The sequence below is a fragment of the Poecilia formosa genome, unplaced genomic scaffold (genome assembly GCF_000485575.1).
Source record: "Poecilia formosa unplaced genomic scaffold, Poecilia_formosa-5.1.2 Scaffold68, whole genome shotgun sequence".
NCBI classification, from domain to species: domain Eukaryota; kingdom Metazoa; phylum Chordata; class Actinopteri; order Cyprinodontiformes; family Poeciliidae; genus Poecilia; species Poecilia formosa.
The window spans coordinates 1,342,857-1,486,309 of record NW_006800007.1 but is presented as its reverse complement, the minus strand read 5'-3'; the positions used below and the strand labels follow the sequence as shown (position 1 = coordinate 1,486,309).

General features: G+C 37.2%; 8 protein-coding genes and 3 long non-coding RNA genes across 14 annotated transcripts in view; 7 read left to right on the top strand and 4 right to left on the bottom strand.

Moving 5' to 3' along the window:
- The window catches only part of kdrl (kinase insert domain receptor like), a 56,410-nt gene extending 36,780 nt beyond the window's left edge, over positions 1-19,630 (top strand). Inside the window, exons 20-30 of one of the 2 annotated variants that reach the window (XM_007555093.2) lie at positions 186-274; positions 1,248-1,401; positions 1,967-2,064; positions 3,333-3,455; positions 3,643-3,754; positions 5,782-5,881; positions 9,067-9,172; positions 11,601-11,719; positions 13,275-13,353; positions 14,996-15,087; positions 16,969-19,630. In XM_007555093.2, the coding sequence (XP_007555155.1) occupies positions 186-274; positions 1,248-1,401; positions 1,967-2,064; positions 3,333-3,455; positions 3,643-3,754; positions 5,782-5,881; positions 9,067-9,172; positions 11,601-11,719; positions 13,275-13,353; positions 14,996-15,087; positions 16,969-17,152 (1,256 nt within the window). In that variant the 3' untranslated portion in view covers positions 17,153-19,630. The remainder of the gene's footprint in view (positions 1-185; positions 275-1,247; positions 1,402-1,966; positions 2,065-3,332; positions 3,456-3,642; positions 3,755-5,781; positions 5,882-9,066; positions 9,173-11,600; positions 11,720-13,274; positions 13,354-14,995; positions 15,088-16,968) is intronic. The other variant, XM_016672985.1, reaches the window with a different exon arrangement.
- A 9,026-nt stretch (positions 19,631-28,656) lies between these two features.
- cdx4 (caudal type homeobox 4) lies at positions 28,657-31,887 on the top strand. The gene is made up of 3 exons (XM_007555092.2): positions 28,657-29,343; positions 30,234-30,379; positions 31,441-31,887. Exons 1-3 carry the CDS (start codon positions 28,908-28,910, stop codon positions 31,672-31,674), a joined length of 816 nt encoding a protein of 271 aa, XP_007555154.1. The 5' UTR covers positions 28,657-28,907; the 3' UTR covers positions 31,675-31,887.
- A 3,676-nt stretch (positions 31,888-35,563) lies between these two features.
- chic1 (cysteine-rich hydrophobic domain 1) lies at positions 35,564-44,523 on the top strand. The gene is made up of 6 exons (XM_007555091.2): positions 35,564-35,739; positions 37,755-37,809; positions 39,497-39,652; positions 41,288-41,344; positions 41,780-41,839; positions 42,844-44,523. Exons 1-6 carry the CDS (start codon positions 35,591-35,593, stop codon positions 42,892-42,894), a joined length of 528 nt encoding a protein of 175 aa, XP_007555153.1. The 5' UTR covers positions 35,564-35,590; the 3' UTR covers positions 42,895-44,523.
- A 1,715-nt stretch (positions 44,524-46,238) lies between these two features.
- On the bottom strand, positions 46,239-73,208 carry lnx2b (ligand of numb-protein X 2b). Its single transcript, XM_007555090.2, has 10 exons — positions 72,900-73,208; positions 64,490-65,031; positions 62,586-62,779; positions 58,424-58,623; positions 54,569-54,997; positions 53,618-53,764; positions 51,626-51,800; positions 49,065-49,308; positions 47,814-47,972; positions 46,239-47,360 (listed from the first exon to the last, which is right to left on the bottom strand). The coding sequence occupies exons 2-10, from the start codon at positions 64,906-64,908 to the stop codon at positions 47,225-47,227; spliced, it is 2,103 nt and encodes a 700-aa protein (XP_007555152.1). The 5' UTR covers positions 64,909-65,031; positions 72,900-73,208; the 3' UTR covers positions 46,239-47,224.
- Positions 73,209-87,910: 14,702 nt separating this feature from the next.
- LOC107836588 (uncharacterized) lies at positions 87,911-108,158 on the bottom strand. 2 transcript variants are annotated; one of them, XR_001662517.1, is made up of 4 exons: positions 107,946-108,158; positions 106,285-106,430; positions 96,982-97,021; positions 87,911-88,164 (listed from the first exon to the last, which is right to left on the bottom strand). It is a non-coding gene; the product is annotated as an uncharacterized LOC107836588 (long non-coding RNA). The 2 variants fall into 2 exon arrangements; XR_001662516.1 differs by lacking the exon at positions 87,911-88,164 and adding an exon at positions 96,586-96,839.
- Positions 90,484-94,057, top strand: LOC103140166 (solute carrier family 25 member 43-like). The gene is made up of 3 exons (XM_007555168.2): positions 90,484-91,022; positions 93,243-93,484; positions 93,569-94,057. The coding sequence occupies exons 1-3, from the start codon at positions 90,748-90,750 to the stop codon at positions 93,820-93,822; spliced, it is 771 nt and encodes a 256-aa protein (XP_007555230.1). The 5' UTR covers positions 90,484-90,747; the 3' UTR covers positions 93,823-94,057.
- Positions 99,176-106,819, top strand: slc25a43 (solute carrier family 25 member 43). The gene is made up of 5 exons (XM_007555088.2): positions 99,176-99,691; positions 101,889-102,130; positions 102,215-102,387; positions 105,703-105,837; positions 106,200-106,819. Exons 1-5 carry the CDS (start codon positions 99,417-99,419, stop codon positions 106,410-106,412), a joined length of 1,038 nt encoding a protein of 345 aa, XP_007555150.1. The 5' UTR covers positions 99,176-99,416; the 3' UTR covers positions 106,413-106,819.
- A 100-nt stretch (positions 108,159-108,258) lies between the features above and the next one.
- Positions 108,259-110,288, top strand: slc25a5 (solute carrier family 25 member 5). The gene is made up of 4 exons (XM_007555087.2): positions 108,259-108,454; positions 109,050-109,536; positions 109,622-109,762; positions 109,845-110,288. The coding sequence occupies exons 1-4, from the start codon at positions 108,344-108,346 to the stop codon at positions 110,000-110,002; spliced, it is 897 nt and encodes a 298-aa protein (XP_007555149.1). The 5' UTR covers positions 108,259-108,343; the 3' UTR covers positions 110,003-110,288.
- Positions 110,289-111,572: 1,284 nt separating this feature from the next.
- LOC107836589 (uncharacterized) lies at positions 111,573-112,968 on the bottom strand. Its single transcript, XR_001662518.1, has 2 exons — positions 112,838-112,968; positions 111,573-112,315 (listed from the first exon to the last, which is right to left on the bottom strand). It is a non-coding gene; the product is annotated as an uncharacterized LOC107836589 (long non-coding RNA).
- Positions 112,969-113,295: 327 nt separating this feature from the next.
- On the bottom strand, positions 113,296-114,479 carry LOC107836587 (uncharacterized). Its single transcript, XR_001662515.1, has 2 exons — positions 114,394-114,479; positions 113,296-114,295 (listed from the first exon to the last, which is right to left on the bottom strand). It is a non-coding gene; the product is annotated as an uncharacterized LOC107836587 (long non-coding RNA).
- Positions 114,480-127,530: 13,051 nt separating this feature from the next.
- LOC103140120 (uncharacterized) overlaps positions 127,531-143,453 on the top strand; it is a 26,127-nt gene continuing 10,204 nt past the window's right edge. The window contains exons 1-7 of one of the 2 annotated variants that reach the window (XM_007555085.2): positions 127,531-128,003; positions 128,258-128,363; positions 134,896-135,109; positions 136,399-136,541; positions 140,459-140,633; positions 140,781-140,836; positions 142,846-143,036. In XM_007555085.2, the coding sequence (XP_007555147.1) occupies positions 127,815-128,003; positions 128,258-128,363; positions 134,896-135,109; positions 136,399-136,541; positions 140,459-140,633; positions 140,781-140,836; positions 142,846-143,036 (1,074 nt within the window). In that variant the 5' untranslated portion in view covers positions 127,531-127,814. The remainder of the gene's footprint in view (positions 128,004-128,257; positions 128,364-134,895; positions 135,110-136,398; positions 136,542-140,458; positions 140,634-140,780; positions 140,837-142,845; positions 143,037-143,453) is intronic. The other variant, XM_007555084.2, reaches the window with a different exon arrangement.

The following is a 143,453-nucleotide window of genomic DNA, read 5'->3' as shown; positions in this document are numbered from 1 at the left end:
GCTGTTAAGTTAGTTTTGCCTAATTTAAAGTGCACTGACATGCAGTAGAAACTAGATACTTGGTAAGATTATCTTTTTTTGCAATGCAGAGGGTGTTTAGAGATGAGTAAACCTGTAACAAAATCCTAATCAGGTTGTAGATTAAAAATATCAGTATCAATAACCACAAAAACTGTGTTTAACAGGACCTTTAATGATGATTGTGGAGTTCTGCAAATACGGCAACTTGTCCAACTATCTGAGAAGCAAAAGAGACGACTTTCTGGTCTACAAGGTGAGTTTTGTTCTTTCTCTTCATGCAAAAACACAAAATCTTACCAAAACCTTGCAGGACATTTTCCCCAGGTTTTAAGTTAAAATGTTTTGTTCCACTGGTAGATTATTTTACTTATAGTTAATACTTTTTCATCAATATTAAAGAATTTTTGACTTAAAACAAGCTACTGTTTCTTGCTAGAAGTTAGTTTTGTATTATTTCATGTTTACTAAGGTATTTGCACTAGAAACTAGACCAAAATTATTCAGTAAGATATTGGATTTTTGCAGAATATGACCATGTTTTCTCCAGGGAATCCTTTAAATCCAAGGAAACATTGGAAATAAAATTATTTTAAGGACTTCAACATATTTTTACTCAAGTAAGGGTAAAAAGGTATTTGGTAAAAAAAAGTCAACTCAAGTACTGAGTAACTGATCAAATGATCACAATTAAAAAATTACATAATCAGATAATATAAAGATAAATGGAAATTTTGGTATCTTAAGGACCAAAATTACAATAATTTATATAAATAACATAAAATAACAAAAACAGGCAAAATAATTTTTTTCCAAATCAGTTTCTTTCAATAAAAAAACTGATTAAACTTTAACAAAAACTGCAGGTGTGTCTCTGTGACGGGTTAACTTTTTGGTTAAAACATGTTTATCCTTCATTCAGTGGGTAGAAAATCCAGAAATTTTACTCAAGCAAGAGTAGAAATATTTCATAATAAAATCGCCATAATGTAAAAAAATACTCATAAAAGTACATCTTTTCAAAAAAGCTACTCAAGTAAATGTAACTAGTCACAATCCCAAAAAGTTACTTATAAGTTAGTTTTGTATTATTTCATGTGTACTAAGATATTTGTGCACTAGAATCCAAAAATACTTGGTAAGATTTTGTGCTTTTGCAGTGTGATCTTTTGATCTAAACATTAATCAGCTGCAGTGTTTAACTCTGTGCTTCATCCTGACGCGGCCAGCGGCAGGACGGTAAGGTGGTGTCGGCGGGGTCCGGCTGCGAGCTCAGTGAGCTGATGAAGCGCCGCCTGGAGAGCGTGGCCAGCACCGGAAGCTCGGCCAGCTCCGGCTTTAACGAAGATAAGAGCTACTGCGACTCGGAGGAAGAGGAAGAAGGTAAAAAGGCCAAGCCCGTTTCTGGAACGAGAGCTCCCCGCAGATTGTTTTCAGGTCTGATGGGACGTTTCCTCCCCCTGTCCGGCGGTACAATCGCTGCAGCAGGAGCCGCTGTCACCCCACTGAGTCTGGGGAGGCGTCTGTTTGTTTCCTGTCGGGCTCAGCATGCCGGCCTTTTTATTTCCGAAGTGTTATTTCAGATCTGATTAGCTGTTTACTCAGGTGGAGAGGTGGAAGGACTCCTGAGAAGCTGCTCAACAGACGAGGCTCATTACCACACGTTTCACTTGACATCTTGTTAAAAAACACAAAAGAAGCCGTTTTGATCTCTCATCTGTTACGGATGTTTTAAAGAGGAGGAAACAGGACATCACTTTAAGTTGACTTGTCTTTACATTTGTTCCTCCCACATGAAGTTTTATCTTGTCTGATTTATCTGGTAGGTGTACGAAGCTGAACACACTGAATGCTTTGAAAAACAGCCGTAGATGAGGAGATTCAGCTGCTTTGGATGTTTGAAAAATCACCCTAGATGGAAAAACACTTTATGCTTTTCATTTTACAGAACCGGAGGATTTATACAAGAGAGTTCTGACGCTGGAGGATCTGATCTGCTACAGTTTTCAAGTCGCAAAAGGCATGGAGTTCTTGGCGTCACGCAAGGTATTCCCTTCTGCAGTCGCTTGTGCACAAGCATAAACGATTTGAGAACCAATTCTCGTTTAAAAACACGACATGGATTCATGTGATGATGAGAGTTTATTGAAAAGTGTATTTTGCATATGTTTCCAGACAGCAAACATACACAGTATTCTTGTCTAGTTTCTATTGAAAATATCGTAGTACATTTGAATTTGACAAAACTAACTTGGAAGAAATTTTTCAGCAATAAATAAGTCGATATTTCCTTAGTATTGATGAAAAAGTACTAGTTCCATTGGTAGATTATTTCACTTTTAACAAGTCAAATAATATTATTATTAATAATAATAAACTATTGACTTAAAACAAACTACTATATGTCACTGAAAATATACTTGTAAGTTAGTTTTGTCTTATTTCAAGTAAGCTAAAATATTTGCACTATTATAATGCTTGGTAAGATTTTGTGTTTTCGCAGTGTAAAAACTAAAATCACAAAAATAAAAACAATTTTACCTACTCAACTAAGCATAAACTATTTTAATTAAACAAATAAGGTAATCAGATTGCTTTTTAATCAATGGGATCATAAATGTGTTTTGCACATTTTCCTTGTTAAATAAAAAACATTTAGTTTGCTCATTATTTTGGTCTTGATTGAAGAAAAGTGAAAAAACATTTTGTTTGTTCCCTGCAGCAGAAACAGGATCTGTGTCAGAAAACACTTCCTTTGTTTGGCTAAGTTTCATTAAGGTGTACATTACAGCGTTACTCAATAAGTAAATGTAGGTCCTGTTTAACATGAAAATATGATGAAACTTTGTGTTCCCTCCAACATTTTTGTGAGCAGATTTTAATTTAAAAGTTTTGTCTTAATTTAATCAATTTGTGGTTGAATCTTGGTTGGAGGGGGCCGCATAAAGTCAGTCCAGAGGCCCCAAATGGCCCCCGTGCCTCACGTTGATCACCCTTGGCCTACAGTGGCCGTGCCGTTGCTGCTTTGACCCACTTTCAGCTGTGTTTTCTGGATAATGTCTCCCCTGAGGTTTGTAAAGGATGCCAGACTTGATCCCATTCATAGTTTTGGGGAGACCGGATGAAACTGATTAGAGAAAAATGCTATTGTTGTAAAACACCTTCAACAGAAGCAAAAACAAAAAATCCCGCAGCACTATTGCTGATCTCTTGACCATATGTCTATCCTGCTCCATTGTTTGCATGCCAGTTTGGGGAGCCTGACATGCTTGTGCTCAAATTGTCTGAGCGAGTGTTTTCCTCTCTGTCATCAGTGCATTCATCGGGATTTGGCTGCTAGAAACATCTTACTGTCTGAGAACAATGTGGTGAAGATTTGTGACTTTGGGCTGGCCAGAGACATTTATAAGGACCCGGATTATGTGCGCAAAGGAGATGTAAGTTTATTTTTATTTCAGTTATTTACACAGCTGTCTGCACTTAACAGTTAGCTGCTGCAGAGTTGGCATAAAAAAATGACATTTTGAGCTCTGCTAGATGTTTATGTGTAGTTCCTGTGTGGATTGATAAGTTTGATATACAAATGGGAGAGAAAGATGAACTTGTATCAATCATTGGTTACAGGCCAGGCTGCCGCTGAAGTGGATGTCTCCTGAAGCCATATTTGATAAGATCTACACAACCCAGAGTGACGTTTGGTCCTTCGGTGTCCTGATGTGGGAGATCTTCTCTCTAGGTGAGTGTCACCAACCCATAATGCAGTGGATGTTATGTTAAATTATGATTAATTAGTTTTAGGAAAGCTAAGTTTAATTTTACAAGCCACATCCAGGCCTGATTACTAAGATTTAAAAGATTAATCATGATTAATCTCTGTAACAATTTTTTTTGACTGGATAATTAGTATTTTATATCAGTCAGTATCAATAATTGTTAGGGTTTTTTTTTTTTTTACTTTAAATACCTGATATACTGCCAGACCCGTAACATGGTTTTTCCAGTTTTATCCACGATGTTCACTTCACGCCGTTGTTTTTTATCTTTAAGTAGTTATGAGGAAACGTGGCAAAACCTTAAACTGCTACTGTGCAAGTTACTCAGCAAGTTGTTGCTAGGTAACCACAAGTTACTCAGCAAGTTGTTGCTAGGTAACCAAAAAGTGAGTGAGTTCGCTGATTCCACCAACTTTACTTAGCTAGTTAAAGCCTTTCCTCTGCCTACATCTCCCAGAATGCTGTGCGCTTCTGGATCAGAGTTCAATTTATATTCTATATATTGAATATTCTATCAGATATATTGATACTGATCACATGAATATCATGATATTTATTGTTATTGATTTATTGTCCAACCCTAATTAATAGAGTACACAGCCACAAAAAAGGCTATTTGCTGAATGAACAATATATTCAGAGCAGTAATTAAGTTAAAACTGTACAAAGAAATTTACATTTTTCCTTTAAAAAAAACTCTTTTCTGTAAATATGTTCTAGTCAAAGTGCCTCAAGTGACACCTTATTCAAATTACAGTAAAAAATGTAATTAAAAAACTCTCCAAAAATACACCAAATATAAAGGGTTAAGGGACATTAAATCTCCTTTCTGCAGCGTCGCCCCACAGCAAACCGAGTTGACGCCAAAATTCATCCCTGCTATGTAAACAGGCAGCGTGATTCCCAACTCAATTCTGTAACATGAATTAACATGAAATAATGTTCAGTAAAAAGTCACAGTGAGAACATAAGGGGATGATTTCACTGCTTTCATCCCTCTGTTAAATTATAAAGGACACAAGGCGGCACTTTTACAGTCGGGTTGTGTTTACTGGGGCTCAAAAACCATAAGTCAAGAAATGAAGACCAGCATTACAAAATTCAATTATTTTAAACAAATCAGCTGTGACTCTGATTGAATTCACAGCTTAAGAGCCAAAACCTATAACTGTAGAGCAGTAAATAAAAAAAGCTGATGGCTTTAAAGAGAAAACTGTTTAGTGATAAAATTATGAATTAAAACTAATATTTTTTGTGCAGCAACATTTTATTAGATTTCAGTGCATTGTGTAGGTAACAAAATCCAACTGCTGTCAAAAATACATCAAAGAAACCACATTATTTGTTTAATTTAGTCTTTTTTGCTGTGTTTTTTTTACTATGTTTCTCACCAACTTTCACCTAAATAAAAATTCTCCTGGAGTTTTGATCCATGTAACCAGTAAGTCCTGGAACAGAAATATGTTTTGGATCGCCTCAAAGATGACAAACTGCGGATTTGGACAAATAAAACTAAAATATAATGTTTCACTTTATGTTTTCTTACGGCATGGAAGAAGTCCTTCAGCTCTTTATTTCCCACATTATGGATGAAAAATAAATAAGTTGAACGGAGGTTCCCTTTTGAGCCGGTTCAATGATAAATCAGACGGATTTATGGTGGAGTCTGAATGAGAATAACAGCAACATTTTTTTTATTTTTTTTTTTACCATATGTTAAAGCAAACCACAGTTACATCATGCAACTGTTTCTGATCACAAGTCTTTTGTCTTAAATTAGCTTTCAGCCTTATCAGCAGTGAATCATGTGTTTCTTTAAAACTCTTGCTTATGATTCTGTTTGATGTCACTTCACATTATCTTTCAAGCTACACCAATAAAACATGTTTCCCATTTATGTATCCCTATAAATTGTTCTTTTTAAAGGAAAACAAATGCTGTAAGCTAAATGTGATGCAGACGTCCGGTTCTGTTCTTTGCGTCTCCCAAGGTGCCTCTCCGTATCCTGGGGTCCAGATTGACGAGGAGTTCTGCTGCAGGCTGAAAGACGGGACTAGGATGAGAGCGCCAGATTACGCTCCTTCTGAAATGTGAGTTTATGTTAATAAAGCTTCAGAAAAACGGGAAACTTTATGTTAAAAGAGCACTGCTAGTCTTTACAGAGCTTTTAAATGAACAAGTTTACTAAGAGTAGTTATGATGGAGCATTAGGGCTAAGAAAATTTAAAAAATAACATTAGAATAAAGTCAGAATGTTACAAGTTTAAAATCAGTATTATGAGAATAAATTAAAGATAATAGGAAAATAAAGTCGTAATAATGTGAGAATAAAGTAATAATATTACCAGAATAAGGTTGTAATATTATGACTTTATTCTCATGTTATTGCAACTTTATTTTCATATTTTCTCATATAATAATATGGCTTTTTTCTTGTAATATTATGATTTTATTGTTGTAATTTTATTTTTTAATTTTCTTGTGACTTTATTCTGATATTGTTACGACCTTATTCTCGTACTATCTCAACTTTATTCTGGAAATACTTAGTATTCTTGGATTATTTTGACTTTATTCCCTTAACACTCCAACAAAAGAGAACAGAAGACAATTAGAGCCAATAAAAAGAAAAATCTGACTTTTTTCCTTGAGTCAAAATCGTAAGAAAAAAAATCAGAACTTTTTTTTTTCTGTGGCCCTAATCATCTTCCGTAGAAGAGGATCGAGACGCTGTTAAAAAAATACTGTGGAGATCAAATGCGGAGGTTTCCTTTCATCCACATTTTAAAAACTGCATCTTATTTTGCTCGTCAATCACATTCAGTCCTAGTGAAACAGATTAACGTTTATAATTGTAACATGACAAGGTATGGGGAGGTTTCAGAGGTGTGAATACAAATGAAACATCATATATATCGTGTATAACACAATATTAAGAATCTACCAGCTATTTAATGTTTTCAGTTTTACTTCCTGTTTGTCGCTAACATAGTTAGCTTCTTCCTTGTATGACAAGACTCGGCTCTGAACATTGCGGGAGGAGACCTTAGCAGCTGATTACCGTTCAAACGTCGAGCCTTCAGACGTTGCAGCGCTTTCTGACAGACGAAACTGAGCACCTAATTTATTTCTGAGCAGCGGTTGGAGGATTCTGTTGGACATAAATATCTGTGGGGGAACACACAGTCCTCTTCTTTGGTGTCGCTGCTGTCAGTCAGCGATGGAGTGAGTGATTTTTTTTCCCCCTGCAGCCTCAGTGTGACGTCTGTGTCTGCTTTTAATTTAAACCTCCGTCAGATTGTAGTATGTTTTAGACAAATGATGTTTAATCAAAAGGTTCAGCATTTCAAAGCATTTTTAGTAAAAAAAAAAAATCATTTATCAGCCACACTAAAGAGACAATAAACTGATCTGAGAAATAAAACCCAGGTTGTAAGTTTCCGGACGGGTCAAGAGTTCTGTAGTTTCCATCACTAGTTCGGGTTAACGGCTCCACTAGATTAAATACTTTACATTCTTAAACTAAGAGGTCTGGCTTTAATTTAAAATGTAGATACACTGAGTAATAGGTCTAGCAGGATGCACAGTGCTGCTGAAATCTACAAAATTCAGGTTTTAATCAACTCAAACCAATTTGGAAATAGAGGAATGATTAAAAACACACAAGGCAACAAGGGGATGCCTTTTAATTTGCGCCTCTGCCGGCTGAAATTCATCTGGCATTCCTCTCCGATGTTATGATGCATCGGAGAGGAATGCACCGGATGCTTTGCAAAGAGTGGGTACACAATAAAAGGATGCCCGTTTCCCATCAGATGAGTTAAAAGCACAATCCTTCCTTTTCCAAAAAAAATAACGCTGCGTTCCCGGTGATGTGGGGCTGTGCTATTTATTCTCATTAAGAAGCAGGCAGGAAGGGTCTTGAATTGTGCTCCGATGCATTGTGTGCACTTCCTGGTCAATAAAATGCTTCAGATCATGCAGGAAAGACAAGTGAAAGAGTGAGCTCTGCAATTAATAAGGTGAAAATGTAATAAACCAATAAGGTGACGATGTGGTGCTTCTATAAATGACAAAGTTAAACATAGTAGTAGGAAACTGATCCACAGTTTTGGTGTTTTTTTTTTTCCAAATAAAAATCTGCAAAGTGTCCCTACAAAAACAATCCAGTGTATCTAATTGTTTTCATTACTCACATAATAGGAATATAGAGTCCATGTGTGTCTAATCAAATCTCAGTGTAAACACAGCTCTCCTTTTAAGGCCTCAGAGGTTTGTTAGCGAACATTAGTGAGACTTATAGGTGAAAAACTGTGTTGAGGTGAAACATGGTGGTGGCAGCGTCATGCTAAGAGCTAAACAGAGGGAAATCCCTGAAGAAAACTTAATGAAGCTGCAGAAGAGTTCAGAGTGAGACAGCAACTCATAACAAACAGCCAGAGCAACAATGGCTTCAATGCAAAAACACAAAATATTTCCAGTTATTTATGTTTAGTTTCTAGTGCAGATATCATAACTTTAACGTAACTCTTCAGCAAGATATTGGAGTTTGTTTTAAGTAAATAATTCTTGAATACTGATGAAAAAACTACTAGTTCCACTGACAGATTATTTAATTTATAACATTGAAAAAATGTCTTATTTTAAGTGAAATTAGCTAGTACGTTTTCATAATTTTTAAAGGAATTAACTTAAAACAAGCTATTTGCTGAATAGTTGCTTTTGAGTTCGTTTTGTCTTATTTTAAGTGTACTACGATATTTACACTAAAAACTAGGCCAAAAATACATGGTAACATTTTGTGTTTTTGCAGTGTTACATCTAATAAATTAATGTAGTGGAATTGACCAGTCAAAGTTCAGACCTAAATCTAATTGAGAATCTGCAGGACGACATAAAAATTGCTCTAAGATGCTTTCAATCTGATCCACTTTGCAATTACGAACTGCTTTTGGTGGATTAAATCTCAATAAAATACACTCAGATTTGTGGCTGTAATTTAATAAAATATAAGAAAGGTTGAAGTTGAGGCACATTTTGTAACAGATGTTTCTAATCCTCCACTAAATGGAGGAGATGCTGACAGCTTGTCACGAGGAGAACAGGGTGCACTTGTTTCTGCAGAAGAATGAAAAGACCACCAGGCCCTACGGTTGTTTTCCATCTTCCTAAAACTGTTCATTTTCACCGTATATCAGTGGAAACACACAGTCTGCGGGTTTGAAGCTTCTGGACCAGCCGTTCAGCGAGCTGAAAGCTTCTCCTTTCCTTTCAGATACCAAACCATGCTGGAGTGTTGGCAGGGAGAGCCACAGCAGAGGCCGACCTTCACTGAGCTGGTGGAGAGGCTGGGCGATCTGCTGCAGGCCAGCGTACAACAGGTACAGCACACAAAACAAAATAAAACAAAACAAAAGAAAACAAAAACAAAAGAAAACAAAAACAAAACAAAACTCTGCATAGCTGGAGCTTCAGTTCATAGACTCACACTTAGTGGATTCACAGTTATAGTATCACTGATTTGTTTAAGTCTTGTTTTTCAGTGAACAACTTTAGTGACTTAAGAGCAGAAAGTTTATTTTATTATGCATTTATATAATTGACACAGGTTTAGAAGCACCTATAGGCACAAATATTTGGACAAATGTCTCCTACTAAGTTAAACAGAAATAATTTTTCATTTAACTACTTAAGCCTCATTAAAAACCAATTTAGTTCCTTTTTTAAATTAACATTGTATTGTCTGAAATGCAATAAACCTGTATTTTTTTAGTGAATGCTTGATTTTTTTTCCATCAGTGAAAAAATAGTTGTAACATCTCCATGTCAAAAAAAAAACAAAAACAAAAAAAAACTAAGTACTTTCTGCTTTACTTTACATTAGCACAGTGTGGTGACCTGGTGATTCATTTTTAGACTAACTGATTAAAATTAAGATAGAAAAAGGTGCTAAATAGGAGATTTTATTACAGAACTGAGTTAAAACTATGCTTCTTAAGTTCTGTGGAGAAAATATCTACAGAGTACTTTTTTTCTTAAATGCAAAATGTATATAGTTTTTGCTTAATTACGGCTCTGATTGTGTTGTTCTTTCAGCAAATGGCCTTTTTTTCAGTCTGTACACTACAGTTAATGATTACTCGTTAATGGATAGTTTCAAATGTTAGTTGGGATGTATGTATATATTTGAGCCTCTGTGTATATTTCTGACCCTAACAAAGAGAAAATCTTTAAACAATTAAAGATTGGTGCCTCCAACTCTAGTTTTGGAAAAAGAAAACTTGTTTTTGTTATTACACGATTACTCACTAGATTACCAGGATTAGTCACGGGAATTTCACATAGTCAGGAAGAAGCGTTGAGCATCATAATTTCAGAGCAGAACACAAAAGGGAAACAACACTCGGTAAGAAACTTGAGCACAACTTTGGGATGACGGCACACATCCCGTAAAAGGAACCACATGCTGAGCAAAGTGATTACTGGAGAGACACCAGACTGTCTGGAGGGGGCGCTGCTTAATGTCACAAACTTCAAGGCTGCAAAGATGTCAACCTGGAAGAAATTTAAAAACAACTAGAAAAGTTGCTGCTCCTTGCGAAACAGTCGTGACAATAATAATCTGGTGAGCGAACGCACCAGATGATGCTGAAAACATTTTATATGGAGCCCAATGAAGGAAGGGGTGACATCCCTGCGCTCAGGGAATGTTTTGAAGAAAACCGTGAAACCTACTGCAATGACGCTTATATTCCCTCAAAACAGACGCATGTGGCTACGTTTTGATGCATAAATTATTTCTCTGGAGTGAAAGATGTGCAAAGAGGAGCATTTTGTTTGTGAAAAACCAAAAATCGTCAGTTACTAGAGTGTGCACTCTGTCAGTTGAAGAATTCCGCCATTGGATTACACTGTAAAACTGAAAACGGGCAAAAACTTACATAAAACTTAAATCGTGATTTTAGAAAAACCATCAGTGATACAAGAAAGCTGAATCGCTTGAAGATAGCTTAATGCCTTGTGACCTGCTTAAAAGTTGAACGGAGTTTCTAGGTGGACGTAGGCTGCCAAAAAGCTCAGAGTTTTCACAGAATTTGGTGAAATTCTCATGAATTTCAATGAGGATGAAATTTGCATAAGAGTTAAAATATTTAAAAAATAATAAAAGCCGAAATTACCAAAATACAGAGGAGAAGTCTCCAGAACAAGCTGAACATTTTGATATATAAACTGCTGAAATCAGTTGAAGTATGCACTGAAAATGTACAAAAGACGAAATAATACAAATACTCAATGCTTTTGGCCATTTTGAGGGAAATTTGCAGGAATCTGTTGATTTTGCATGAATTTTGTGGACTTGCAAAAAGCTGGAAGGGCTTATTAATGAAATTTGGAGTCTAGAGGGCCACATAAAAAGCTGCAACGTGGCAGATTTGGTCCCTGGGCCTTGAGATTGATATTTATTTTAATCTGTGGCAAAAGTTGAGAAATGGTGCCTAAACATCCATAATTCTTCTTCCACTTTACAATTATTTACCACTCTGTGTTAGCCTGTCAAATAAAACCTGAATAACACATATATTAATCAAGACACTGTGAAGATAAAGGGATTTAATTTCTCTCACAACATGGCCTCAAAATAGGATAAAGCGCGGTGATGAACTGCGCTGCTTAAACTTCATATTAAACGGTTTTGGATTTATTAAGCATGACTCTGGTTTCTTTGGCCTGCCGCCACCAACCTTGAATGTTTTTGTTTGCACAGCGCACACAGCACCAGCCATAAATCTACCTCTTGTGTTGATTTAGGAGGGGAAACACTACATACCCATCAACACAGCCCTGCTGGCGAAGGTGGGAGAGCAGATTGAGGAGACGGAGGAGACGTCCACACGACCCGTCTCCCACCGGGACTCGGGGGGCAACTGGTGAGAGTTTGGATCGCTCTTCATTGGCTAGCTTACATAAACAAACTCATTGCACTTTATACGCCTTCCCTTACTGAATTATTTGACAAAATTTCACCAAACTTTTCCCTCAACTTGAAAAAATTGACAGATTTTTATGCTCTGCAGACTTCTTCTTCTGTATCTTAAAATGTTGGTGTTGACATTTACGGCTCCCGTAGGATCATATGTGACACTTTAACCTCCTGTAGCTTATTTTATCTTTACATTTGTCTTGCATTTTGCTTCTAATCAAATTCCAGCTCAGTATGTGTCCAGTTGCACAGAGCTGCAGGCCTGGCTGCACTGCAAAAACACAGAAAAGTATTTTTGGTCTAGATATAATGCAGGTATCTTAGTACACTTGAAATAAGACAAAACTAACTTTTCAGCCAGAAATGGGAGCTTGTTTTAAGTCAACAATTCCTTAATGTTGATTTTACTTAAACAAGCTCCTATATCTTTCTGAAAAATTACTTCCAAGTTATTTTTATCTTATGCCAAGTGTACTAAGATATTTGCACCAGAAAAAGAACAAAAGTTCGTAGGAATGGGCCAAAACTCCAGCAAACTATTGTGAGAAGCTTGTGGAAAGAAATCTAAAACATTCTATGCAGGTCATAAAGCTTTTAAGGCAAATCTATGAACTGAACAAAAAATATATGTAACCTTTCAGCAGGACATGGGAAATTGTTTTAACTCAATAATTCCTTAAAATTTATGAAAAAAGTATTTGATCCATAATCAGATTATTTCACTAACATGAGAAAAAGGGAAATAATCTGCCAGTAGAACTAGAACTTTAATCTAACGGATTATTCACTTAAAACAAGCTCCGATTATTTTATTATTATTATAACTAGAACTTTTTCAAAAATATTAAGGACTTACTGACTTAAAACAAACTTCAATATCTTACTGAGAAGTTATTTGTAAGCTAATTTTGTCTTATTTCAAGTCAGAAACTAGACAGGAAGCATTTTGTGTTTTCGATTTGGTTTCCTTCTGCTCTCCTCTTGAACTTTCTAAGACGCCGTTGTGGACAAACCCAGATTTTTTTTTTACTTTTCTGCACTGAAAAATATCCAAAAACACAAAATGTTCTTAGCTCAGAGGATATGTTTAGCTATGGCCAGAGCACAATGAGAACCCGATAAGAAATGTACACATTCGCAGCTCCTGAGATTTTACCCACCAGCCCCCAAAAAAGAAAACACAGCACTGGCGTCAAGATTTAAGTCCACTTATAAAAATATTTGTTGAGCTCTTGGGTTTTCACAGCTCCGCCAAGAGTGTTTATTGAGGAGGTGCTGAAAGGCGGTAATGACAGTCAGCCCTGGAGTAAAAACCGAGCTTCTGTTTGAGCTTCCAAGTGTTGAAATGCAAAGCAAACAGTGAGTGTTATCAAAGTACAGTGTCATGGATGCTGAACGATGTTGATATAAATGATTAGGTTCCCGTGGTTCTGTTGCTGAACTTGACTCAGTAGAATCAGAACAGAGTCTCAAAGCTGGATTCTCTCTTTTCGTTCCCGCAGGAACATAAAGATCCGCCCTGCTAGCGTGAAAACTTTTGATGAGATCACCATGGAGAACGGGACAAATGAAAACCAGGAGGTCAGTAACACAAACTGCAAAATGAACGCTCTGTTTGAGTGACTTAAAGTTATTCCCTAAAGTTGTTTTTTCAGACTTCAGCTGCTTTTACACACATTTTCTGTCTTGTCCTTGCAAATGATCATGATTTTGGTTTTGCTGTGTGAGCTTAAATAAATCAGGAAAGTGGAGGACAAGAGAACATAAAAAGTTTCTTAAGACAGGAGTATCAAAGTCATTTTGATTTTGAGCTACATCAAGATCATGAATGTATTGATAAAACCAATTAAACTGCTAAAATATTGATAAATGGCAGTTTTGTTTTTTGCAGTCAAAATCACAAATTTGTTGTGTTAATTTAGAAATATTTGCACTTATTTATGACGATAAATTTGACTTTTGTTACTCGCTGCATCGATCACGGACTATAATTTGGCATCTTGAAAGGCGGAGGCCGCAGAATCGTATTAGTAAGAAATGCTGCCGCCTACAGGTGGGAGTTAGAATCACGTAAGCCCAATGTTTGACAATTTTGTGGAAGATTTGCAATAAAACGTAAAATTATTAATTTGATTCCGTCAATCTTTTCCGAGATCTTTTGCATAAATTTCGATGATTTGCAAAAAACTGGAGGCACTGATTGATGCATAAAAAGCTTCAGCGGGCCGTATTTGGCCCCCTGACCTTAAGGTTGACATGTGATCTAAGAAGTCATGCCTTTTAGAAAAGTGGAAGAAATCCCATCCTGTTGGTGCATCAACATTGATTTCTGTCACAATTATTGCACAGCAATGGCCAAAATAAATATTCTTTTACCAGTTAAATAAAACACGTAATAATTTAATTAAGCAAATAAGGAACTCCAGTTTGTTGTTGGACAAAGATGTGCAAAACGTAAAAAAGACCTTGAGATGTGACTCACGCTGCAATTTATTTAGGTGTCGACTGGAAGAAACTTAACAAAATTCAGTCAATTTTGAGCAATAAAATCAGGCCTAAATCCTGATTTTATTGCTCAAAATTTACAAAATTTTAATCAGGTTTAATAAATTAATTAATGGAAGCAGCAAAGTCACTGAATAGATGTGGAGCGTCATTTTTAAAAATTATTTCTGTTGCCAACATTTTCAATTTTAAGAGTAGTTTTAGTTTGTGGTAATTTTGAACTAAGTGAAAATAAAAACATCAAAAACTGTGCTGGGGGCCACATTTGTTTCATTCTTGAAGGGCCACACACAGTCAGTTCAGGGGCAGCAAATGGCCCCTGTGCCGCACTTTGGAGACCCCTGACTTAAACCAAGCTCCAACAAAGTTACTTTTAGTCTTATTTCAATTGTACAAAGACATTTGCACAAGAAACTAGACCAAATTTATTTTGTAGGATTTTGTGTTTTTGCAGTGTAATTATGCAGTGTTATAATTAATTTAGAAGCCTTTTTATGCTTAATTGACTCACATATAACACTGTGTTTCTATGAAAAAGCTGCAAACAAGTAGAAAAAGCAACCAAAATGGTTTTACAGACTTTAAGAAAGCCTAAAGACTACTTTAAATAAATGTCTTGCTCTTTGGGAAGCAAATACAAAACTTCCTGCACACCTCTGTTCTCTCTTACACTTTCAGTAATAATCATTTAATCATTTCCCATCTTCCTGTCCTTCAGGGTCAGTCGGACAGCGGCATGGGCCTTTCGTCCGACAACATGAAGACTCTGATGTCGCTGACAGGCCGACCTCTGAGCATCATGGCCTTGGCGTACGTAAGCTGCGACCTTCCCAGTGCCCTTCAGAGGCAACGAACCAACACAAACACAGACGGCGATCACAGAAAACCAGCGTGGAAACCGGCTCAGCGTGCTGGAATGCAGACGCTATAACTGTCAGACAAATTCACACATGTAAAAAGAAGTCAGCGGCCCGTTTTCTCTTTTGTCCAAAGGAACTTTGTATGAGTCAAAATAATAGAAACTTTAGAGGGAAAAGAAAGCTAAAAACAAAGAAAAATCTTCTTTTAACTCGAGGATCCAGCAGTTTTCAGTGACAAATGAAGCTGTTTGAAGGAGGAAAACAAATCTGAGGCAATATGTTCTCAGTTTAGAGGTTTACTGAAGGAACACGTCTAAAATGGTGGAGATTTAGTCTCAAAATCCCAAAAAATTACACATTTAGCTTCTATATTTTACACTGAAGCCTGAATTCAAAGTGCTTATCTTCATCAAGGCAAAGAGCAAAGAGGCGAAACTTGTATGAAAAGCAGCAGATTTAACTTGTAGCCGGGGGCGTGTAACATGTGAGACAGCCAACTTCACACCACTTCGCCTCAAAGTGTCTTTCAGATCTAAAAACAAAACATTACGGGTCTGCCTGTCCAATCAAACCCTCCGCCTGCCACAAAGAGTTAGCTCAAGCATCCAGACAATTATCTGTGTTTCAAGGGGAGTCGTCTCTCGCCGGGCAGCCACTCAATCACTGCCAGTTTCTAAACTTAAGAGGGTTTACAAGGACCTCCCCTGCAGGAGTAGCCTTCCTTCTTTCACCCAGAAAAACACCATAAATCTAACTTATTCCAACATTTTCAATAGAAAAACTCCACTCCACTACTGAGAAAATGACATGTTGCTTTTTAATAACTGGTTTACCAGATAGTTTATTAATCAAGACCGAATTCCAGTTTGGTGTCGTGTCTTCCTCCTGCTGGGAGCTGACCTTTACTCTGAAGGGAGAGGTTCTGGTCCAAGACAAAAACACTCAGTCATAAAAGGAAGCAGAAAAACCTCAGGATGATTGGTTGTATCGAGTATGAAAACAGGGAGGTTTATCTGGTTGTAAGGGTGGAAATATTTAAAGGAAAATGGATAAAACAGACCTCAAGTTTTATTTCACGAAGGCATGTTGTTGTTTTTTACAGTCATGCAAATAAGGTCCATTTTCAGTAGAAAATGGACCTTAAAACCTGGCCTTAAAAACTGTTGATTGACAGCACTAAGACCCGCCTCCTGGCTCCGATTGGTTGTTTCTAATTAGCATTGGGAGAAGCCAGAGGAGCTGGATTATTTAACAGATTATCTGTCTCAGTACCAGAGGCAGCAGAGTATCCAAAGGTTGTACTCAAATAAGAGTAATACTACTTCATCATAATTTTACTCAAGTAAAAGTAAAAAGTATCCGTCCAAGAAATTACTCAAGAAGAATTTGGTAAAAAAATCTACTCCGGTACTGAGTAACTGATCAAATTATCAGTCATTTAATATTTAAAAATGACATAGTCAGATAAGCCAAAATATAAAGTTGAGTGGAAATTTTTGGTATTTTAAGTACAAAAATTACAATCATTCATATAAGTAACAAAAAATAACAAAATCAGGCAAAAGAAAATGTTTCCAAATCAGTTTCTTTCCATAAAGAACAAAAATTGCAGGTCTGTGTCTGGAGAAACTTTTCTTTAAAACATCAATCTAGAAAAGTTACTAAAGTAAAAGTAAAACTAACAAAATACACTCCTAAAAGTACATTTTTACAAAAAAGTTACTCATGTAAAAGTAGCTAACTACTGTCCAACTCTTTAATGTTTATAAAAGTTACATACTTTAAATAAAACTAAAACATTATTTATGTTTTCCTTTCTCTGTGTTTCCAGGATGAAGGCGGTGAGTAAGAGTAAAGAGTCGGTGCTGAACGACCCGGAGAAGGACAAGTTCCTGCCCACCGTCCTGCCGCTGGACTTCAGCCTGGATGACTCGGCGCTGGACGTCAGCCTGGAGTGCCACAGCCCGCCGCCTGACTACAACTCCGTGGTGCGCTACTCCACGCCTCCCGTGTAGCCTCCGCCCGAACCCCGCCGGAGGACCCCAGAGTGGAAGCGTCAAGGCCTCGGCTTTGTTCCCCGCGTGCGTCAGCGGCCGGGGAGGAAAAGACGAGACTCCCTGTTCACGGACTCTGAAGTGACTCAGCTCCACTGCGCTCCCCTGTGGATCTCTGGATTGTTGATTTCTGTATTTTTTTTCCACATGTTGGCTTCTCGATAATGCTGCTGGTCTGTCCCAACCTTCACTGTCAAACAGCTGAAAACAGCCTCAGGTATTTCTCTGATCTACTGTGAAACAAACCGCATCAATCCCGACTTGACCCCAGATTAAAACGATCTACAAAGACGAGTTCAACCCAAGAAGGAATAAAATGAACTTAGAATAAATGTATCTTTTAACAATGTAGCATAAACTGGCGGAAAACTTTACGTTCTCTTATGGGCTTAGTAAATAAACCTATATTGAGGATTTACGTTTGTTTTTTTATTTATTACTGCGACTTATGATGGGGCAATAAATTGATTTTATTAATTAATCAAATTTTTGTTTTTTGAGGATTTAATTTCTGGAAAATCTGATTTTTTTTTTTTTTAACCAATGCACTCTTGTTTATTTGGGCTATGAATTCAGGTAAAATCTACAATGAATTATTAGAGGCAGGCTAAATATTTTTATTATGAGAATAAAGATGTCGCCATGGTAACAGAAGAGTAAAGTCGTACGACAAAAAGTCAAAATATCAAGAGAATAATGTCAATATTAGCAGAATACAGTCGTAAAATAAGAGAACAAAGTTACAATTTTATGAAAACAAAAATTAAAATGAGAAATGTTGAGAATATCATAAAAAATAAGGAAATACTTTGTCTTTTAACATCAACATCTCCAATAGCAGAAGTTTAAGCAAACAAATTTAGAAGAAAAAAACAGACAACCTGAGCCGCTCATGTCAGATTTTTCTAACTCTGGAAGCTTTTTACTAAAAATTACTTTTTTTCATAATTTTCAACATTTTTCTGGTAAAACTGCATTTTTATTCTGCCTATACTATGCCTATTTTCTCATAATTAAACAAAACTTCTTGTAAAATAAAATACAAATATTACTATCAGGTTGGATTTTTCCACATTCTTCTGAATGTGAGATTTGAATTCACACTAATCTACAACAAAGATTAATTTATTCTAAGGATATTTATGCCAGCAGAGCACTAAAGGTGGTAGCCTAAACTACTGTACAAAATAAAATAAAAAAATAGAAAGCATTCATGTTCGTAATCTCCGTTTGAAGTGTGATTTTATACAACAAATAAAAAAGTTGCTGACTTAACTCAGGTCTACCCAGACAGGAAACAGTTTATTTGTTTGCTTTGCTGTTCAGAGTTTTAAAACTCCCAGGTTAATGAAGGAAACAGGGTTCAGATGTTACCTTAAAGTGAAACATTTTTATGATTTCCTCCTCCTGTTTGGTGCGAATTAAACGCTGCACTGCTATTTTATTTCTCCTCCTTTGTTTTGGCCTAAAATACAGTTTGTGTATCAACACATGTAATTAGATCAAATCCATATAGGAACATTTGATCCAAAAAGTATTACAGAAATAAGTTGTATATTTATGTAGAGATTGCAAACACTGTCGCCTGTTGTTTCGCTTTTCACCCAGATTTAACGGTTAACCAAAGGATATTTTCCAGATCAGATTTTCTGACATTTTCCCGTGTTTCGTTCCTGTTTTTGTTGAACTGTAGAGGAAATCTCCTCGTAAACAGGTGAGCAGGCTGTTCTCTGAGCCTCGTTTTGCAAAGTTTCCAACACTGGCTGCACAAAATTTGAGTCAGCAGCAGCAACAACTCAGTCTGGTTTCGCAACATCTGCATGGAAACAGAAACTGTGGAGTGAAAGTTTAGAGCTATGTTGTGTTCAATTACCACTAAAAAAAAACAGTATTTGTGAGTAAAAATGAATCTATGCTTTTTCAGATGAAGTGGGGAACAATTATGCACTGATACCAAGTGATATCAAGTAAATGTATTTTGTATTGTTACCATATTTTATTGAGACAGTGTTGTTTGTTGTAGGTGACATATTTTTGCAAAGATTTTAGATGCATTGTTTATATTTAACCCATATCTATATAGTAGGAAGTTAACGTTTGCAGTATTTGGTGTGTTATGTCTTTTATATATATATATATATGTATAGCTGCTTTGTGCTTAAAGGATAATCCTTTCCGTCAGAATAGATCACGCCTCACTTGTTTAGCTCATTTCTCCCTCTTGAAAATTTTCACCTTCACTGTAATAGGAACAGTTGATTTTATTGCATTTATTTGTTACAAATACACATTTATAAAGATAAAGCTTCCTTCTGTAACTCAACCCCACATGGAGCGCGACAGCTTAGATTTATTAACGTGTGATGCGTGCTACCCAACACTGTTAACAGAGTGTATGAAGTACATAAATGAATAAAGATTTATATATTTATACAGTCATTCTAGTCTTGACTCCATTCTTGGGGAAAAAAAATACTTTTTATGAATCACTTTGCTGGGATACAGAGGTGGAAACTGGGCGCCGACATCTGTGACTCAAAGAGGAGAGGCTCCATCCTGCTGTGGATGAGTTTTGATTTTTCAGTTTGGTCTCAAAGAGTTTTTATATTTTTATATCTCGTTCACCAGCATTAGGGTCCTGACACACTCTGGAAACATTTTAATTTTGATTTAAGAATCACATTCTGCTTTATTGACCCAGCTTGTCCACACAAAAAAGTTAACATATTAACATTAAGTCAATGTTTACATGATAAAACCAGAGAGCACATTTATTTAAATAATTTAAGATTTATATTTATACAGTATCATTACAGTAATTTACAGAAGAAGAAGAAGTCCAGGATGATTTAAGGTCCATGGCACGTTTTTGTAAATGCCGTTCCTTACCGCCGATCTAAAGTTACAGTGAGTGTCCAGCATGTGTGGGATCTGCAGTTTTTTACGGCTAAAAAGTACTGAAAAATCTCCAGATTTGACTCTGGAAGAGCCCAGAGTTTTGACATGAACACATAGGAACCCTGTGCTACTAACAGACACACTCGTCAGCAACTTTGTTTCCTACATCTGTGAAATTACTTCTCAACATAAAAAACGACCAATCAGTCAAATGCATGGCAGCAACTCAGATTTAATAAAATAGAACACACCAGCTATCATTAGCATCATTTGTAATTAGCATGCATTATACCAGTGCTACTATGACTACTGATTTTAACCTTTAAAGAGTAACAAAGTTTAAAAAAGATTCGTTTGGATTTTGAAATGCTGAGTGGTATTTAAGTGTGCATTCTTATTTTAACTATTTGAAAGTAACAGCAGCTGATAAACACAAAAATTAATAACTTATATTTCCTAAATAGTGGCAGCAGCCATCACCAGAAAGAAATAATCATTATTATTTTTCCATGTGTAATAGCATTTAGGTTGCAATATTCAATGTTATTTAAAATATATGTGTATTTGTCTATCATGCTAGCCTGGTGCTCTTGGGGGCCCCCTGGTGGGGTGGGGGTCCTAAGCCACCCTGGTCAAGAGTGTCTACATATTTTCTTTTTGTTGGTCTCAAAGCCACGGATTCGCTACGCATTGCACACATTTACCTACTAAAATGACGCGGGTCACTTCTGCTTCAGACTTGTGGGGACTAAGAATAAACATTTAGATTCCTTGATTTTCACTTTTTACTGAAAAAATAAGAAATCGTACATTTTTATGGCAAAAATCCAACCTGAGAAAAATAAATATTTTCAGTGTGAATGATTTTCCTATATTTGCCTCCCTGACCTTTCAGACTTATCAAGCAAACCTCATGGGACTGTGATGCAGACGGTGTGTTAGATGAGAAGACTGCAGCCCAGCCTGTTGACTCAGTAAACCAAAATCTTCTGAGTTATTCCCAGTGAGGTTTGTCTGGGCTGAAGTGTGGGCCCGGCTCCTGGTTCTCGGATTGTGGAAGACTCACTTCCTAGTTGTGACAAGGTGTCGGCAGCCTGTCTGTTCCTCGGGACATTGTCCACCTCCGAGCAGGAAAGGAAGGAACTCTTTAATCATCCTGGTCACGACTGGAGGGCGCCACACACTGGCCTTCCTCTGGGAGACACTTTTTACTGGCGCTAGTTGTGTCCAAGTGAGAGGTCTTCACACACACACTTACTAGGGGACATGGGTCATTGACTGTCCCCTGTTGTCCTTTGCTGTGTTTACAGTAAGGTGTGTGCCAACCATTGGATCTGAATGCATGTCAACAACTTCCTGTGCAGACTATTTCAGGAATATAAGATGCAAACAAACAGGGGAAGGATGTAGGAGGGGAGCAGGGTTCGTGACTGTCATGTTTTTTCTGTCTTTTGCATCTGACGCAGTGATTTTCCATTCCTGTGCAGGTTGGAGGATCATTTCCAGAGGGACAGCACTGCTTTCAAGTTAAAGATTTAAGAAAAAATAGTGCGATGTTAATCAAAGTTTGCAAATATGATAATCTTGTCTTGCTCGTGCCCCCAAAAGAGGAACATGTTTTGGAGTAAATTGTCCAAATCAACTCCAGAACAAAAGCAAAACACTTTGTGAAGTTGCTGGATGAAGCCAGTAAGACAGAGTTATGAGTCCATACCAACATCGGCTGAGAAATGAAGAAGACATCACTCTAAAAGCAAAATAAGAAGCTACTTTACAGTTTACAAATGGACTCAGGCACAAAGATTTCAACTTGAAAGAAAAGTCAAAGTTTGTAATATTTGGAGAAAGGAAGATGAAATATTGCCGCCTGAAAATAGCTTGTTAACTATGAAGTACGGAGGTGGCAGCATCATGATGCGTTTTGCCACAAAGGAGTTGGTGCACTTTATTTAATAAACTGCATCATAAGGCAATAACAGTTTGGTAACTAATTACATTTTTTCGAGTTGCATTTTGGAAATAATTTACTTTTAGAACTGCTTTTACTACACTGTACTTTTTACTTTTACTTTATTATAAAGTATTTCCACTTTTGAGTAAAATTTCTGGATTTTCTACCCACTAAATGAAAAACAAACATGTTTTACCAAATACTTGAGTAATTTCTTGGACAACTACTTTCTACTTTTACTTAAGTAAAATATGTCGTACATATATGTACAAAATTATTCAACCTGATGATAATAATAATAATAATAATAATATGAACATTTAACAATAAATATAGTTCAAACTGAGTCATTTAAATAAATCTTTATCAGCCCAAAAACAAGTATTGTAAAGTTTTTAGGAGAAACGTAAAGCCATTATAAATAAAAACCATTGTGAATCCATAAACTTAATCTTTATTTTTATTTTAGTCTGATTTTTTTAAAAATATATAATTTCTCATCAGGGATTCATCTGACTCAACAGCACAGCAGCATTTAAAAATAAATTAAAAATACACAGATTATTTTCCTCCAAGGCATCAATAGAAGAAAAGGCACTGCCATCCTGTGGACTGCAGGATAATTACGTTAATAAGTGACCATCATTGGGCTGTGGGGCGTCTGATTGTGTTTTCCTCATTTAACAATAACACTCATGATCCCCTTCACCCCACTCCCACTCCCCTCTGACCGCTTCCACAGCCTCTTCCCAAAGCAAACAGAGCTGCAAAAGCACTCCATTAATCACACAAGCGGAACCATTAATGAATTCACAGAACATTTGAAGTTACAATTTAATAAGAACTGAATGAGACACATCTGGGATGCAGCTTGTATTTTCGTCTAACAGAATAGTTTTATGCAAAAAATGTAAAAAAAAAAAAAAAAAAGAGGATGAAAGGAAGAAAATTAAACGTTACCTCTCTGGAGACAGAAACGCCCACACAATGGCATTCCCAGACCCCACAGATGCAGATGAGCGACAGGTTAACCACGTTCACACCTCTCACCTAAATTCAGAACAATGAATTTGGTACTTTTCCATGAAAACTCCTCACTTTAACCCAACCTCGGGTAGTTGAGGCAAAAACCCGTTACGCTACATAAAGAGTTTATCTGGAAAAAGGAAAAAGCGTCACAAAAACATCTGTGGAGAATGAAGCAAGAACAACATCTTGTACTTCAACCTTTGACCTTTAAAGACTCTCAGCTCTCCTGCCAATTTATGCAGGCCACCTGAATTTTATAACATGGCCCCCAAATGAACTTACTTCAACCAAAAAGATTGCTGCTCATTACGTTCACACGAAGGCCAGCTGCAGCTTCTTATTCGACAAAAATGAGACCATAAAGGTTAATAAATTCAATAATAATCCAAATTTAATCATTATGTCAGAGTTGATCAACACAACTCTGGTTTCTGGCTGATCTTGGATCACTTTAATCCTTTTTGTCCAGGTTTTAGTGCAAGAAAAGACTAACTTAAAATTAACTTTTCAGCAAGATATAGAAGCTTAAGTTAAGTAAAGAATTCCTAAATATTGATAAAAAAAGTACTTGTTCCACTTAAAACAGGAATTTTTTTTCCATCTTGTAAGTGAAATAATCTGCCAGTAGAACTAGTACTTTTAAAAAAATCATTATTAGTGAATTATTTACTTAAAAGTAGCTCCTCTATCTTGGTGGAAAATTACTTGAAAGTTATTTTTGTCTTATTTCAAGCTTACTGAATATTTAGATTAGAATTAGGCCAAATATAGTTGTTAAGATTTTGGACATGAGATTCTTTTTAATTTGTAGTGAATGGTTTGATTTTAACAATTTCTACCGTCATTAATTATAAATAATTGTTTCAATACTCAAATAAACATCCACATTTTTTAAATTAACCAACTCTGTTGTACATTATTTTGAGCAGGAACACACTAATCCATATAACTGCATGATATTTATGCCTTTACCGTACAGTATTTTAAACTTTATTCTACTTTTATGTATTTTAAGAGTCTATTTGCTTTGATTGATTGAATGAGATGATATTTATTGTAAAGGTACTCAATGAAGAAACATAATGTAGTTCACACATCTGCTGCTCCTGTAAAACACCCACTTTTCTTGTTGCAAATACTTTTAAATGAAAACCAAAAACTGAAACCGCATGGTGACAGAAACGATCCAACTCAGTGTGATCCAACCGCACACATCACCAAAGATCTGCGCTGCAATCCATCAGTCAAGTTTGTACAAAACTTTAAAATAATCTTTTAAAGCTTCTTGACTGCTTTCTTGTGTCTGCAGCAATATTTTACCCCAAAGAACATATTTTTGTCAGCAAAACTTATAAAAAATATTTCAAAAAACTTTAAAGCAAGCTGCATTTCTATGAAGCATCAGTTAACCCAAACAAACTATTTAATATATTTAATATTTCTAGCAGATTTGTGGCAGTTTCTGCCACATAACTGCAAAGCAATTGGATGCAACAAGGATGAAAGGAGAAGGGAACACCAGTCGCCGCGCAATAACAAACAGCTTGAGGCTGGAAACAGGAGCGTGAGGATCTGCTGCTGCACATTTTGTTTAAATTCACCAAACATGCAGACAGAAGCAGCAGAGAGAGAGAAAGAGAGAGAGAGAGAGAGAGAGAGAGAGGCGTTAACACAGCTGCAGACATGCATCTGAGCAACAACACAGCTCCATCATGTTTGCATTAATGATGCCACTATGGCTGCAGCGTCTGGTCCCCAGCTCCTGCTAGTGCAGGAGCACTCAGTACGCCTCCTTTACCCCCTACCAGGAAGGTAAACAATAGGGTGAACTGGTGTTCACTGCTCCGTGTGTGTGGGAGCAAAAACAGCTCAACTTCAGCATCAAATGTTTCTGCATCCGCAAAGTTTAAAGTTCAAAGGGCAGTATTAAGTGTTTTCCAGAAACATAATGTCACAAATATTACTTAAAAGAAATTCAAACCCTTGAAATTGAGCCTCTGTGTCTTTAAAAAGTCCTGCTCACTCTGAAACTCCGCCTTCAGGAAGTCATCACAACATGGCTCCTCTATTAACCCTTCAACAACGTTTTTACCAGCGTTTCACTGATAAGTACCTCCTATAACGAGAACAGCAGTTCCACCAGGTGTTTGCTAATTGCTCCTGGCTAGTCTGAAGGAGCTGATTGGGTGAGGGCTGCTCTGTGAAGCAGAAACTCAGAAGCTTGGAAACTGCAGTTCTGAGGAGGAGCTGCGTCTTAAAGGCGGAGCTACGTCCACCCAGTTGTTTTTCACAGCTGAATGGTTGCCATGGAGATGACAGGATTTCTCAAACATCCATGAAGGAATAAAAGCAACACTAAAGGGAAGGTTTTTGATGAGGGAATAACTTTATAATACAATGTAAATCTCAAACATGCTGACTTTACGTAAACCTGCCTCTTTAAAAAATCATCACAATAACAAATTAAATAATCAAAGTTAAGTTTTATTAGATTTGTATCAGATTCAGAATCCCAACCAGGAAGAAGAAACAGGAAAAGAAAAAAAAAAAACTAAAAAAAAAAAGATCAAATAGGTTCTTTAATCTGTCTGCTTTACAAACCTGTTAGTAAATCAACATGTGGATTCAGATGTTCCCTTCAACAATAAGAAAGTTTCAAATATTTACAAAACAACAATAAAGTCAAAATTGCTGCAACAGAAATACTTCCCCTACAAACCGACATGTAAACTGGAAAGTCTGCGGATGATTTGATTTTTACGGCCAGCTACGTCGATTAACACCCAGAACCACCCAGGCTTCCAACCCTGCCTTGTAGCGTCTTCCACCAGTGAGCCAGACAGCTGCAACTCCTTTATTTAATCAGTAACATCCAGCACACAGACTGTTTGGGGTTGTTTTAACTCCACATACCCACATCTAAAAATATTTCTCAGAAAATTATTTCTTTTCGTCAGAATGAGTAAATTCCACTGCGGCCAACTGGTTGTTGTTTTCTCTTTTTTCTGTTTTAAAATATGACTGTACAAGATGTTCTTGAAGCGCTGTTCTTTTTTTTTTTTGTCTACTAATTAGTTTGTTTACTTATTTGATTTGCTGACAACAAATTTTGTGTAGTTTACATACATTTTGAATCTGATAAGTAAAAAACAAGCACATGACATATTTTCTCTTTCTCTTTTCTCTTACATTTCTTTGAGAGTAACATTTCCTCATGTTTATCTCTAACAATAATTTACATATTGATGGAGTATATTACACAACAAAAACTGTAAGCAATTAAAGGAAGAAAGAATATTTGAGTCTGTTGCTGTCAGTAAAACAGCCCATAAACAAAGTACTTTGCTCGTGTTTCCACGTCTTTCTATGCAGATGTTTTATATTAGAGATTAAAACTCATCACTGGTGCCTGTGTGTCAACTATTTGTCTAAAAATAGCCGCAGATGTTCCTAGTTTGACTCCTTTCCTGTGGTCACTTCTCAAACATCTGTGAATTATACTGTACTCATTAAATGAGGAGAATGGAGCTCCGACTTAAAAAACAAACAAACAAACAAACAAACAAAAAAACAAGCAAATTAAACTATTCATGTAATTATTCCACTCCACTGACTGATGTTTCACAATAAATTATTGCACTGAAGCAGATCCACACGTTAGAAAAGAGACATTATGCAGTTCCTTAATTTTATCACTTGATGGCAGTGTTGCACTGTTTTACTGTTCTTCACGGACAGAAAATAACAGATTATTTTAACTAAACCAAAGGATTGTAAAACAAAAAAGAAAGAAAAAACAATGAAGGAATTCCAGTTTTCCATCTGCTGTATCCAAGGGTATTAACTGAAAATTTAGTGGAAGGAAAAACTTTGGCAAAAAAGGGTCCAGGCAAAAGTTAAAACGTTTAGAAGATTATGAGACAAAGACCATTCAAGAGATTCATGAGGCATCGATTGCAGCCAGAGTCTGAGCATTAACAACACAGATGAATCCAGAATATGCATGACACCTGTCGCACTGAGGGGGTTTTTCCCCCAGAAGCTTTTGGGAACTGTCCACAATACCAAAAATACTGCTGTTAAAGTTTCCTGTGAGTTTTACTCCCTAAATTTAATTATCAAAATAGTTTTAACTTATTTTATTATAATGTAATTTATTGAGATATGCCTGTATTTTTAAGTCATGTACGTCATTTTCAGGCTTTCATTACATTAACATCTAAACATGTTGAATGTTTAGATGTTTAAATAAATAAGCCATTATTTGTTTGTTATTTATTTATTTGGTTGGAAGGTGATGGACTGGACTTGGAGTGGACTGTGGAGGTTAACAAGGACCCCCCAAATTTAGATTTTGCTCATCTAAATTAGATTTTCTAAATCTAATATGGGGTTCTTTTCAGATAAATATACCAAATTAAAATAACATATTTTCCACCTTTCATCAACGTCTGTGAGCCTGTTAGACTATAAAATGTGCTTCCGTGATCAGTCAGCACAAGGGGGCATCGTTTGGTCCAAAAAGCTTCATGAAGTGTGAAAACTGCAAAAAAAATAAAAATAAAAAAATACCCTGATTACAAAATAACACAATCTATCGAAGTGAGAGAGGCTGGACGGAAAACACGTTGAAAATAAATTTATATTGTTAAAATTGGCTTATTCGAGGTTTTATTCTGCAGTTTTAGTCTAAAATGCACACATTTATGCTTTCGTGTGCAGCTATTTTGCAACTAACAATTAAAGAAAATTGTGGGGAAAATGTCAAAAAGAAAAAAGTAAAATGATGCGTGGCTCTTTTAAAAGATGCCTCTGCAGATCAGTGTGCACCATCTCACTTTTACTATCTCATAAACTTTTTGTGACCAATAAACAAGTTGGCCGTGATTTAAAGAAGGATAACATGACTGATTAATGCGCACCTCCTTAAAAATGTGCTTGAATGTTTCAGTCGATAATTGAATTCAAACGCATCTCTCTTTTTTTTTGTGAAGCGCCAGATTAAAAGCAGTTTGAGCGGACAGCAGTGACTGATGGTGCCACCGGCCACTGTTTGTCTCTGGGAGGAGGAGAGGAGGCTGCAGGAGTTTCCTTGTAACCGGAATTAGCTGTGAAGTGCGACCTTGAGGTGTGAACGGAATACGAAACAAGAAAAAGTCTCTCATACTTTGCACCTCGTTTGCAAGTGAATATCCTGACATATAAGTCCGGGTTTACGTGTGAAGCGTGGTCACGGTTCTCACAGTAAAATTTCAAACATGGTTTCGTTTTAATTCAGAGTGATAAAAGTTTAAATAGTCACCAATCCTAAGCAACGAAGGTAAATTATTTTAACAAGCTATTTATTGTAAAAGTTAATCTGTGCGTAATTACGCACAGGCCTCCTTGTTTGCGTGTGTGGAAGTGCAGGCCTGTTTTATTGCCCGTGTGTGCAGCTGATAGGCCCTGGTGATAATTTATTCATGGAGCGGATAACCCGTGCTCGGGATAGGCCCACTGTCACAGGATGACGTGCTGCAGGACAGACGCAAGGGACATTCGGGCCTGCAGCACCGGTCACTTCCATTTAGATGTAAATCTGCGAGGATCGAAGAATTGGCCGGCCTCAGGCAGGCCGCAGTGTACCTTTAACTTCTTGTCATTTGGACGCATCATGTAAAGCTGGAGACAAACTGCATTTCACACTGGGAAACCATTTGGACTACAAAGAGCGCAAGGATCGACGCTAACAGTTGGCAGGGTCAAAATGTCGCCGTGAGATTGGCTGCATTTTCCCCTCTGCTGCTGAAAAGAAAAACTTTCCAGCCTTTTTTTTTTATTATTTTTTTTGTACAAAATATGTACGTTGGATACTTACTGGATAAAGAAAGCGGGATGTATCACCAAGGGCCAGTAAGAAGATCGAGCATCAATCTTCCTCCACAGAACTTCGTTTCGTCTCCACAGTACCCTGACTTTACAGGATACCATCATGTGCCAAACATGGACACCCACGCACAATCCGGGGCCAGTTGGGGACCCTCATATGGCGCCCCGAGAGAGGACTGGGGTGCATATAGTCTTGGACCTCCTAACAATCTTCCTCCCCCCATGAACAACTCATCTCCTGGACAAGTTCCTTACTGTTCGTCCGAGTACAGTCACATGCACCCCCCCGGAGCTGCGGTGCTGCAGCCGCCGCCGGACAACGTTACTGTTGCACAGCTTTCTCCTGAGAGAGAAAGGCGCAATTCATACCAGTGGATGAGCAAAACTGCACAAGCATCTTCTACAGGTGAGAGCGTCATCTTGGACAGACGTAGGCCTCCATTTTGCGTCAGAAATCTGGATTTTACGCAGCCGCAAGCCATCTCCCATAACCTCTGAAATGATCCCCGAGAATAAATCTATCTAGCTGGTGTTTATGGACACGAATATAAGTGATAAATGTAATTATCCTACCGCTTTGACAACTATTCTCTCTGCTGTTGTGGGTGGAAATTAAAATAAAAAAGAAAAGGTGTGAGGAATCGGCGCCGTGTCCAGTTGTGATGTTAATGTCATTATTTCTGGAGTTGTGAGCTTGACTTCCTTGTTACATTGTTTGCTGCTTCCATCGCTGCCAGTCATATCCACTTTGATGTGCGCCAGATTCCTTCCCCAGAGTCACTACTTCACCCAGAAGAGTCACTTTTTCTCGGCTTTTTCCACACACACACACGCAGCTGGGAGCGTTTATGCAGAAATAAAATAAGCAGATTGTTAAACTGTCTCAATATTAAATATTTCTAAATAAACTGTTTTACATTTTAATTTACTTAATTTCTCTTTCATAGCTCAATTTAAAGACGAATAAATCAAACAAATTCAGTTGTTTCACAGTTAATTTCCACATATTTGTTCCTAACTTCAGTCTCCGCTTAATATCAAAGAGAAAATCGAGACCTGGTTCTTTGAAATTCACTTCGTCATCAGAACCAGATCAAAAGCAGCTCAATTTGCGTATCTGAGGAGAAGATGTGGATTTCAGACGCGGCTGAATAACGATGCGGCGCTCAGATAGGCCTGGCCGGTCCAGATACGCAAGCCTGCACGGCTGTCTGCAGACTCACGATCATTCAGATGAAAACAAATAAATAAAGAAAGCCTTCTTGTCCTCACCGTATCAATTTGTCTTGTTCTCAGGTAAAACAAGAACGAAGGAGAAATACAGGGTAGTGTACACAGACCATCAGAGGCTGGAGCTGGAGAAGGAGTTTCACTTCAACAGATACATCACCATCAGGAGGAAATCCGAACTGGCTGTCAACCTGGGTCTGTCGGAAAGACAGGTATGCATAAAAATACTCTTACGTGTAATGTTGATCCATTCAGAAGAGGTGTAATATGTCAAATTATTACCAAAGCTTGATAAAAACGTTGACAATATTGGCTGTAATGTGAAAATAATGTGGCATTTCTAAAATTCATAGCAGAAAAATGTGTCCTCACAACTCTATCACTTTGTTTTTCTGATTTTACTTAGTTTATTTGCAGAGAAGCAGAAAAAGAACAATTTTACAGATTTTAGGTATAAATATATGACATTAGAAGAGGCTTGGAAAATGATTAGCATCAGATATAGCGTACTTCAGCTATTTTATTTTTTAAAGACTTAATAAAATATGGCAAAATTTCCTCTAAAAATTCAGGGAACTATTATTCAACTGTTTGAGCAGTTTCAAAACAAATGCTTATAATACGGAGGTTGTTTTTAACATTGTTTTATGTTATTTCATTTTTAAAAAATATACCAAAACGTCCTCTCTGAGAATCTCGATTTGTTTATTTACATCCTATACAAGTTTAAGAAAAAGTTTTATGATAAATGCATGCTTTCTAATATCCATCTGTTTTTATTTCATTTTAAATACTGTCTTAACAGAGTATGGTATTGTTCCTTCAAATATACTGGATGTTAGGATTTATCTTGTTTATTGTTTTTGACAAAAATGGCTTAAAAGAGATTTTAAAATATAGGTATAGTATTGTTTGTTTGTTTGTTTGTTTTTTGTTTTGGGGTTTGTTGTTGTTTTTTGTCTTTTTCCTTTATCAAAAACTTTGGAAAATCTTACGAAAATATTTGGAGTTTACGCCAAAACCCCAATTTATTTTTACTATATTGAAACCGAAGGAAATATAACAATCTAACAAGCTATAGATTTTACTCAATTACAAAAATGTAAAGTGAAATATGAGGTGGTTTTACATGTTCAAAAGAAGAAGAGTTATCTATCTTCTAATATAATATAATATAATATAATATAATATAATATAATATAATGTAATGTAATATAATATTATATATTTTATTTTTTTAGTGCTGAATGTCACTGTTTGTGTCTTTTCTCAGGTGAAAATATGGTTTCAGAACCGCAGAGCCAAAGAGAGGAAGCTGATAAAGAAGAAATTGGGTCAGTCCGACGGCAGCAGCGGGTCTGTGCACAGTGACCCGGGTTCGGTGAGCCCTCTGCCGGTGCCGGGCTCCCTCAGTCCCACGGAGATCCACAGCTCTCTGTATCCTCCTCAGGGAATGAACACCTTGCCGTCTATCAGGAATATCCAGCAGGTGACTGTGACTCAGTAGAACAGTCCAAATGCGGACCGTCCGGTCCGCCACCTCTCCTAAACTGAGCACTCCAACACGCTGACATGCGGGACACTTGATGGGCAGCAGAAGGATCCGAACTCCCAACCCGCTTTGCTATTTTTTTTTGTTTGTTTGTTTGTTTGTTTGTTTTGTATTACGACATGCTGGAGGCTCTTGAAATATTACTTTTAATAGAATAGTTCTAATGAAGTGGGAAATTTTTTTTTCAACTCCAAAAAAAAGTCAACAAAAAACAATAATAAAAAAAATCTTTAAATTGTTTGTGAGTTTATAAGACATAAATATGGTGCATTGTTTGTGAGGAAGTGTATGTGCTTGATAAAATTTAAGAAGAAAAAAGTCATTCCGGTAAAGTTTGAACCGATGCGTTTACTTGACAAATCATTTTTCACTTGTTTTTAGCACAAGGGCAGCTTTTAATGATGCGGGTATATTGTCGTCTAATGGCAACTTTATAAATGTAAATAAAGTGTTTTTGTACAAAATGTATCACCTTTTATTTCCTTTTTTTAAATAATACAATAACAGAGTTAGACCTAACCTAAAATATGTTTGAACTCTTATTTTCTATTGGCTAAAACAAGTGTGAGAAACAAATCTGCTCCAATAAATTCAATCATTACATTGCGAGGCATCTTTCGCTGATCAGTGATTTTTAATCAAATGTGGTGCAAAGAAATTAGCATGAGGTTCAATAGAGACTGCAATTCAATTTTTAAAGATTATAAAGTCTAGAAATGTTTCTGTCTATGTTAAATGTGTAATTTCAGTGTTGGAAAAAAGATTCGGCTTTATTCGAGGTGTTGCTTGCTCCACTTTTTCCAATTTGACATGTTAACTGCGGCTTGTTATTTTAGAAATAAGTTGATCTATAGCCTTTGCCCTTGTGGGATTTTAACGGGTTAATTTATTACGTCTGAGTGGAGGACTTCCGTGTGTCAACTCTAAGATTGTTCCACTGTTTTTCTGTCACGATGGACGGCGAGCACTTGCAGCTCCTGTAAATCCGAGCGCGGTGAGGCGATAAAACTTTTCAGCTCTGGTTGCAAGAGTTTATGGTAGGCCATTTTACCATATAATCAAATCAACTTCAATCGCTTTTTTGTGTTTTTTCTATTTGAAAGTTAATGTTTGAAAGACCTCTGAAGTTAAAATATTATTAAAATAACCTTCCCACCAGTTATGAAAAGACGAAAGACTTTTTACTCTGACTGAAGGTAAAGATTAGGACACCCTAACCCTAAAATCTGTGGCTATCTCTGCATGTTTGGAGTCATTGTGATGTTCTAGGGACTAGATGCAGCTTTAATCTCATCTTTTCCCTGAGAAGCCTCTAATACACTATAGTAATGTGGAGCTTGCCAGCTCCTGCTGCAGCAAAAGCATTCCCAAACCATGAGTCTTCCACCTCCATATTTCACAGTATGAGGCTCTTTACCTTGGATGTTTGGATTATGTTGAATAATTTTAGACTAATCTGTCCAAAGAAAAACGTTCCAGACATCCTGGTTTTTGTTTCTGTTCTCTCTGGCGAGCCTCAGACTGGTTCTCATGTTTTAATTTGATAAGTTAACTTGAGTAATCTGCTTCTGATTGCAGATCTACTTTAACAATCACATTTTAATAACATTTTAGGGTTTTTTGGATACTTCTTTTAGCATCTTGTGGTCTGCTCTGAGGGTAACTGGATGGCCAAATGTTGGCAGCTGTTTTAAATGTCCTCACCTTGTAGACTACTTTCTGTGAAGTGGCGAGGCTTATTTGAATTGTAGAGAGCTCTTTAAATCCTTTATAAGCTGCTGCTGATATCAGACAGTTTTTTGGATCTGGGATAAACCAGAGCTGAATGCATTCTTGTAGGAAGCTGAAAATATTAATGTGCAACTACGATTGTATTTCTTTTCAATCTATGCACTGAAACATGGCACAGTGTGTGCTTTTGCTGTTCTACTTAGATACAATCCATCAGGTCTACAAGAAAATAGTTTGTCCCTGTAACTTTCCCTGTGTTAAATGCATGGCAGCCATATTGGATTCTTGTATTTCTGCTTGTGGTCTTTAGGAGTACAAATATGACATCGACACAACATTACAAAGCAAAACAATTTGTTTTAGTTATTCCTCAATGTGGGAAAGACAAGAGAGCATATTGAAGTGAGGCTTATGTAATTTGATCTTCATAAATCAACAGATGCTAACAAGTAAACAGATAATTGTGTCTGTATCCATAGAGCAAAAATGACAACATTTAAAACAACTTACCAGGACCAAAGTTGATCTTTTCAACATTCACAGAAAGAGGGGAACGGTAATGCAGGTGAAACAAATCTAAACTCTCACCAGGACAAATGGCACCTTTTTTTTGGATAGATCTTTTACCAGAGTTCACATTTACATTTGAGGGCATTGCACGTTTAGTGTAATTTTTCTAGTGGCAAATAATTTCATTTTTAGAAATAATATACAACAGGTTTTAAGTCACTAATACATCCTCTTCTCCTAGAGCAGCACTGGTGATATTTGAAGTGCCGAATAAATTTTTGAATGTAGCTTTCACTAGTAATTATTTTCAGAAAACACAAAGCACTACATACTTCAAGATTTCTTTCATAAATATGACCCCAGAAATTCCAGCTGCTTCAAGTTTCACAGTGTAATCCCTGAATAAATATTTAAGATGTTTAAACAGGCAGTTTGTATTTGGAAAATGAGTACATGGAAACACATCTAAAGCCCAGTTCACACTACACGGTTTTGAAATTGTCGGCCGATGGAAAATAATAATGAAAATTTAAATAATTCTACTCTATGGTCTTTATTTCATGACAACATTACTAAGAGCATTTTATGAATGTTGTTTTTTTGTAGCACAAAAAAAATTAAATGTAGATTGCCCCAGAAATGTCACAGTGACATCCTGAATGTAATACTGATTTAATATCAAATGAAAACATTTGTGGGTGGATGGCAGGACGAAGTTATCTTCTCCATACAGAGCAAATATCCTGGACTTGCATCAAGAGCAGATGTAAAGAAATCCTTTTTTATGCTTTTTGTTCTGAATTGGGTTTTCTTTGTTAATGAGTTTTACCTTCTGATTAGTTAATAATATATAAATTATAAGATATATAATATATTCCCTATTCATTCCCCCCGCCCCCCATCCCATTTTGGTGTTTTGCACTTCTCTTTTATTTTTGCACATTCCCACAACTTCTATCTTTGGTTGAAAAAAAATGATTGGGAGTACACAATGAGTGTTATTGAATATTGGGAATTATTTGGGGGATATTAACTAAAAAGGTCATTATCAGATGATATTATTACTTTAAGTTTCATAAATTTGTTTGTGATAATCAGCTGGTAGATTTTATGAGTAGTGGTTTCTCATGGTAAGCATGTAATCATAAAAAAACCTCAGTATTAGTGTATTGAGTCCAGCTTGCATCATCATCAGAAAGGCTAGCGCTACGCTAATATGTTGCCTTGACATGTTGCAGTTGGTGGGAGACTGAAAGGCTAAAATAACATTACAGTTTGACAATGTCTCCCACTTTATATATGAAGCTATTGTTGAACTGGTGAGTTTCTCCAGTGACTGACTGATGCATCCTAGGTGCACAAAGGAGCATTATCACAGATCCTTTCTCTCCTAGCAGCTGTAGGACTTTAACAAACTCAATAAGTCTGTCTAACTCTACTATTGTTTTGCTTTTGTTTGTTTTTTTCCATTTAAAATGATCTTCCTGATGTCAACTTCCCACACAGTAGGACAATAAAGGATATTTCTAAAATCTTCTTTTTCTTTGAAAGAGCCAAGTCTGCCTATTACATGACAAACTGTCTTGCCATACAAAGTTCCAGCTCTTGTAAATCTGGACGCAGCGGGGCGATGATGAGCGTCTTACAACCCAACATGGCGGACTTTGATACCATTTATGAGTTAGAAGACGAAGACGATGAGCACGTAGTGAGCGAGGAGCACTTACAAAGATACTGTCCGGAGCCTGTGATCATGCGAGGGGCCGGGCACATCACCGTGTAAGCCGCGCTCTGCTTTTCCCCCCCTCTTGTTTCTCTTGTTTGTGTGACGGGGTCGCTTTGTTATTTCCACAGAGCCTGCCTAGCTGAGGCTAGCCTGCTGCTACTACTAGCTAACGTCAAAACACAACAGAAACAGTTGAACATCTGTGAAGTCGAGGAGTTAGCGCACAGTAAAGTAACGGCTATTTGTCACCATGGCAACCGTTACCTGGACTGGCAGTTGGTATTCCCGTTAGTTATGTTTACATGAGATTAACCGTTAGCTAGAAGTCTTATCACCGAGCAGCAGCCGTCAATCTAATGTTTTGGACTGACATTATCAGTTGAGCTTAGTGTCTTAATCTGTCAGTTTTTCCTACATTTTACCAAGTTTAAATATAAAGGCTACGAGTAGACACCCCCCTGGACAACTGATGGAGTCTGTTGCACTTTGAAAACTCTAATTAAGTGATAACAAGGCTAAAAAGCATCTCACTTAAGCATCTTGTCATCACTACCGGCTGCCTCTTCATCTTTTTATATCATCCACTTCATACACTCAGTCCCTGTCACTTTATTGAACTTGTCAGGGGGTGTTTGTTCTATTTGGGGGTACAGAACATTTCAGAAACAAATCACAGTGTGGTTAGATATGCAGACACAACTAGTCTTTATTGTGCAAATATGTGAGTAAGGATATAATTGTGCAGAAAAGTCTTGCTGAGGCAAAAGTATTTCCCCCCTTTAATATGTATTCTGGTTTTCATTTTTCATCACACTTAAATATGTCAGATCATACAACCAGTTTTTAATGAGCATTAAAACTTTAAAATTATTTAAATTAAGGGAAAAGAGCTATTCAAACCAGCCTGGTGACAAACTAACAAACCTGATTATGTTATTAACCATATTTTTTTAAAGCTAATCTAAATTTCATTACCCAAACTCAGGCTTGATTACTGCCAAACCAAGAATTTACTCAAACATAAACTGTCTGACAGCTGGACGTTGGCTGACAAAATACCAAGAACAGATGAAGCATCAATTCATTGGCATCTGTCTGCCTGGAAAGGGCTACCAAGCCATTTCTAATTTCTTGGGAGGCCAACGAACCACAGGGAGAGATACACAAAGAGAGATAACATTAAACCATGGTAAACCTTCCTATTAGTGGTGACATACCAAACCTGCTCTCATCCAACAAGGAGCAAAAGATGGAGCAAAAATGGCATCCATGGTTCCAGGACAAAAACCTTTCTAACAAACCAAACACAAAACTACAGCTTACATTTGTCAAAAATATTCTCATGATCCTCAAGACTTTGGAGAAAATATTTTGCGGACTGATGATAGTAAAGAGGTTCTTGGAAGGTGTGTGTCTTGTAAGCCAGTCGCAATAAGCAATAAATCAATTAATGGCTCAGTAATTAAAGCCCAATAATTTCCATTTGCATGATTGTTCATTTTTATTTTTCTAACAAAATCTGGATCACAAAAGTATTCAGTTGGTGCATTGGTCTCAACTAGCCCTTCTTTGAAGGACAACTTTGTTTACAGAGATTTCATAATTCATTTTAATTATTGTTTTGTTGATCAATTTTGGATATTTAAAATATCTTCCTGTTCCAGTGTTAAATATTCATCAGCATTTAAAGTTTATTGATCTTTCAGAATATGTTCTTGTGTTATTATGCCATTATTATAACATTACTTGAAAATGGCTTCAAAATCACAACATTGTTTCGAGCGATAACTTCTGGGATAATTTATCATTATTGTTGGCAGAGCAGTATGACAGTATTGGTTCATCTTTAGCAACATGACTGAATATTTTCTGCAATTTGAGTAAATGATGGAAAAGTACAATAACAAGCTCGTTAATCTAATGAGGAAAAATATGTTTTTGTTCATGTTTTCTGTTTTTAACATTATTAAGCTGTAGAAATGATTAAATTAACTATTATAATCATCGCTGCACCAACTTCTCTGTGTTTCAGCTCTCATGTCAAATGTTTTTTTCTCTTTTTTTCCAGGTTTGGATTAAGCAACAGATTCGACACAGAATTTCCCTCTGTTCTCACAGGAAAGGTACGGTTTGTCCTTATTATTTTTTAAAAGTTTTTAGACACTACACTCTTTCATGTTAATTTCTGTTCAAACCCAACTGGGATGAATTAAGCAATTAAAGCTGCAGTGGATCTTTTGTTCTGCTGGGCCTTTAACGGCCCTGACTTCCCCAGATCGGCCCATTCAAAGTTTCCTGGGTTGGTTTGATCTGATGCAGATGCATTATAGGCAGCGTGGCAGAAAAGAGCCTGAATGTGCTGCAGTCCAGCTCTGTCAATGAGTAAGCCGTCCATTGGTGCTCGGCTGGGAGGGGGATCATCTGTTTCTTTTTTTTTTCTTTTTTCAGAGGGTCGAGCTCCAGGTGATAAAATAATGAAATGAGGATTCTGCCACAGACAGGGGAGCTTCCTGGGTCGGACGCTGAAACACAAAAAGGCTGCGGGGGGAAGAGCAGGCCGAGGGAAGTGTAGGGCAATAAAAAGCACCTTCAGTATTGTGACCCAGGGTGACATGTGATGGATGAGGTCACAATTATGATGATTGAAGGGTGCAGATCAGACCCTGCTGGGCTTTATTCTGAGTTCTTTAGCTGTTTGCAAAGAGACCTTTGCATCCTGTCATAAAAGATTACGACCCCTGTTTTATGGCGTACAGACTCGGCGAGGAATGAGCATCCATTCAAGTTGTTTGGCCAGTGCTGCCACAGGCTCTCAGCTTATCTCTCCTTTGACTCCCTGCTTTGCCTTGAACAGTCTGGAGCTCAGTTAGCAAGTCTGGGTGTAGAATAAAGAGACCCCATCTCTGGACAACATCTGCAAACATCTAGCCTTTTGGTTTTCTGCAGCTCTTTGATCCTTCCTCAGCACAATTAAGCACCTTTTAGGTCAACAACACTGAGAGACACTTGCACTGTCCCTCTCCCTTTCAGCTGTTCTTTAGCTGCACATCTCCTCTAGTGCTGTAGTGGTTAATCTTAATGAATTATTGTAATAATTGTCAACTAATTTGTAGCGCTACGTTAATCTACATTACTTTAATTTACTTTGAACGCACAGGCTTCTGTACTTTTTTGACGTCATCTGTTTCAGATGTTTCCTTACAGGGTTGGCACCTCGTTTCTTTACAAAAGTAAGAAGTAAAAATAAATAAGTCTAAGTAATCTCTGCAAACAGCTCCACTCAGCTATAACGCTGTGGCGTTCAGAGCGCAGGAAGAATCTTGAGATTATTTTACTGTTTTTGACAAAACAATGTAGCAAAGCATCATTTTAAATTCATCTAGCCACAACAGAAGTAAAATAAAAATGTGAGTTAAATATGTCTATTTATTGTTTATCAGATGTAACAAGTATCCAGAACTGAAGGCAGTTTTTCTTTTCTTTCTTCCCAAAAGATGGACATGAAGCATTAACTTTACTTAACATTGATTAACACAGAATGTTTTTTGATTTATTGCGTATTGTGACAAATAAATGCATTTTGCATTTAAGATTTTAAAGAAACTTTTTTTCCCAAGTGGCATAGTTTAGTTTTACGTCGTTCAAATTCTGCATATAAAACAATAAACATTTTTTGTTTTTTTGCGTATTTTAACGTTTAAAAAAAACTTGCACGACAAATCTGGAAGACATGTCTTTTTTTTCTTTATCTGATTAATCATCAGAATGATTAATATATTAATCAATACTTGAATAATTGTTTATTTTCAGGTAGCACCAGAGGAATTCAAAACCAGCATCGGCAGAGTGAACGCCTGCTTAAAGAAGAACCTGCCAGTGAATGTGAAATGGCTTCTCTGTGGCTGTTTGTGCTGCTGCTGCACGGTGGGCTGCAGTCTGTGGCCCGTCATCTGCCTCAACAAGAGAGTAAGTCCAACTCTGACAGCCTGACATCAGCTCTCAAATACCATACGGCAGGATTTTTATCCAGATTTTTATCCAGATGTTCTCATCCCGACAATCTTAGGTCAAATTTACGATAATCTTAACTGATAATCTTAACTTTAGTACCCAAAAATTGTACTCAAGTAAGAGAAGCACTACTTTAACATGTTTTACCCAAGTAGAAGTAAAAAGTATTTGGTGAAAAGTCTAATCAAATACTGAGTAACTGATCAAGTTATTAAACATTTAATATTTAGAAATTACATCACCAGACGGACCAAAATATAAAGTTAAATGGAATATTTGGTATTTTAAGAACCAAAATGATAATAATTCATATAAGTTACAAAACATAACAAAATCAGGCAAAATATTTTTTTTCCAAATCAGTTTCTTTCAATAAAAAATCTTCTACAAAAACTACAGGTGTGTGTCTGGTGAATCTTTTGTTAAAACATGTTTGTTTTTCATTCAGTGGGTAGAAAATCCAGTAAAATTTCTCAAAAATACTCAAAAAGTCAAAAGTACAACATAGTAAAAATACTCCTTTTTCAAAAAACCTACTCAAGTAAATGTAATGCTACTTCCCAACTCTGGTTAAGGCTGATCGGCTCCAGTTGGTGGAACGTCGGGAATGCTCCGATCTAAAATCAGGAAATTCAACATGTTGGATCGTCTTGGCTTGACATCACAGCGTGTGTGAAAACGTGGCCTGTTGAATCAGAAAGCGCAGTGACAATCCCAAACGAAAAACAGCTGTTGAGTCGGGTGGACATCAGAGATGGAGAACCGACTCGTTTACTCGTTAACGCAAATGTTTGTTCAACCAAAACAACAAGGAGAGAAACTGGATCGAAATTATATCATTTATAAGTTGGTTGAAAGTTTACACTTTGGTCTAGTTTGTTTAGAAAACCTATTAATCCTAAGATTTTTATTGCCTGTTACAATAAATTGTCCCAGAAGTTACTGCGATAAACAGTAATATTGTCTGTTTGAGACCATTTTCAAGTGATATAATGGTAACAGCATGAAATGCACAAACACATCCTCAAAGATCAATAAACTTTAAATTCTAATGAACATTTAACACTGGAACTGGAAGACATTTTAATTATCCAAAGTAAATAAATAAAATGAATTAAGTCTCTCTATAAACAAAACTGTCCTTCAAAATAAAAAAGACTAGTTGAGACCAAAGCTTTAAACTGAAGACTTTTGTTATTCAGTTTTTAGAAGAACAGAAAAACAATAAATCATACATTTAGAAATGATTGAGGTTGTTCTAATTTATTATGCAATTAGTTGATTTATTGCTTATTGTGACAGGCCTAATCACGTGTGTTTTCTCTCAGGGTTTAATTTTTAAATCCTGATGGTAATAACGGCTCATCCTCATGTTGTAGCGATTCTCTCTCTCCCAGCCCAAGGTGGCGTCATTTAAAGGTTGTGTTACTGACAGCAAAGTGGAAATTACTGGCTGGTAAATTGGGGAGTTCAGTCCATAAATCCTGAAAATGGGGGCAGTTTCCTCCTACCTGTTGGAGCGTTTGATTGACCTGTGATTCATGTCGTCTAACGTGCATCTCTTCATTTTTGTTTCTTCTTATTCCAAAGACAAGACGGTCAATCCAGAAGCTGTTAGAGTGGGAAAATAACCGATTATACCACAAGGTGAGACAGATGTTAACCTGTACATTTTGCCTGTTGTGTGGAAGTGCATGATTTGTCTGCGAGCGGAGCATCATCGTGACGGATAATGATCATTAATCTGTTCTGCAAACTGCGGTCTGCCACAGAGGTCTGAGGGCCGCGAGGTCGGCAGTAAAAGGCCGTGTTAATTTTGTTTTGTCTCACAGCAACAAATTACAGCTAGTAGCCGTGCGGTGAAATAAAGGAAGCTCTTCGGGGTGTCTGGCCACGGCTTGACCTCCGCGAGACCAGACAGTCCTGCTCCTGAATTCCCCCGACGCTAAAGAGGAGATCTGAGACAGATTCTCCTTCCTTTCTGTGTGTGTGTGGGTGTGTGTGATTCGGTCGGGGGTGTTTGAGTGTCTTTGTTTCTGCTGAAGAGCAGCGGAGATGTTCACTCCTCTGTTCTCCCTCCAGCTAGGGCTGCACTGGAAGCTCAGCAAGAGAAAATGTGAAAGCAGCAACATGATGGAATATGTGAGTTCACCGACGGACATTAGCTGATGAGGTTTATGTGTCATCAGCATCAAAACGATCCAGCAAAGATGCAACTTTTACTTTAGTCATCTGATGATTAATTGGATTTAAACAAATTCCTTTTTATAGAAGATATAAACTAATAATACACTTTTTGGCCCTAAATCTAATAACAGTGTTCCTTTAGTAAAAACTGCAGCTAAAAAAATACTTATAACGTTAGTACTTTCTGTGTGACTTATCAATATCATTTGAATTAATTGATTAATAATTGGATAACATAAGGTGCTTAAAACATTCCTTATTACAGAATTTGAACCAAGTTTTTGAAAAGTTTTGTGTCAAACATTTTTACAAAGGGTGTTTTATTTAATCTTAATTACAAAATGTTTATTTTCTGCACAGATTAGTTCAATAAGGACTTAATATTGATGTTTTTAAGTGTTGAATGCTGTGTGGGAGATGGAAATGCCAAAGAAATTCATTATCTGTCTACTTATCTTTTAATTTAACTTGGATAGCCTTTATTTTTATTATTTTAATTTGCAAAGAAGAATGAGATATATTTTGACTTTCTAAATGTGCAAATATGTCTTAAGTTTTAGTTCAATAAATTATTTACACCTGGAGGGAATAAACACACATCTAAACAGGCTTCATTTTCCTTCTAATCCACAATTACTCACTACTTTGTGTTGAGCTACTGCAAAAAAATCCTAATAAAATACAATAAAATGTGAGAAATGATCACAAAAAAAAGGTTCAGGATGTAGGAATATTTCTGTATGCTTACTGTCTTTTTGTTTTTTTCATAAAAGATGTTTTTTAAAAAAATCACTTTTTTAGCCAAAGCTAAAAATAACTTTGGCCATTGTTATAGGAAGGTGATGATATTCTAATTTATTGAACATGGCTGCATAAATACCACTTTGCATTCCTTACACATTGCTTTACAGATAAAATATTTTGCTGTTTTCCTGTAAACCGTTTTCTTCTCTCTGCAGGTGATTCTTATAGAATTCCTTCCTAAATATCCTATATTCCGACCGGACTGAGGAGAACGTCATCAGACCGGATGGACGGCCCTTCAATCTTATCCTTAGTGCCTTGTATGTATATATATGTATGTATATATATATATATATATATATATACACACAGTATGTTGGAATAAGGGTCAGGCGTCTCTCGTGATGACCCCGTACATCTCCCTGTACTTTGTACAAAACAATTTGCAACACTGTCACTTTGCTTTAGAGCAGATTTTGCACATTTTCTCCCCCTGTTTGTTGATGATGTTGCACTCTGATTTTATTTTATCTCATGTGTTAAAACGAGTAAAACTTTTGAAAAGTGCATTTACCCCAAAGAACCTTCAGGCTGGTAAACCAGTGGCCCCCTTCCTCGCAGACGAATGTGATGCCTCCACCTTTCCGTGACGATCCTTGCCTTATGTACGGTTAGATATTAAAGTATAAATTGATGTAACTGGAACCGGCTGGATCCAGTTCTTAGCAGGTAGACGAGACGGTTGCCTAGCGCCCGGCGTCCGTCTCCCCCTCCATGTTGTTTTCGTCTTTATATTAACTCTTTGTACCTGGGAATTAGCTAGTACAAGAAGTTGACGTGTAAATACCATGGTAGGATAAGCTGTACAGTGGTATGCCATTGTTTACATAAAGTTTACTTAGTCTTTTAGATTTTCTTTGCCAATATATTGCTGTACCATAGTTTTGATTAATGAAAGATGTCTAGTTCATATGGACCTGTTTACCTTGTAAGCCATATATAGTTACAGTGTATCTGATGCCAGATTATTGCACTTGAGCCCAGAGGAGAATCCTGATATTCAAACAAATTGTCTTTCGGTGGGTTTTTGCCAATGATCGATTCTATAGATATTTTTTAATCCTTCGATTTTGCATTATTTTTGTAGTTTTGTATCCGTCTGTGCCGTGTTGGAAGAACTTCACTTTGTTTCGGTCATCATCCTGAGTGATTGTGTTACTTTTCATTTAAGTCAGGGGTGTCCAAAGTGTGGCCCGGGGGCCATTTGCAGCCCCTGGACTGATTGCGTGTGGCCACTGACTTCAGTTCAAGGAAGATACAAATTTGATAGATGATAAAATGATCACAAATAAAATCTTCTTACAGTAGAAAATATTTGCTAAAAAATAACCATGTTTTCTCTTCAAGAACCAGTAACTTTTACTCAAAAGTTTCACCCAAATCTGCTTCTAATTGATTTAATAAACTTAACTAAATACAGCAAGCATTTTCAAAAAAAGATTGACCTAAATCCTGATTTTATTCATTTTTTCTTTCAATTCATACCTAGAAATTTTACATAATTATTATTATTAAGGAAAATCTGCAGAACCGTTTTTAAGTTTTGGATCTAGAATAATTTACACATCATTTTCCAACAGCAAATCTGACTGTTTTAATTTAAATACTGCTTAGTTGATTGTTGATTGGCCCATGTGACAAAAGGTTTGGACACCTCTGATTGAAGTCGAAACATTTCCCGGGTTTCATTTTATTAGTGCCTCTGGAATAGTACCGTCTCCTTTGTGTGCGAAGGAGACTCTGAAATCCTCCTCCCGGTATTGTTACAGTTCATGTAAATGTTCGTCACCACGACCTAATTCCTCTGAAGAGAGAAAATAAACTGTTGATTTTCACCTTTTTTGTTTTGTTTTTTGTTTCTTCTCTTAATTTGTTCTGCAACCAAAGCTGCAGCAGTTTGTCATGTTTAACAAGGCGCTGTATCGTTAACTTTAACAAGATGGGCTGCAATTACTTGACACATTTGTAAAACGTAGGAATGCTGTTAGCATAACCTGCTGCTACGTCCTAATTTTACAGACCGGTGGTCAGAGAGGTGGAAGCACGCTTCACTCTGTTTCTACTGTATCTTAAATACAAAACAACTCCCCTTGCACTGAAGTGGAGACATTTTATGGTCCTTTGTTTCCGTTTTCCCATTCAATCTTAGTCTTACTTTATACACTTTATTGCGCATTAAAAGCGCAGTAAAGTGCGCAAAAATTAATCATCTGAGTGTTGTGCCTCCATCTACTTGTATTCCAGGCATTTTAATAAATATCTTCATTTTTGAGGAACTTCTGATTGGTAATCTATAACTTTATGGATTAAATAGCAGATAAATGGCACATTGGGGGCAGGAAGTTTCATAAAAAGCCATCTACACACTAAAAAAAATTTTTTTTGTCCTATAATCATAAATGTAAATATGTGAAAGCTGGTCATTTCTTCTCAGACTTTAACATGTTTTTGTCAAATAAGCTCAATACTGAGCTTTTCAATAACTTCAAAAAATGAATGCACACATATAGAAAAACTATGACCGAGTGTTAGGGCCTTACCAAGAAAAAATAAAAACCAAATTACAGGAATAAAGTTATAAAAAGTAATTTCTTTGAGAATAAAATCATAGTATTAAAAAAAATATAGTTGTATGAGAGTTATGTGACAAGGATGAAGTCGGGTTTACGAGAATAAAAACATGATAAAGTTGTAGTATTGCAACTTTTTCATGATACTACTTTTTCACTCAATTTACTTTTATTTTCTCAGTGTAGCCCCATCAGTCTGTCCATAAAAAGAAACTCATGCCCACCTACGTACAGTAGAGGACCTGTGATGCTGTGGGCCAGCTTGGATTCCAATTAGAGTTCTGTTAGAAATCATAACCAAGATTTTACATAAAAATCAAAATAAATTGCAAATGGATTGTACATCAGTGTAAGAAGCAAATAGTTTATCTTGTTTAAAGATGTTTTTATGCAAAAAAAAAAAAAAAAAAAAAAAAACTTCAGGAGATTTCTGCCTCACTTTACTGCAGAAAAAAAAAAAAAGCTGTATTTGAAAATCAGAATTAATCCAAACATGTTAAAACCCCTCTACATATGAAGACTCAAATATAAGAATCTTCTGAATTACCTGAATCTTTCCCAGTCCAGATCAGGCTGTGTGTGAAATTATGCAAACATTTCATATTTACTTAATGTACATATTTTTACCACTAGGGGGCAGGCTGGGCAGTTCGGACACTGAACAGTTCCAGATGCACAGCTCTCCAAAAGTATCAATACACCAGGAAGTTTTACACACTCTCATGTTAATCAGAAATTTAGATTTTATTTTAATTTGTGCCAGATTAAGAACTAATGAACAGGACAAAGATGAAAGTGTTTACCTTTTTGTTTCTTTTAAAAGAACCGACAAATAATTTGAAATCAGAAATTTCAGTCTATTGAACGGGTAGAGATGTAAACCAAAAGATGAAGCTGTAATTGAATCAAGAATTGACCCAAAAGGGCTTCCATACATATTACACTTCCCATCTGAGCGATACAAAGAAACACACCCATACGTTCTCATTTTTTATTACTTTGAAACATTTCTTCGACTTCAACATATTAAACTACAAAATGAAACCAAAGAAAACATGATTTGATATGATTTTATTGGACAAAACTGAACAGAGTGGGGATTATTATTTACAGGTTACTTGGCTTGTATCTCAAAAAGCCACTTTGTTGTTCGACAGCTGCCTCCGTCAGGATGCAGGCAAGGCCACGTTAAATCTACAAACAGCATTTATTAACACGTTTTGGTACAGAGACAGTTTAAGGCAGTTTGTCCTTCAATACCTCCAAGGCACCCACTTCCTTTAAGTCTGTCAAGATTAACTATTTATAGAAATAAATACAGTGCTAAAAATAAGAGCTCGGATGTTGACAAAAGAAAATTAAAAAATAAATGTCGGATTAGCAACACTTTCATTAGGAAAAATAACTCAACAGAACTGCAAGCTTATTTGTTGTTCCTGAATGTGATTAAATTAAAAAAATAAGAGCCTAAACAATGAATAAATTTGTTTTCTAATACAAATTTAGTATAATCATCTGTACATGAGTCATATTTTACTATTACACCGTCAACACGACTGTTTGTAACTTTACCTGCTTCCTTTAATAAAAATGAACATTCATACTGCAAAATACCCAACCCACCTTCTTTAACACTGATTTTATTCAGATTATAAAGAAATATTTTGCATCATGTTCAAAAAGAGCTTTAATTTTCATTCGTTTGGCATCTGTCTACAGTCAGGATCCTACATTAGCGTTTATACTAGCAATGGATGCTAGAATCAGTCATCAAAACTGAATCCTTCTAGTTAGTTTTGACTAAATCTTTATGATTTGTACATCTTAGTGTTAGAACCAGTTTCTACAGGACTGGGATTATGTACAACGTTCTGAACAAAAAGAATCAGATTCAGTAGGAATGCAGCTGAACAGGGATACTTGTGAATGCTCACATGAACACAAAAAGAGACAAAGTTTGTTTTAATTACACTAAACTTCCAGGCCAGGACACAACAGTCAGCGTGACTTTGTTCTTCTGCAGCTTGAGCATCGGGATGAGCGAGGAGTTGTTCATCCCCACCGTCGTAGCGCCGTTCACCGCCACGATCTCATCGCCGCACCTGGACAGAAACAGCCGCCGTTAACTCCGAGTCTGGAGGTACGGATGGGCAAAGTCCAATTTTACAGAGTAATTTTGGTTTTTAGAGCAAAAGTCTCCATACCAGACGAGGCGAGAGAACACAAAAATTATACTCAAGTAAAAGTAAAAAGAAGCCATCAAAGAAATTACTCAACTTTAATATTTAAAAATTACATCACCAAACAGACCAAACAAAGTTACATGGAAATTTTAGTATTTTTAGGACAAAAATGACAATAATTCATACAAGTAAAAAATAAAATCACCCAAAAGATAATTTTTCCAAATCAGTTTCTTTAAAATAAAGAAACTGATGACATTTTGGTTAAAACATGTTTGATTTTCATTCAGCGGGTAGAAAATACAGATATTACTCTAGAGTAAAAATACTTCATAATAAAATGTATAAAATTACTCGAGTAGTTTTACTTACTTTAGACGGCCGTCAAAGTGAGCAGGCGTCCCAGGCACGATAGTTTTAATGAAAAATGGCTGCTGGCCGTGGCTCTCCTCGTAACCCCCGACGATGCTGAAGCCCCAGCTCTCGCTGTTGGTCTTCTGCAGGACAATGTCCCTGCACCAGTGCATGTGACTGAGGGACAAAGTCAGAGTTAGAGCGCATGTTTTCATACAATGAAAAAAAAAAAAAAAAAGATTGAACAAACGGGAGAGCATCCATTGTGATCAACACTGCAACTCTGCAGCTCCTCCACTGTGGATCTGGATTTCTGCAGGTTTCACAAACTCAAATTTAAGGCTTTTTAAGACCATTATGAATTAAATTTAAGACGTGTATCTTTACAGAAATTTACAGGTTCAGCTAACTGGGGATGAAATTTTAAGTTATCCACGACGGATGCTTATTGGCAGCTACTTAGCAATAGGCTGAAGCGCTAACTAGCGTTAGCGAATTGACATTCTGCCTCAAGTCGCAGAACCTGATGAAGATTTCAAACTTTTGCCTGACAGAAAAAAATGGTAACTTTATTTGAAAGGGTGTGCTTAAGACTAACACCTGTAATAACACTTTTAATGCAACTTTTCACAAAATTAAACAGTCTGTCATTTAAAGACTTAAAGTTTTTCTCCTGTTTTGCTCTTTTGCTATAAATGGTCCATCTAGATTAAACCTCATCTCTCAAAAACAAACTCAGGCCTTTAGTGCCATCACAAAATGTTAATTTAAGAGAATATGACACCTCCTTGTTTTCCCCCCCCTCATTATTTGCATCATTTGTTATTTAAACGATACAAATGTTTATGGTTAATTTATTTAATAGGAGGGTAGAGAAAACTGCAAAAAATACAAAATCTTACCAAATATTTTTGGTCTCATTTTTACTGCAAATATCTTAGTACACTTGAAATAAGACAAAATTAAACCTGTATTAAGTAAATCATTAATTAATATTGATGAAAAAATATATTACTAAATTGAAATTATAGAAAACTAACTTACAAGTAACTTTCAGCAAGATATAGGAGACTGTCTTAAGTCAATAATTTCCTTAATATTGATGAAAAGTTCAAGTTCCAGTCAGATTATTTCACTGCAACAAGACTTTTTACCAGGTTACAAGTTTTCTCTAATTTCAATCTAGTAGTATATTTGTACTAGAAACTGGACCAGAAGAACTTGGTAATATTCTGTGTTTTTGCAGAGTTCCTGGGTTTAGTGGTTTACCTCGGTAGCCCCAGCCAGTGCGTCCACAGCGGCGTCCAGATCCGGATCTCGTCTCGCTGGTCGTCCATGTGGTCAAAGTCGTCTCTGCTGCCGGTCTCCGCGTCCTCCTCGGCGCTGTCGGACAGCGTCTGGATGACGCGCAGCACCACCTGGGCCTGAGCCGTCTGGGCCTTCAGGACGGACACGGCCTCGTTGTAGGTCAGCTGCGTCAGATCGACGCCGTTGATGCTCAGCAGAACGTCGCCTGAGGAAGTTTAACATTTAATGAGCAGGAAGCTCATTAATACAAACCGCAACAGATTTTCTCTAAATTATACAAAGTGATTGTTCGTCTGAATCCAATCCTGTAATCCGCTCCCAAACATCTTCAGGAAACATTAAAGCGGCAGTGTGTAAGTTTAATAAAAAAACATTTTTTTCTACATATTTGTTGAAACTGCCACCATCTTGTGAGACAGATAATCTGTGAAATTACCAATCTCCTCTCCCTCATTCCTGAGCTACTGTTGAAGTTTGAAGAAATGCAACCAAAAACAACCAATCAGAGTCAGGAGGAGGGGCTTAGTGCTGTCAATCAACCTGATGTACTCACTGCTGAATGTGCAGTAATTGATTAATCGTTAACTGGAGCACACAGACTCAAGGGCCATTAGCTGGAAAAACATTCAGAGCAGTAATTAAGCCAAAACTGACAAAATGTATATAAATTTATATAAAAATCTTTGCAAATATGATTTACCCAATCAAGTGGAATAGTTTTAATACATTTTTGGCAATAAAATGTTTATTTTCTTATTAAGAATGCAATTTGTTTATTTGCATCTTTTAATGCGTTTCTAACATTGTATAAAAAGGGGATTAAATGAAAAATCTGCAAAATGTAAAATTTTTCTTATCCAATTAATCATCTTAATCAATTACTAAAATAATCATTAGTTTCAGCCCTAATACAAACCATTCCCTGGTGAAGTTAAAGTTTATTAGATCAAAATAAATGTTAATTTTCCCAAAGTTTGAGCCGATTGGCTTGATGAATCGGCTCCTCTTCGCTCACATCCTCTCTGTTTACGGCTCTTGAGCCACACATTGTGTCTCCTTCTGAATGGAGGCAGGATGAAAAGACGGAATAGCCCTTTTCCTATACAACCCATTGTCAATTTTACACAAAAGCAGTTCAAGGACCAGTCCAGAGCCAGCATCCAGTCTCTAAACTGGTGTTTTGATGGCCAAACAACTGGCCAGGAAAGCTGCTAGCGAAACACCGCTAACACTTCACTCATCAGAAGGAAACCGAAGTGAGAGGCCGTCGCCGTTAAAGCCAAGAATCAGAGGAAACTACAAAGACTTCTAACAGAAATCAGATGGAGCTTTTATATTTATGCATTTACTTTTGTCACTCCAAACCCTCCATAGATTTTTTTTATTTTAGATGTTTAAAATGTCTTCCAGTTCCAGATATAGCTGCCGATTAGAAATTAAAAGTTACTGATCTTTTCGAGGATATACATACATTATTAGATTGCTTGAAAATGGTTTCCAAACAACAATGTTGTTGTTTATCGCAGTAACTTCTGGGAAAATTTATCGTGTTTGATGTAATCAGAATCAAAGCTCAAACAAGAGTTTCTGGTCGTTTTTCCTCTGGTAAAGTGAGAAATGATGACCTCAGAGTTAAAACAAAACAGCAGGGCTCCAGTCAGAGAAAAATGTTGTGAGGTGACATTATGAGGGAATGAGTCATGATTCAGATGATGCTGTGTAATGTGCAAACAATAATTACAAGTAGAGTGGAACTTCTTCAGTACTCAAACACAACTGTGGAAAACTATTCTAACCCTGAACAGGTTAGGACAGTTTTGTGGTCTATAAAAAACATATGAATTAAATTTTTTGCATAAAGTTATTCTGAGAGGATGAGATTTTCTGTGACTTTAAATTCATATAAGCTGCTGCTGGCCACGCCACCCAACTCAATATTTATTCTCACACATGAAAATGGCTGCAAGCAGATGTGCAATTATACAACCGTACATCTTTGAAAAGCAAAAGTGGAGCCTCCTGCACAACCAGCAAGAATGTAGCAAGTGGTTTCTGGATGGCAAGTCAAAAAAAAAAAAAAGAACAAACTAATCTTTTCCAGAGCTCCTCTGGGGTTGCTAGGTGACAGGCAGAATTCCGCTGGCGTTGCTAAGTAACGGCGCAGTGCCCATTGAATGTGACTCAACTATCGGGAGGGTTTACAATCGGCTCATTTTCCAGACACAAAAACGGCTATTTGGACATTTTCTTAAGCTATTTAGCTGTTTTTAGAAGTATTTGAGACTCACATGGAAGCAAATAAAACATGTAAAAAGTCATTTTTGATTAATAGATCCCCTTTAACAGGAATTTTATGTCAACTTATTTCCATCTGAGTATTTAAAAGCACCCACTCGGTACCTCAAAGCAAACTGTTCCTGTGCATTTCCATATAAAAAAAAAATTTAATCAGTTTTCTGGCTTTTTTTTAAGTGTCATTATGTGAAACCGTAAGAATCCCGGGACAAGATGCGGTCTTGTACCTCTTTTGATGGTGCCGTCTCTGTGCAGGCAGCCAACTGGCTGAACGCTCGTGATGTAAACAGGCAGCTTGCTGCGGCAGTCCCTCCCCCCGGCTATGGTGATGCCCAGAGACGTTCGAGGTTCCTTCTTCAGGCTCACCGTCTTCTCCTGACAAGTGAAACCGCCCGGTGGATCCTATAACACAATTACAAACCAAGAAAACACAAAAATATTCAGGATTCAAGTCACACAAATTCAAAAATTACAATCATTTATCAGGATGTTTTGACGCAGCGGATCCCGTTTAGAGGACCGCTTGCAGAAACAAATGTGAAACATTTGAGACGGAGCTGAGAGGTAAAAGGGTAGAAGTGTGAGGATCAACACTCGGCTCTCGTAGTGGAAAAGATGTGTGGAAAATGGCAACTTCAAGCAGCCTTCTCGCTGCTCCACGGAGTCTGTAAACTGTCAGAAGGGAAGCTCGGGGGAGGCGGGGTTCTTCCTCTCCACAGCAGGGAACCCATCCCCCCCAAGCAAGACGAAAAGATTCGACTCCGCAGGCGAAAGCTAACTGTTACCAGCTTTGATCCTCTCACCTCCCAGAGAAACAACCCAAAAAACAACAACAACCAGAAGAAGGCAGCGGCCCCACGGCGGCAGAGAACAGCACCCCGACTCTTTTGATCAGGACAGAGGGAGGCCCGGAGCTTTCATCTCCAACGCAGGTGAAAACTTCTCACCCCCGACTGGAGGGGGATCATCGCTTTTCCCTTTACCGTCCAACAGAGGAGGCAGAGTCCCCAAAAACTGCACTCAAGTAAGAGCAGCACCACATATGTAGAAGTCAAAGAAGCCAAGAAATTACTCAAGAGTAAAAGTACTGAGCAAGTGATCAAATTAATCATTTAGCATTTAGAAATTACACAATCAGATGGACCAAGATATAAAGTGAAGTGGAAATGTTGTATTTTAACGACCAAAACTACAATAACTCAAGTAAATCAAAAAATATAACAAAATCAGACAAAAGAAAATGTTTCCAAATCAGTTTCTTTCAATATAGAACTTTCTGATGAGTTCTTGGTCCAACGCTTGTAGCTTGATTCTTGGGATCCAGTTGGAGGCATTTTATTGAAATTATTGATTAATCTTAAATCCAGAGATGTGTAAGAGTACCCAAAAATTATACTCAAGAGTAGCGATACTTCAACATATTTTGACTCAAGTCAAAGTAACGTCTAAAAAAATTACTGAAGGAAGAGTAAAAAAGTATTTAGTAAACATAAAGTACAGAATAACTGATCAAATTAATCATTTAACATTTAAAAATTTCATAAATCAGACAAACCAAAATATAAAGTTATGTAAAGACTTTGCTATTTTAAGGATGAAGACAACAGTAGTTCATATAAGAAATAAAAAAAAGAAAATGTTTCCAAATGAGTTTCTTTCAATAAAAAAAAAAAAAACGTATAAAACTTAAAAACTACAGGTCTGTGTCTGGTGAATTTTGGTTAGAACATGTTTGATTTTCATTCTGTGGGTAGGAAATCCAGAGAGCTGGGTAATAACTAGTTACATTTACCTGAGTAATGATAAATACTTTAGCACATCCCTTTTATTTTCCAGCTGAAAGATAATTTGAAGGGGTTCAGATTTTCCCTCTGCTGGTTTCCTCGGTATGTGAACCTCAGCGAACGTTTCGCTGCAAACCAAATAAGTTTCTGGCCATTTTATCAGCCTAAGCAAAGGAATCCCATCACACTTGTCTGAGTTCGTCTTCCTTCTTTTTTTCCTTCACAATTATCCAACCAGTACTGTTTTTTTCTGTTTACAATTTAAATGCTTAATGTACATACAGAAACCACTCAGTTACTACCCAACAGTTAAACCCAACATATTTTTTGGTAAAAATGCTCTTGTCTTGTCATTTGTGACACCAGAACCTGGTTCTGCTGTGTTTTCACAGCCAAAGAAAAGGAGTAAAAACCATGAATGTTGTTTTGTCGAACCTTCAGGTAGGTGGTCTGCCGCCTGAAGTACTGCGGCTCCGGGGCCCTTCTCACTCCTCTGCCGTGCTGTCCCTCTCTGCTGCTGCCTGCTTCCTCTGGGCTCTCCGCCGGCCGCAGCACAGCAAAGTTCACACACTTTTCACTGTTCTAAAAATCACAGAGGACAAAAGAAAAACATTTGTTTTGATGCAAACCAATAGCCTGACACATCAGTAAGCAGCTGGTAAACATATTGTTATAAATATTCCTAGTGTTGATCAGACCTCAGCAGAAATCTCTGTATGTAGTAGTGGCAATATCAGACACCTAAATATACAATGCAAGGAAGAAAGACGAGACATGACAATAAGAAGGAGGGTAGGACAAAAGAAATGAGGGGAGGAAAGAAGGATGCAAAAGGAAAGAAGGATGTAAACAAAGGAAAACAGAAAGGATGCCAAAAAGGAAGGAGAAAAAGGAGGGATGCAAAAAAGGAAGAAAAGAAGGAAGGATGGAAGAAAGGTAAGGAATGAAGAAAGGCAGCAATGGAGGGTTAAAGCAGAGGGAAGAAGGATGCAAAAAAGGAAGGAAAGAGAGGGAAGGAGGGAAAAATATAAAGAAAAGGAAGAAAGGGCACAAGGACAGGACTAAGAGGGGGAAGGAAGGAAGAACGAACACAAAGCAACAAAGAGCTGAGAAAGGGAGGGAGGGAGGAAGGAAGGCAAGAAGGAAGGAACGCAGGAAGGAAGGAAGGCAGGAAGGAGAGAACGGAGGAAGGTTTAAGTTTGTTAGTTTAAGGGCAACTTTCAAGTAAACGTAAATAAAAGCTGCGTCAGACTTCAGCTGGTTTCCATCTCAGTTCCTGAGCAGCTCAGTTAATTACAGTCCAAACCCATAAAACCTCCAGCCGCTACACAGAGGCTGCAGGTCCAAACATGCAGCCGAGTCAGAAAACAGCAACTGATTTCCAACCTGTATGATCATGGCGGCGCTCTCCGGCGTGCCGTGCATCAGGTCGTGTCCGTTTATGGCCAGAACTTTGTCGTTGTTCCTCAGTTTTCCGTCTTTGGCTGCCAAACCGCCAGACAGAAGGTCCAGAATGAAAACGCCGCTCTCGTCGGACTTCCGGATGAGTTTGATGCCGAGCGGCTCTGTGCGGTGCGTCTTCGTTAGCATGACGTGCAGGACCTTCCCGGGGTTGTTCATGTCGGATGGACTGTTGCCAAGGGAACCATGAGGGGCCTGGGGCGGGGCGGCGGCGGTGGAGGGGTGATGATCCGAGCGCTGGTCTCTTATTTTGAAGCCTTTCTCCTGCATGACGGTGAGCCGGAGGAGCGGGGAGCACTGCAGAACCGTAATGGCCCGAGTGTGGGGAACCGAAGCCAAGTTGACGTCATTCACCTGGAAACAGGACACCAGGATGAAACGACACGACCGAAAACTGTGATCCCACTAACCCTATAAAACATGTAGGCAGAGGCAGGCCTGTCACAACAACCAATACATCAATCAATCACATGATCAATTAAAACAAACGCAATCATTTCCATTTGCACAATTTATCGTTTTTCTCTTTTTAACAAAAACTAAACAAAAGTTTTCAACTTTTACAGAGATGTCATAATTCATTTTCTTTGTTGTTCCTGTTTTGTTTATTTTGGATATTTAAAATGTTAAATGTTCATTAGAATTTATGGTTTATTGATCTTTGAGAATATTTTCTTACATTACTTGAAAATGCTCTCAAAACAACAATATTATCGTTTATCACGGTAATTTCTGGGATAATTTATCACCCAGATAGATTTGGTATCGTGAGTCAATGTCTGGATAAAAAGTGAATTGAGCTTCAGGAGATTTGTGATTAAATCTTCACTCAACAGCAGCAGCCATTGTTTCACATCCTGAAAAACTCTTCCTTCCACGGTTTTGTGTTTTAATTTTCAGATTTAACATTGAACCTCGATGTCACAATAACCAATTTTTATAGTTATTGTTGCAATAAATTATAATATTGTTGGTTTGTTAGGAGGATAAAATGCATTTCTGTTAGCTAAAAGCTGGAAAAATCTAAGTATTTTTTAGAGAAATGGTTGTAAATTTCTTCAAATTCAGAAGTTTACATGTTGCCTTTAACTATCTGAGAAACCCCAGGAAATGATGTCATGGCTTGAGTTAATTGGAAATATATAATTTTTATGAATCACAAACTTCCAGAAAACTGCAAAGATGCAGAAATGCAGTTTATTTAAATGAAGGACAAACCCCCATTTGTTTAGGACAGAGTTTGATTAATATATTTTATAATTGTTCTTGGTGATTCTGACAAAATGTAGAGTTTGTTGACATTTCATATTCGGTTACAGCGTCATGTAAATAACTGAACTCTGTTGTTGCTGAAATGTGATACACACAAACTTCACCTCTACTGTATGTAAATAAACGCAGAAATCAGGAATAATTAACATTTCTGGTTAAAACTTCAAATTATTTTCCTTTATATAAATCTAGAGCAACAACAAATTAAAAATTAAACAAAAACTTTACGTCTTGTTATAAAAACAAACCTGTCCAGTAGAGAAAAATAAACAACGCACTACTTTTCCTGTTTTGAAATCCAAACAGCAGTTTGCACCAGGCAGGTGAGGCCGCTCGCTCTGAAGTGACGCGTTTGTGTCTGGTGTAAACACGCCCCGTTACCACGGCGATAAAACTCGTTAATCTCGAATATCTGCTGTCCCCCATTGCCTCACTTAAAAAGAAAACAGTGTTTGCATTATCCTGAGAGTACAGTTTGAAGTTGTTCATTGAAAACCAGGCTGGGATGAGCGGTGTCACGCTATGCAGTGTTTCCCACACGTAGGCGGGAATCCTGCCTGCGTTTCCAGCAGTCAGACACATTGGGATATTTATTTAGGAATTAATCACGATCCAAAATGAGGAATCCTTTATCTTGGAGATCATCTATTAATCCCCCTTTTCTCCTTAAATGCAGTCATGTTACATCAGTCTTTTCCCTGCTAAACACACGGATCATGTAAGCAAAGAAAGCTCAACGGATTACAGCGTTTCCGAACATGTAGCAACACCGACCTTCCTCTTGCTGCAGAGAGATCAAAACCCGGCATCTCTTCATTTTACGCTTTTCTCTAGAAATTACCCGCTTTCTTACTTTCACTTTTAGTGTACTTTTTCTGCAGGCTATCCACCAAACTGTGGAGCCTTTCCATGTATTTTCTTTATTGGTGTTAAATGGATCAGACGTTTATTCTTCTCATGATGGTTCTATTGTGAGGAGTGAATGGACCATGACTGGTCTGTAAATGGATAAAAGTTGTTTAGACAGCCTTGAAAACTTAAGATTTTAGAAAAGTTTTGTAAACTTTCATACTCCGAGAAGTCCAGATCAGGTTTTTTTTCTGAAGTGAGTGCTAGGCCCGTCACAAAAACAAATTTTACTGGACGATAAAAAAGAAATTATTATGATAATATTGTTGTGTTATAATGGTAGAGGCTTCTCAAAGATCAATAAACTTTAAATACTTCTGAAAGGCTAACTGAAAATGTGTTTTAAATATCCAAAATAAATAAACAAAAACAGCACAAAGTGAATTATGAAGTCTCTAAACAAAATTGGCATAAAAAAGGGGGCTAGTTCAGACTGAAGACTTTAATCATCCAGTTTTTGATAGAGAGACAAAAAACAATAAATGATGCAAATGGAAATTATTGAGCCTGAGTTTCCATTCATCATAAAATGAATTAATTTATTGGTTATTGTGCCAGGTCTGAAGAAACAATGATTTGTCATGTTTGTGTCTCTGTCGGTTTGCTCCAGCTGTGGTTTGGCTCCACCTTCGTTCTCTGGCTTTGCCTGAAGCCAACCTGAAACCGTGGATGTAAAGGAAACGCTCCTGATCCTCCTCCGCCCCAGATCGGAAACATTTCCACTGAAACGCTGAAAAACCACATCAGGCAGGAAGAAACCCGTCACCAAACGAGGACGAGATGATAATCTACTAATGTTCCTTCCTGCTAAGGAAGTCCGGAATAATAATTATTTAAATAAATGGCTTAAACATAATGAAATGTTCAGTTTGAGCCCTTAAAACATTTAGTTATTTTAGATTTCTTTTTATTTCATCATTTTCACTAGATGTGTAAATATGTGTGATGTGGGACATATTTGGGGTTAGGATTTAATAAACTTTGTCTTTTTCAAATTGATATGAAAGTTTTGTTTTTGTTTAGCTATTAAGTATATTTTTTTTGCTATTTTTTTTCTCTGACATTTCACCTGTACGAAATAAATTAATAAATTGAATTAATTTTATCTGGAGATGTTTACAAGTTTAGAAACACGTTTTTCAATAAGTTACGTGTTTGGTAAAATTCTACTTCAAATGAAGAACTTCATATTTTCTACAATATCAACTTTGTCAGCCATTAGTGCAGCTGATAAAAATGGCCAAAAATCACCAAAACGATAAGTATTCAGACTTAATCAGAGTTGGGTGGTAATTAGTTACATTTACTCCATTACATTTAGTTTAGCAACTTTTTGGGAATTTTATTTTTTTTTAAAAAGAAGTACTTTAGCAGTATTTTTACTGCACCGTACTTTTTACTTGAGTAACTTTATTATGAAGTATCTCTACTCTTACCTGAGTAAATTTTTCAAAAAATACCTCAAACTGGATCCCAAGAATCAAACTAAAGGTGTTGGACCAGGAACCCATCTGAAGGTTCTGGACTCTAGCTGCAGTCTGACCCGTCTAACTGAACTGTAAACAGACATGATGACATCATGTGAAACGCCTGGCCCACCTCCAGGATGTGGTCCCCTGGAGCCAGCCTGCCATCGCGAGAGGCTATGGAGTCCCGGATAATCTCCTGGATCACGATGTTTCCCAGGGGAGTGTCTTTTCCTCCCACGATGCGCAGGCCCAGCTCCTCCTCGGGTTCGTCTCTGAACAGCTCCACCACGTTGGCCTCGGCCACCAGACTGGACCGCAGCGGCGTGTTGTCTGCAGAACCACAGAGCAAGAAACAGAGCTGGGGTCATCATCTCTAAAGCAGAAATCATAAACAAATGGCCGATGCACAAACAACAACATAGTTTCCAAACATTTTTCACTGCATTTGTGATTTTATTACCCAAGGTGATGCCTCAGTATCTTAGAAACTCATTTCAGGGGTAACGTTTGCTTATTTAATTAACTTTTTTACAATATATTTACTGAGTCCAGCCATTTAAAAATTATTATTACATTCAGATAAAATTAAGACCACTGCAAAACTTTATACATATTTTGTATTAATCACTACGTGTGATGTTTAAAATCCTCACTTCTTAAAGTTATAGGTTTTATTTAACATTTATGAACAGAAATACATTTACACACTGCAAAAAACACAAAATCCTACCAAGTATTTTTGGTTTAGTTTGTAGTGCAAATATCTTAAAACACTTGAAATAAGACTAAACTAATTACAAGTAAATGTTCAGCAACAAATAGGAGCTTATTTTAGGTTAATTTCTTAATATTTATGAAAATCTACTAGTTCACTGGCAGATTATTTCACTTTTAACAAGAATTTCTTCCCTTGTTACAAGTTAAATAATCTGCCAATGGAATTAGTAAATTTTTGTCAAGGAATTATTAACACAAAACATGCTCCTATGGCTCGCTCAACATTTACTTGTAATTAGTTTTGTCTTATTTTAATTGTATCAAGATATTTGCACTAGAAGCTAAACCAAAAATACTTGGTAGGATTGTGTGTTTTTACAGTGCATGGATGGCTTTCAAAATAAAACGTCCTGCTTCCAGAAGCAGGTAAAGTCTGTGAACATTCTTTGGTCGGATAGGATCAGGACGGGTGTTTTGGTGCAGATGATTTCCAGCATGTTTGTGGAGCACCTGGGCAACGAAGGCAGAGGGAGTCCAGACAACAGCGCTGCCAACGTCATCTTAAAATGATGATGATGAGGAGGAGATAACGTTCATATAAAAGGTAAATTACAGCCTGACATTATGACAAGATCTAATTTCAAACTTGGACTTGAGTCAGCTGCTGATGGTTCAAAGAGAAACTAATAACCAAGGTTGAGAACGGCAGAGGAAATTATATTTTGGGTTCAATTATTAAGAAATTCTTGGTATTTTCCATCAGAAGTCGGACTGAGTTTTACGTGGGAAAATAAATGAATCTCGACAGTCAAAGGTCAACTTTTAATTTTACTTTAAGGGAGACAGCCAACACCTCAAAGTGAATTATGGTAATAGGACAGCAGGTGAGGTAGCAGCTGACGGTTATGTAATGTTTAACAGGAGTGTGCCGACCTTTGGTTCCAGCACTAAATTCATTAAAAGCCCAATTTACCTCTGTTTGACTTCAACCCAAAATGGTTGCATAATGCGGTTAAAAATTAACTTTTCCTTCTTAAACAATCACCTGACCTCATAATGCAAAGCTGCATGTTTATAGCAAATGGCCTGAAATGTTTAGGAAACATTAAAAATATAACAATTACAGATATGGTCCAGTATGAGATTCTAATTTGATTAAAACCAACATGAAGTCAGTTTATTTAAAGAAGTTTAAGCCAAAGACGTAGATTTTATTTAAAACAGCTTGCCATAGCTTCAAACTAAAGCATTTTCTATAACCATGAGAAAAACTTATCACAGCTCTGGAAAAAATTTAGAGACCACTTTAAATTATCAGTTTCTCTGATTTTACTTTTTACAGGTACATGTTTGAGTAAAATTAACATTAACATGTTATTTTATTCTATGACAACACGTCTCTGAAACTCCAAGTAAAATTTTGTATTTATTTGCAGAAAATAAAAAATGATCAAAACAGAAAAAGGATTCAGTGCTTTCAGACCTCAAATAATGCAAAGAAAATAAGTTCATATTCAATTAGGAATGTCAATACTAATGTTTTAACTCAGGAAGAGTTCAGAAATCAATATTTGGTAGAATAACCAGGAGGTTTTCTATGGGGTAGTTTTCTGAAGCTTTCCGTCAGCCTCTTGACCAGCAGTGCACGGCAACAGGTGTGGGAGGGGCAGCGCTGATTTACTTTCTGCTTCATGTAGCTGGAGAAAACACCAGTAACTCCAGCATTTGCTCTGGTATTTAATTAAAATGATTTTAAATCGCAGAAATTTTGTGATTTTAGCCGTTTTAAAACTCGACACATATTACAGAAAGTAATAGAAAGTTCAGAAATTGAAGAGTTTTATTTAAAAACTGCTTGCATTTAGGAAACGGAAATAATTTTGCGTCATCCTAACCAACTTAAAACCTAAAACAGGAAAAAAACAATTTAATACTTAAATTATATTCCAATATTTTGCGAAATAATATTGGAATTAGTATTTATTTTTGCTTATTTTAAAACAGTTTGTTTAAATATCTGTATTTCTTTTCTAAATTCAAAGCTGGCAATCTTTACCTGGATGAACTGTGTTAACCTTTAGAAGCAAAGCAATGATTATCCAGTGATGTTGGCAGAGACATTTTCCACCTCAACGTTTTTCCCGTACGACGCCGGACCTAATGGAGCGCTGTCGCTTTGTGTGTAAACTCCAGAAGCTTTCTCAAGCTCAGCGCAGGATTGAAAACTGGGTCACTGAATTAAATAAACGCAAATTTAACCCTCAAAGCTGTTGTCAGCGAGCTGATTTGGCGTCTTTGTGTAGGTCTTTTTCTTTTCTGGGTTTTCACGGCTGAGAGCGAACAGAAATCTGAGGGACATTAATCAGCTCAGGTGTGTTGGCAGATGTTTATCCGTGATGAAGGTCTGCTGTTGCTTTCAGGGTTTTTCCAATGATGAAACTGTGTGGTTAAAGCATCTGTGTACATGTTCCTGCAGCTAGGCTGATGATTCACCTGCGATCAAGAGAATCATTTAAAACTGAAAACCGTAGCGGCTCTGTCCTCCTCACGACGACTGCAGCAGTTAATCCACTTTTAAACAAGAAGTTTCAAGCGTTTTCAGCCACAATGGGCCATTTTACAGAACAATCAAGTAACTATGTACATATACATCAAATATGAAAATAAATGTTATTTTGTAATTTAACGCCTTGAAATTGGGCCTCTGTCTCTTTAAGAAGCTCCTGCTTTTTCTGAAACTCCGCCTTCAGGAAGTCATAAAAACATGGCTCCTCTATTAAAACGTTTTTCTTTTACCGAGAATAAAAACAATTGTACTTCAGTTAGAGGGATTCAAGTGCAAAATAATTGTTGAGGAGTTAAAACTGTGTTTTCTTCTTTTAAAGTAAGAAAAATATGTATAAAAATAATTTGCTAAACAAATACAACAGGGCTTGATTGTTTTAAGAGTTTATCTACTAACTTAGATATGAAAAATACACATTAAATATGTTGTGGCTTTGATTTTGATTATGCCTTCTGTGCAATAAAATGAAGGTATAATAAGCCACACTTTTATTGGCCCACTTTTTGTTTGGTGACAGGTATTTAAATATTGTTTATCTATTTCTGTACTAGTTTGGTCTTTCATTTTTTCTTTATTTTTTGACTTGTGTATGGAAAAGTTATAAAATGCCCAAAAAATAAATAAACTTATATCAAAGTAGCTCGTATAATGGTCTTAGTTTATGTGCAGTTCCACCAGGTCTTTGCTAATTGCTGCTGGCTAGTTTGAAGGAGCTGAGTGGGGCGGAGCTGTGCCTCAAAAGGAGGAGCTAGGTCCAACCAAGCGTTGCCATGGAGATGAAAGGATTTCTAACAGAAAGAATGAAGGCAACACTCCAGGTGTGTTTTAATGAGAAAATAACATTATAACATGATGTAAAGCCTAAAAAAAAGTTGATTTTAGTTCTAAAAGCACAATTAGCTGCCAGTGTTGCAAAGACGCAGTTAAGTAAACACAGTCAGAGGAGGACATGGTCATGTTAAACATGTTGTGACAGAAAACAGGAGCAAGTGATAAAATGACTCCCTACCGTCGTCGACTTCCTCGTAAGCAGGATTAATTAAGCCCGGCTCTGACTGATTCCGCGTGTGGTTTCGGGACAGAGTTGCTGAATGTTTCGCGTCTCCAGACGACTCGCCGTCACCCTTGCGTCCTTTTATTTCGTTCCAGGAGGGCCGCTTCCTCTTCTCCGCTTCCTCCCGTAGCCTCTTAAAAACAGGACATCTGGGAAAACACAAAGACACCACATAAGAGGTTTTATTCTTAGAAACAGGAATATGAGGCTATAAATAAACAGAAGGAGACGGCGCTAATTGGGTCATAATACATGGAGCTGTAGAAATGGATGCTTACACAGGTTTGGACAACAAGGTGTGCCAAGAAAAGCAGAGCAGAGGTTTCCAACGTGGTTTTGCTTAATTTACTCAGAGATCTGCGCCTACTGCTCGTCCCTCACTCCTGAACTTCGTATCCCTGTTATTTGCACAAAGGCAGCAGGAGGGCAGCCTGCCTTTCATAAATAACTGAGTAATGTGTGACAAGGGCGATAAGCACCACACTGGGCAAAACAGACCGACCTGCACCCTGTCTGGGGCGCTGATTAAAAAGCAGAGCGTTCGAGCTTTATCTGTAGCAACTGCAATGCAAAAACAAAATATTACCGCATATTTTCAGCCTAGTTTTTAGGGCAAATATCTCATTACACCTGAAACGAGACAAAACTAACTTACAAGTAACTTTTCAGCAAAACATAGGACCTTGTTTTACTTTTAAAAAAGTTAGTTATAAGTGAAATAATCTGGCAGTGAAACATTTTCCACTTATGCAAAATGTCAAGTGGAAAAATGTCTTTGGACGACTAGTAAAAGAGAAATCCTATTAAACATCTTTTGCAATCCAATTATTAACCAGTAAATACAAAATTATCAATAGATCAGTCCTGCACTGTACTGATGTCAAGTCGAGCAGAAAGGACACAGCTTTGAAGTATTTTTAACTGCAGATGAATCCTTTGCTACAAATTGAGCTTTCACTAAAGGAAGGCTGTAACAAAAATGATGTTCTTATTTAAAAAAGGGACTGATTTATTTATTTGCATGTTTTATGTGTTTCTAATACTATGTAAAAAGGTTTAAGAGCTTAAATGAAAAATCAGCAGAATTGTGCCATTTTTTTAAAAATCTGTTTGCTCCATTAATCACGAGAATAATCGATGATTGTTAGCTGCAGCCATAATATAGATTAAAGCACATTTTCCTTTAGCAACATTAGCATCTCGGCTACTAAAGCTATGCATCAAGTGCAGGACATTTATCAGCAACAGAGACCACCTGGCTTGCCAGTTAACCTGCTGACATAAATACAGAGAGCAAATGGATAATCTGTGATATCAGGTTTCTGACTGCAATGTGCGGCTGTAATTTGTAGCTTATTAAATAAAATGGAAAAAAGTGAACACTATTTCTAAATAGCGTATAGCAAACGGGTTTCCCAAACTATAACATCATCTTAAATATTTCTTCAAATTGACTAAATATTAGCGGTGCACCGACTGCAGATTACCGATCTTTAAAAAGCCTGACCTGCTGGTTCCGATTTTGACCAATAATGTTTTTTGTTTTTTTTTGTTGTTTTTTTTGTCTGAAATGTCGCTAAATCTAGCAAGAAAGCTGATTTGGCAACAGTGGGGTGACTGTTGTTAACGGAAAACGTGCAGACACGACCCGGTGGGCTGGTCCATCCGTCAAACCTCTCACAGCAGAGCAGAAGAAGAAAGCGGCTGATTTTTATTCCTTTGCTGAGGTTGATGAAATCTGCGTCACATTTAAGTATCAGCCGATCACTGATCTCCCAAAATTAAGGAAACAGGCTGATAAATCGGTGCACCCCTCGTAAATATTTGATGAATTGTCTGCATCTCAGCCAGAATCCTACCTGTTGTGCAGGTGAGGCTGCAGCTCGCAGCGCTGCATCTTCTGCTGGCACTCTGTGTAGTGGGGACAGGTCACCACCAGTTTGTCCAGCAGGTTCCTCACCAGCAGGCTGGAGGGTCGGCACTGGTGCAGCTGCAGACGCTGCCGATCCACGGGGCAAAAGTCCTGCTCCTTCAGGAAGTTGCTGAGACAGTGGAAGCAGTAAGTGTGTCCACACGGAGTGTCCATGGGTCTGAGGAGCGGCTGCAGGCAAATGTGACAAACCAACTCATCGTCCACCTCGTTCTCATACTCGTACAGGTGAGTGTCCTGAGTCTCGTGCTGCTGGCCGCATTCTTTACAAACGCGAGCCCAGGAGAGACCCGCAGACCCGCTGCTGGCAACGGAGACGGTGGCGGTTTTGGTTTCTGTTGCTGCCATCGTTTCAGGAAGTTCAGTCCACTGTCGGCTCGCGATGATGGGTTTCAGATGTTTATGTCTTCATTTTTGAAGCTGAATAGATCCACAGTCACAGTGTTATCTCCTGGTCTTCATCCTGACTTTCTGTGGAGAGAGCAAAACGGAGTGAGGTCCATGGCGGCACTTCAACTCGCACTGGCCACCGGCACAGGAAATCACAAATCCAGAAAGCAGCAGCAATATGGCAGCGAGCTGCAGCTGCTTCCTCTCTGCATGTTTCCTGAGGGACAGAGGGAATTTCACTAGAAGTCAGCTAAAAGTCACGCCGCTTCTCACGGAAATCGCTAAACTCTGTGAAATGAGGCAGAAAAGAAATGGACTGAAGTCAAGCCTGCGCTTATGGGAGAACCACATGGTACCTCAGTAGTGTAAAACGTTTAAATTAGATGGGCCAGAAATGCAATCCGCCTTCACTAATGATCCATCCATTACACCGGCAGTCACCGTGATTTTATGCAACTTCTAATCTCCTTTTTAATTCCTCCACAAAAAGAAAAACTGAAACCTTGAAGAAATCATAACACCAAGTAAAAATCTCACTGCATCATGTTATTTCTGCAATGTATTAATTTTTTTAAAACCTAAAATAGAAAAGAAACATTTGTTTTCTGTTTACTTTCCCTTTTTCAGTTATAATATTTATTAATAAATAGAGATAAAGCAATTAAAAACAAAACAAAGCTGCTCACTGAAACCAGATGATTTTCAGCATAATTACCCTCTTCAGGAACAGAAAAATCTGATATTTCCACTTCTGTTTAGCCAAGCGCAACTATACTGCACTGACAAATCCACTCTTCAGTGTGAATGTTGCTGCTGAGTGAAGACTCAAAGTTAGCCATTTGAATACAAGTGAAATATTGAAAATGAAGTCAAAGGAAACTGAGATTAAATAATCTCTGTAGTCCATTCAGGCCTGAGGACAGACTTGTATCAGGAAGGCTAAACACAGTAAGGCAAACTTGAACTTTCAACCTTGGTTTCTTTTAGGAATGCTGCCAGTTTTGAATATTTCAGACTGAAGGAAATGTATTCTCCAGCTCCGCACACAGCAGGTCTTTATGCTCGATTCAGAAGTACCATTGGTCGGTTTTAAAGTTTATCCAGCTGACAGTATTGTCACAGCATCATCAAAACATGAAGGAAGCTAATAAAAAGAAAGCACAACTAACAGCAACAGCCTTTTACATTGACTGAAAAGAGAAATGTGTTTGGATGCAAAGTTGGACCAGAAGCACGGGATTGTTTTCAGCTGGATTTACCGTGTTTGGCTTCTTCTGGTGCAGAATGATGATGCAAGTTCCACTTCAATGACATAAACATCTGATAAAATGTGACCGTTGAAACTGCAAATGCTTTAAAAACTATCAGCTACATTTCTGATTTAGTGGAATGATTCAGATTTTTGGGGAGAGAAGGGATTTTGACTTTGGGGGACCACTGCCTTACTGTGTGCTACATTGTATATGAAAAAACATAATGCCATTCAAAAGACCAAACATTAAACCACAGGAATGGTATGATGGAACATTTTGGTGATTAAGACCAAAAACTTTTTGAACCAGAAAACACACCATGTTTAACACTTATGTCCAGATGTGGATTAAAAAAAAAAGAGAAGCATTAAAGTGAACTTTCTCAAAGAGTTGAAGAGCATCCATTTAATATGAAAAGCTCATTTATAAAATGCTAGCTACAATTAGAAAGCGTCATGCTACTACACTCATCCACCTTAAGAAAAGATTTTGACAGGAATAAAGAGGAGGAAAGTGTTGCTTTCATGCTGCATGTGTGAAAAGGGCTAAAAAAAAATTTTTTGCCACTACCTTTAAACTCCATATCTTTGTGATCCTAGTCCAGATTTCAGACTCCAAACCAAAAAAAAAAAAGGGTGCGCTCTTTTCTGTGTTACTGGAGCGACTCACAGGAGATGATATCTTCTGCCACTGCACGCAAACTCGAGACTCTAACTGTCGCCTGAAGCCTGAATGAAACCAGAGCTCAGCCTCCCAGACCATCAGAATATGGCTGTGTGTGTGCAGCAGCGCTCTGGATGTGCATGAGCTCCGACTGCACCGGTACGAGGAATACAAAGGGTACGACGGGAGGGGTGGGCTGGTGTAACTCAGAAGCATGATAGGAAAGAGGAAAATGTTCAGCTTCTGTCATCGGTGCCATTATTCAGGTGTGTTCATGTATCAGGGTGAGCTCAGAGCGCTGACGTCGTACCGCCACAGGTAAAGGACTGTCAGATAAATGATTGATGGAAAACACAAAAGCCAAGTAAGAAATTTGTGTGTGCAAGTCCCCCCCGACCCCCCTCCCAATATGCACACACAAGTCAGCTCCCTTTCTTTGTCTTTCCTAGCCTCAGGGAACATTTACACCTGTAACGGGTCACATGGTATCAAAACTGGAAAAACTAGACTATTAAACCAATTTCACCTTGTGCAAGAAATAAAAATGAGATTCAAACCAGCTTCTGCTTTGAAGCTGGTTAAAAACAGCAAAAAAGGTCAAATATACTTACATTTTAAGGTAGAGTTTCTCAATCCTGGCCACCTGCTCCAAAATACCTGAATCTGATGCTTGAAAAACCTCCAGTTTCACTAGCAGCACATTAATCACCAAACAGTTTTAATCTGGTGTAATGAAGCAGACAAATATCTAAAAAATGCAGTCAAGGATTTCAAGGACCAAAGAATTGTACCACAAAGCAGGATTAGTGGTTTCATGACGTTGCCACCACCTCACAATCATCTGTGCTGCCAAAAATGTTTGTTTGTGCCGCTGACATTTTAAAGATATTAATAAAAATTTTTCCAGATGTCATGAAAGGCCAAAACAAAATTCTTTCCATCAACTCCGCTGAATTTATTTTGAAGACGTTAATAAAAATGTTTCCAGAGCCCAAAGGTCCAACCTGTATCATAGCGGCACAAACAATAATTGTTGCTGCACATTTTTGGCACCGATTTTCTTTTATTTGAAGGAGATGCAGGGGGGCAACTTCACTAAAGTGTTTCAAGAGGTTCAGTTTAGATTCACAAAAATGGTTCACATCTAAAATTTAGAGAAAATATTACCTAAAATTTTAAAAAAATCAAGTTAAAAACGCAGTGAGGTCTTCTGATCAACCTACACTTTAGATCTTACTTTCACTGGGAAATATAAGTTTCTTCATTTCTTTTAATACATTGATATATTTTTAGCTACGGCTCAAAAACCAGCACATTTAAGACAATATCTTGTTGCAAATAGGCCTGTCGCGATAAACGATAAATCAATTAATCGCATGATAAATTAAACCTATCGACCTCATTTTAATTATCGGCTTCATCGTCTCTTCCTGCCTTTTTTTCTTTCTGTTGACACCGACTGAAAAAAGGCTCAACTCTGGTGCTCTCCACTGACCCTCCCTTCCTCATTTCCTTAGTGTAATGTCCAGCGCACACTACACGAGTTGTCGGCCGACTGTCAGCCTATAATTTCAAAACCTGAGACACACATTAGCCGACAGAAATCCTAGGTATAACGGTTCAATCGTGCTGTGTGGTGTCCAGCCACACAGCCATTATTTTGGACTTGTAGCCCAAAATAATGGCTACAAGTCCAGTTAACCAATTTTAATATCAGGCATTAATCAATGCTTTACTAGAATCTACCTGTGACGCATATGGCTAGAATCAGCGTAAAGTCCCGACTGAATGAAAATCATTATAACCTATTTATGTCACGTTAACGAAGAACAGCTGAAAACTTACCGGGTTTATCAACTGCGGTAGCCATTTGGCTCCAACTCCTCTCCTTGTCATTTCTATATTCTTTGCACAAAATGTTAAATAAATATTAATGTTGTTTCCACATATCATCTCCGATGTCCGCTGGACTTTGGGTTGCACCGTGTCAGCTGTTTGGGATTCCCCTCTCTAATTTCCACTCATAAAACAGGAGGAGAATCTGCGCTTTCTGATTGGCTACCTGTCACATTCAGCGTTAAGCTCCCAGTTGGGGAAAAACCCTGATTTAGATCGGAGCGGCCACGATGATCCACCGTAACTCACCATACACTGCAGGATGATCGGTTACGAAATCACCAGCGAGAATCTTGGATCAGCCAACGATCTAAGATTGTCATAAGGGTAAAATGGGGGCAAAAAAATCGTGTAGTGTGAACTATTGCATCAGGTAGTCGGATGTGCCCATCTTCTCCATTTAAATCTAGTGATTATTGTAGGGCAACATAGTATACAGACTTCATAATCTGCACTCTTCTGGTTGAATGCAGTATTATTTCCAATCTGGCTTTATATCGTTTACATTTTATTTAAGTACGTTTTTTGTTAATGAAGACTGAGAATACATTTTATTTTTGTTTTTGGTTGTTTTGTTTATTTAGTTCATCAGTTCCAGTATTATGTGTTCTTTTGAAAATAAAGTGTATCCATCTATGGCAGGAAATTGCATGCATTATTAGTCATTTCCATTAAATCAGTGTCAAAAGGTCTTGTAACTATCGTTTATCGCAATAATTTTTTAGACAATTAATTGCTCAGCAAAATTTGTTATGACAGGCCTAGTTGCAAAGAGTTTTTAAATCTATTAGGACTGAACCTCCTGAGACTCGAGACATTTCTGTAAAGCATGAATTTAATAAAAACACCAAACCGGATAAGATGCACTGTTTTTAAACATTAATTATTAATTCACGCATTATTAATTTGCCGTTTGTTTTAGAACTTCCTGTATCTTAATTTCAATTGATTTTAAGTTTAATAGGAAAGCATACTAAAGTTTTTAACCCTCAATTAGAGAACAAATTGACTTAAAGGGGAAATAAAATGCGAAGGTACATTGCAAGACACAGACATTTATTTTATGTTGATTAAAACACCAAACTTCTAGAGGTTTTTTTTATCTTTAACTGGAAACAGTGAAGCCATCATTTAGTCCTTTATCAGCTGAGTTTGCAGCCATTACAGGCAATTATCAGCTGTAGTTTCACCATAATAACATAGAATTACCAGCCGTGTCACACATGGACACTCAGAGTGTCAGGAGGGTCAATCTGCAAATTAAAGCTCCAAAACGGAGTCGCTATGTAAACGACCGACCGATTCACCGTCTGTCTTGAACCGGTATCGACCCAAATCGGAATCAGCAGGTCGGGTTTTAAAAGATCAATAATGGGCCAGAGAACTGGAATCGAATCGGAGCACCTAAACCAAACCACAAAAAAATTAAAACTAGGCAAGACTTAACCAATAAAAACACTAATAAAAACAAAAAAACAACTAAAGGTAATTGAATTAAACACAAAGCCAAAATGAAATAAAACTAAACGATAGAGAAAAACTTAAAACTGTTATAACACTGGTTCCGATTGGCGGCTCTCATCAAAAACAGAAAGTCGTGTTAAAATATTATTCATCTCTGCTGTTACAATGAAAAACCCTCATGTCACAACATATGATTGCTTTTAAAAACTTAAAATATGTCCAAACTTAGATCATACAAATACTCCTGTCAAAATAACAAATACATGTTGCTGGACAATAAATCGTCTCAGAAATGACCACGATAAACGATAATATTGTTATTTTGAGATCATTTTCATGGTCACTACAATAACGTTAGAACGCATTCTCAAAAATAAAATTTAATGAACATTTAAATGGGACTGCGTTTTAAATATCCGAAATAAACAAAAACATAAATAAAGTGAATTATTAAGTCTGTGTAAACAAAACTGTCCTTCAAAAAAAGGGTTAGTTGAGACCAAAGCACCAGATTTTTGTCCTCCAGTTTTTGATAGAGAGCAAAGAGAAAAGCAATAAATCAAGTAAATGATTGAGTTTTTTATCATACGATTAATTGATTTATTGCTTATTGTTACAGATTCAGCCCAACATATTCATGCTTCCTGACTGTCGCACGTTGTTCTTAAAGCTCAACAAAGGCAACACTTCATCCAGCAGAACAGCCTTGTAATCATGTGAGAGCATTAGCTTCCAGGGGAAACGTCTGCGGCCCTTCAGCGTCCTCCAGCTGCTTTCAGGATTACCGGCGGCGGCGTTTCTTCAAAGCGGGTCGAACGCCCAGCTTCGATGGCCGATGCGAGTCTATCACATGTGCTGCAGCTGCCGCACCCTCTGCGAACGCAGGTGAGGCAGAGTTCGACTGCAGTTTTTAGAGATCTACGTGTCACTGTATGTTGCGCCAACGTCTGGAATTCCCAGCAGCAACATGAAATTTAATTAAACACAAACACAGCTGTTGGTACCTGTGAGTCATCAGCGTCTGGGAGTATCACAATAGGAAACTTCAGACATTTCAGATGCTTGCATCTTTCAAAATGTAATTTAAATGACGTAATGAACAAAAGCGCCATATTTCTCCACAATAAAGAGTTTTAAGGAGCGATTCTAAGCCGCACCATACATGCCTGAAGTTTGACAGATTACTCTGAGGTGTGTTGGTGAAACTTGTTTCTCTAAACATTTTCCCACATAGCTTCTTTCTACTTTATTTTTCTTTTTCTACTCTGCAGTGAAAGTCCCCCCTTGTTTATTTGACATCTGTTCACATAATTCCTCAATTTAAAGTACATGTACAAGTCCCATTATAATCATAATGCAACTCAATTTTTTCCACCAGGCTGCAGGAACAATAGGCAAATTCTTCTGCTTTGCATTCAATCAGCTGTTTGTTTTGCATATGCAGGGAACAAGTAAAACCAATGACTAGGATAATCCTAAAGTCTCTTTCTTCATGTTTCATTTAAAACTAAAAAACACTTTATTCTGATGTTTGCAACAAATTAAAAAAAAAGAACGCTGTCCATTTGTGTCTGTTAAAAACAAGGTAAGTATTATCTCACTTCTAGGCAATTTTCTATAAAAAGGTACCCAATAAACAACACATTCAGAGTGTACAATTAAATTAAGATCAGTAATCAAACTCCTAAAGTTTGATTACATTAAACTTGAGGAGTTTATAGTAAAGGTTGAAAGGGTCATCATAAGTTGATAAAGCTATTCCAAAACACAAACTTTTCATAGGAAACCTTTGTTGTATTTAGCTAAAATTAATAAGTGAATGCAAAAAAGAAACAAATAAATCATCACTGGATTTCTCTAGCCTTACTTACTAAAAATCATGGTTAACGAAAGAACATTTCCTGTTGTCCCTAGCATTTTACATTCAAGACAGACAGCTAGGTACAAATACTACACACATACCACAATTAAAAGATATAAATTAACGCACAAACTCTTCAATCATTGCTTATAAATCTAACACAAAGCATTCATCTGCTCCATATGTATTAGAGACACATTTATACCATTCTTAAACTTCAGTTGTGGACCACACAAAATTAATCCGAAGGCCACAGATGGCCCCTGAGCCGCAGTTTGAGCACCCCTGCCCTGAAAGCTGTGAAAAAGCGCTTTCATTCAATAAGTAATTGGAAATCCAGCTTCAGATTGTAAATGAAAACCATTGTGAGTCAGTGGAAACTGTTAAAAGAAAAAGGAACCTATAATTCACATAATCTTGATGTTTCTTATTATTCTCGGCAACAATAACAAGCACTTTCCATCCTGTCGGGATTGTCACCGATCCCATAAACAACTCACTGTCAACCATGTGCTCCTAATCTCCTCACCACTCTGACAGATCCCAGTGACAGAGGAGGCAATAAAAACGGGACCTTACTGGTCTAACTGGGCAGCTAAAGCAACGGCTTCACCTTCAGCTCGGCTTGCGCTAACTGCTACACACCTTGAGCTCAGAAACTCACTTCTCTATCACCGAAAGGACTCGTTTTACAGCACAAACACACGCTAATTTCAGCCACATCCCGGTTTCCAGTCAGAAAGTAGTCTATAAATTTCTGCTTAAAGCAATAAAAGCAGTTTATATCGGTCCGACGCCGAAACTCGTCTTACCTGTGTGTGAAGGTTGTTTTCCGGAAGTAGCTAACGTGTCGCTCGCTAGCTGCCACGAAACAGCTCCCGGTGAAGTGGAATAATTAAAAAAAAATAAAGTAAAAACGAGGTAAATGTTTCCTCAGCTCAACAATCTTGAAGGTTTTTGTCCAGTCTCATTTGTATCTGCTGCTGAGCGACCTGACAGCCCGCCCGTCCCAGGCGGAGCTCAACCTGCAGCCGACGTCTGGGCAACTTTCCCAGTTTCGAGTAAATATACCTCGAGCTCAGGAGGAAGTCCGTCCAGGTGCGACACAGAGCTGCAGCAGAGGGCTGGAGCATATTTATACCCAGAGGTGGGTAAAGTGTGTATCAAAAATGTAAATAAGTAAGAGTAGCTATTTCTGAAGATATTTTACTCATGTAAAAGGGAAAAGTAGCCGTCCGAGAAATTCCTCCTGTGAGATTTGTTGGAAATATTAGTTTAGTTATACTAGTTTTAATGCTTTAACTTTAGCGCATGTTAAAATATTAGACTGATCCTGATTGCCTCAATTTAGGTTAGATTTAGAATCAGTTTAATCAATATATAACTTCATCAGAACATTTTTCTTATGATCACGATTTGATTAAAATTAGTCTAATCAGTAGGTTTTTATAGGATGTCACATTCTTAAGAGTCTATAAATCATATATTCATTTGAAAATGTTTTAGTCCATTATAACCAAAGAAGTTGAAAACTAATCAGAAAAAATATTGAGTGCAACAAATGTTTAGGTACTGAAACTGCTCGTGTCTGTTTTATAAGAGTTTGGAGATGTTATATGAAACGTGCCAAATTTTACAATCAAACTCCGCTGTTTGATGCCCTGGGTCGGAGGTCAGGAGAGCTCTGTGGGTTTCAGGAACCAGTTTGAGGCAGTTTGAAATGAGAAACACAGATCGCTGATAAACTTTGGTCCCACTTTCTTGAGTAAAATGTTTCTGTATGAAATGAACACATCTATTCTTCCTGCCCTGGGAAAGTGTGCAGGGAGGATGGCTTAGAAAGCGACGAATTCATCCCTTGGCCTTGGTAACACCTGCATGGTCTCTGGCGAACAAACAGCAACTCGTCGTTACGCGCAGTTTGAGACCACCTCTAAACGTTACGTTAGATACATCAGACAGTAGAAACACACCTTGATATAAAAGTAATTGAGCTAAAACAGCTAATCTGATTTTTTTATGTTTTCCACTTGTGGACTATTTCCTTAACAACAGAGAAGCTGATAATCATCTTTATATTTTCCTCCATTTTTAAACATTAAATTTCACAATTGATATCCATGTATCTAATTATGTTACAAAAACTCTGTCGTAGTTTGTACACATTTTTTCCACATGACTGCAACCAGCAACTTAGCAAATAATTTTATTTTTGGATCTTTAAGAACATTGTTATCATCACACATCACAAAGAAAGAAACAGTCTGTTTCTGTTATTATCCTGTCTGTGAAATAACATATTTCAGCTCCAACAGAGCGATTCCCAAACAGCTATTATCTAAAACTTGCTTTAAAGTAAACAATTTGTGAATTATTATTATGTTCCTGGACACTTATTTCAACCTCCACCTGTCCTCTGTTATCGTTTTTTTAAGCACACAGTGCTTAATCCACCCTCACAGTCAGGTACAGTGCAAGTACTGGACAGAAAATAACTGAAATGTTGTAGTTTAGGCTTATCGTCACATCAGAAACGAAGGCTCTATCAACAAGATGCAGTTAACATCTTATCTTCAGACAAAATAAATAACAGAAAAAGATTTGATTTTAGCAACACATTTATTTTCCATGAGAAATTTTCACATGTACATTAACCAGAGAACGTTGTTAAAACACAACTGAGAGAAAAACTCAGTCTGGTTATTCATCATTGAAAAAAAAAAAAAACAGAAACTCAGCTTTTACTCTATTTTTAGTCACCAAAGTGAACATTGTGTCAACCTTTTCCTCTGCAACATCTTTCATCTCAGTTTATCTACAAACATAAAAAGGAGATTTTGCTTCTCCTATAAAAAAAAAACCATTTCCCGCGTAGTTTCTTTTTTTTTTTTTTTTTTTTTATGGTGTGTCCCAAGCGCCTTTTCCCACAATATACACTGTTTTGCGAGAGAGATAGCATTTTTACAACTCTGACTGTGCTCTGGACATTTCTTGTAACACAGAATTGTTCAGCATTTTGATAATATTTTATTGATTATCAACACTGTTCAGAAACCTGGATAAAAATATCATCATATATTTAAATATTAGTAAATGCAGAAGCAGTTACCACTGTTTCCTTGCAGAAAGAACGTTGTGGATCTGTTCTCCCTGTGCATGCAGCAGTTTTCTCTGGGTACCCCAGAAACTGGAATTTAGTTTCCAATAATGTGTGTTGAGAGTTATTAATACCATGCCTGCAGTCAAACACGGTCATGGTAGCATCATTCTGTGTGGATTTTACCTTTAAAACTGATGTAAAATTACAGGCAGAGATTCAAATGCATCTGCAGTGAAACATCTCAAGTCTGGACATGAAATCAGTAGATCATTTCTAATCCTACCAGTAATCCAGTTTGGTTGTAAATCATAAAGTTTCCTTAAAATCTGACTTTATTGGCTGATTTTATTACAAAATATCCTTAGTTTATGGGGTTTCCTTCTCAAAATGAAACATACATCTGCTTTTCATTGATGAATCAAATATTTATCTCTATTTCAATTTTGGATCATGTAGCTAAATATTTGTAAAGGTAATCCTCACTTTTACTTAAGATTAAGACTTTTTTGTTTGCTAAATTTCTATATAATCTATTTAACTGTGACTGACACCTCAGCATCTTAACATTTGAGGTATTTTCCAGCTAAATTATGAACTCTAAATGGCAAAATTGTAATAATGAAGTGTCATTAAGTGTTTGTGTGCAGATTGGGTCAAAATGGTTGCAGTTAAAAGGGCAGAGACACATGAATGGTGTCAAGCACCCTGCCCCCCTGCAGAAAGGAAGGGAAGTCTGCGCCATAAATACCCCGTGAAAGTCTGTTCCTCTCAGGATTTACAGCTCTGGAAGGAAACCTTCAATTCAGCCAACATTTGCTTAAACAAGCCGAGACGCTGCGTGGAGACAGCTCGATGTCAGCTCATCATAATTTAATACAAGAGCTGGGCACAGATATGTTTATTTATGCCTTAATAACATGTTTATAACAGAGGTTTGGTGGAAAAAACTGGTACAACAAAAGCCATTCTGACTCTTCTTATTTAACCATTTCGCAAAAGTAAAACATAAACATCTAGAGGTTTTAGTTTTTAAATTTAGCTTTAAATATTGATAGATGCAAATGAGCACAGATGTGGGAGAATGTGAGCCCAGAACAATAAAATCCAATAGATTATAATCTGATGTTTAGGCTGTAGGATGCTAAACTAGATCAGCAGAATCCATAATTGTTTTTTTTTTTGTTTGTTTGTTTGTTTTCATTTACATAAAAACATATCCAACAAAAATAATTCAGTTTTTAAAATCAAGAATAAAGCTAATTTTTGATAAAAATTTGTAAATATCACTAATTTCATTATGCAGAAAATGATTGCAGCCATCTCATCAACTTAGAAACACCAGAACAAATGACCTGCCGAGCAGCTACAACATAAAAACATAACATTTTACTAACTGTTTTTGATCTAGTTTGTATAATGTATGAAATAAAACAAAACTAACTTAGAAGTAGCATTTGGTATAGGAGCTTTTTAAGTCAATAATTCCTTAATATTCATAAAAAAGTTCCAGTTCCACCGCCAGATTATTTCACTTATAACATGGGAAATATGTCTTGTTAAAACTGAAATAATCTGCAAATGGAACTAGAACCTTTTTTAAAATCAAAATTAAGGGATTATTGAATTAAAACAAGCTCCTTCATCTTCCTGAAAAGTTACTTCTAAGTTATATTTTGTCTTATTTAAAGTATACCATGAGAAATTACACCAAAATTACTTCATAAGATTTTGTGTTTTTGCAGTGTAATTTTTAACTAAATTAAATGAGCAATAATTCTGTTCAAACTGAGCTGATAGTAAATCTAAAATAAAAGCCGATAAATGAGGAGTGTTTGTCTTATTGCAGCATGTTTGTGTTTTACAGATTGTATTATTGATCAAGTTGACGTCATGAAATGAAGTAAAGGTGAAAAGTTGGGGGATCCTGCAGCAGCAGCAGCTGATGGGTTTGGTGAAAAAGAGCGACATCTTGTGTTTAGTGAAGGTAAGTCCAGCTAATGAAACAAAAAAAAACAAGTGAGTGTGTGCATATAAGTACATTTCTGTCATGTTTGTTTGAAAAGCGCTAAATTCTGTCAGCAGAAACTGACCAACCAAACCAAAGCCCTCCAGGTAATTTGAATCTGCCTCGCTCCTTCCCTGCCTCACTCAGCGCCGTGTTTGAGCTCCTCCAAGCAGAAACGGGCCGTTTGCCTTCCCTGGGATCCGTAAACAGGGTCGACACAAACAGGGTCCTCTGCAGTGGGAAGAGGGAAACTCGCACCGTCGGGGCGGCTGCACTCTCACTCGGCCGCAGCCTTTGAAGTGCTTCAGAGGCTGATAATGGAGGCTCCTTTCAGCTCCGTCTTTCAGGTGGAGTGTGGATGTAACAGGCTGCTGATACCCGGGAGCCATTATCTAACATGGCCTGCACAGAAACCTTTAAGGGAAATTAAAGTTATTTATTTACAGGTGGCTTCAAAATCACATTTCCAGTTTTATTATGACCTAATCTGTTTCTATAAATGAGTTACTTAAAATCAAACTGGGGGGAAATGGGAAAGAAAACATTTATTTGTAGCTACCTGAAATATTAAAAAGGAAAGTCAAGTTTCAGGTTATCAAATGTATTGCTATTTTTCTGCATATCTGAATAACTAGACAAATAATTTGCTTTATATGTTCTTCCATTTCAAAAGTTTACATATATTTCATAGATTTGCCTGTAAAGCTTTGTGATCTGGATTTCTTTCCACAAGCTTCTCACAATAGTTTGCTGTAGTTTTGGCCCATTCCTACGAACAAAACACTGCAAAGACACAAACTCTTACCAAGTATTTTTGATCTAATTTCTAGTGCAAATATCTTTGTTCATGTGAAATAAGACTAACTAACTCATAAATAACTTTTCAGAAAGAAATAGCTTGTTTTAAGTTAATAATTCTTTACTACTGATGAAAAAGTTCTAGTTCCACTGGTTGATTATTTCACTTATAACAACAGGAAGAATTGTGAAGTGCACTAGCGCCTCTTCCAGTGAAACATACCCACAACATGATGCTACCATTACCGTACTTTGGTGGCTTCAGGCCTCCATGATGTTTGTTTTCTGTCTAAATGTAATAATGTTTGTTATGGCCAGACAGGACATGTCTCCAAGTATTACATGAATAAAAGTAGCACTACTTCAACATATTTTACTCTAGTAAAAGTAAAAAGTATTTGGTAAAAGATCTACTCAAGAACTGATTAACTGATCAAATCATTTAATATTTAAAAACTGCATCATCAGATGAACCAAAACATAAAATTAAGTGGAAATTTTGGTATTTCTAGAACGAAAATGACAACATTTCATACAAGAAACAAAAAATAGCAAAATCAGGCAAAATGAGTCACAGAAAGAAGAGTGATTTGTATCATTAAACCACTTATAGTGACTGCATTTAATCATATTCAAATTTATGGATATTTACACTGCAAAATGTCTCTGGTGCAAATATATTAGTACACTTGAAATAAGACAAAATTAACTGACAAATAACTTTTGAGCTAGATATAGGAGTCAATAATTCCTTAATATTGATTAGAAAGTTCTAGTCCCATTGGCAGATTATTTCACTTATAACAATTCATTTTCCCCATATTATAAGTAAAATAAAACTTTTTCATCAATATTAAGGAATTATTGACTTAAAATAAGCTTCTTCTGGTTACTTCTAAGTTAGTTTTGTCTTATTTCAAGTTTACTAAAATATTTGCTGTAGAAACTAGGCAAAAATACTTGGTAAGTTTTTCTTTTTTTATCTTTTTTGCAGTGTATTCATACCCTCACTGAACAAACAGCAGAAAAAATAGTAAAAATAACAACAAGAACAGCTTTACGTGTATTTAAACATTAATGTGAATTTATTGTGACAACAAAAAATCAGGACGCAGTTGTAAGAAATGTGTCACAATAAATGATAAACGATACGATGAAAGCCCAATCCTACATAGATGAACCTCCAATCAAAAGCTTGCAATGCCATGATGTCATCAAGTCATTTACAGACATAGAAATCTAAAAGTTTATCACTCTCATTACTCTGGTATTTATAAAACAGAAATAATTATTCTGATTTAGTGTAAGGCAGTGGGGATAACGTATTTTTTGCTACATTTCAGAGAGTAAAGATCTGATTTTCACTCTACAGAACCATTCTGCAGCAGAACCATTCTCTGGATCAGAACCATTCTGTGGATCAGAACCATTCTGCAGCAGATAGATCATTAAGGACTCTCTATGTTTGCAGGAGCTTGCTTCCTCCTCCCTCTGCTTCTTGCCCTGGGTGGAACAACGAGGCATTTGGTTCAGGCCGCAGCCTGCACTGCAGCCCCCAGGTCCTGTCTGGCCCGAAAAGACAAAGCTTTTGATCAGTGACTTATGGCTCAAAAGCCACAGACTAAACTGTGACACTCAAGCTCCTCTTCTGTGGGAGCATGTCGAGTCACTTAAACTCAGCGTTGGGTTGCGGCGTAAACTGCCCTAAAGGGGAACTACTGTGAAAAGTTCACATTTTGCGTGTTCTTGTACTGTTTTTAAAAGGCGCTTATTTGACAATAAGTTAAAGTTATTGTGTGTTTTCCAGCCACATTTTATTTTATAGCACAATCAAGTAATTATGTTTCCTTCAATTGTTTTAAAAATGCCATAAACATCAAATCTGACTTTGTAATTTAACACCTTTAAATTTGGCCTCTGTCTCTTTAAAAAGTCTTGCTCTTTCCAACACTCCACCTTCAGGAAGCCATCATAACATCACTCCTCTATTCACCCTTTAACGTTTTAACACAGCTACCTAGCAACTGCAGTGAAGGCAACCTGTTGCCAAGCAACCGAAGTTGAGGTCCAGCACGTTTGGTCAGCTGGTTTTTTCCCCGCTGTGAACAATGACTGCTGGAAAGGACAAGTGTTTTGTTGTTGACTTGTATTTTTGTTGGCTGTGCAGGAGGCTCTACTTCTGCTTTTCAGAGATGTACAGTTGCACAATTGCACATCTGTTTGGAGACATTTTCTTGACCGGGTGTAAACGTTGAGTTGGGGGACATAGCTTATTTGGATTTAAAGTTATAAGAGCCCTTAAAGCTCAAAGTAGGCAGAGCTGACCAGACTGAAATATAATTTATCTAAGAATTATTCTGTGCAAAAAATATAATGACCACGTTTTGTATGGACCAATAAACCAGCCCTAACATGTTCAGGGAAGGATAAAAGGTAACTTTTAAGCTTTAAAGTCCTGTAATTGGCTGTGATTTTACTAAAAAAAACAACTAAACGGATCATGGCTAAACATTATAAAGACGCAGTAAGAACTGAAAACGCTTGCTGTTTGAGAGTCAAACATCCTCTCTGTGTAAATACGCCCAGGACGATCTCCAAGGACTGGCTTGTTTGTACCTGCTGTGTGATTCTGCTCGTCCCCTCGGCAGGACACCCTGTAGCTCCTCTCACTTCAAAAGGCTGCTGCGCCTCTTATCAGATAATATTCTTGTCCGCCTTGCCTCCCCTTTGAGTCCAGTCTCCTCTCTGTTGACCTGGATCAGGCAGGCTGCTCCTTACGGCCCCTTTGGCCTTTCCTCCTCTTATCAGTGCGATGGCCGGGCCGTGATAAGGCGAGCCTGAGGACACTGGGAGGGAGCCGGCCGCTCTTCCACAGCTGCATAACTTTAAGGCAACCGTGGTCTAAGTTTTGTGTTGTGCCAAATCGACAGAGCAACCACTGTTATAATTGTTTTGTTTTTTTTGTTTTTTTACTGTATTTTGTTTTTGTTTGTCTAATTCAGTTAGTTTTAATTAGTTTTTATTAGTTATTACACTGCAACAACACAATCTTATCAAACATTTTTGGTCTGGTTTCTAGTGGAAATATCTTAGTACACATTAAATAAGACAAAACTAACTTACAAGAAGAGGTGAGTAAAGTTGTACTCAAGTAAAAGTAGCGATACTTTAACATATGTTTGCTTGAAGTTACTCAAGTAAGAGTAAAAAAGTATTTGGTAAAAAGTCTGCTCAAGTACTGAGCAACTGATCAAAACAGCAATTATTTAAGATTTAAAAATTACATCATCGAGAATATAAACCTCCATGGGAAATTCTGGTATTTTATAGATAAAAATAATTCATATAAATAGCATCTTTATAAAATAACAGAATCAGGTCAAATAAACATTTTTCCAAATCAGTTTAGTTTATTGTACAACTTTAAAAACGGCAGGTGTGTGTCTGTGTCTGATGAATTTTTAGCTAAAACATGTTTTTCATTCAGTGGGTACAGAATATATAAATTTTACTAAAGCAAGAGTAACAATACTTCATAATAAAATTACTCAAGTAAAAGTAAAAGGTGCAGCGTAGCAAAAATACTCATAAAGGTAACTAGTATGTTATTGTTTACTACCCAACTCTGCTTACAAGTAACTTTTCAGCCGCATATGGGAACTTGATGTGAGTAAATTATTCCTTAATATTGATATAAAAAAGATCTTGTTCCATTGAAAGATAATTTCTCTTGTAACAAGACATTTTCCCCATGTTATAAGAATCTGCAGCAGAAACTAGACCAAAAATACCTGGTAAGATTTTGTATTTTTGCAGTGTTTTAGTTAAGTATTAGCTTATATAACTAATAAAAAGTTGCAGTTTTAGTTTTTTCACCAATCAGAATTAATCTTAATCGTTTCAGTTACAACAAAGCCATTCTCTTTGGTTTTTATTGTGCTGTTTGGTCTCTGATAAATTGATTGAGTTTCTCACGTAGCATCTGTCGCGTACTGAAACTAAAATACAGACATGCATTTACTGATTACGTAAAATCAATTAATTTAATTGGTTTGTATGTGAGAGTAAAGAGGGATGCACTGCTTTATGTTCACAATCCCAGTAAAACACATTAGACTTTGTGGGACATAACCACGACAGTCTTAGACATGGTTGCTTCATTTTCAAGCTTTAATCAGGAAAAACCCAAAGTTGCCCGTGTGGCCGTGTTGAAACCCCACGTGCCTCGCTGTCGGCTGCGTTCAGGCAGACAGACGGGGGAGACGGGTGTCCAAAGCCACGACCCTGCCCTGACCCGAGCAAAGGAAATGCTCACGCTGCTCGAGACAAAGCAGGGCACAGGAGAGTCTGAGGGGCTGGCTGGTTGGGCCTCGAACAATGACTGTGTGCTCTCAGGCCAAACAAAGGCCAGAGAAACGCCCTCCTTCCCGCTCCCACATGGCAATAGAGCTGGTATTTCACACTGCTCTGTGAACAGCCATTCACTCACAGCACTGTTTAACCCGAGTCCGGCGGCTGGGTTTAGATATCTGACCTGCCTGACTTCTCTCACCAATATGATCCAAAACAAGTCAGGAACGCCTCAGATTCCTGTGAATGTTCCTTAAAAGTGTGTAATCAACAAGCCACACTGCAAAAACACAAAATGTTACCAAGTATTTCTGGTCCAGTTTCTATGTTAGCACACTGGAAATAAAACAAAGCTAACTTTTCAGTGAGAAATATGAGCTCGTTTTAGTAAATAAGTTGCATTGGCAGATTATTTCACTTCTAAAATGGGAAAAATGTTATGATAAACGTGAAATAATGTTTTTATTTAATCAATATTAAGCCATTATTTACCTAAGACAAGGTCCTATATCTTGCTGAAAAGTTACTTGAAAGTTAGATTTTTCATATTTTAAGTTTACTAAGATATTTAACAGGAAATTAGATCAAAACTACTTGGTAAGATTTTGAGTTTTTGCAGTGCACAAACTGATAGATTAGTGATATTGATGAAAAAGTGGCAGATTATTTAACTTATGACAGGAGAAAATCTAGTGTAAATATCTTAGTACACTTTAAATAAGACAAAATAAACTTAGAAATAACTTTTCAACACAGTATAGGTGCTTGTTTAAGTAGATAGTTACTTTACATTCAGTTTTTAAGTGCTAGTTTCACTATCAGATTATTTAACTTATAACATGGGAAAAATTACTTATAACTGAAATAATCTGCAAGTGGAGGTAGTACTTTGTTATCAATGTTAAGAAATTTATTCACTTAAAAAACGCTCCTATGTTGCTGAAATGTTACTTGTAAGTTAGTTTTGTCTTATTTAAAGCATATTAAGATATTTACATTACAAACTAGATCAAAATGCTCAGAGATATTTTGTGTTTTTGCAGTGTGGATATGGGTGTGTCCTTGGTCCTCTTTGATTTTAGGATTATAGGGTCAGATGTTTTAGGGAACATATTGTATTTTCCAGACACATCAGTAAAAAAAAATGCAACGCGAAGAGAAACAAAACCTAAAAGTTGCACTAATTTACACATTAAACATGACTGATCTTAAAATAAAGGAGAAGTTTTTATTTCATTGCAACATGTTTGCCTTGCACAGTTTGTGCCATGGATCAAGTTGATAGAGAGTTGGGAGAGTCTGCAGCAGCTCTGAGTTTGGTGAAAAGAGCAAAATTTTCCCAAGTTGTAAGTGAAATAATCTGTCAGTGGAGCAAGAACGTTTTCATCAATACTAAGGACTTACTGACTAAAAAGAAGCTCATAAATCTTGATCAAAAGTTACTTGTAAGCATAGCAGTAATACATTTACTCAATTACTTTTACTTCAGTAATTTTATTATGAAGCATCTCTTCTCTGACCTGTGCACAATTTCTGGATTTTTTCCTACCCACTGAATGAAAAACAAACATGTTTTAACGAAAAATTCACCAGACACAGACACACACCTGCAGTTTTTATTAAAGTTTCATAAGTTGTTTTATTGAAAGGAATTGATTTGGAAAAATTTTCTTTTGCTACATTTTGTTATTTTATGTTATTTATATGAATTATTGTCATTTTGTTCTTTAAAATACGCAAATTTCCACTGAGCATTATTAATAATTTGATCAGTTACTCTATACTTAAGACGTTTTACCTACAAGTGTAGCCAGAACTTTTTCATCAATATTAAGGAATTATTTACTCAAAACAAGCTCCTATATGTAGCTGAAAAGTTACTTCTGAAGTAGTTTTTGTCTTATTTCAAGTGTGCCAAGACAGTTGCACGATAAAAAACCACAAATATTTGGTAAGATCCTGTGTTTTTGCAGTGCAGCCTATTAATAACGTGGCTGTAAGAAGAAACAGCTCCCTGGGGAACAGGACCGTGACCAGACCCTCGTCTGGGTCAGATCCCCTCCAGCCAGGGCAGAGAGCGGGGCGGCCACATGACCCTCGCTGCCCTCCGCGGGCTGCTCCTCCTCTCTACCTGTACGCAGCTCGGATCAAGGTGTGGGGGCCGCATATCAAACGGGGCCCGGCCTTTGATGTGGATGGAAACACAAACACTGATTTGAGCGGAGTCGTAACAGCTTATTTGTTCCCTTTAGTCATTCATTGAGCCGCTTGTTGAATGTGTATGCCTTCAAAGGAGCGGTGCATGCAGCGGCGCTACAGTAGCCGAGGAGGCCCTGAGAGCGGCCTGGCCTGGAGAGGTTGCAGGGAGGCCATCTGGCTTCCTCTTCCTTAGATTTGGTATTGATTTATTGACTGTACAGGGGAAGATAAGAGGGGCGCAGCTGCCAGAAGTTTTCCTCTGCCTCCTCAAACACAATTGACCTGCTGCTCATCTGTACTGGCTGAAGAGGTAATGCTTAATTGCTGAAATAATGGAAGTAAACAGGTTATTTGCTTGCATTTAATTTCAACAAGAAAAACAAAACACAATTGTTTCTGAATGCAGAAGTCTCTTTATTTTTTTTATCTTATTTTGAAGTATTTTAAGTGCTTTTGAAATGTGTTCACACCTTTTCTTTTTCACCTAACATTCACATTGCAAAAACAAAAAATCTTACCAAGTATTTTTATCCTAGATTCTGACATGCCTGACTTTTCCCTCACCAGAAACAGTTTAAAAATAATCCAAAGCATTATGTTTTCAATTTAGGAATGCTCAAAATTCCTGCAAATATTCTTAAAAGTGTGTAACCAACAGGCCACACTGCAAAAAAAAAAAAAAGTCTTACCATTAATACCACTAATCTAACCACTAGTACTTTTAATCTACAACAAATATCTTGGTAAACTTGAAATAAGACAAACCTAACCTTCAAGTAACTTTTCAGGAAGAAATAGAAACTTTTTTAAGCCAAAAATCCTAAAAGTAACTAGTTTCACTGGCTGATTATTTCACTTTTAACATGAGAAAAATGTTTTGTTAAAAGGGAAATAAGAAGTTTAAGTTTAAGAAGTTAAATAAAAAGTTGTTAAAAGTGAAATAATCTGCCAGTGGAACTAGTATTATTTGAATCCAAATGCAGATTTTTATTTGCTAAAAAAAATTCAAACCATGTCATTTCCCTTCTCCTTCACATTTATGCATTACTTTGTGTTGCTCTGTCACATAAAATCTCATTTAAATAAGTGGAAGTTTGTGTTTGCATAGCGACAAAATGCAAAAAAAAAAATAAATACTTTAACAGTGCCCCCAGAAAGCATTCGTAAAGTATTTACAGGTCTGTCGTGATAAAGATGCTTCCCAGTAATGAGGCGCTAAGTCCCATTTATTATTCCTAACAAATCCTGACGGCCTTTCACAGTTTGCATCATCGAATAAATCGCAAAATCTGAATAAGGCCTCTTCGCATAACAAGTCTCTCAGTCCTGTTAAGTGAGCCAGGAGCAGTTTGGCCTGAGCCTCACATTTAGAGGTGTGAACGTGGCACGACAGTGAATTGTACTCATCCCTGATTTTTTTTCTTTTCTCACAAACACTCCCCCTCCTCCATTAAAACAAAAAAAAGACCAACACACACAGGCAGACTCCCCATCCCCCGCCCTTTCTTCCCTTTCCCCTCCCCTACCAACACAAGTCTGTGATGTGACAGTCTTAGATAAAAAAAGGCGAGAATTTTATTGCAGCAGTCTGTGAGGCTGGCAACAGACCTCCTTTGTGACCCACAGCTGAGGGCTCCCTGGTGTTGGGCGCCCTCTGTTGGCCGCGTCCTCTCGGGTTCCTGCACTTCAAAGTGGGAGATCAAGGGCCGACTTGCGCATGACATCCAGAGAATGACAATACCACAGCCAGCCTACAACTGCTGCAAGGTGCCTGCTGCAGGACACAAAGGCATGCAGGCAGCTCCCGCGCTGGTTCTTCTCACGGAGGAGTGGGAGGCGGGGGGGTTACATACAGGAAGGAGGCAGTGCAGCGACTGTGGTGGGCAGAGGCTACATGAGGGGAAGTGGAAGGACAGCAGAGGAGACAGGCTGGCAACAGATTGTCTGAGGTGTCCTGTTTGATTACTGAAGCATTAATTGATAAGATTCATCACTTATCTTTATGTTTCTTTGAACTGGTTAGGATCGGTCTGGGGGCGAAACGAAACATGTCTATTACATTTCTTTTGCACAAAATCATTCTTAGATCAGTTCTGCTTATTTAGTTTTAGGGTGTCTTGTCACTCTAAATCTAAATAAGCTGCTGCTGGCCACGGCCAAAGAAATAAACATTTACACTCGCACGTAAAAATGATTGCAAACAAATGCGCAATCATGAAACCGTACATCTTTGAAAAGCAGAAGTGGAGCCTTCTGTAGAACCAACAGAAACCCAGAAATGGTTTCTGGGTGGTAAGTCAACACCAAAACGCTTGTCTTGTCCAGTAGCCTTTGTACAGCGTATATAGAGGTAAAACCAGCTGACCAAACGTGCTGGAGCTTCACTGGCGTTGCTAAGTTAGGGGCAGTCACTGCTAAATTGTGTCGTTACATTCTGGAGGTTTTTAAAACGGCTCATTTTCCAGACATAAAAACATTACATTATTGCTGAAAATCGTCTGGGTGTTTTTTTTGGCGAGTTTTAAGAACCATCTGAGACCCAAATGGAAGTACAAACATGCAAAACGTGAATTTTGCATAACAGGTCCCTTTAAAACATCAGACTATTGATACATGACAGTGAGGTCAAACAGCTTTCTGACCGGATTTTCCGGAATATAAATTGCACTTTTTTCATAATTTGGCTGGTTCTTCAACTTGTAAATTTTTTCCTCTTCATGACGCATTTTTTGACTGACACAACTTGTACTCTGAGCCAATGGGAAAGTACGATACGATCCTCACCTGCCAGCTGAACCAACACTCCTAAAATAAAAGAAAGCATGCATAGCTGATGTAAACTAGAAAAAGCAGAAATGAAACTCACATTTTTAACAGAGCCAAGGACACACCTGCATCCACACTGCAAAAACACAAAATATTACCAACTACTTTTGGTTTAGTTTCTAATGTAAATATATATGCACACACTTTAAATAAGACAAAACTAACTTACAAGTAACTTTTCAGCAACAAATCGGAGCTTGTTTTAAGAAAATAACTACTTAATACTGATTTTTTTTAAGTTCTAGTTCCACTGCCAGATTATTTCGCTTTTAACAAGACATTTCTCCAATGTTATCAATGTTTATCAAAATTAAGTAATTATTTACCTAAAAAAAAAAGCTCCAAATTTTTTGTTGAAAAGTTACTAGTAAGTTAGTTTTGTCTTATTTAAAGTGTGCTCATATATTTACACTAGAAACTAGACCAAAGGTAATATTTTGCGCTTTTGCAACGTGGATACGGGTGTGATCTTGGCTATATTTTTTTTAAAAAGCGAGTTTCTTTTTTTTTTTCTAACTTACATGAGAAATGCATGCTTTTATTTTATTTCCACTAGAAACTAGAGCAGAAATAGTTGTTAAGTTTTGTGTTTTTGCAGGGCGGCCCTAGAAGCCGGAGTGAGGGGGAGTGGGACCAGCGGCGTCTTGTGATCAGGCTGTCATTTCCTCTCCTCGACTCTGTTGTTCCTGAAAAAGGCCTTTGAGAAGGAGCCAAGTGGTCCTGGCAGTGACAGTAGGTGGGCTCCTCGCGTGGATCTGGTGAGACCGTCAGAGGGGGGAGAGGAGGTCTGGTTGGGCCCCTGGCAGGCCGAGACGAAGAGAAAAACAAACACATTGATGAAACAAGACGGAGAAATCCTGTCCCTGGTGGCGAATACACTTCACAGCAAACCAGAGGTGATTTACGGTACAGTAAAGAAAACAATCTAAATGATGACAAACCTGTCTGGTGCAGACTTATGATGGCAGCGTGACTGCAGATCTTGAAAGAAAGAGGAAATGAGAGTATTTAAAATTGAAACTCTCCTTTCTCCACACTACAACCACAAACTTCTGTGTTTTATTAATGTTTTAAAGAAATAAACACAGAACACACCACAACACATAGTTGTTAAGTGGAAAGAGAATGAAACATTGTTTTCTACAGAAAATAACCTGAAAAGTGTGGCGTGCATTTCTGCAGACGCCCATTTTTATTGATACTCCCATAAACATCACCATGAACTTTTGATCAAACTATATCCAGATGTTAGAAAGACCTAGTCAAAGTCCAGACTTAATTAAATTTAATAGCTAGTGGAAGGAACTGAACATTTCTGTGAGTTTTGTTACAAACATTTCAGTTAGATGCTGCAGCAAAAGACAGATTAACCAAATGTTTACTCAGAGAGGTTGCATATAAATGCACACCACACTTTTTAGATTTTTAATTTGTAAAATGTTTTGAAAAGTTTGCTTCTACTTCACAATTATGTGGTGTTTTCAGTTAGTATATCACATAAAATATCATAAAAATATAGAAAATGTGGAAAATGTGACAAAGTTCAAGGTTTATGGATGTGTTAGTCAGATAAGGTAGATGCTGTAATAAAGATAAAAGTTATATAATAAGTTAACTCTCTCATTATTCAGGTTATTAAACCCAGAGGGTATAATAACCTGATTTCTAGCAGAATTAGATTCTGATAGAAATCCAAAAGGTTTTGTTTTAGATTATCATCTGTTTGCACTGATGTTCTCATAAGGGATCAAAAGGAAAATACAAAGGTTCTGTGAATTCATCCTTCATAAAGTTCATGCGTTTTTCCACGAAATACAAAAGTCTTGCAGCAAAAACGTCAAAGGCGATTATTTGTAGCCCCATTCATCTTCCCATCTGACCTCCACTGACAGACCAAACCTGGAGAAACTCTGAAGGAGCTGCAAAGAACCACAGATATTTAAAGAGTTTAAGTTTAAAATCGGGTTGTTTGAAACGGCAGAATGGTTGTGTGGTTGAATGGTTATGGTTGTACCGTGACTGAATGTGAAATTTTCCATACAGCTAAATTATACTGAAAAATCGTAAAACAAATATCTTGGCCTTGGTTGTGAAAAAAAAACTAATCTAAAAAAAATTTTAGATTAGAAACAGAAGTAAAAGCAAATAAAAGTAATAAAAGAAATAAAAGTAAAATGCATTCCTTCATGATGGCATATGACATTTTATTGACCAAAATGTAGCATCTAAAACTGGACTCGGGCTAAAATGACAAAAGATTTCCAAATTACGACTAAAATTAAAATATGTTTCAGTCAAAATTATGACTAAAGGACATTAAAATGTGGAGTTAAAATTAGTAAAGAAATTGTTGACCATTTATTGATACAACTGAAGAACAAAATAAAGTTGTAAATTATTCCATTTACTGTCTATGCCCACTTAACCTACAAGGTGTCTAATAATCATAATCATTTCATAATTAAATGTATTTATAATTATCTTTATGTGCATTATACATACATAAATGTTTAAATATTATATTAATTCCCTATAATAAAATTTCAAACAAGAAATTCAATGTTTATTTAAACTATTTCTTCAAATGACAAAAGATTTCCAAATTATGACTAAAATTAAAATATGTTTCAGTCAAAACTATGACTAAAGAAAATTTAAATGCGGAGTTAACGTTAGTAACTCTGATCAATTAAATTGATCGGAGCAGTTTAAGCCCAACCTTTTAACTTCCACAGGTAAGGCTGACAGCAACACAAAACAGTTTAATAATAAATAAATACTACGAACATGTGTCCTATGGATGGTAAAAAGGTGTGTTGATTATTCATGTATGTAAAACCTTTTGATGTATGGAGGACCATAACTGACATAATTAAAAATAAAAGCAGAAATATATGTATTTTGTGTTTCCTTTTCCCTATACAAGTGTTTTCATTAAAAATGTATATATTTTTTATTTTCCTTATAAATGTGTTTTCATCAAGAAATGTATTTTTTTTTCTTTCCTTTTTCCTTCATACTTGCGTTTTCATGCATAACTGTAGTTTGTGTATGTTATTATTAAATAGCCTAGACATTTTTTTTGCACTGCCATACTTACTTGCCGACTTTCATCCTTAAAAATGTCAAATTATTTGTTGTTTAAAAGTAGGTCAAGGAGCGCCCTCTAGTGTTTAACTGAGTTCTCCCACAGGATCAAATCAAAGTGACGTGAATATTTTTGTCACATAACACCGCAGGCCCGCGAAGGACACACACACTTTCCGGGTGTTTAAAATTAGATGTGTGTCACCCATCCACGCAGGTCGCTAGTTGTCCCTCGAAGAACAGCGAAACCCAGCCGGAGGGTCGAGTTCAGAGTTCAGGCTAAACAACCAGAGAAATGGTGGTCTCGGTGAAAAACGACACCCGGCTGACCAGTTCTCAGAGCTTCCTCTGCGCTGGTTTCGCTGGTTTGTTCAGCAAAACCGTCACGTCTCCTCTGGAAGTGGTGAAGATTAAACGTCAGGTGGGAACTTTTCACGGCAAAGGCGGTTTCCTGCAAACTTTTATCGTCATCTACCAGAATGAGGGACTTCGAGGATTTTGGAAAGGGAACATGGTCTCCTGTCTCCGGCTGTTTCCATATACAGCAGTTCACCTAACCACATACAAGAAGTAAGTTTAGCAGGGAAATGCATAATAATGGGATTAACTGCCTCAAATTGTATCTTATTTTATAGCTGCTTGTGTTACTATTCATTTATTACTTCACTTTTTGTACATACTGACTTTGCAAATTGGCGCTATTATTTGGATGAAGCATTTTAAGTCGTGTGATGTTTTAAAATATAAAAAAAAATGCTGTTTTGTTATTGTTTTACCGTTTACTTTACAGATACGGAAATACTTCCTGTTTTGACCGTGTGATACGCACCCTCTTGTTTTCAGCCAATCAGAAGCCTCCATTTACTCAGTCGATTTTTAAACGGCAAGATGTTTCGTTTGCCCGAAGTTTTGTCTGGCAGGTTATGATAATAGGTTTAATCGGTACTTTATAGAAAATATATTCGCCAGAGGCAGAAATACAGTATATAAGACAATTTTAGAGATATAACAAAAAACAATATTATATTTTGCCTCCTAACTTCACCAGCTTCTGCGGATTGGGTAAAGTTAATACATTAGGACTCAAACTTTCATTAGGAATATAGATTGATAAGCTAACTATTACACAACTTGTAAATCCATCTGTTGATTAAAAAAAAGTAACAAGTTAAAAGTAATGGTTGAAACTGTTCAACACTGAAGTAAAATCTATATTACTACCATAAAATGTTATAAATTGATAAATCGTCATTCTATAGATACCAAATTTTTAAAAATTGTTTATTAGTTTAATATTTATAAATTTTCTTATTAATTTTATTAAATTTCATGTTGAAAATTTTCTTCCTTACTTAAATTATGTAATTAAATACTGTGAAATTAGTGCAACATGAACAAGAGCATTTTTGAAATTATGTATTATAGAAGAAAAATGACTTGTGTTCAAAAATGACTTATGTGCTCAAAGTATCTTTAGCAATAAAAACCTTTAGTTTTGTTTAAAAAACGTTTTTAATGAATGCAAAACACATGTCTGTAAATTATACATGTTTAGGAATTGGGCAAAATTAGCTTGTTGAGCTGATTATTAACTTTTAAATATATTTGACAAAATAAATACTAATCACATAATTATTCAGCTGTAATAAAGAAACTGTGTTTCATGTTTAAATTGTTTGGGGTTTCTAAAACTTGCTAAAAGGGGAATTCCTGCCTGTGAGACTGAACTGAGGGCAAACGGAATGAAATCACATGTGCTGGGTTACCAGAGGGCAAAACAAACTGCTGATCTCTGACAGCATGGATACAGGAAAAAAGGCATTAAGCTGAGCAGTAATCCAGCAAAGAGCAATAAATCCGGCTGGTCATGCTTTATAACACGTTTTTGAATTCCTGGTTTTATAAAAGTAAATTATTCAGTGCTCACCTTTTCCTGTCTAGAAGCGACAGCAGCAACTGTTCCAGGAAAAGAAACCCCCTTCATCTTAGCTCATGTTTTTTTTTTTTTATTTAAATCATATTTCCTGTTGAAGGTTTCAGGTTATCAGCCTGAAAAGTAAAATACTGAGCATAAACATCCACAGAAATATTTATGTTTTTACATTTAAACAACAGTTGTAGTTTTTACACCAATGTAGAAAGTGTTTAATATATTAAACAAGATCCACACTTGTTGAATCTACTTAGATAAATAAATAAGAGATTTTAAAAATGTTATTGACTTATTTTAATAATCAATCATGCTGTCTGTTATCCTGAAAATTAATTGATTCTTCGGACAAAAGAATTGGCACATTGTACAAATTTTTAACTAAAACACTTGAGCCTTTTTTCATACAGCATTAGAAATATATTAAAAGATACAAATAAACAGATAATATTTTTTAATAAGATGTAAACATTGTATTGCCTAAAATACAATAAAAATAAATGTGAAACCAAAACTGCCACTTGAGGAGTTTTGAGTAAAACATATTTACAGACAAAGGTGTTTATATAATCTTTTATTTATACAGGAACAGTCTCTTGAGACGTATTGTCTCTTTTACAAGAGACACATTATATGTTGCATTCATCACAAAAAGACAAATGCAAATGAATAAAAAATGCAAAATGTATATATTTTTTAATCGTTTTTGTTTAACTACTGCTCTGAATATATTGCTTTTTCAGCAAATTACTATTTTTTTGAGTATGCATACTCCAGTTAATCAATTACTAAATTACTAGATTTTATTATTTCAAAGATCGATTCATCACTGTTCATTATTGACCCCTGTTTGTGTGCAGGATCGTCCACCTTCACATGGATGAGCTGGGCTTCATCTCCCAGTGGAGAGCCATATTAGCTGGCGGACTGGCTGGCGTCGCTGCTGCCCTGCTCACGTATCCTCTGGAGGTGGCGGAGACCCGACTGATCGTCCAGAACTGCAGACAGCGGACCTACATCGGCGCAGCTCACACCATCTCAAAGATCTACAGGAACGAAGGCCTGCCTGCTCTCTACAGAGGATTCTCCCTCACCGTTCTGGGTACGCACAACTCATTTATTCAACACATGCGTCTGACATCGATACTAAATTATTTTCTACTTCCTCCATCTTCTCCGCCTGCAGGTGCGGTTCCCTTTTCAGTCGGATGCTACGTGGTTTACATGAATTTGGACAAGCTGTGGCAGGAGCCGTCGTTTCGCTTCACTCCTCTGCAGAACTTCATTAACGGCTGCATTGCAGCGGGAGTCGCTCAAACGCTCTCATACCCCTTTGAAACCGTTAAACGGAAAATGCAGGTGGGTAACGAGCAGCTTAAATTTAATTTGGTCTATTTTTCCTCCATTTTGTGTTATTTTTATAAATTTGTTAATGAATAATATAAATGGCAAATTCACAAAATGAAGCCTGCGAACAGGAATGATAGTTCCTGAGAAAAATGTGTCTTCAGTGGGTTAAAGGAGAAGAAAGTTGTATAAATTCACATATGAAAAGGAAAATATAAAACTCTGATATTGTTTTCAGTTTTCTGGAAACTGTGATTTTGATTATTTGGATCCACCTTTGAAATTGCACAATATCAGAGTAAATAAAATATTAAATGTTATGTTTTGTCAGAATTTTAAAATTAGGCTTTGCAAAAAANTTTTGTTAAAAGGGAAATAAGAAGTTTAAGTTTAAGAAGTTAAATAAAAAGTTGTTAAAAGTGAAATAATCTGCCAGTGGAACTAGTATTATTTGAATCCAAATGCAGATTTTTATTTGCTAAAAAAAATTCAAACCATGTCATTTCCCTTCTCCTTCACATTTATGCATTACTTTGTGTTGCTCTGTCACATAAAATCTCATTTAAATAAGTGGAAGTTTGTGTTTGCATAGCGACAAAATGCAAAAAAAAAAATAAATACTTTAACAGTGCCCCCAGAAAGCATTCGTAAAGTATTTACAGGTCTGTCGTGATAAAGATGCTTCCCAGTAATGAGGCGCTAAGTCCCATTTATTATTCCTAACAAATCCTGACGGCCTTTCACAGTTTGCATCATCGAATAAATCGCAAAATCTGAATAAGGCCTCTTCGCATAACAAGTCTCTCAGTCCTGTTAAGTGAGCCAGGACCAGTTTGGCCTCAGCCTCACATTTAGAGGTGTGAACGTGGCACGACAGTGAATTGTACTCATCCCTGATTTTTTTTCTTTTCTCACAAACACTCCCCCTCCTCCATTAAAACAAAAAAAAAGACCAACACACACAGGCAGACTCCCCATCCCCCGCCCTTTCTTCCCTTTCCCCTCCCCTGCCAACACAAGTCTGTGATGTGACAGTCTTAGATAAAAAAAGGCGAGAATTTTATTGCAGCAGTCTGTGAGGCTGGCAACAGACCTCCTTTGTGACCCACAGCTGAGGGCTCCCTGGTGTTGGGCGCCCTCTGTTGGCCGTGTCCTCTCGGGTTCCTGCACTTCAAAGTGGGAGATCAAGGGCCGACTTGCGCATGACATCCAGAGAATGACAATACCACAGCCAGCCTACAACTGCTGCAAGGTGCCTGCTGCAGGACACAAAGGCATGCAGGCAGCTCCCGCGCTGGTTCTTCTCACGGAGGAGTGGGAGGCGGGGGGGTTACATACAGGAAGGAGGCAGTGCAGCGACTGTGGTGGGCAGAGGCTACATGAGGGGAAGTGGAAGGACAGCAGAGGAGACAGGCTGGCAACAGATTGTCTGAGGTGTCCTGTTTGATTGCTGAAGCATTAATTGATAAGATTCATCACTTATCTTTATGTTTCTTTGAACTGGTTAGGATCGGTCTGGGGGCGAAACGAAACATGTCTATTACATTTCTTTTGCACAAAATCATTCTTAGATCAGTTCTGCTTATTTAGTTTTAGGGTGTCTTGTCACTCTAAATCTAAATAAGCTGCTGCTGGCCACGGCCAAAGAAATAAACATTTACACTCGCACGTGAAAATGATTGCAAACAAATGCGCAATCATGAAACCGTACATCTTTGAAAAGCAGAAGTGGAGCCTTCTGTAGAACCAACAGAAACCCAGAAATGGTTTCTGGGTGGTAAGTCAACACCAAAACGCTTGTCTTGTCCAGTAGCCTTTGTACAGCGTATATAGAGGTAAAACCAGCTGACCAAACGTGCTGGAGCTTCACTGGCGTTGCTAAGTTAGGGGCAGTCACTGCTAAATTGTGTCGTTACATTCTGGAGGTTTTTAAAACGGCTCATTTTCCAGACATAAAAACATTACATTATTGCTGAAAATCGTCTGGGTGTTTTTTTTGGCGAGTTTTAAGAACCATCTGAGACCCAAATGGAAGTACAAACATGCAAAACGTGAATTTTGCATAACAGGTCCCTTTAAAACATCAGACTATTGATACATGACAGTGAGGTCAAACAGCTTTCTGACCGTATTTTCCGGAATATAAATTGCACTTTTTTCATAATTTGGCTGGTTCTTCAACTTGTAAATTTTTTCCTCTTCATGACGCATTTTTTGACTGACACAACTTGTACTCTGAGCCAATGGGAAAGTACGATACGATCCTCACCTGCCAGCTGAACCAACACTCCTAAAATAAAAGAAAGCATGCATAGCTGATGTAAACTAGAAAAAGCAGAAATGAAACTCACATTTTTAACAGAGCCAAGGACACACCTGCATCCACACTGCAAAAACACAAAATATTACCAACTACTTTTGGTTTAGTTTCTAATGTAAATATATATGCACACACTTTAAATAAGACAAAACTAACTTACAAGTAACTTTTCAGCAACAAATCGGAGCTTGTTTTAAGAAAATAACTACTTAATACTGATTTTTTTTAAGTTCTAGTTCCACTGCCAGATTATTTCGCTTTTAACAAGACATTTCTCCAATGTTATCAATGTTTATCAAAATTAAGTAATTATTTACCTAAAAAAAAAAGCTCCAAATTTTTTGTTGAAAAGTTACTAGTAAGTTAGTTTTGTCTTATTTAAAGTGTGCTCATATATTTACACTAGAAACTAGACCAAAGGTAATATTTTGCGCTTTTGCAGCGTGGATACGGGTGTGATCTTGGCTATATTTTTTTTAAAAAGCGAGTTTCTTTTTTTTTTTCTAACTTACATGAGAAATGCATGCTTTTATTTTATTTCCACTAGAAACTAGAGCAGAAATAGTTGTTAAGTTTTGTGTTTTTGCAGGGCGGCCCTAGAAGCCGGAGTGAGGGGGAGTGGGACCAGCGGCGTCTTGTGATCAGGCTGTCATTTCCTCTCCTCGACTCTGTTGTTCCTGAAAAAGGCCTTTGAGAAGGAGCCAAGTGGTCCTGGCAGTGACAGTAGGTGGGCTCCTCGCGTGGATCTGGTGAGACCGTCAGAGGGGGGAGAGGAGGTCTGGTTGGGCCTCTGGCAGGCCGAGACGAAGAGAAAAACAAACACATTGATGAAACAAGACGGAGAAATCCTGTCCCTGGTGGCGAATACACTTCACAGCAAACCAGAGGTGATTTACGGTACAGTAAAGAAAACAATCTAAATGATGACAAACCTGTCTGGTGCAGACTTATGATGGCAGCGCGACTGCGGATCTTGAAAGAAAGAGGAAATGAGAGTATTTAAAATTGAAACTCTCCTTTCTCCACACTACAACCACAAACTTCTGTGTTTTATTAATGTTTTAAAGAAATAAACACAGAACACATCACACATAGTTAAGTGGAAAGAGAATGAAACATTGTTTTCTACAGAAAATAACCTGAAAAGTGTGGCGTGCATTTCTGCAGACGCCCATTTTTATTGATACTCCCATAAACATCACCATGAACTTTTGATCAAACTATATCCAGATGTTAGAAAGACCTAGTCAAAGTCCAGACTTAATTAAATTTAATAGCTAGTGGAAGGAACTGAACATTTCTGTGAGTTTTGTTACAAACATTTCAGTTAGATGCTGCAGCAAAAGACAGATTAACCAAATGTTGACTCAGAGAGGTTGCATATAAATGCACACCACACTTTTTAGATTTTTAATTTGTAAAATGTTTTGAAAAGTTTGCTTCTACTTCACAATTATGTGGTGTTTTCAGTTAGTATATCACATAAAATATCATAAAAATATAGAAAATGTGGAAAATGTGACAAAGTTCAAGGTTTATGGATGTGTTAGTCAGATAAGGTAGATGCTGTAATAAAGATAAAAGTTATATAATAAGTTAACTCTCTCATTATTCAGGTTATTAAACCCAGAGGGTATAATAACCTGATTTCTAGCAGAATTAGATTCTGATAGAAATCCAAAAGGTTTTGTTTTAGATTATCATCTGTTTGCACTGATGTTCTCATAAGGGATCAAAAGGAAAATACAAAGGTTCTGTGAATTCATCCTTCATAAAGTTCATGCGTTTTTCCACGAAATACAAAAGTCTTGCAGCAAAAACGTCAAAGGCGATTATTTGTAGCCCCATTCATCTTCCCATCTGACCTCCACTGACAGACCAAACCTGGAGAAACTCTGAAGGAGCTGCAAAGAACCACAGATATTTAAAGAGTTTAAGTTTAAAATCAGGTTGTTTGAAACGGCAGAATGGTTGTGTGGTTGAATGGTTATGGTTGTACCGTGACTGAATGTGAAATTTTCCATACAGCTAAATTATACTGAAAAATCGTAAAACAAATATCTTGGCCTTGGTTGTGAAAAAAAAACTAATCTAAAAAAAATTTTAGATTAGAAACAGAAGTAAAAGCAAATAAAAGTAATAAAAGAAATAAAAGTAAAATGCATTCCTTCATGATGGCATATGACATTTTATTGACCAAAATGTAGCATCTAAAACTGGACTCGGGCTAAAATGACAAAAGATTTCCAAATTACGACTAAAATTAAAATATGTTTCAGTCAAAATTATGACTAAAGGACATTAAAATGTGGAGTTAAAATTAGTAAAGAAATTGTTGACCATTTATTGATACAACTGAAGAACAAAATAAAGTTGTAAATTATTCCATTTACTGTCTATGCCCACTTAACCTACAAGGTGTCTAATAATCATAATCATTTCATAATTAAATGTATTTATAATTATCTTTATGTGCATTATACATACATAAATGTTTAAATATTATATTAATTCCCTATAATAAAATTTCAAACAAGAAATTCAATGTTTATTTAAACTATTTCTTCAAATGACAAAAGATTTCCAAATTATGACTAAAATTAAAATATGTTTCAGTCAAAACTATGACTAAAGAAAATTTAAATGCGGAGTTAACGTTAGTAACTCTGATCAATTAAATTGATCGGAGCAGTTTAAGCCCAACCTTTTAACTTCCACAGGTAAGGCTGACAGCAACACAAAACAGTTTAATAATAAATAAATACTACGAACATGTGTCCTATGGATGGTAAAAAGGTGTGTTGATTATTCATGTATGTAAAACCTTTTGATGTATGGAGGACCATAACTGACATAATTAAAAATAAAAGCAGAAATATATGTATTTTGTGTTTCCTTTTCCCTATACAAGTGTTTTCATTAAAAATGTATATATTTTTTATTTTCCTTATAAATGTGTTTTCATCAAGAAATGTATTTTTTTTTCTTTCCTTTTTCCTTCATACTTGCGTTTTCATGCATAACTGTAGTTTGTGTATGTTATTATTAAATAGCCTAGACATTTTTTTTGCACTGCCATACTTACTTGCCGACTTTCATCCTTAAAAATGTCAAATTATTTGTTGTTTAAAAGTAGGTCAAGGAGCGCCCTCTAGTGTTTAACTGAGTTCTCCCACAGGATCAAATCAAAGTGACGTGAATATTTTTGTCACATAACACCGCAGGCCCGCGAAGGACACACACACTTTCCGGGTGTTTAAAATTAGATGTGTGTCACCCATCCACGCAGGTCGCTAGTTGTCCCTCGAAGAACAGCGAAACCCAGCCGGAGGGTCGAGTTCAGAGTTCAGGCTAAACAACCAGAGAAATGGTGGTCTCGGTGAAAAACGACACCCGGCTGACCAGTTCTCAGAGCTTCCTCTGCGCTGGTTTCGCTGGTTTGTTCAGCAAAACCGTCACGTCTCCTCTGGAAGTGGTGAAGATTAAACGTCAGGTGGGAACTTTTCACGGCAAAGGCGGTTTCCTGCAAACTTTTATCGTCATCTACCAGAATGAGGGACTTCGAGGATTTTGGAAAGGGAACATGGTCTCCTGTCTCCGGCTGTTTCCATATACAGCAGTTCACCTAACCACATACAAGAAGTAAGTTTAGCAGGGAAATGCATAATAATGGGATTAACTGCCTCAAATTGTATCTTATTTTATAGCTGCTTGTGTTACTATTCATTTATTACTTCACTTTTTGTACATACTGACTTTGCAAATTGGCGCTATTATTTGGATGAAGCATTTTAAGTCGTGTGATGTTTTAAAATATAAAAAAAAATGCTGTTTTGTTATTGTTTTACCGTTTACTTTACAGATACGGAAATACTTCCTGTTTTGACCGTGTGATACGCACCCTCTTGTTTTCAGCCAATCAGAAGCCTCCATTTACTCAGTCGATTTTTAAACGGCAAGATGTTTCGTTTGCCCGAAGTTTTGTCTGGCAGGTTATGATAATAGGTTTAATCGGTACTTTATAGAAAATATATTCGCCAGAGGCAGAAATACAGTATATAAGACAATTTTAGAGATATAACAAAAAACAATATTATATTTTGCCTCCTAACTTCACCAGCTTCTGCGGATTGGGTAAAGTTAATACATTAGGACTCAAACTTTCATTAGGAATATAGATTGATAAGCTAACTATTACACAACTTGTAAATCCATCTGTTGATTAAAAAAAAGTAACAAGTTAAAAGTAATGGTTGAAACTGTTCAACACTGAAGTAAAATCTATATTACTACCATAAAATGTTATAAATTGATAAATCGTCATTCTATAGATACCAAATTTTTAAAAATTGTTTATTAGTTTAATATTTATAAATTTTCTTATTAATTTTATTAAATTTCATGTTGAAAATTTTCTTCCTTACTTAAATTATGTAATTAAATACTGTGAAATTAGTGCAACATGAACAAGAGCATTTTTGAAATTATGTATTATAGAAGAAAAATTACTTGTGTTCAAAGTATCTTTAGCAATAAAAACCTTTAGTTTCGTTTAAAGAACATTTTTAATGAATGCAAAACACATGTCTGTAAATTATACATGTTTAGGAATTGGGCAAAATTAGCTTGTTGAGCTGATTATTAACTTAAATATATTTGACAAAATAAATACTAATCACATAATTATTCAGCTGTAATAAAGAAACTGTGTTTCATGTTTAAATTGTTTGGGGTTTCTAAAACTTGCTAAAAGGGGAATCCTGCCTGTGAGACTGAACTGAGGGCAAACGGAATGAAATCACATGTGCTGGGTTACCAGAGGGCAAAACAAACTGCTGATCTCTGACAGCATGGATACAGGAAAAAGGGCATTAAGCTGAGCAGTAATCCAGCAAAGAGCAATAAATCCGGCTGGTCATGCTTTATAACACGTGTTTGAATTCCTGGTTTTATAAAAGTAAATTATTCAGTGCTCACCTTTTCCTGTCTAGAAGCGACAGCAGCAACTGTTCCAGGAAAAGAAACCCCCTTCATCTTAGCTCATGTTTTTTTTTTTTTATTTAAATCATATTTCCTGTTGAAGGTTTCAGGTTATCAGCCTGAAAAGTAAAATACTGAGCATAAACATCCACAGAAATATTTATGTTTTTACATTTAAACAACAGTTGTAGTTTTTACACCAATGTAGAAAGTGTTTAATATATTAAACAAGATCCACACTTGTTGAATCTACTTAGATAAATAAATAAGAGATTTTAAAAATGTTATTGACTTATTTTAATAATCAATCATGCTGTCTGTTATCCTGAAAATTAATTGATTCTTCGGACAAAAGAATTGGCACATTGTACAAATTTTTAACTAAAACACTTGAGCCTTTTTTCATACAGCATTAGAAATATATTAAAAGATACAAATAAACAGATAATATTTTTTAATAAGATGTAAACATTGTATTGCCTAAAATACAATAAAAATAAATGTGAAACCAAAACTGCCACTTGAGGAGTTTTGAGTAAAACATATTTACAGACAAAGGTGTTTATATAATCTTTTATTTATACAGGAACAGTCTCTTGAGACGTATTGTCTCTTTTACAAGAGACACATTATATGTTGCATTCATCACAAAAAGACAAATGCAAATGAATAAAAAATGCAAAATGTATATATTTTTTAATTGTTTTTGTTTAACTACTGCTCTAAATATATTGCTTTTTCAGCAAATTACTATTTTTTGAGTATGCATACTCCAGTTAATCAATTACTAAATTACTAGATTTTATTATTTCAAAGATCGATTCATCACTGTTCATTATTGACCCCTGTTTGTGTGCAGGATCGTCCACCTTCACATGGATGAGCTGGGCTTCATCTCCCAGTGGAGAGCCATATTAGCTGGCGGACTGGCTGGCGTCGCTGCTGCCCTGCTCACGTATCCTCTGGAGGTGGCGGAGACCCGACTGATCGTCCAGAACTGCAGACAGCGGACCTACATCGGCGCAGCTCACACCATCTCAAAGATCTACAGGAACGAAGGCCTGCCTGCTCTCTACAGAGGATTCTCCCTCACCGTTCTGGGTACGCACAACTCATTTATTCAACACATGCGTCTGACATCGATACTAAATTATTTTCTACTTCCTCCATCTTCTCCGCCTGCAGGTGCGGTTCCCTTTTCAGTCGGATGCTACGTGGTTTACATGAATTTGGACAAGCTGTGGCAGGAGCCGTCGTTTCGCTTCACTCCTCTGCAGAACTTCATTAACGGCTGCATTGCAGCGGGAGTCGCTCAAACGCTCTCATACCCCTTTGAAACCGTTAAACGGAAAATGCAGGTGGGTAACAAGCAGCTTAACAAATTTAATTTGGTCTGTTTTTCCTCCATTTTGTGTTATTTTTATAAATTTGTTAATGAATAATATAAATGACAAATTCACAAAATGAACCCTGCGAACAGGAATGATAGTTCCTGAGAAAAATGTGTCTTCAGTGGGTTAAAGGAGAAGAAAGTTGTATAAATTCACATATGAAAAGGAAAACATAAAACTCTGATATTGTTTTCAGTTTTCTGGAAACTGTGATTTTGATTATTTGGATCCACCTTTGAAATTGCACAATATCAGAGTAAATAAAATATTAAATGTTATGTTTTGTCAGAATTTTAAAATTAGGCTTTGCAAAAAAAAAAAAAAAAAAAAAAAATTATATATAGCTTTTATCAATGGAAAAAAGCAGACAAATTACTTTCATGTAATTTAAAAGCAATACATATTTGTCCTGCCAGTGCATGTAATTGGTTCATACATTTTTATTTTTGAGAAAAATTATCCCAAGCAAAGTAATCTTAAAATGGGAAATGTTGGATACAAAATAAAGTATTTTTCCATCTGTTTTGTTGCCACAAAGTTTTCTAAATGACCTTGTTTCTTTTCATGCTGTTTTTAATTACATGAAAGTTTCAACTAAATCAGAAAATATTCAAAAGAAGTGTGACTTTTGTTAAATATGAAATAAGCATCAAGAGATTCATTTAAACCTTTGTTAGTTTACCATGTTATTTCACTCTTTTCTTGCATTTATAGTGGAAGGATGCCAACAAAATTTTCTATTTCTGTACATATTATTGGTCTAAAATCCTCTAAAAATGTTTGACTGCTCTAAAGCAAGTAGGCAATACACCGATCAAGCAATACACTTTTTAAAAATATGTTTACTTACTGGATATACAAACTGGATAAATGGTGATGTGGTTTGTATAATGTAACTAACATTTTAGGTTTAGAATAAAAATGCAGTCAGCTGCACAGAAAAATATAAATATGGTTAGATTAGATCAGATTTTATCCTGCTTCAACTTGTTGCACAAGATCCTGTGAAGCCGCTTTCCTGCCACAGTTTCACCAGAAGGGGGCAGTAATGAGGTGTCCAAGTTATTCACTGAAGCCTTAGAGGCCATGAACGACCTGAACGACGACCTTTACTGGACAGAAAAATACATCTCTCCTTAAAAACATGCCTATTACATAAGTGATGTGGAATTAGTTCTGCGTGTTTAATAATCTTTAATTTGCATTTCAGACCCTTCTGGGTTTATTAGGAAGGACACACAGGGAACAATGGTTCTGCAAAGGACTGGGCACTTCGTCCGGGTTTCGTCTGCTTATTATTAGCTGCCACAAGGTTTAACAGCAGCTGGGAATGTGAATGTGCCTCAGGTCCGTCAGGCTATAGATAAGTTCTCTAAAGATAGACTGTCAGATAGCAGCAGCTCTGAAGGATGTGCATTTCCAGATGATACAAACTACGGCGCTTTATTATACAGTTTTTATTGAAATGCTTCCATTTAATGAGAAACGTACGGTTAAACATTAACCCACTGCAGAGAAAAGATTAAAAAGATGCTTCCAGAACCATAGGGTAATGATTTAAAATGAGCGCTGTCCAGTTTAACGTCTTCTTCTTAACAAGTTTATGTGTCAACTGGAAATTTTAAGACGCCCACATGTGACCTCAGCAGCCGTAACGCCCACATGATGGCCGGCTGGATGTACGACAGAACCTACGTGAACTCAGAGACGCTGAGGGCGCTAATGGCGGCTCAGGAGGTGAAATATCTCAAAGTCCAGCAGAGTCAGAGGGGAGGAAGCCTGTTGGAGGTGAAATGACGTCTGCAGCCTAGAAAAGGCGATACAGGAGATTTCTCTGGAGAGTTTCTAAACTTTTTTCTCCTTACAAATTTGTTCTAGAGGTTTAAACCTTTAAAGGACACAGGTGAAGTTCAGTCTGTGGTTAAATAAAGAGAACACAACTCAAGTTTTGTGGCAACATTTACTCCTCTTTACATCTAGTTGATGACATCTTCCCCTTCTTAGCTTTACCCAAAACATTTTTAACCAGCTTGTTTTATTGCACTGAAGATGTTTTGTTTAACAGCAAACAAACACAATTCAAGCAATCTTTCCGGAGAAACATTTTCCAGAAAAACCCTGAAATTTCCCTGAAATATTCCTGAGGAACCTCCTCCTAAACGTAAATGTCCAGATTTCTAGTTGCTGGTCGTCTTTTTTGTTGTTGTTGTTGTTTTGTTTGTTTTCTCTTTAAAAAATATTTCAATCATTTTATTGTATTGGCATAATCACCCATTGAAACAGTTGCTTCAGTTTAGTTTATTTGTATAGTGACATCTTACAGTAAATAGTAGATTTAGGAAAATCTAATATTTTATTTAAGTGCATTTATTCATCTGGGGGTAAAATATATACTTTAGAGAGATATTTTTCAGCTAAATAAAGGTAACGGAAGCATTTTGTAAATTAATTTTAACTTCCTGTTTTCCTGGGGTATAAACACATGAGCCTGTTTCCTTGAGTTACTCCTTAAGAACAGGAACTAAAGGAAAACGCGCTGTCTGAACAAAGTGGCCCAAATCCTGAGTGACAAAAATTCATTAAAGTTTACAAGAAAAAAATCTACTGTCACAATAATTAAAATGTTTAAGATGAAAATAAGACTGGATCTGGGGATAATTTTCTTAAATAATCATGCACAGTAAAGTGGAAAAGAGAAGAAATGAATGCAGGTGCACCACAAGGCTCAGTACTCGGCCCACTTCTTTTTAGATTATGTATGTGTGATTTGTAATATTTGTCTCCTGGTTCAGGTTTCCAGGTTTACGCTAATTATAATGCAAGAGGTGGGTAGAACATCCTAAATAATAAGTAAAAGTAGCTTTACTTCAACATATTTTTACCCAAGCAAAAGTAAACAGGGTACCCTACCCTAAGTAAACAAAAGTACTCAAGAGTAAAAATAATTTGGTAAAAAGTTACTTCAGAACAGAGTAACTAAAACATCTGATTCAATATTTTATGATAATGTTATTAGACAAACAAAAATAAAAAGCTGTAAAAATCCTTCTATGTTAAAAACTGAAATATTTTTTGCAACATATCCTGCTTATAAAATGGGGAATATCCCACTTTAAGGTGTAAAAATACATACAAACTACAGAAATAAATCTGTTTTCTACACATTCTTCAAAACGTGTTTACATTTCATACTTGAAAATGACCACAGATGTTTAAAAAGCAATCTTGATGTTTTAACTTATGGGTATATTACATTTTTATTTCTTTTTCATTATTTTCTAGGCACAGAGTTCTCGTCTTCCCCATTTTGGTGGCGTTGATGTCCACTTCAGTGGAACGATGGACTGCTTCATGCAGGTTATCAGAAACAAAGGTGTTCTGTCTCTGTGGAACGGGCTGACGGCCAACATGATAAAGGTGCCTCCATGCTTGATTGTGTCAGATTCATTTGGTTAGAAAACTGATTTCTGTGTAACAAATGGCTCCCACGTGCCAAAGGAAAAATGTGTAACGCATGATCTATGCAAAGGCAGGAGTGACGCAGAGTGTCCACTGCAGGAGAACAAGGTGGAACAGCATGCGCCAGTCTCCAATTTCAGCTGCAAATATCTTCAGAGCTGAACATTGTCTCACACATGATGATCTAATTTAAAACAAGACCGCGTTAAGTTCTAGAGAAACAATTATTAAGACTTAAAAGCGCACATTTGAGGTAATTCAGGTCAAATTTCTTGTTATTTGAACACTAATCAGATCAAAACTCTGTCATTCCCTCACAGATTGTTCCTTATTCTGGTCTTCTGTTCACCTGCTGCGAGATGTGCAAGCAAGTGTGCCTCTACCGTAACGGCTACATCGTCTCACCTCTGAGCTACCAGCCCACGCCGGGGGTCGACCAGAGCCTCGGGCCGAACGAGCTGGAGGAGGTCAGGCGCTACTGGAAAAACAGGAACTTTGGGTCAAGAGAGTCGTCTTTTGGGAACCGCTGGTGAAGCTGGAAATACGTCCTGCTGACAAAAAAAATGGAGGAAAAGTCAAAAACATTCACTAGACCCTCCAAGAGACTAAAACTAAGACTATTTCAGAGTTATATCATTTTTATCTGACAGTATTACGCATAAATTGTGAGCAATTTATGACTGCTTTATGTAAAACTTGTGCCTTTGGTTGAGTATTTATTTTGGCTCCCGTTGCAGTTTTTGCTGCATTAACTTCACACTGTGCCACAGTCTATTCCGAGGAAGTAAACTTAAACTGTAACGATTGAATCTGAGCTTTATGATCGTAAAGAATCAAATGAATGCAACGGTTTCATCCTTCAACAGAAGCAGGCGTTTATCTGCTGACGCAAATTGTTACTGAAGGAATTAAACATTAAAACTGTTTACTTTTAACAAAACCTAAGTGTTTATTTTTTTGTGTACCCCGAAAAGATAGAACTGCACCCAAAAGCTGACTTAAAAAAAAAGAGTTTAATGTCTTAACAGTTGATTTATTTCTAAGCAAACTCTTTAAATTCTTCTACAATTTCAATGTATGACACAAAGCAATGTTTTATTCAATTATTTTAGCAATCGTCGACCTTCCAAATTCACATTTTATTACTACAGTTATCTTTATAAAGCAGTTTCTCATAAAGAGAAACTGCTTTATAAAGATAACTGTACATCTACACCAAATTTATTTTGGTGCTAATAACTTTGTACATTAAACTATTTATGGTAGAGTCCAGTATGTTCTGTTTGCAGTTTGTCCTCCACCTTGTAGTATTTTAGGGCAACACAGCGTGCTACATCCTGTGTATGGCAAGCTGTCATAACATATATTCATTTTGCAAGCCTGCTCGTTAGTTGTTTGGATTTCAGTAACATTTAACCTCATTAAAATCACATTTCATATTATTTTTCCAAGAAGAGCTCCAAGTCTGCTTTAAAATGACTGGAATGCTTAATGAATGTATATATTTTTTAACTTTTAAGTTTCATTTAGAGTTGTTACAAAAGATTAATTTTTATTTAGCCACAATTCAGCCAACATGATTATCACACACACCTGACGTTTTTGTTAAACTTTCATAAACTTAATTTTGAAAGAAATTAATTTGGAAAAATGTCTCTTTAGCCTAATTTTGTTATTTAGCAATTATGTTATTTATATTGATTATTTTCATTTTGGTATTTAACATACCAAAATTTCCACATATTTTGGTCTATCTGATGATGCATTTCTTAAGTATTAAATAATTGGTGTGCTGAGTACTTGAGTAGCCTTTTCACCAAATACTTTTTTACAATTGAGTAATTTCATGAATGGCTACATTTTACTTTTGAGTTAAAATATGTTGAAGTAGTGATACTCTAAGAAAATATGAATTGGAAACGTTAAATTATTTGATAAAATTACCTGCCTTAAGAGCTGAGACAGGTTTTAGTGGACTCAGTCAGCTGATTGACTCATGTCCTTCTCAGTGTGGGAAACATGCTGACAGCCAAAGGACATCAACAGATGGGGTGACCTTTACCCACCATAGTTTTCAGGCCCTGGCTGCTTCAGACCGGCAGATGACGCACCTTTAACTTTAATGAGAGAAAAGAAAACAAATCACAACAAGGTGAAAGTAAAAGGAACTATCCACAACTTTTCTTGGTAACTGACAAACTCCCTCTCGTCTTGTGGGACGAAAATATGTCCTTTTATTCCCTGCGTGACCATGGAAACCAGCGTATCCAACTGACAGAACGCCTCCTGGCCCCGCCCACCGCACTCACAACCGACCAATAGCAAGCGAGAGTCGAAGTTCACGCTTTTCTATGCGTTCAGCCTCCTTAAAACCCCTTCAAGTCCCGGTTTGATTCTGCCATTTCAACTCCACCTGCAAACCCCACGCAGCGAGCAGCGGGACGGCGTCCGGAAACACCCGAAGATGACTGATACGGCTATCTCCTTCGCTAAGGACTTCCTCGCCGGCGGCATCGCCGCTGCCATCTCCAAAACAGCCGTAGCCCCCATTGAGAGAGTGAAACTTCTCCTCCAGGTAGGCGTTATTCCTCTCTATGCAGAGTCGCCTCAGCTGTTGATGCGGCATCCTTAAAACAGCTGACTCTTAGATCCTGACCTGACGCAGTGATCAGTGCTGGTAAAGATTTGTTTTTAAAGCATGCATGCTGCAGCGTCAGCAGCAGAAAGTAGGCTATTAATAGTAAATCTCAGCAACTCTTAGTTTAAGAATGAGCATATTCGAGGCGAACCAGACCAGTTATGTAATAGTCAGGCCTGAAAGCTGCAGCACTCCACGGGAGGAAACACAGTCCCTTAACAGGCTCATATGGTCACCTGCTGCGGCGTTTGGGAAAAAAGAAAAAAGAAAAAAAAAAAAAAAAGCAACATTTCTTCTTCTATAAAGAGCGATAGTTTGGCTTAAAAACTTACAAACAAGGTCATAGGAAGGATTGCACCACGAGTTTGCACTGCTGCATAGGGGCCTGGTTGCAGCAGGAGGAGGAGGAGGAGGAAGAAGAAGAGGGGGCGGGGTTATGAATCCTTGACTGGATGCGTAAAGAGTTGATCCAGCATGCATGCAATAACAGATTAGTGTAAAATAATAATGTCATTTCCTGTTTTCCTTACAGGTGCAACATGCCAGCAAACAGATCACAGCCGACAAGCAGTACAAAGGCATCGTGGACTGCATTGTCCGCATCCCCAAAGAGCAGGGCTTCCTTTCCTTCTGGAGAGGCAACTTGGCCAATGTCATCAGATACTTTCCCACGCAAGCCCTCAACTTTGCTTTCAAGGACAAGTACAAGAAGATTTTCCTGGACGGAGTAGACAAGCGCACGCAGTTCTGGAGATACTTTGCAGGTAACCTGGCGTCCGGCGGCGCAGCGGGGGCCACGTCGCTCTGTTTTGTCTACCCACTCGACTTTGCCAGAACGCGTCTCGCTGCCGACGTGGGCAAAGCAGGGCAGGAACGTGAGTTCAAAGGCCTGGGTGACTGCTTGGTGAAGATCTTCAAGTCTGATGGCCTCAAAGGTCTGTACCAGGGCTTCAACGTCTCAGTGCAGGGCATCATCATCTACAGAGCAGCCTACTTTGGCGTCTACGACACAGCAAAGGGTGAGTCTACAAACTTTCTCCTCTCAATGAGCTCCTGAACTTTAGGGAACTAAATTAACCTTTTGAACTGATGCATCTCTTTCAGGCATGCTCCCAGATCCCAAGAACACACACATTGTTGTGAGCTGGATGATCGCTCAGTCTGTAACTGCCGTCGCCGGTCTCGTGTCCTACCCCTTCGATACCGTCCGTCGTCGTATGATGATGCAGTCTGGACGCAAAGGAGGTAATAACTCCAACTTGATGCCTTTATAGCTCAAAATCTCTGTTTGTGGTCATGATTGAGACCTTTTCTATCTTCTCCTCAGCTGATATTATGTACACCGGCACCCTGGACTGCTGGAGGAAGATCGCACGTGATGAAGGCAGCAAGGCCTTCTTCAAAGGAGCCTGGTCCAATGTGCTCAGAGGCATGGGCGGAGCCTTCGTGCTCGTCTTGTACGACGAGCTTAAGAAAGTCATCTAAGTTGATTGTGTCTCTCCACTGTTCATGTTGTTAAATTTATCTGTAACATATCTTGTACATTTGGAAGGACTTAAATACCTGAGCTATATGTTTATAGGGGACCAACTAGTATTTTTTTACTAGTTGTACCAGGGGAATCTGTTATACACTTGTGTTTTTTTTTTTTTGGCCCATTCTTTTCCTTTTTCTTTTTTTTGTTTTGCCCCTCACAAGAATTTCATTCCCTGACTGCAAGAACTTTGCCAGAATATGAGAAATAAAGGCAACCTACTGCGTGAACCTCCTACCTGGTTTCTAACTCTAATGTCATGCATGAATGGTTTCCAGGCTGGCAGCCCCTTGAGAGAGCTGTAAGCTTAGAGCTGCAGGTTGTAGTTGGGGGTGAGCCAAAATCAGCTGAGAAAGTTGAGCTGCTGACAATATTTCAAGTCACACTTGCAGAAAGGTGATAGGCAGGTAGTCTGGGAGTTGGACGTTTGAACTTGCTGCAGAGGAACTACTAGGATTACATGCAGTAGGGGTTGGATTATTACAACCTGCTAAATATACTTTGATCTCCTGCCGTGCTCCGTCTGTCTGTCTGCCTCGGACTGTTGTGACAGAGGACTTTGTGTCCTTGAGCTGATTGACAATTTACAAATATGACACAGAAGTTATTTACCGTCACAGCCAAGATATCTGGTGTCTTTAGACCTTAGCGAGATGCTACAGCTAAATAAGCCCCTTTAAGGTTTGGATCTGCAGCTCATACACTGGATTCCTCCTGACACATGATCTGTCCAGCATAAAGAGTTGCAGGCTTTGACCTGGTAGTGGCATGTACAGGAGAGGACACAATGTACTGCTTGGTCTCTAACCAGGGTGTGTACTCCTCTTCCTGTTGGTAGTATTTGCCCTTGTGCATTCAGTGTAAATATGGAAGAGTTGTTTTACAGGTTTTAAATCTACTCAGTGATTTGGTGTTGATACTTTGATTCATCAAGTCATTTTGAGATGAATAATTAAGTTCCAGTTATTAAAACTTGGATAAATGTCAGTTGCCCAAGTTTCACATTCATGTCATTGTGGTTAAGGTTTTTTCCTCCTGTCGTAATAATTAGATCTTGAATCATTTTGAGTTTAATTATGACTGTGTCCTTTTCTCACTCTTTAACCTTGTGAATGGTTCTCCAACCACACCAGTTAAAGAAATTAAATCTGACAAGACAAGGCGGAGACAGACTCCTTTAGCAAATACTCAGATTGTCTCAGCTGGACTCTAGTCTAATCTCCTCTGCAGTAGTATGAACTTGACCTCTGACCCAGTGAAGCAGATTCCTTGTTCAACAGGAATCAATGCTTTTTATATCCCTGAGAAACACACCGACCTCATGCTGCGTCTATCGACTGCAGGATATTGACTTACCATGAAGGAATTTAATGCATTTTATGACCAAATTTAGAAAACAGTTTGTTTTAAGACATTTACATAACATAATGATCTAGAGATAAAAACCTCTATATTTTGATTTATTTTTGCTGAAAATATATGAAACCAGATATTTCCATACATTATAGAAAACATTTTTTCATCGTCATATGGTTTATCCAGAATAAGCTGTTCCTGCTTTAGCCCAGTTATTTCCATTTTCTAAATACCAGAATAATGAGAGAATTTCCTGACTTTTTCAAATTCAGAAATTTGCATACACCAAGACTGTTATGTTTTGGAAAGCCCAGATGTTGACATCAAGATCTTATAAGCAGCGCATTTCTCAACATCCAAGTTCAATTGAAACATGTTTCACACCAAGAAAAAAAAAAAAGGAATTGGTGTGGTTTTGGTTTTAATTTTTAACAGATTGTAAAACCTTGTAAAAAAAAAAAAAATCTAGATGGTCACGCAACTCCCTGAGCTGAAGGAAACTAAGTTGGACAGAGGGAAACGGGATGGACGGATAAATGGGAGGAACCAGGATGCATGGATGGATGGAGGGAACCAGGACTCATTCAGATGTAGTTTAGCCGTTCATCTGAGTCTGAAAGCAGCTTCACATCAGGATGGTGGAGTTAAATCCTCGTTTTCTCCTCTCGGATCTGCCCATCAGGAGAAGCTCGCAGCGTCTCCCCTCTTCCAGCCTCCATCGGCTCAGTGTGATGTAGTGACTCAACCTGAGGAGGACGTCGTTAGGCTGTTTGATCTCAAATCTCCCACAGCAGCGGCACTCCAGATGAGCGAGTTGTAGCGACATGACGCCAACCCATTTGGCTCGTTACTGACTGTACCGGAGTCTGATTGGGTCAAGCTGCTGCGGGAAACATGAAACTCTCCCTCTGCTCAGACACAAATCAAAAGGAGAAAGAGACAGGCTCACAAATCACTTGGGGAAACCCTGACTTCTGTCTATAGCTCTAGTTCTAAGTGGGAACACTGTCTATATTTCTATTTCTAAACAGGAATACCGTTTACATTTCTAAGTCTCTGGGCTGCTCTTGGTCCGATCCCTCACCTAGAACCCGTTTGCCCCAGCGGACCCGACCCAACTAGAGGCATGAAGCCTCTGACAGCTCCTAGGATCACTGGGACACTCAAACCCCTCCACCACGATAAGGTGGCAGCCCACGGAGGGGAAAAAAACAGCCAGAAACAGTTCCCTTCTCTGACCTGAACTGATCTGGAGAGAGGCCAGAAGGTGGCACTCTGGTGTTTCTAACTAAACAAAAAGTTTAGTTAGAAGCACAAATTTTCCAACTAAAAAGTTTAGTTAGAAACTAAAGTTTTTGTTTTCTGTTATTTTTCTTTCTGTAGAAGTTACACCTGGTCTGGAACATGGAAAGTTCTCCTGACCAGTCAACCTGTTGTTGTGTCTCTGCTCTGTCGTCTCTGCTCCAGTCGGTCATGGCAGATGGCTGCTGGTACTGAGCCCAGTTCTGGTTCTGCTGGAGGTTTCTTCCTGGTAGAGGGGAGTTCTTCATCTCCATGGTTACTACATACATGCTCTGTGTGAGGGATTGCTGTAAACTCCATGACTCAACACAAGTGATTTGCTGTTGCCCCCTGCTGGTCAGGAGGAGTTAATGCTGTAAGTAATGACTCCATACAATCTACTGGGTTTGCTTTGGTGCAAAATTTTTAAACAAATGTAATAATCCCAATGCATTGATAACTTGGATCAATAGTAATCTATGACTGAATTGAAACAATTTTGTAAAATGCCTTGAGAACAACGTTGTTGTGAACTAACAAGTTTTGAAAGTTTTTGGCATCTAATTTAGGGGTTTTGAATGTTTTGACATCTACTTTTGGGGTTCTGAACCTTTTGGCATCTACTTTTGGGGTTTTGGACGTTTTGATATCTACTTTTGGGGTTCTGAACCTTTTGGTATCTACTTTTGGGGTTTTGGACGTTTTGGTATCTACTTTTGGGGTTCTGAACCTTTTGGTGTCTTACTTTTGGGGTTCTGAACCTTTTGGTGTCTACTTTTGGGGTTTTGAACTTTTTTGTATTGGTTGCTGGGTTTTTTGTTTGTTTTTTTATATTATTGGTTGAGCTCATAGTTTGAAAGGCAAATTTTATACATCGCCAATTCACAACAAATGTCATCTCAATGCACTTTGAAATAATTTTAGTTCAATCTCGTTTTCCAATTGCTATTATTTAACAGTACAATAAGCTCAGTTGATAAAATAGTTTAAAAATTTTGTACCAAACGACACCCTGCAGATTGTATGGAGTCATTACTTACAGCATTCACTCCTCATGACCAACAGGGTCGACAGGAAATCGCTTGTGTAGAGTCGCTGACTTTACAGCAATCCCTCACAGAGCATGCATGTAGTAACCGTGGAGATGACGAACTCCCCTCTACCAGGAAGAAACCTCCAGTAGAACCAGAACTGGGCTCAGTACCAGCAGCCATCTGCCATGACTGACTGGAGCAGAGAAACGACAGAGCAGAGACACAATAACAGGTTGACTGATAAGGAGAACTTTCCATGTTCATGAACTCATGTCAGCCAATGCCCTCCTCCAGGAAGAAACCACAGCCAATCAGAACACCAGACCAGGTGTAAAATCTATGGAGAGAAAAACAACAGAGAAAACAAAAACAGTTCAAATAACTAAGGTAGTAAAGACAGAAAATAACAGCAGCATAAATACAGACAGATCACAATAAACCAGTCTAAGAAAAACACAAAAAATTATGACGTCTCTAAACAAAATTGTCCATAAAGTCATTTTCCTCTGTCGGCCAATGTGGGGCGATGAAGGGCAAAATCCAAGACAAAAACAAAATGATCCAGGAGGATTCCTGAAGGACAACAGAGAGGTGCAGGTTTAAGGTTTAACAACTCAGAATGAAATTGTAATTATTCAACATACATAACCATCACTTAAACAGCAAAATACTTGCAACATTTCTTGAGAAAGACTGCTGAACCCGATGGTAGGACCACTAAAGTCATCCATCAGTGTGGGCGATGAGTGCCTTTTCCATCGTCACTCCATCGTTGGGGAAATGATCCAGGAGGATTTCTGAAAGACAACAGGAGAGGAGGACTACAACAGGATGGGTGCAGGTTTAACCCTTTAACAAATCAAAATGAAATTATCACTATTCAAAAACATATGTAGCCATCACTTAAACAGCAAAACACAGCAAAACACCTCCAGCATTTCCTGAAGAAGTCTGCTGCCTATGGTAGGGTCACTAAGGTCATCCATCAATTGGGGAGGTGATGAGTCTTTTCCGTTGTCGTCGGGGCGATGCAGACCTTTTCTGTCGGTTGATGGGGGTCCAATGAAGGGCGAAATCCAGGACAAAAACAAGCAGCCGGGATGAGACTTAGTGCATCCAAATCCGAGGCCATGGTCTTGAGCAGGAAAAGGGTAGAGTGCCTTCTCCAGCTCAGCGGGGTCGTCCTGCCTCAAGTGGAGGAGTTTAAGTATCTGGGGATCTTGTTCATGAATGAGGGAAGAAGGGAGCAGTCATCGACAGGCGGACTGGGGCAGCATCTGCGTGAAACGGTCGCTGTACCGGTCCGTCGTGGCGAAGAGAGAGTTGAGACAAAAAGCGAAGCTTTCGATTTACCGTTCGATCTACGTTCCCACCCTCATCTATGGTCATGAGCTTTGGGTCGTGACCGAAAAAACGAGATCACGGATAAAAGCGGCCGAAATGGGTTTCCTCCGCAGGGTGGCTGGGATCTCCCTCAGAGATGGGGTGAGAAGCTCGGTCATCCGAGAGGACTCAGAGTAGAGCCACTGCAGTCAGATACAGTACGTATCCGACGTTCCCAGACTCCTCCATAATGAGATGCAGCAGGTGAATTGAAAATCCATTGTACTCCTTTTAGCATCATGTCGTCATTAATGCGAGAGTGGTCCAGCTCTTTCAATACCTCCCTTAACCCTCTCTCTGCTCCAACAAAATTTGTTCCATTGTCAGAGCGAATGATGGAAACTTGTCCCCTTCTGCTTTGAAAACAACGCAGGGCATTAATACATGAATCTGTATCAAGAGACTGGGCAACTTCAAAATGTACAGCTCTGACAGACATGTGAAAAGCACTCCGTAACGTTTGACCTTGACACGTCCTCTTTTGACCTCAAAAGGACCAAAATAAGCCACACCCATGTTGGTAAAAGGTGGTTTATCAGGAAGCAGACAGTCTTGAGGCAGATCTGCCATTTTTTGTTGTCCTGGTCTTGCATGTAGTCTCCTACAAAGGTTGCACTCTGAGATTACCTTTCTAGCAGCTGCATTGGCTGTTAGTATCCAATATTTGTGTCACATTCTGGCCAAAACATGATTTCTGCCACCATGTCCTGTCATGATGGAGAATGGGTTTGGCTATTCTGTGATGTTTATGCAGAATGGCAGGGTGCTTAGTCTCTTCTGGCATTTTCAATCTATTCAGCCGTCCCCCTACTCTCAAAACACCATCTTGTAAGTATGGATCTAATCTGGAGATTGAACTGGTCCTGCCCACCTGTGTACTTCCGTGCTGCAAAGTTTTGATTTCAGCTGCATAAGTTTGTCTCTGACTGAACTTGACCAACTCCGTTTCAGCTTTGGACAAATCTTCAACAGTGAGCATTTTCTTTTCCAAATTTCTTCTAAATGTGATAATTTGTTGTTCAACTAAAATCTCAACTTTCTCTGGTTCATTTTCAGATTGCTGCACCTTTAGTACAGTTTCTTTTCTCTTTTTACTCAGCCGATTCAGTCTCTTTCAGGCGCAGAATCCAGGCAACGGCCTTTTTGAGCTTGTGCCAGTTGGAGTAATGCTTGATCAGTTGACTCATTGTCTCATCATTTTTCCATGGTTTTGCACATGTTGTTGCAACTGTTGTCTTTACTTCATTCTGTTCCATTAACCTAGAATGTTTAGGTTGTTTTGGCCAAAGCTCTTAATTTAACAGGAATCTTGGTCCTTGAAACCAACTTTCACTTTTGATGAAGCTTTCAATTTTCAAACCTCTTCATGCCAGATTTGCTGGATTTTGTTAACTGCTCACATATTTCCACTGAAATCGGTCCGTCAGTTCCCTGATCAAAGAATCGGTTTGCCACAAACGTTTTGAAGCAAATGTCATTTTCAATGTAGCTCAGTATTGTGGTACCGTCAGTCCAGAAGACTGATTTCGTTAGTGGTAGTTGAAGTTCTTCTCTCAGCATTTGATCCACTTTGACTGCAACCACTGCTGCTGTTAATTCCATTCTGGGAATTGTCATTTGTTTAAGAGGTGCTACCCTGGATTTTCCTATCAGGAATGACACTTGCGTTTAACCTCGTTCATTAGTCAACAAAAGATATGACACAACTCCATATCCATCCTGAATAGCATCGGAAAAGTGATGAATTTGTGCAGACTCTGTGGGTCCGAATGAAGCAGGTCCAACACATCTGCTCACACCGAGTTCAGAAAACTTACCGAGATCTGACAACCATTTTAGCCATCTCCGACATGACTGTTCTGAAATTTCTTCATCCCATCCTCACTTCTCTTTCCAAAGTTCTCTTAGAATAAGCTCAACAGGTAGAAGAAGTGGTGCCAAAAAACCTAAAGGATCGTACACAGAGCTGGCAACAGATAAAATGCCTCTTGTGCATGGCTTGTTTGGCAGCTGAACTTTGAACTTGAAGTTGTCGGAACTTGTGCACCATTGCACGCCCAAAGCTCGTTCCACAGGAAGCTCATTGTGTTGCAAATCCAAGTCTTTAACAACAGGTGCTCTTTCACTGTCAGGAATGGAGTACAACAGAGGTTTATTATTGCTCATCCACTTTGTCAAATGGAACCCACCACTTTCACACAATGTCATCAGTTCTTTTGCTAGTTTAACTGCTTCTTCCTCTGTTGGCACTGACTTTAGACAGTCATCCATGTAGAAGGTTTTCAGAACCGTCTCTGTCGCTTCTGCTGATGTATTTGTGGCTCCATCTTCAGCGGTTCTTCTCAGTGCCTATGAAGCACAACTGGGTGACGACGTGGCTCCAAACAGGTGCACGCACAGTCTGTATTTTGCTGCTTCTTTAGTTTCACCACCATCTGGTTACCAAAGAAAACACAAGTCTGCATCTTTGTCTGGGACTTTGACTTGATAGAACATAGATTCAATATCCGCCAACATGGCAACAGGCTCCTGTCTAAATCTGAGCAAAACTCCAATAAGAGTTCACAAGATCAGGTCCTTGCAGTAACTGATCGGTCAATAAAACTCCCCGATAAGATGCAGTACAGTCAAACACAACTCGCAGTTTTTTTCTTTTTTGGGTGGTACACTCCATGGTGCGGAATGAACCACTCGACCATCACTGCGACTCAGCTGTTCTTCAGGGACTCTTACAGCATAACCTTTTTTCAATATGTTGTCCATGAAAGCTTTGTAGTCTTGACAAAAGTCTGGATTTCTACTTAGCTTCCTCTTCAAAGAGTTAAGCTTTTGTTCAGCAATAGCACGATTGCGCAGCATTATCACATTGTCATTTTTTAGAGGCAACTTGATGTAATAATAACCATCGATGAACTGTGCTGATGTAGTTACAGCATGCATGAACTGCTTATCCTGCCGAGACAGTTCTTGTTTGTCCTCACTGTCGCTCTGGGAAATCTGCATTATATTGCTTCTCCAGCATGTCTTCAAGGTTCAATACAGATATACGATTGACAAGAAAATCTTGTTTTTCAAGAACAGTGATTCACTATCTTGACATCTGCTGACTGGTCCATTTACCACCCAACCTAGGACTGTTTTCACGGCATATGGTCCGTCATTCTGGCTGCTGACGATCTTCCATGGCTCCATAGCCTTGTGCGCATTAGCACAAATGAGAAGTCCAATATCTGACTCCAATCTTGGAAGATGAATTTGTTTCAGGTAAGGCCACCTCTCCAAATCTTGCTCTTTTGGTATATTACCCTTTGTTGCAGGAATGTCTGGTTGAGTGTACACTTCTGGCAGCATGATAAAGTCTTGTTCGTCAAGTCCAAAAACCTCTAAATCTGTAAGGACATAACTACAGACTTTTTGTTCCTTTGTCATGGTTGGAAGGAGGATTTCTTTTTTTCCCTCGTACAATCAACTTTCTTGCCAGATCCTCAGTGCAAAAAGTTGCTGTGCTACCTTGATCAAGGAATGCATATGTGTTGATGACGTTTCTGTTTTTCTTGTGTCTTATTTGCACAAGCACAGTCGGAAGTATGCATTAACTTTCCCCGGCCCCAGTGACTTCACCTTTTTTACATCCAGTGGACACAAGAGCACTTGTAACTTACCTTCTGTTTTGTGGGTTGTCATCCACATTGTTTTCTTCTGACACATTCTGCTTCACTACATGTAGAATAGTTGGGTGCTTAAGAGAACAGTCGGAAAATGAGGCCTTTTTTCTACAAGCTTTATATACATGACCTGCCGTTAGACATCCAAAACAAAGGCCATGTAACTTCAGAAACTGTATTCTGTCTTTTGAAGGCTTTTCTTTAATTTTGTTACAGTCAAAGCATGGTTGTTCTTGCAATAAAGATATGGACTTTGAAAAGCACTGATTGCCTTCCATGAAATTGTTGTATCGTGTTGATTCTTGGTATCCTTTTCAGTGCAAGATATATTCACAGCAAAACTGCTTCTCTTTGAAACGCCTTTTACTTGGTCAGATTTTTTTTCTTCGAGCTGCTCCGATTAGCTGGCGAGACATCAAGAATATCTGCGAATAGCGGATCATTACCAACCTTTGCTTGTTGGTAGATGAACTCTACAAGATCAGGAAATTTGGCTCGTGTTCCTTTCCTTTCTTGAATGCAGTAAGCATGGCTTCTCCATTTTCTTTCAGTTTATCCGGTCGTTTGCACAAGATGCTTTTCATGTTGGTTGGATTGTTCATTTCGCTCATGTAGTCTACATCATTGACTGTGTTAGAACATCCAATCAGAAATAGGGCAAATGCATTCAGTCCTTTTCGGTCATCTGGTTTTATCTGAGGCCATTCCATAGCCTTTTTGATATATGCTGTGGCAATGGTCAACTCATCTCCATAGTGTTGATCAAGCAAAGCCCTTGCTTCTCTGTAAGCTCTGTCTGGCTTCATGTGCTCACAGCTGCGTACAAGATCTAGTGGTTCTCCGCCCGTGAACTGTTCCAGATAATACAGCTGATCTTGTTGACCGTCAGTTTGGTTCTCAATAGCATGTTCAAAAGCTCTTATGAATGATCTGTATGAAAGGGGGTCACCTGTAAATACTGGAATTTCTCTGTGAGGAAGTCGAGATATTGTTTTATGAGCATCTCAGTATGGTGATTTTGTTGCTCCAGAACCTGGTACAGATCATCTGAAAAAGAATCAGACTGCTCCAAACAGCTTCTTACTCTTCTAAAAGGTCCACAAACATGTGTGACAAGAGTTCATATGTGTGCAGGATTTCTTGTCCGTAGTTCACGGGATTCATCTAGTTGACATGTGCTGGCTTAGTTAGCAAGTTAGCTTAGCAACCGTGCTCATGCAAAGGAAGCTTCTGTCGCCCTCGGTAACATACTTACGAATTTTATTACTTCAGCTCCGTCGTTTCCTTCAGCTGAATTGAATCGCCATTCGTCTGTAAGTGCTCTTTTCATTTTTACTTGATCTTGAAAGAGTCCTTCCATGAGAAAGTCTTTTGACTTGCAAGTGTGGCAAGCTCGCACTAGTCATTCTTCAGTTTTTACTGAATCCAAAAGGAAATAAAAATAAATAGAAAGTGACAGTAAAAAGACTGTGTTCCTCCAATGGTGCCAGACTTCTATAGTGAGCATGCTCTAGTCTTTCATAAACTAATTAGAAAAAACAACCAATCAAAAGGCACCACGCAACAAGCTCAAGCACAATGCAACCACAGATACCCATCTCTTTCAAACACCAGAACAAAAAAAAAAAGATCAAACTCTTGCCAAAACAAAACAATAGTCTGTACCAAGCTCCAAAAATGTACATATGGCTCCTACACCTCATATCGAGGATGCATGTAGTGACAGTGGAGAGGATAAACTTCCCTTTAACAGGAAGAACCCTCCAGTAGAACCAGAAGTTGGCTCTGTATGAAAGGCCATCTGTCACTACCCCCGGGGGATTTGAAAGGACAGTATAAAGAGAGACAGAAAAAGAAAAAGAGCTGCTTTTCTATAAGAGAAAAGAGAGTTAGTTGCAGTAGAAGCTCCTTTGGTGGCTTTATCTATGAGGAAAAAAAAGTAGTTATTCGCACCAAAAGGTCCACCAGTAGCTTCCTCTAAGAGAAAAAATGGGTTAAAAACAGACTTAAACATTGAAGGACTCTTCAGCTGAAAACCTGCAAGAGATGGTGGATTACAGTGTGAACTTTACCTCTGATTTCTGGCCTGCAGCTCCAGGTGATCTCTCCGTTGTCCGTCATCCAGAAGAAATGAAATCGCATGATGAAATTGCGCGACGCCACGCGTTGTTTCGGCGCAAATATCGGTTTAAACGGTTAAATTGTTGAGCGTAAATTAAATTTGTTTGACTTACTGAATTGTTAAAGTAAGGACCCTGTCTTTGAAACATTTAGATTAAATATCAAATATTAAGTAGATACAAAAAAATAAAAAGGTATGCATGTTGAAATGTAAATTCTTATTTTCACTAAAAAACATTTTATATTCATCAGAAAGACAAATATCTTAATGCAGCTATATTAATGTCAACATAGCCACTTTAAATTAGTACTAATAAGTAGGCATACCATCAAGGTATATTAAACCTATGCAGAATCACAACCTCTAAACTATTTGCCAAAGCATTGGCAGCCATATTTCTTTCACCTCACAACTTAAGCCAGGAACTTCAAATTCTAGATATCAGAGTCTAGTTACACCGAAACCTTTGCAGGTCCACAACAACTGCTTCAAACACTAAAAAAACAAACAAACAACCAAAGACAGAAGGATTTAAAACAGCAGAATCCTTCTCAGCTCATTGACTCTCAGCAGAGAATCAATCCAACCCAGCAAGCAAGAGGCCAAGCGTTGGCCTTCAATAAAGCATCAGCGGCATAGCACAGCAAAACCCGCAACAGCTCCTACCCTGAGATGTCTTCTGGATCCGCCATTGGAACAGTTCTTTGACTTTTACCAACCTTTGACGAGTTGGGCGGATCCGCCAGGCACCTTGTAGGGATTCCTCAGCTTGACGGAAGCGATCCTCAACTTGATTGAAGCGATCCTCAACTTGATTGAAGTAAATCCATAATCGATCAACTGCTAACAATTCTCAGCTTGATTGAAGTAAATCCATAATCGATCAACTGCTAGCTCCAGACGCCATTATTTCTCCTCAAAGGGACGCCACCAGCCAAACAAACCACCACTGAGAGGCCATGGTCGGTCTCTTGTTTGCGGCTCTGTTTAGAAACAAAAATTTCTTCAATAATATAATCAGGAAAAGAAACAAACTTATAATAAGGTTTCCCAAAACTAACTTACCGAATAACAAACGCAGCGATTTCAAACATGGCTCTCCCGCGGCCAGCTCGCAGGTCAAGTACAAGACGCCAGTCTAGGTCTCGATAAACACCGACACGATTTCAGCTGTATCCGTAAAAGTTTTCAGTCATTAGGCTGGGCGTCCACCCGGATTCCTCGACTCGGGAGATCAGGAAATGTCATTTTTAATCCGGGTTCCAAAGTTCATGAATATCAGACGCCAGTTTCGTGTGTCAGTGCGGTCAGGTGCCAGCCGCACCTTTTTTTTAAAAACACTTACGTCGAAGCTGCGTCATATTTCTATCCAGCATGGCGCATGCGCCTTGCTCATTAATGACAAAAATGGCGCCGTTTGGCACGGTTGCCAGATTTGACATTTTTCAGTAAAACCCGTAAAATTCACTCAACTAATAGCACTATATATTTTATCCGTAGTCTATGCCTAATATAATTTTAGAATAATTTAGAGAAACATTTTTCTAAGAACAAACCAGTTTATCTCCAATACAATTTAAGAAAAATTTAGAGAGACAGAAACAGCAATATATAAATAAATTTTATATTTATTTTTTAGGACAGATTTTTATTTTATTTTATTTTATTTTATTTTATTTATTTATCAAAAATATAAATTTTTCTAAGAACAAGTCAAATCATCTCCAATACAATTTTAGAACATTTTAGAGAAAGAGTAAGCATGTATTTATTTACATATCACTAATATAGTTTTAGGGATAAACTTGCTTTTCCTTAGAAAAAGTAATATTTTCAAAGTTTAATACTAAACTACTGCTCCAGTATGTCCTGACTCTTATGGAGAGTGAAAAGTGCCAAATTACAATAAGTAATGTCATGATCCGTGTTTCTGTGTGTTTATTTTTGAGATTTTCTGTGTTTAGTCCTGATCCCCTGTGAGTTTCTGTCCTGTCCTCCCCGTTGATTGATCCCAGCTGTGTCTCGTTCCTGTGATTACCCTCCCAGTGAATTTAGTCTCACCTGTTGTGTGTGTTCCTTGTCGGATCCTTGTTTAAGTTTGTGATTTGCTGCCACGCCTGTTGGTCCTGCCACACTCTCCAGTGGAACTGCCTAGTCCTGGATTGTGTTAGCTCGCATGTTAGTCCGTTATTCTGTTGCTACCGGTATTAGCTGTTGCTAACTCTGCCGTGCTGCCAGTTCTGGACTGTCGAGTTGTCTTTATTAAAACCATTATTTCACCTACATCCTGGGTCTCAGCGTCTTCTCCTCACCTTACCACCTCCCATCCTGACAAGTAACCTATGTAAAATTATTTAAAAGTGTCATTAATGTATTTAAACTCTTAATTTTTCAGAGATTCTGGAGATTCTGTGTCTTTTGATCCATCTTTAAATAATATGTTTATTCATAAATTGCTTATTTAAATAACTACAATAAAGTTTTGTAAAATACATCTATCTTTAATTTTGATAACAAATAAAAGTCAACAGATCTTAATTAAATGTTCGGCTTGAATTTAATTTAAATGTAAATCATGAACTTCTTGTCGTTTCGATGTTTCTGAACTAACTGAACTTTATTTTTTGGTCAGAATCAAGACCTCTGCAGAGATTACCAACTTCAGCTGAGATCTCTACAGAAACAGAGAGGCTCAGCCTTCAGCAAAATCATTAGTCAGGTCCATTTTTCTGTCAGAAAATCATATTTATTATCTTTCAAGCACCTTACTTAACTATGAACATTTACTTAAAAGAAAGTTGTGAAATTACAAAATAAAAACAGAATCCTCTCCACTTTTCAAATTTCTCTGTGTTTTTTTTTAAACATCAACTTAAGATAGCAGCAAAGCTGAACTGACTTTGTGCAGTGGTTGCATGAACAACAGTGATCGGATTGTATTAACATGCAAGACATTACTTCAGTGTGGCTACACCCCTAAGAACTTTCTGTCAGCTGGACTGTTGCATAATGTCAGCTGTTAGCCTGAATTATGTCACAACGTCATGGCAGCACAGTGCTTCCCATACATGGAGGGGAAAAAAATCACAGCAGTTTGTCAGTCCATTCAACAATACAGAGCTAAGCAAGCAAAGAGCTTATTTATTTTACTTTAATACCATCAAAAACCACAATTAGTGTTAAAATGTTGCCAGTTTTTTATTTTGTAGATTATATTTCAAGCACATATGATTTTCTTCCAACTAGACACATATTTCTTATTACACAGCCCATAAATTGAATATGTGTAACTGATGTCACATATTTTCTACATTATACTAAAACAACAACTATGGTTGGGTTTAATCTTCTTTCGTGTTCTGTTTTAAGAATAAGACTGTTCAGGTCGCCCTCTTGAGGATATAAATAATCCCTGCAGTCCTTTCAGAGCCTGTAAACTGTCATGTAGCAGAAACATGTTTTCTGATTGGTGGTTCAAGACAAAGACAAGTTTCAGACAAAATGTGATGATTTTGGAATCAAAAGCTCCTGTTTTTAATTTTCTGTAGGTAAATGTGTAAATTTAAACATCAAAACCGAAATAACAAACTCATAAGTTATTTTAAAACTCAAAATTCACATTTGACCCAGAAGAAGAGCTGTGGAATATAGTCATTCCCTTATTTATTTTGCACACATTAGATGTTTGTTTGTTTGTTTGTTTGTTTTTTGTTGGATAATAAATTAAGGAACACAAAAAATCTGAAGAGCCGCTTAAGAGCCGAAAAATCCTAATCTTTTTAGTGATCCGAGCCAAAAGAGCCGGTTCTCTACAGAGCCAGAATTCCCACGCTGCCGTGAGCCCCTCCCACTTCCCTGAGCTCAGACAGATGGTCAGTCCCACAGTAACCTGATGCAGAAACCTCACCTGCACACAGAGACCCCACCTTCAGGAATAAAAATGGAAAAAGATCTTAGAGTTTTAAATTTCAAGACCAAACAATTTCTAAAACAAAAACTAGTACGTGAAGACTGATTTATACTGACCTACATAGTTGTTGAGAATTAGCTTTCTCTGATCTACATTTTATTACTATCTTTTAATAAGGGTCCAACAAATTAATGAGTTTGTAAATTAGCCTGTAGGTAGAAAACCTATTCACTAAACAACAGTTAGTCTGTTTTTCGACTTGTATTGTTTAATGTGCTGTTCTTGATTAAATAAATTTAAATTGAACTGAACTGAACCGCATTCTGTGTCCACACAGGAAACGTATCAAAGCATTTAAATTATTCCACAACGTTAATTTATTGTCCAAAGCATATTTAGAGTGTGTTTTTGTTACTCTCCTATAGCGTGGATCACAAAGCAAAAAAAAAAAAAAAGCTAATTCATTTAGACGATGACGTCATCTAGGGGTTTCTAAGCTACTTTCATCAGCCAATAGGAATTTTCCTTCCCGAGGTGTGTTGGCAGAGGTGTTAGTTCGCCCTTTACAGCTCCACCTGCAATCCTCACGGAAACACATGAAGATGACGAATGAAGTTTTCTCCTTTGCCAAGGACTTCCTGGCCGGCGGCCTCGCTGCTACTATCACCGAGACAGCCGTAGCTCCCATTGAGAGAGTGAAACTTCTCCTCCAGGTAGGCGTTTTTCTTACCTGACGTGGTGAAAGATTACCAAAAAAGTGCATTGATGCTTCATGATTAATCAATCAATCAATCAAATTTTATTTGTATAGCACATTTCAGCAGCAAGGCATTTCAAAGTGCTTTACATAATTTTAAACAGTGAGAAAGAAAAAGAAAGTAATAAAAAGAGAAAAAGAAAAAATAAAATCACAGCCTAACAGGACAAGGCCTCCAGCCTTGCAGCACCAGGCTCCGTCCGCCTGTTTCGCNCAGCTGAGGAACTGGGGTAAAGTCAACAACACAATGCAAGTGACTCTCCACTGTAGCTACAGGAGCAAAGAAACTTGATGGTTTTCCTTAGATAGAAAAACCTTTTCATCAATTTCAATAATGAACTGAACTCGACTGAGTTTTTGGGATAACTAGGATCAACTTGACTACTTCAAACTTCTCTGTATCCTTCATTTTGTAAAGTGTCTTGACATTACATGTGTTGCGAACTGGTGCTATATAAAATAAACTGAATTGTTATGGACTTGATTATTGGCCCATGTTTTCTTCATTGCCTGACTACAAGAACTTTGCCAGAAAAATAGAACTGAAGTCAACCTACTGCAATGTTATATGTAAATGGTTTCCAGGCTAGCATGTCTTCAGAGCTTATAGCTGCAGGTTGTAGTTGGGGGTGAGCCAAAATCTGCTGAGAAAGTTGATCTGCTGGCGATATTTGAAGGTGCGCTTGCAGATTGGTTATTTGCCGGTAGGTATAAATATGGGGGAGTAGTAAAACTGGTTTTTTATTCCCTTTTTAAGCTTCTCACAATGACTTATTTATTTGAAGATGAATAACTAAGAAGCTCCAGTTATTAAAATTTAAAAAATCTCAGTGCAGTTAAGGTCATTGTTTCCTCAAGGCTTTCACAATAATTAGATCGTTAAATCATTATGAGTTTAATTAAAAGTTTAATTCGGACATCCTGCGTGGGGGTTTTCACTCTTCAACTCTGTAAATTACGCTTTGGCCACATAAATTAAGGAAATTAAATTTGACAAGACTGTGATCTTGAAGGAGACAGACTCCTCTGACCAAACGCTCTCAGATTACATGATTTTCTCACCTGGACTCTGTCTAATTTCTGCTCCAGTGACTCGAACTTGACCCCTGACCTTGTGAAACCAGTTGATGCATTGCTGATTATTGAAACTTTCAACTTTTAACGTTCGCTTGGGAGTGAAGGACAAAAACAGACTGTCCACAATCGTCAGCATGGCCAATATGATCATCAACACAGAGCAAAGAATGCTGGGAGATTTGTAGCAGCGTAAACAAAACAAAATCTGCGTCCCAATTCAATTTTTGCATCCCCTGCAACCAACAATATTTGAAAAAACAAAAACAAAAAAACAGTAATATCAAACACAATAATGTTGATTAACAATTTACTCATGTTTTGTCCATTGTGTAATTATTTAAAATATTTATTATTATTATTATTATTATTATTATTATTATTATTATTATTATTATTATTATTATTATTATTATCCTTACCATGTGAATCTGAAAGCAGATTTCAACATATGTAGAAAATAAAGATTATTATGGGACCAGGTTAGGTTGAAATTGCATTTTATATTTACTGTGAGAATTTGAAATGTAATCTGAATCATTAAAAAAAAACACAAAGATAATTGTTGGGTTTAGTAGCCTTTTTCCCCTAAATAAATAAAAAAAATAAATAAAAATATTTACATTTGCATTAACTTCTATTTGGGATAAATAAAGTATTTTTGAATTTGTAATTGCATTTTTACTCTGGGCATTTCATACGTAATCTTAAACATAAGAACAGAATTTTGAGATACATTCCCTGTCAGCATGGCTAGGTGGGCCCCAAATGTGGAAAAGGAGGGCAGACCAGATGGGTCCCATATGTCTGCCCTCCTTTCCCCCATATGGGGCCCACATAGGCATGCTGGCAGGGATTTTGGTGCAATAAACTACTTATCAGCAACATCTCTCTGTAACGTAACAGTGCATCCACTAGATGTCGCGCTTTCGCCGTCTACGCTTGACACGGAGGTCTCCCCGCAGCCAATCACAGCTCCGCTTTAACCAGCTTGATAAAGTTTCTCGTTTTCCGCTGTCCGACTGCGTTCACGAAGCCGAACAGCGTCTTTGTCGTTTCCTTCTTCTTCGTCGCTGCGGAGCTTTAAAGATGGTAGTAAACAAGCTTGCTGCTACTTCATCCAACTCTTACCGACTCAAAGTCAGCCACGCCGGCAGAAGGAGCCTGCTGTGAGGGAAGAGATGTATCTGTGGCGTCTTTCCATCGCTGTGAGCCTCGGCCTGGTTTGGTATTTTTCAGACTGCGGTCGCACAGTCACGCAGTATGTTATATGTTTCCTCCTTTGCGTTCCAACGCCGCTGCTGTTTGGAAACAATGGGCGAGAGAGCAGCACCCAAACTGATGAAGAAACCAAAGAGCATCCACCTGAGGTCGGCACGTTGTTTTTGTTATTAAAAACGCTTCTTAAAACCATATTAAAGTTGATAACTTGTTGATATGAGGGTGGATTGAGTTTGTAAATCACAAAATAGTTGGATTTGAAACTCAAAATCAATCCCCACAGGTGAAACACGCCAATGAGTCAATTAAAGTTAGTTTCTAAATTCATTTGAGGCTTGCCAACAGGTTGCACATTCTCATAAATTCCGGTTTCTCAACTTCCTAATCTCTGTTCTGTTTCCAGGAATATGTCGAGGAAGAGTCGTTTGAACAGACTGATGTGAGGAACCCTGAGCAGAACATCCCGCTGACTTCTCAATGTCCGCATGTAAAGGAATCCCTTCAGCAAGGTGAAGCAGAGAAAACTATGCACTCAGCAGTTTCAGCCAGGGAGGATTAAAGCAGATTTCTGAAGTCTGATTTCAGCGCGCTTTGCCATCACCTCTGTTTTGACTTGACACAGCCAGGTAGGACAGTTCACAGCTGCAGATCATGTTACATGCAGTGAGAGGGGATTGAAAGCAGGAAGAAGATAAAAACCACTCCCTCAGCAGAGATCATGACAGTAATGGATCATACAGGAAATATGACACGCATTAATATCAGCTGTGTTTGCGTTGCACCAGTTTCTCTTCCACAGTAATCAAATTGGCGCTTAATGAGTAAAATATAGACTTTATCCTGCAACCTGACTCTTAAAGTCACACCAATCTGCAAAATAAGCATTTATAACTTCAAAATTTAAACTAGAACTTCAGTATCCAAATGTTTAAGTTCACAAACTGTTTACTACACCAAGAATTGGTGAATTGAAAGCAGCATTATATTTAACTAAGTATGATTTATTTGCATAGCGTCCATCACTGACATTAAAAATGCAAAGTGCTTCACAACGACACAACTATGTAAACTAGAATATACTTTAATATAAATGTAGCAGTCAACCAAAAGCCAGTTGGCTTCTTAAGAGCCAGTGGAGTTCATAAATCTCATAATTTAAACTTTGAAATATTCCTAAAAGCAATAAAAGCGATTTCAGACCAGTTTCCTAGAACAGTCTGCAACTTTTACAATCCAAAGAGCCATTTTCCCCCAAAATAAAAAAAACATTTAGAGCTGCAAATGTTCCCTCAGCTTTTGAAAAAAGTACAACGTAAGAACAGGGTCAAACTTTGCAAAAATAGGATGGAAACATGTTAATATTTATGGAAATGTGTAAAAAAGGCTTTAGTTTAAAAATAATGACAAGATAAACAGATCTACATAAATATTATTTGTGCGACTCCAATGTAAGCATTCCATAACAAAATCTTTATTTGTTAAACATGAATGATTCTTTATAGTTTTTAGAAAACGTTTGTGGACTTTAAATTTAGGTTAAGTCTAAGATGAAATCTAAAGGTCAAACTACTATTTTGTTTTTCTTTAAGTTTAAGAGTTATGTACTTTAAAACATGTTATTTAGGCTCTGAAGTTTTGACATCCTTTTACTTGTTTCCAACTCTTCAGAGTTGACAGATTCCGGGGTCAAAGGTGAAACTGGACTCTGCTCGACTCCATCACAGCCTTCTGTCTACTTTGTGTGCTTTTCCTGTTCAGAGGACAATATTGTGTGTGACAGTTTGCATCTGGTATTGAAATTCGTCCCTCGTGATAAAGATCTGAGTCAGTCGCTGTTCATGCAAATGAACACGTAGAAACGTCACACGCCCAGCAGTCGATTCAGTCTGTACTTTTAACACAGTTCAGATTCACTGCAGCTGCATTTTAAGCTGCTAAACATCTTGATGAGTTAAATTATTTTATCTGTCAAGTTCAAAGTGGGCGACTTTGAGGAGAAGTAAATTAATTGCAGCTCAAATCAAACTGTCAGGAAGGCAGACTGACATCTTTATTCCTAAATACTTTCCTTCTGCTCATCTGTAGCTCAGCCAGTAATTTGCAGCAATGTCTTGTTGTTTTTCAGATTTTATTGTAATGTGCATCATGAACGCACTTAGGATACTTAATTACTGCTTTATTTGCCATTAACGGGAAAGGACAATAAGACCAAATCGTCCTTTCAGAGTAAAGATGAACTCTAATTGAAGTTTGCAAACGGCCCAAACTGATCACATGATTTCAGCCATTTTTGTTGTTTCGTGTATTTTTCCACTATTCTTTTTCCATAAGATCAGGGCCGGCCCCAGCTTTGTTGGGGTCCTAAGATTGTTTTAATTCCAACATATCAACACAACATACTTCATCATTCCTACATTATGCATGTAAAATACCTACAATTACTAGTGTAATTTGTAATCAGCTTACATCATCGCGGTGTTACTATGGATACCATTGATTTTAACCTTACAGGAGCAAACAAGCAAATATGCTTCAAATAATTTGCATTTTGAAATGGAGAGTGCCATATATGTGTGGTTTATTAATTCATATATTTAAAATCAACATCTGAAGTCAAACATTCAATTTACAGTAAACAAGTTAACAAATCTAATCTTTTCTTTAATAAATTTGTAATAGATGAGTAGAGTGTGCAAACTGTGCAACCCATCACTATAAAATAAAATCAAATGATGCTCTTGGGGGGCCCCCTGGTGGTTTCTAAATGGTCGCTTAGCTCACACTGCCTTGGGCCGGCTGTGTATAGGATCATCACTAAACATACACTGCAAAAACTCAAAATCTGTACTAGAAACTTTTTTGATCAGGTTTATAGTACAAATGTCTTAGTACTTCAGATAAGAGAAAAGTAACTTAAAATTAGCTTTTCATCAACATAACTGAGCTCATTTTCAGTAAATAATTCATTAATATTGACAAAAAAGTCAATATTACAATAAAAATAATCTGCCAATAAAATCTATAAATTTTTATCATTATGAACTTTTGACTTACAACCTGTAAGTTATTTCTGTCTTGTTTCAAGAAGGTAGACCAAGAATACTTGGCATAGTTTTGTTTTTGCAGTGTAGTGTTTACTTGGCTGCACAGCTGAATTTATGAATGAACAGTTTTAAAGTGAAATTGTTTTATTTTAGAAGAATGTTTTATTTTATGCAGTGACAGATTTATTGCCTAAAACACTACTATTGAATTTTTAAATGCCTCTTATTATCACTTTTAGTCCATCACAATAGTTTCTATAAAAAATTTAGACTAAAACTTTGAATCCTGAATAAACAGTCAAACATATTAAATGTTGTTTTTACATCCAGTTTTAAGGTTAACAAGTAAAATCATAAATGCAGCCAGTTAGGATTGCACAAATTTATTTTTATGGTAACATTACTGGACACAACAAGCATTTTCTGAAGAACAGCTTTGGCTGCAATAAGTGTCAGTTTATTACACTGCAAAACATTCAGGCTCTCTAACCTTACAGTTTATTTGATGGGACTTGTTGTTTATTGGAACATTAAAAGTTTTAGAAGAGGTTGTAAGGTTGCTTCAATAGCGCAAACGTCAGCCAGAGGACACTTGTTTTTTTGCAAGTCATATTATTTGCAGAAAATTTTCTTTGACCTTTGACACAATTTGAGATGTTGACTTTGTTGTACTGTATTTGATAATTTTTTTTACTATTTTAAGTGCTACTTTATTAATTTATTTGATAATTAGTCATATTTGTATTATGAATGTCTACAACACTTTGTTCCTTAAAGTGCTCTATAAATAAAATTGGGATCATACTTTTTATAGGCACTGTAAAAAACTAAAATAATAAATAAAAAAACAGACTTAACAGACAGGACATGCATGCAGCTGATCCTGTCGTTAGAAAAGATCTACGGTTTCGTCTGAACGCTGCAGCAATTAGAAGATGCCTTTGTGAAGCTGAGCTATCTGCAAGAAGCCCCCGCATAGTGACATTGTTGGAGGAAGAAAAAACTAAAAACGACATCCTGTAGAGATTAGTCTGCCAATAAGCACATTGATTGATCTAAAGAGAAATGAAGCAACATTTTATAGGCTGATTATAGCAAAAACGGGGATCACTTTACAAAAAATGGCTAAAAAATAGTTTATAGATATGCAATCCATCATTTATAAACACTTTATAAATCATTAATAACTGTTTATTATGCATTAATTATGTTTACAAATTCTTACAAGGTATTCTGAAATATTTAGTATAGCAACTCTAGATAAAATATATAGATGGGCAAACTTGGCTCACTATTTAGCAAGAAACCAGTAGCTTTTGTCTATAATTAATACATAATAAACAGTGATTAATGATTTATAAAGAGTTTAGTGATGAATTAATACGTTTATTAGCCATGTGTAAAGGGAACTTTAATGTAAAGTGGTACCAAAATTGTTCTTTTTGCTTCTATAAGTCATAATAACGCAATAGAAAACTTGTAGCGTGGGAGTAAAGCTGCTGTTTCTGAGGAAAAACCAATAAAAACAGTGAAATGTAGTCCAGCTGTCCCAAATAAGACGACTTTATACAACAGATATGAAGCAGTTTCACAGTTGAGCTATATAAACATTTGATGATAAAATCAAATAATATTAGTTCATCCATCCACAGGGAAGCTAAATCTGCAGGTTCTTCAAGCTCTTATTGAACTTATTGGTCAAGCATGTTTTTTATGGTTGGATAAAACATAAATCTGTTGAAATGCTTATTGTAAAATGATTAAAATCAACCACATAGTGGCGTTTTAGATGGAGGAGGTTGTGCAGGAAAACAGCTGAGCGCTACTGAAGCTGTTGGAAATTTTACGTATTTTTTGACTTCAGGAGCTTTTGAGTTTGTAACTAACAAAAAATGTTGGAAAGCACCCAAGAGAAATGTTTTATGCGCCAATCAGACCTTGATTTGATTGAGCGCTACTAGCGAAGCTTTTGAAAATGTAACATATTTTTGACTTCAGGAACTTTAGTTTGTAACTAACAAAAAATGTGGGAAAGCACCCAAGAGAAATGTTTTATGCACCAATCAGACTTCGATTTGAGAATTTTTTTCTCAAATTTTATTCTTTAAAAAAGGCTTGTTTTTTCCAGGAGCCATTGCAGTGAAACCAGCTGACCAAACATCCTGGAGCTTCTCTGGGGTTGCTAGTTTCTTAGGGTGCTAGGTAACGACTATGGTTGCTAAGTAACGGCACAGTTCCCTTCAAACATGACTTAATAATCCAGAGATTTTTGAAGCGGCTCATTTTCCAGACACAAATAAACATAAATTTATTGCCAAAGTACAGCTGGGCGTTTTTTTGTTTTTGTTTTTTTTGTTTTTTAGTTTGTTTTTTTTAAGCGGTTTGGTTGTTTTTAGAAGCAGTTGAGACCCAACTTAAAGTACATAAACAATAAGCAAGGAATTTTGGATAATTAGGATAATTAGTTCCCTTTTAAAAGTGCGACTGTTCATTTCACACCTTCTGGGTGAGAACAGTTTAAACCTCTTTGGGGTTTTGCTTATAGATCAATTGGCAGATCAGAGTATCGTCTGCTGTTGTTTACTCACTGTACTGGTCGGTTGAATATTCAGGTTATCACTAGATCTACATTCCAGTCGTCACCTAAACACAGGAACTGTGAGTGAAAGAATGAGACGATGAATTCAGGTGGCCTCCAAACGCTGCCTGGTCTCGCCCTGAGGCAGCCAAAGCTCAGCTGTTTGGCAGGAGCTGAGCTTGGACTCTCAGGCATCCGGCTGGGGTGGTTTGGGCATCAGTTAAGGATTTTTCCTTATTGACTTTTAAAGTAGTACTTTTTCCAGACATGCTAGATTAGAAAGATAGATTTTTATCAAGCTTGGTTTAGGAATTCCCTCCATTTCAACTGTCACATCTGACAAGGTGTGAGTAGTTATAAATTATCTGGGTAGACCAGTAAAGGCAGGAGAGGAAACTAGAGAACGGGTCCGGTTGCCTTTAAACTGTTGGTCTACCCAAAACAGCTCAAGTGGCTTGTACTTTCAGTACAAAAATCAGCTATTTAACACATTTTGCAATCAATTTATCAAAAATAATCAGCAGATCGGCCCTACAACATATTGGGACTGAAACAATTAATCACAATTAATCGCAATAGTCATGATTAATTGCTTTTAAAAAGAATCGTCAACTAATTTAGTAACTAGAGTCAACCAGAGTTTACAGGCTCAATACCTGAGCTTTTAAAGTATTTTTAGAAGTATTTTTTTTAAGATGCACCTTTTGCACCAAATCATCAGGCATACACTAAAGGTTGAATTCTGGACAATAAAATGTTTTATTTGAAAAAGAAATTTAATTATTCATCTATTTATTTGCATCTTATTGATTTCTAATATTGTGTAAAAAACTCTTAAACAAAAAGTTTGCAGAATTTTTCCTTGATTAATCATTCAAATAATTGACTAATCATCAGGTGCAGCTCTAGTTTGCAGCAACTGATGAGGTAGTAGGGATGATTCATACAGGAAAAAAAAGTACCGTAATGTGGCCACTAATTACCAATGTGACCACTAATTACCAACATCAACTGGAGGACTACGGCTACAACAGCAAGGGGACAAGCAGCCATCAGGGACTCATGAGTGATGCTGTGGTTTCTGTGGGAGGCCACCATTATCTGCTGTTGCCATGGTGGCGCTGCAGCGACGTGGTCGCACATGTCAAAGTGACATTCACACAAACGATAAGACTTTATTTAAAAAAAAAAGATTATGTTCACCCCATGAACCCTCTAATGTTCAGAAGAGAATCGTTTCATGAATATCTGTGTTGAAATTTTACCTGAAGGTTCTCAGTAGCTTTTAAATTAGAGTTTGAATGTCTAACTACCTTCAGTGCAGTGCTGTGTTTTTCCCCCTTCTTTAGTTTGATTTCCAGGAGGCGAGCGTGGGATTATTCTACTGTGACTCACTGACTTTGTGACAAATCTTCTCAGTGTTCGAGTGCGCCTACGCTCAGCTGGTTCTGCCTTGGTACGCCGTCCCCGAGCCCTGCGAGCAGCAGCCACTGCACAAGGTGCTCAGCAGGGATTTCGACTTTGTAATCGACCGCATCATTGAGAGGGCCAGGGACTTTGATGTCTGCCAGGCCATGGTGGACTGCATCAGGATTCTGACGCAGCACTTGCATGATGCGAAGCAGCCTGACCGGTGAGATTTTTTCCTCTTTATTGTGATTAAATGGAAGGTCCTGCTTCGGGTTACTCTTTGCACCCAGTAAAATGTCTAAACGCTGTAAAATTCTTATCACTTTAACGACCTTATGAATGATTGACAATGTTTTGGTGCGTACCTGTGGCGGCGCTGCGTAATATTTCTGAAAGTTTTTTCCTTTTTACAGATTTTTGTAGCCCTTAAGTGTCTGATCTGATGAATCACATTTTAATAAAAGATAACCTGATTTCAGTTTTCAAATATTGATTTCATCTATTGAGGGAACAAAGACTTGATCTTTCCAGAACAGCTTTGATTCCCCACTCAGCTCCTTCAGACTAGCCAGCAGCAGTTAGCAAACACCTGGAAGAAACTGCACATCTGCTGAGCTCATTATAGGAGCTAGTCCTCAGTGAAACGCTGGTAAAAACGTTGTTAAAGGGTTAATAGAAGAGCCATGATGCGGTAACTTCCTGAAGGCGCAGGCTCAGAAAGAGCAGGAGCTTCTTAAAGAGACAGAGACCCAATTTCAAGACGTTAAATCAGGACATACGTCATATTTGAGACATAACAACTGAACATCTTTACTTGATTATGCTATAAAATTCAGAGTTGAGTAGCAACTAGTTACATTTACTTGAGCAATTTCTTTGAAAAAATTGCTCTTAGGAGAATTTTCACTAAGCTGTACTTTTTATTTTTACTTGAGTAATTTGATTATAAGTATTTCTACTCTTGAGTAAAATTTCTGGATTCTCTCCACAATGATTAATAAACAAACATGTTTTAACCAAAAATTCACCAGACACAGACACACACATGCAGTTTTTGTTAAAGTTTCATAAGTTTTTTTATTGAAATAAACTGATTTAGAAACATTTTTCTTTTGCCTGATTGTGTTATTTTTGTTTCTTATAAGAATTATTGTCATTTTTGTCTTTAAAATACCAAAATTTCCTCTTAACTTTATATTTTGGTTGATCTAATTATGTAATTTTTTAATATTAAATGACTGATGTTCTGATCAGTTTTTACTCTTTAGTAATATCTTGGATGGCTACTTTTTACTTTTACTAGAGTAAAAATATGTTGAAGTAGTGGTACTCTTATTTAAGTGCAATTGTTGGGTACTCTAATAAAATGATACTAAGTGTGCCTGGAAAACACATAATACTGCCCCTTTAACATTTTTTTTAATAGCCAACATTCAGTACTTTAATCCTAAACTGCATGTTGTTGTAAATATTAGGTTCTCCTGGTCGTTCAGCCTCCGTTTTTCCCCTCAGAGACCCGCTGTTCAGCGCTGCCGCTCTGGAAATGGCGCTTCTCCGAGAGCTTTCCGACGCCCTGGTGCGCAGCCTGTTCCCCCGATCTGTCTGGGGCCAAGAAACCAGCCGTTGTGCCTTAAATGAGATCATTGCCTTAAAGGGTAAGGAAGCGCTAAATCATCTCTTGTACAGTAACACGATGCCACACAAGCACTAAGCCTCTTCACTTCTTTTCAGAGTGAATTCTGTGTAATCCCTTATTGTTGGCAGCATTATAGAGCTTAGAGAGGTATTTTAAGGTATGTAAAAGAATGGATTTTCCTGCTGTGATCCTCCAATTTCCTTTAGGGATTTGTCACTTTTTTATATAACAGCGGATATAATGTTTTTATCTCTGGAGTTTTGCTGTAGGGGAAGGTTTAAGTTTTCATCTGAAGGCAACTCGGCAGGTCGGTGTCATACCGAGTTTCCTTCTGGTGCCTTCAACTTGAACATAACTGGGTCGAATCAGGAGCACGACTATAACTTTCAACACAGCGTGAACGGAAACAACTAGATCAGGCTTTAAATGCATGGATTAGGAGGCCGGTAGACCGAGGAAAAGAGTTATTTTATATAAAATGCAGGAAGAATTGTCAAACGGACGGTTTCAAAGATTTAAAAACTCTATAAATAGGAGTTAAATTTGCTTTAGTTTGACCAAATTTTCAAATTGCAATTTTTTTCTCCTTCTTTCTTCTTCTTTTATTAGAAAAACTTAATAGACTTACAAGAATGAAAGTCATAAAATGATCAAAATAATGTCATAAAATTGCAAGAATAAAGTCATAAAATTACAAAAATAGCCATGAATTTACAAATTAGTCATAAAATTATAAAAATAAAGTTATAAAATTGCAAGAATTAAAGTACAAGGACTGTCATAAAATTACAGGAATAAAGTCTGGGAAGAGAGTTAAGTTGTAGTATGTAGTATAATTTATTTTGTGTTTGAACATTTTGTTGTGTGACTTTATTCTCGTATTATTTTGAATTTATTCTCATTCAAACCTTATTTGTTTTTCCTATTTTCTCAATAATCCCTAATACTTTGCTGTGCCTTCCCCTTTAATAAGTATTGGCTCCTTTTTTAATCACCTGAGCTCCTAATTGAGAAAATACTCTAACAAAAACCATTTGAGTCGCAGCAAAAGCTTTCCTCTCTTAATATTTAAATATTTCCTGCTTCTCCAATCCACTGCTGGTATTTTATAGGCAAAACATTACATTAACAAAAAACAGCGACTGTTTAAAGGCTCACATCCTGCAGTCCAGCTGGGGTGATGCTTAAGGTCATGTGAATTGAAAGATTTTTTTTTTACAAGTTAGCAGCCACGTTTCAGAAGTGCAATTAATCCTTAACGAGGACATCGCTGACTTATTCTGCTCATGCTCTCATTTCCTTTCATGTTGGCGGTTGGACGAAAAGAGGAACGTCTCGCTCCTTTTAATCTTAAACTAAAAACAAGACGGCTTATTATGAAGATCAGAGCTCTTCATCTTTCAGAGAGAATTGCAGATTGAGTGCAAGACAATTACGCATACCTGGGTGGAAATATCTGTCCCTAAATCTTCATGTGAGACCCATTTCACAGTAGATTAAAACCTCAACACAGGATTAAAAATGAGCCATAAACTGTGAAGTCTCCTGGTCTTCCTTCTGCTGCATATTAAGAAGGCAGCAGTTTCCCTTTTATGCTTTTTTAACATGCTGAAAATGTCTGTGATGGATTTTAGTGGTTTTGTGTTATATTAGAGTCCTGGGATGGAAGTGATGCCACTTATTGATTAATCTGTTTGATTGTATTGATGATTAATTGTATACAAAAGCTACATTTTTCCTAACATGCTGAACTAAAAAGAAGAAATTTAACATTATTTTTTCAGTTGAGAAATATGATCTAAACTAGACTTATGTTTTATACATACTGAATAGCATCCAGATGTTCTTATGCATTTTTTTTAAAAATATATCAGCTGGGTCAGGGCAGAAATGAGCATTTAAGGCTATAACCTGCATCTCTCCTCTTAAGGTCAATGTATGCTGCATATTGTCCCTATTTTAAATAAAATAAATCATATTTATAAAATAAAACAAAATTGGAAGCACTTAAGTTGCAGAATAGAAAACGAAAAGATGAAAAGAATAAAATCTGACTCACTTAATTACCAACGAATGTTAAAACTTTGCATTAAGAGCATTAAAGCTGCAGTATGTAACTTTTATACAAAATGCATTTTTAGCATACTTGTTAAAACTATCACCAAGTGATGACAGCATAATAAGAGACTGAAACCTAATCCCTGAGGTGCAATTGTTGTCTTTTGAAGAAATTCTTGATCAAAAACAACCAATCAGAGCCTGGAGGCGGGTCTTAATGCTGCCAATCATCCTTGTGAATGCGCTGCTAAATCTGCTAATGGCTCAGAAACAACTCAGTTACAGGAAATGCGTTTTCCACAGTAATCTTTGGTCATGCTAACCAGCATTAGCATTCACGACATGCTGTGCTTCAGTTAAGTAAAGGCTGAGTAAAAATGCACTGCACACTTAAAAAAATTCATATTTTTCCTTCTACTTCACAATTATGCATTACCTTTTCCTGTAGCTTAAAGTCCAAATAAAGTACATGAAAGTTTACTGACAAGCGGAAGGCTGTATGGTTACTTCAGCAGGAACCTGAGATAGGATCAGTGTGCAGCAGGACACGCTTAGCGTTACACGACGTCTGCATAGAAATCTCCTTCACCTGCTTCCTCTCCTGATGCTGATGAGCAACAAAAACAGCAACAGTTTCTTTTACCACAGGGGAGCTGAAACTGATGGTGGATCTGCAGAAATGTGTCACCAAAAAATGTAAAACTGTGGAGAGAAACTGCACTCAGACCTTGATAAGAAACCACATTTTACTTCTATTCATTTTGCCCTGTGCTATCAGAGATAAGTTATGCAGATGAAGAACTGAATAAAAATGTGGTTTCTTATCAAGGTCTTTGCAAAGTTTATTCAGACTTATTTTAAGCCTGCTAAAGAACTTGAGTTTTCTCATTTTGAAAATGTTAAGTAATAGTCAAGTGTTGCCTGTTCTCCCCAATCAAACTCTGTTTTTAGGACCTGTCACTAATGAAACAGTTTGCAGTTTTCTCTAACTTAAAGGTTTCATATGAATAAATGTTCTGCCAATTATTCAGACAATTATTCAAAACACTATGTATCTTAATTTAAAACACTTTATGTAGTTTGTTGGTGTATTTTTTCCCTAAACTTGTAGTTTCTGTGCAAATATCAAAAACTATAAAGAAACTCAAAGGCAATAACCCTAAATTTCTAACGTTAAATGTAATTTTTCAAGCATGGAGGCTGCAGTTATCAATTTTCCAGCTATATTAGTAATTTTAAATCAGAGCATTAAAGGCGACCTATGATGCTTCCTAGAACAGTTTAGGAAAAACATGTTTATTACTTTTTTGTGCAGTAATTAGTTCTTAAATGATGAGATTATAGTTTGGTCAGTTCTGCATATTTTGAGCTGTTTTAGGGCGTTTTGTCAGTTTAAATCTAAATAAGCTGCTGCTGGCCATCCCCACTAACTCAACGTTTACAGTCGCACTTCAAAATGGCTGAAAATAGATTTGCAATTATCCAACCGTACACATCTTTGGAAAGCAGAAGTGGAGCCTCCTGCACAACCAACAAGAATGCAGAAATGTTTTCTGGATGATAAGTCAGCAACGATTCTCTTTTCCAGCAGCCATTGTACAGCGGTAAAACCTGCTGACCAAACTCAGCCGGGACACAGCTTTTGAAACAAATCATTTTCTAGACTTCAAAAACCATTAACTTAGGAAACAGCTGTGCGGTTGTTTTTAGAAGCCGCTAAAAGTCAGATGGAAGTGTAAATTGTACAAATAGTGAATTTTGCATAATCGGTCCGCTTTAAAAAAAAAGCCTGATTATCATAAAAATCTTTAGTTTTTTCAGGAATTTCCTTAGATTAATGACTGTAAGTTTCAGGTTTCCTGGTGCTTGTCTCTGCAGGTCTAGGCCTTCTAGTGAATTGGCTCTCCGACCCCGACAACCTGAACCAGCTGGTGGTGAATCAGCTCGACAGAGTCGCTCTGAAAAGCTGTGCAGAGGAGCTGCGCGTATCTGACCCAGATCGCGCCTCCATTTCTTCACGGGAGGGCGAAGGCGATGAGGAAGGCAGTGAAGTGTGAGTAGCTGTCATCTCTGCATCCCGCTGATCTGACCTAGCGCTACTGAGGCTCAAAGAAGAAGAAGCTGCTGCTGCTGCTGCTGCAGCCGCCATCTGTGTTTAAAATTGGATCAGATTTGATTTTGTTTCTGTTTTATATCCCAGGAATTCGCCTGGAGCAGAGAGTTCAACCGGGACTGCATTCACGTTCAAAAGAAAAGGTATGTTTGTTGAACTTGGTGCTGGAAATCTGCCTTTTTTTAAATGAAAAAAAAAACACTTATAAAGATAATAATGGTGTCGGAAAAGCAGATTGAATTGAGTTTAGAGTACAGATGCAGTGGTGTGAAAAAGTCTTTCTGACTTCCTATTATTTGCATGTTTCAGTGTTTCAGAACATTAAACTTATTTAAATATTCGTCAAAGACAACACAATAAATTAAATAATCGTCAACTAATATCGTTAAAATCGTTACAGACTCAAAAAAGGCAATTTGCTGAAAGAAAACGTATTCAGAGCAGTAATTAAGTCACAACTGTACAAAAAAAACCATTTTGCATTTAAGATAGAAACATCTTTTTGTCTGTAAATATGTTTTACCAAAAAGTCAACAAATGGCACAGTTTCAGCTTCACCCTGTTCAGATATAGTTTTAGTTTGACTTTACTGAACATGGTGTAATAAAAGAATAAACAGCTTTACACAAACAAAATAAATGTAAAAGAAAAGCAAATAAAAGATGAACAGTAGTAAGGTATATTTACATGCTCAAATATTTACTCAAGGAAAGCTACGGTATTACATTCCAGGCAATAAAATATTTATTCACTTATTTATTTATTTCCATCTTTTAGTGCATTTCTAATATTGTATGAAAACGGCTTAAGTTGTTACATGAAAAATCTGTAAAATGTGTCATTTTCAAAAATCTGAAATAATCATTAGTTGCAGCCCTAATTATCTTTAACTAATATTTAAATGTTCTGAAACACAGAAATGTGACAGAGATGCAAAAAAGCAGGGAAACAGGAAGAGGGCAAACACGTTTTCATGCCACTGTAAGTGCGCCGTCGCATCTTCAGCTGTTTGATGAAACACTTTGAGGTGTCAGCGGTGACATTTCAATTCTTTACTGGCCGGTTTTTCCATGCACAATTAGTCCTGTTTGTTCGTCCAGACAGCTCATTACGAAAGCTGCAAGCTGAATGCCAAATAAGTCGCAGTTTTTTCTTTGAACTGAAAAGAATCCAACAGCTTTAATGTTATAATTAATGCAATTTGTTGGACTATTACATTGATAACATTGAAGGTATGAATACTAATCATGCTTTTTTTCCCCACCTTCTCGTTTTCTTTCCATCTACTGTTGACTTTGTCACAAATCCTGGCAAACTTTAAACCAAAAATAAGTATTAAGCAGAGATAATTTATTCAGTTTATGCATAGTACCAGTTTGGGGGAAGCGCAGTATCGTGCAAAGATCATTCTTAAGATTGTATTTTTGTAACAAACCACCACAAACTTTTAATGTTTTTAAAGGTTTTATGCAGACGTCGGTAGAGTACCCAAAAAAATTTCACTTAAGAGAGAGGAGTGATACTTTTACTTGAGTAAGATTTTTGGATTTTCTACCCACTGAATGAAAAATAAACATGTTTTAACCAAAAATCCACCAGACACAGACACACATCTGCAGTTTTTATTAAAGTTTCATAAGTTTTTTTTTATTAAAAGAAACAAATTTGGAAACATTTTCTTTTGCCTGATTTGGCTATTTTTGTTATATGAATTATTGTCATTTATGTCCTTAAAATGCCAAATTTTTCACTTAATTTTATATTTGGTCAATTTGTCTATGTAATTTTTAAATATTAAATGATCATTTACTTTGTACGTGAGTAGACTTTTTACCAAATACGTTTTTACTCTTGAGTAAAAATAAGTTGAAGTAGTGCTACTCTTACTTGAGTATAATGTTTGGGCACTCTGGATGATAAGTAATCAGTACTGAATCAATATTGGCCAAAATTGGAATTGGAATTTTAAAATTTTAATGATCTGTGATCGGCCAGAAAACTGCAATCGGTGCATCTCAACTGATCCATCATTTCTAGCTGTAATAACTGAAGCTGGGTGCTAACTTTCAGTACAAAGATGACTTTGGTTTCACTTTATTTATTTATTTATTTTATTTTATTTTATTTTATTTTATTTTATTTTATTTTTAAGGTCATAAGTTAAGGGAAGGATGGTCCAAATTTGTGGACAAGATGAAGTCAAAGAAAGCCAAGAAGAAGAAGATAAAAAAGATGGAGCAGGAGCTGGTAATGAGGATCATCGCGACCCAGGGAGACGGGTCCAACGATGAGGACGACGACAGCAAAGAGGGCTCGGTCGTCAGCCAGGACGACTCGGACAGAGTGAGGATCCTTGTGACGTCACACGCAAGCTCCCGGCCTCATCTCGCTGCTGGAGGGCAAAAAGCTGCTAGCTGACGATGACTAGCATTGGTTCTAGCTGTTAATTCTCAAAATAACATATTAAATGTACGCCTGATATATTAAAGAAAAAGGGACATAGTGATTTGCTACACTATGACAACTAGATAACAAGGTCAGTAAAAAGTTTTAATTAACAAAAATAAATATAGCAACGGACAGGGTAGTAGTTCAGTTATGCTAGCTTGATTTTGACAACCTTGGCATGTAGATGTGATGTGGAATTCGTTGTGTTTCGTTCAGCTAAAAAAATTAAAAGGGCTACCTCAACACCAACTCTGAGAGACCATCAATATAGCAGGTGTTTAAATTAATCAACCACCGCTGTGTTAGCTTAGC

Bases quoted from the DNA above. Each gene is read 5' to 3' on its own strand.
- cdx4 (XM_007555092.2), top strand. From the start codon at position 28,908: ATGTACGTTGGATACTTACTGGATAAAGAAAGCGGGATGTATCACCAA. The intron at 29,344-30,233 runs GTGAGAGCGTCA...TCTTGTTCTCAG, and splicing joins TGCACAAGCATCTTCTACAG to GTAAAACAAGAACGAAGGAG. The intron at 30,380-31,440 runs GTATGCATAAAA...GTCTTTTCTCAG, and splicing joins TGGGTCTGTCGGAAAGACAG to GTGAAAATATGGTTTCAGAA.
- chic1 (XM_007555091.2), top strand. From the start codon at position 35,591: ATGATGAGCGTCTTACAACCCAACATGGCGGACTTTGATACCATTTAT. The intron at 41,345-41,779 runs GTGAGACAGATG...TTCTCCCTCCAG, and splicing joins ATAACCGATTATACCACAAG to CTAGGGCTGCACTGGAAGCT. The intron at 41,840-42,843 runs GTGAGTTCACCG...TTCTCTCTGCAG, and splicing joins GCAGCAACATGATGGAATAT to GTGATTCTTATAGAATTCCT.
- lnx2b (XM_007555090.2), bottom strand. From the start codon at position 64,908: ATGGCAGCAACAGAAACCAAAACCGCCACCGTCTCCGTTGCCAGCAGC. The intron at 47,973-49,064 runs GTAAACCACTAA...TTTGTCCCTCAG, and splicing joins CACTGGCTGGGGCTACCGAG to TCACATGCACTGGTGCAGGG. The intron at 47,361-47,813 runs GTAAGTAAAACT...GTTTCTGTCCAG, and splicing joins CACTTTGACGGCCGTCTAAA to GTGCGGCGATGAGATCGTGG.
- LOC103140166 (XM_007555168.2), top strand. From the start codon at position 90,748: ATGGTGGTCTCGGTGAAAAACGACACCCGGCTGACCAGTTCTCAGAGC. The intron at 91,023-93,242 runs GTAAGTTTAGCA...GTTTGTGTGCAG, and splicing joins CACCTAACCACATACAAGAA to GATCGTCCACCTTCACATGG. The intron at 93,485-93,568 runs GTACGCACAACT...CTCCGCCTGCAG, and splicing joins ATTCTCCCTCACCGTTCTGG to GTGCGGTTCCCTTTTCAGTC.
- slc25a43 (XM_007555088.2), top strand. From the start codon at position 99,417: ATGGTGGTCTCGGTGAAAAACGACACCCGGCTGACCAGTTCTCAGAGC. The intron at 99,692-101,888 runs GTAAGTTTAGCA...GTTTGTGTGCAG, and splicing joins CACCTAACCACATACAAGAA to GATCGTCCACCTTCACATGG. The intron at 102,131-102,214 runs GTACGCACAACT...CTCCGCCTGCAG, and splicing joins ATTCTCCCTCACCGTTCTGG to GTGCGGTTCCCTTTTCAGTC.
- slc25a5 (XM_007555087.2), top strand. From the start codon at position 108,344: ATGACTGATACGGCTATCTCCTTCGCTAAGGACTTCCTCGCCGGCGGC. The intron at 108,455-109,049 runs GTAGGCGTTATT...TTTTCCTTACAG, and splicing joins GAGTGAAACTTCTCCTCCAG to GTGCAACATGCCAGCAAACA. The intron at 109,763-109,844 runs GTAATAACTCCA...TCTTCTCCTCAG, and splicing joins GCAGTCTGGACGCAAAGGAG to CTGATATTATGTACACCGGC.